A 108,731-nucleotide genomic window follows, 5' to 3' on the forward strand; every position below is an offset into this window, starting at 1 on the left:
TTTCATTTGCTGTAATCAGTTTTTAAAAGTCAGATGGAAAAAGCAACTGAAGTCCTAGAAAATAGAAATGTAATTTTAAACTATCCAATAAAGCTGGAGGAGGAAGGGGAGTTTGACTAAAGTTCTTTTTGTTTGTTTCAAATTTTCATTAATGTATATAGTGCAAAATGCCATATTAAAGAGGGGAATGTGGAGGACTAAAAGCTGACAGTTTGGACTTTTCTTTGTGTACTAAGTCACGTCTTAGTAATGAAAAATACCTGTTATAAGGAAGCATAGGCTTTAGCTATTTAGGTGTCCGTTTGCGAAGATGTAAAAGTTTTATTTCTCTTTGTAACCCATTATATTGCTGTCCTTGAGCTCTGGTGTTCACTCTCAATAGTTTTAATGCCATTGTTGTTATGTTTTTATTTTTTATTTTTATTTTTGAGAGTGAGCAAGTGGGGGAGGGGCAGAGAGACACAGAATCTGAAGCAGGCTTCAGGCTCTGAGCTGTCAGCACAGAGCCCCACTTGGGGCTTGAATCCACAAACCGTGAGATCGTGACCTGAGCCAAAGTCAGATGCTCAACCAATTGAACCACCCAGGTGCCCCCATTGTTCTGTTTTAGCATTTAACAGTTTTCCTGGGCTTCACAAGGATCTGAAATGTTAGATTGTTTTTTCTAGGATTTGATCTAGGGTTGAGGTGGACCTTAGAAATCATTTGGTTTAAGGAACTCACTTTGTACATGACTTACTGGAAACTTGGTTGAAAAATGTATGGCTATCTAGAGCCTAGAACCTAACTCCAGTATCCTTCCTGCCTTGTGTCCTCTTCTTTTTTTGTTCCCCACTCCCCATAAGCTAACTATAGTTAGTGGCTTATGCCTTCCTGACTTAGTTTATTGTTTTTCCCCTCCATGTGATTCTTTGCATTGGATGTATTGTGAATTTTCATCCTCGTGTGATATATATCATTGCACGATTAAGGTGTTGGTGCCTCAGCCATGCTATGCTAATTCCTACTTTGTCAAATTAACAGTCAAAAGCAGGCAAAAAAATGAAGTCCTGTCGTGTAGGTCCGTTCACTTATGAATACAAGCTTACAAGTTCCTTTTTCATTTGATATTTTTACTGAGCAAATGGTATATCTCAGATGTTAACTAAGCAGCATCTTGATAATTTTTCTTTCTACTGCAAATAAACAGTGTAAGGGAAGACCTGTTTTCAAGGGGATCACTGTTCAATGTAGTTAAATTCAGGTTTGGGGGTGGTGCACACGGGGCTATTTTCCTATGAGGTTTCTGGCCTCGAGTTAAAAAAACCCAGCAAGTGAGATACTTAGAACTGCTTTTGCTTTACACAACCGTTCTTTGTGTTGCATTTGTAGTACCTAGCAGCCTTTTGTTCCAAGCTCTTTGATAAACATAACTGAGGGCCTATTCACAGGCCACATAAGTGTTCTTTCATAAGATAGCATTTAGTTGCATTGACCTTGATGATTGAACAAGTACAACATGAAAATTCTAGGGAAATTCACTTAGCTATGCTGGAAGCCAATGAGCTGTTCCTGTAACAATTAATGGTTTGTTATAAGAGTGGGTTTTAAGCAACTTTTTTTAGGTGTATTTATTTTGAGAGAGCATGCACATGTGGGGGAGTGGGGAGAAGAGAGAGAATCCCAAGCAGGCTCCAGGCTGAAGCTCAGACCCTGATGCGGGACTTGATATCCTGAACTTGGGAGGTCATGATCTGAGCCGAAATCAAGAGTCGATGCTTAAACTGACTGAGTCCCCCCTGGCGCCCTGGTTTTAAGCAACTTTTTAAAAACTTTTCTTCGGACCGTAATTAACATTCCCTTGATTGGTGAATGGTTCTTTCAAAAGTGAGGTTTGCTTGGGGATTTAGCAGCTTTCACCTTTGGTTAAGAAAACTTGAATTCTTCCTCTGGGGGATCTGGACTAGGAAGAAACTAATCCTCCGTTTCTATAATACTGACTGAAATTCCTATCCTTGCAGGCTAGATAAAAAGGTCAAGGATTTCTCTTGTGACAAAGGGTTGAGGGGATGATGGAAAGATTAGTGAAGGTACTACAATGAGTTTTTCATTGTGTAACATAAAATTTCATCTTTGCATCCTAATGGAACTTTGCTACCTTTTTGCCTACTTCTGGAATGGCTGTTTCTCTTCAGCTTCTTGAAGCTGGTTCATCAGTGACTTAAATGAAGTGGATCAGATGGCAAGCTTTTGCCTACAAACTTATTTTGAAGAAGTTAAAAGAATAATCTGTACACTTAGGGGCGCCTGGCTGGCTCAGTCGGTAGAACCTGCAACTTTTGATCTTGAATTCAAGATCAAGCCCCACAGTGGGCTTAGAGCTTACATTAATAAAAAAAAAAATTCCTTGGACACTTTCTACTCCCCACCTAGATTTAACAGCAAACATTTGCTGAGCCATTTGAAAATAAGTTGGTACACCTGACACTTACTCTTATTGTGGCTTACATGTCCTAAGAACTAAGATGTTCTCTCTCAATCACAAGGATTGCAATCCATTATCATACTTAGAAAATTTGACCTTATTTCTCTAGTACCATCTGATCCTTAACAAAATAATTCAAACAGTGCCGGTTGTACCAAAATCAACATCGCCAGGTTTTCCAAACTGGATCTAGTCAGGGTATGTAAGTTGTGTTTGGTTGATAAGTTTATTTAGACTCTTCATCTAACAGTTCCCTACCTTTCCCCCTCATAACCATGGGTTTTTGGTTTGTTTTTGAAGAGACCAGAGCAGTTTTCTTGAATGTCCTGTATTTACTAATTATTTTTTCTTCCTGGTGTCACCTTATTTATGTCTTCTATTTTTCCTGCTGTAGAGTCCTGATTATTAGGTTCAGCTTGAACTTGTTTTGGCACGAATATTTTAAAAGTATGTAATGTTGCATTTCATTAGTTTTACTTTTGATACAGACCTTTATCGATCGTTTAAGACTACTATTTTTTCATTGCAGTGGTACGTGTTTCTCTTGAAAATTTAGTTATCGGTCTCCATCCCCAGTATCTTTTCACGTAATGCTTTTAGCACGTATTATGCCTTGTTCAGATGTTGCTTTGAGTTCATAAATTTGTTGTGCAATTGCTAGGGATGTAGAATGTAATCTCACTAGCTCAGCAAAGCCAGGTTATACCCAGAATGATGCCGGGTACCCCAAACCATAGGTTCTTCATAAATGTTAAGTATCTCTAAAAAAGTCACAAAAGGAAAAGTTGGTTTTCTTGATATAAATTACAGTCCCGTTTCTGTTGAAGTTGTGGAAACAAAACTTCTAAAACAAGCATGTGTGTGTGTGTGTATGTATATATATATATACATACACACACACACACATAATATACGTGTGTGTGTGTATGTATATATATATATAAATACGATTTTTCATGTTAAATGTTACACGAAACCTGTTTTTAATAGCAATTCTAGAGTCGGGGTCAGATGCTTGGGTTTTCTAATCATAGCAGAGTATGAGACATTTTTCTCTGGGAAGTGTAGTGGTCCACCTAGCTTGAGGTAGAAAGCTTATTTAATAACCTTGAAGTTGAACATCCCATCTAACTTAGATATGCATAGCAAAGAAAACTACACTTTTAGGTACTATTTTAAAATGTTAATTTGACTGGTCTTTGCATTCTTGGTGTGACACTTTATCTTATTTTTAAATTACTAAAAAAAAGTATTTTAGGGGTGGCTGGGTGGCCCTGTTGGTTAAGTGTCCCAACTTCAGCTCAGGCCATGATCTTACAGTTCGTGAGTTTGAGCCCCGTGTCAGGCTCTGTGTGTCAGGATCTGTGCCGACAGCTCGGACCCTGGAGTCAGCTTTGGCTCTCTCTGCCCCTCCCCCATTCGTGCTCTGCCTCTCTGCCTCGAAAATAAAATTTCAAGAAAATTAAAAAAAAAATTTTTTAACGTTTATTTTTGAGACAATGAGAGAGAGTGCAAGCAGCGGAGGGGCAGACAGGGAGACAGAATCTGAAGTGGGCTCCAGGCTCTGAGCTGTCAGCCCCAGAGCCCAATGGGGGGCTTGAACTCACAAACCGTGAGATCATGACCTGAGCTGAAGTCGGATGCTTAACCGACTGAGCCACTCAGACACCCCCAAAACGTTTTTAATACAGAGTATGCACCTGTGAACAGGAGGTGGGGGAGGAGAGGAAGAGAGAATCTCAAGCAGGCTCCACGCTGAGTGTGGAGCTGAAGCAGGGCTTGATCCCATGACCCTAGAGATCATGACCTGAGCCAAAATCAATAATTGGATGCTCAACTGACTGACCCCCCCCCCCCAAATTTCCCTTCTTTTTAAAGTTTTACTTGAGTAATCTCTACACCCAACATGGGGTCAAACCCACAACCCCAAGATTGAGTCATGTGCCCATCAGACCGAGCCAGCCAGGCACCCCTTGCTTTGATACTTCCTTCCTTTTCCTATTGTAGATAAGTCCAGAATTCTCTCTACACAACCGATATGCTGGATTGTGATGATGGAGGTGATTTCGTGATGCACTGGTTACATCTGAAGCACGTCTGCTTTATTCGGAGTCTCGTGCAGCACTGTACTCCAATGTACAAAAACTTGCACGTACTGCTTTGATGAGTATCAAAGGGCATTGGGTAGTCGACTTCAGGAAACGTTTAGGTTCTGCTGTCGGGTACAGGTGTACTTGTAACCTTGTGCACTTAAAGTCCCCCAAGGTAAAACCTTGATATTTGGGGGGAGTTCAATGTTTGGTGCATACTTTTACCATCTGTCTCTTATTTTCTGTTTTGGATGTGTTTGCTTTAATATGCATTAGTGTTTGTTGTGGCAGTCTAAGCTAATGACTTTTCAAAGTTCTCTAAAAGATTCGGAGCACGTGGTTTTCTTGTTGGATTCTGTTATGTCCTAGGAAGCATTAGACATCGTATTTCCTGTGTGTGACCTGAAGTGCTGGGGGTACTGTTGTGAGTCTGGTGTGCTTGCTGTGCGGAGCGAGCGACTGTGAAGCAGTGAAGCAGGAATCTTACCAGCCTCGTGGCTGGGTGCTGGTAACCGCTAGAATTAGGCTTGCAGGCATCTAGGTCTAATTTGGGTGGGTCCCTAAGCTATTGGTGTTTTGTAAGCTTCTAGATGATTCTACGGTACCAGTGGGTTGAAAACCACTGGGGTACGTAACTGAGGTCATAGCCCCAGTGGTGCAGTTGGAATTTGAAAACTCAGTCCTGTGCTTATGCTCTTGGTTACAGGGGTTTACACGTAATTACCCTTTCTTGCTTGCTTTAGAACTGAAAGAACATTCATTAAACATACCTGCTTCACATCTATTCCATTTTCAACCCCACAACAAACCTTTTACAAGGAACGTAGCTGCAATTCTGTTGAGTAGTGTGGATGCATTTTAGTCTTGATATTTCCTGATCTTTTTTCTCCCTACTATTGTGGTTCTTGGTTTTCAGCACTGCGTTTTTCTTGGTAGTTACTTTGCAGTGTGACCCACCAACCAAGGGCCTAGAACTGGACTACTCTTGTCTCCCCAGGGAACATTGTTAAGTGACCAAGCAGAGGCAAAAACAGAGTTAGTTAATTCAATGACTTCTCAGTATGAATTTTTCCACTTCAATTGAGATGGACTTCTTTCCTAAGTGTGGCTACTTCATGGCTTTGTCTTCCCAGAGTAACCATCCTTTTCCCTTAGGTTCATTTCAGATATTCTTAGTTGCAGTTCACTTGCCTTCTTGTGCCCCAAATAATGATAGTCATAGGAGCAACGGTATCACAATGGGACCTCCACTTAAAGTGGGTGCAAGTGGAATAGAACGAGGGACAGTTCCCTGGAAGGAGAATTGGGATCTCCAGTCATTCTGCCTGTATATTTATACTTCATGGATCAGGCCACCATGAGCAATGCAATAGGCAAATGTGCTTGTTGCTTAGCTGATGCACCTGCCATTTGTGAGGCAGCCTTATCTGATCACTGGAGCTCTTAAGAGCCTTCTCATCAAGAATTGATTGCACCTGGTTGAATGGCTCAACGTCAGAAGATTTTTGGCTAATCTAGGTATAAGGCCACTTGGATGGGCATTCATTCAGTGCTTCCACGTGGTATTTTTAATTGGGAAGGGTCAAACTATATTTGTACACGTTACATGGTGTTAACAGGTGAGGTGACACTTCTCTCCAAGCTGTGGTCACTTGTCCACTAATATTTTTGGGCGATAGTTTCTACACAGTGAACCTGAACAGATGTGGCAGAGGTCAGAGCTTACAGATTTTTCTTTTTTCTAAATCGGACAAAAATTCAAGGGCAAGATTTTTGTTTTTTGAAATTTTAAACTACAGCTGAGAGCAGAAGCAAAAACTGGTCATTGGCCTAAAACCTTTGCTGATTCTCTCTTGTGAATGGAAGAGAAAGTCTATTCACTTTAGTATTTTCATGCCAGTTTGTAGAATTAGCTCACAGTCATTCTAGCTGCCAAGTTAATACCAACTTCTTACAAACGTGTTTCATTAACTAGGTTTCTGAATCAGATCAACCAACAAAATGCCTTGGAATTGGAATATTTGTAAAGTGGTAAGTGGTAATGTATGGAGAAAACGTGAATTTCCCACTTGATTTCATTTTAATTTTTTCTAGTTGGTTTGTTGGATCAGGATCCAAATGTTCTATATACATCGCATTTGGTAATGTCTTATATTTGTAATAGTTGCCTGTCCTTATTGGAAAAACAAATTGAGGAATTCCTAATGACTTGCATTTGGCTGATTGTATTCCTGTCGTATTGTTTCATACGGTTTTATCTCCCCAAGTTTAGTAATAGATCTAGAAGCTTGATTATATTTTGATTATTTTTTTAGGCTAGATACATCATAGTGGGTGCTGCATACTTCCTTTTGCATCGTATCAGGAGGTACGTAATGTCAGATTGCCTTACTTTTGATACTAAGCTTGGTTAGTAGATTCTAGTGACTTCAGTGTTTTCTATCCATTATAAAGTCTTCCATCAACGTTGCACCAAATAGTTTTAGCAGCCATGGATGATAAACATCTACACTGATACTTTAGTCATAAACAACAAATTAGTGAAAGGACCTTAAATTTCTTAAGGCAAGTCCAGAATAGAAGACCCCAAGAATTAATATATGTGACTTCTAAAAGCTGTGCAAGTTATCTAGGGTGACTGGGTGGCTCAGCCAGTTAAGCGTCTGACTTCAGCTCAGGTTACGATCTCGCTGTCCGGTCCATGAGTTCAAGCCCTGCGTCGGGCTCTGTGCTGATAAGCGTGGATCCTGGAGCCTGCTTTGGATTCTGTGTCTCCCTCTCTCTCCACCCCTCCCCACTTGTGCTCACTCACTCTCTCCCCAAAATAAATAAACCTTAAAAAAATTTAAAAAAGCTGTGCAAATTATCTTGCACTTTTTCCCCCAAGGTCTGTTGGTACTGCAGTATCTATGCCTCCAAAAACCTGATTTTAGCTTCACGGCCTTGCTCATTTTTGAAACAGTGGCATCATGCAGCCAATATGGGCTGTGGTGTCAGACTTCACTGGAATCTCAGTTCTAAGTCTGTTGTTGGCTTACATTTGAAACAACAAGATTTCTAAGCTCCACTTTCCTCATCTGTAAAGTGAGAAAACCTTGTATTTATTTTGCAGGATCACTATGATGGATTACATGAGACATTGGCAAAGGGCTTAGCACTTACTGGAATAATAAATGGTACATACTATTTTTATGCAAACTTCCTACAGTGCCACCAGATTGCCGCATGCCAACTGAGAGGAATACCTCTCAGGATGTTTGGCAGGTCTGAAAGAATACCTGGCTGAACCAGTTCAGGGACACCTTTAATGTATGCCACTAACTCCTGAGCCTTTGGAAGGCAGCAGATGGTGCTATGAATGAAGCAGGTCAGCTGGGAGATGGGGGAGGTGGTGCTGTAGAAAACTCTGGAGAAGAGCCCACGTCCCTCCAGGGACAACAGCTACTTGGCTCCTCCTGATTGAGAGATTCTCTAATGATCTGGTGCAAGGAGGAGCAGTCTACTATTTTATTACTTTTTTAGTAGTCTATTTTAAACTTTGATGCATACTCTGTTAAACCGGAGCAACATTTTGAAAATCAGTTTTTCTCGGGCATTGAGGCCTTGGTTCCAAATATGTCCAAAATTTAAACTTTGAATAGAAATTTAATCTGGTTTTGGGATGCCTGGGTGGCTCAATCGGTTAAACGACTGACTCTTGATTTCGGCTCAGATCGTGATCCCAGTCACGGGATCGAGCCCCATGCACCGAGCGTGGAGCCTGCTTAAGATTCTCTCCCTCCTGCCTCTTTCCCCCTTGCGTGCTTGCTCACTCTCTCTCAAAATAAACTTAAAATTTTTTTTTAATCTGGTTTTGAAATTTTCAAGCAGAAACACTACAAATACCATGGTTTAAAGTTTTACTAAGAACTTTACATTTTTTCTGCCTTTGTGATGTTCCAGTCATACACCTTCCTAAGGATCTTAATAATTCTACCATATTCCATTTTTTCAAAAAAAAATGTTGATTTTGAGACAGGGAGAGAAAGTTGCAAGCAGGCTCCATACTATCAGCACAGCTGACAGCACAGAGCCCAATGTGGGGCTGATCTCACTAATGTGAGATTATGACTTGAGCCGAAATCAAGAGTTGGTGGCTTAACTGACTGAGCCACCCAGGTGTCCCTACCATATTCCTTTTTTAATGCTTTTTCTTGAGTATAAACAATCAGATGCAAGAGAAAGTGGATGTCCTCTCATCTCAGGTTGTCAGTGGGAGTTTCTGGTATCTGGGGCTGGTTAGCCCTAGGTTAGGACAGAATTCCAAAGGTGATTAAAATCAGATTCTGGAAGTGAGGTTGAATCCTCTTTTTTTTTTTTTAATTTTTTTTTTTAACATTTATTTATTTTTGAGAGCTAGAGACAGAGCACAAGTGGGGGAGGGGCAGAGAGAGAGGGAGACACAGAATCTGAAGCAGGTTCCAGGCTCAGGGCTGCCTGCACAGAGCCTGACGCGGGGCTTGAACTCACGGACCATGAGATCATGACTTGGACCAAAGTCGGATGCTTAACCAACCAAGCCACCCAGGTGCCCCAAATCCTCTTTCATAACAGTTTTTCTTAATGTGGTCATACACAACAGGTCTCCTAGCCCCTATCTTTCAAGCACATTAAAACAGTTTTTTAAATATTTATTTTTGAAAGAGAGCACGAGTTGGGGAGGGGCAGAGAGAGGGAGACACAGACTCTGAAGCAGGCTCCAGGCTCTGAGCTGCAGCACAGAGCCCAATGTGGGGTTCAAACTGAGACTGCACGATGAGGACCTGAGCCGAAGTTGGACGCTTAACTGACTGAGCCACCCAGGCGCCCCCTTTCAAGCACATTTAAAGTGTTTGGACCCTTTTTTCTAGAAACAAAGTGGTCTTGCAATATTTTTTTAATATTAGATCACAGGTGTTGATCAGACCTTTTTGTTCTTTGTGTAGTTTATACATTTTCTGGATTGTTTAGCTGATTTGGGACATTTTGATTCAGTTCACGGGCGAAAAGTACACATGTATATAATTATAAGTTCCTTTAAAAGAACTTCATGTTCATATCTTTGTAACTAGTTTTCATACACTCTTTTTAAATTTTTTTTAAACATTTATTTTTGAGAGACAGAGCACAAGTTGGGGGGGGAGGTGGGGGGGGGATGGGCAGAGAGAGGAGACAGAATCCGAAGCAGGCTCCATGCTCTGAGCTGTCAGCACAGAGGTCGACGCGGGCTTGAACTCACAAACCGTGAGATCGTGACCTGAGCCGAAGTTGGATGCTCAACCGACTGAGCCACCCAGGCGCCCCTCATACGCTTTTTTTCTTAAGCTCACTTATTTATTTTGAGAAAGAGCGTGCAGGGGAGGGGCAGAGAGAGGATTGCAAGCTGGCTCTGCCTTGTCAGCACAGAGCCCAACATGGGGCTCGAACTCCAGAAATGTGAAATCATGATGTGAGCTGAAATCAAGAGTCTGACGCTTAACCGACTGAGCCACCCAGGTGCCCCTGTATATTTTAACGTAGCAAAATTGTGAACCCGTGGACTTTTACAAATTACTTTTTATTATTTTATGCTCATATTGTCACATCCTTATTTTCTGCTAAGGACAGCATTCTACAAGATCCATTCTGGGTTTTTTTTTTTTCTGCCCCAAGTGAAGGAATCAATCACTGTATTAGTTTCCTGTTAATGATGTAACTTAATCACACCCCCAAAGTCCTTTGGCCATGTAAGGTAACTCCTAGGTTTTGGGGATTAGGACATGTGCATCTCTGACAGGGCATTACTCTTCCTACCTTAGTCTGGCTTCTGGCCCCTAAAGATTCACAGTCATCTCACATGCAAAATGCATTCATTTCTTCCCAGCACCCCCCAACGTGTCAACCCATTATACACCAAAGAAAAAAACCTCCCAACTCTCAGCTCCAAAGTCCAAGTCTCATTGTCTAAATCAGGTCTAGGTAAGAGCTGAGCATGATCTATCGTGGGGCAAAATCCCTCTCCATCTGTGGTTTTATAACAGGTTTTTAAGTTATCTGCTCCCCAAATGTCAATGGTAAGATAGGTATTGGACATCAGTAATAGACATGGTCCTTCGAAATGGGAAGAAATGAAAGGGAAAAAGGAGTCACTGGTCTCAACCAATTTAAAAATCTAGCTGGGCAAACAGTGTCCAGTTTAAGGCCTGAGGGTATTCTCCGGGCTCAAGCGGCCTTCCTGAGTCCTCCCTTCTTTTTCATGAAAGGTAGTGCTTGTTCATAGCTGAGTAGTTTTGTCAGCTTGTTTCCTGCTTACAGAATTTCGGGAATTTAACAGACTTCTTTAATTTGATCCTTTCTCCATCCCTCCGAGTCCAGGCTGGCAGTGTTTCGGCTGGTATAAAAATTCTCAACCTTGATCTTCTGTGGATGTCACGGAAATTCACTTCATTGGACAAGAGGTGCCTCCACAGAACTTTCTGGGTAATCCCATCTCTATTCCTGGGTTCTGCTGAGATGGTTGAGAGTATTCATGAGTTACACGCCTAATCTCCTAACCTATCTGTGTGGACAAATATGACCTTTTGGTCATTCTGAGGCAGTAGAAAAAGGGGGCTCAACCACACCTTGGCTTTTTCTCCAGAGCACACTTCCCTGTGAGTCTCCTAATTTTAGCATCTTTTGCAGTGTGGCTAGGCTGAGATTTCTGCATTAAGTTCAGGTTCTGTTTTAACCATTCTTCCCTAGATTTATCTCTTTGCTCTTGCATTTTACTATAAGCATCAAAAAGAAATGAAAAAAATCCCTTCAGCTAAATATCCAAGTTTGTTATGTGCAAGTTCTGCCTTCCACATAACTGTTGGGTACAACTCAGCTATGTTTCTACCATATAAGGATTCCCCTTTCTTCCAGTTTCCGATAACATTACCCAATTCCTTCTGAGCCCTCACCAGCTGTGCTTTTAGTGTCTGTATTTCTATTCACAGTCTGTTTATGTATTCTCTAAGACTACAGATTTTCTATTAGGCTCTTCACTTCCTTCTGAGTCCTCACTGACAGAATTGTTAACATTCATGTTTGTAGTAACAATCCGTGGAAAGCATTCTATCATACCCATAATTCTTCCAGCCTGTGTCCATTTTTCAGTTCCAAAACCACTTCTACATCTTAAGGTATTTGTTACAGTAGCACTCCACTTCCAGGTACCAAAATCTGTTTTAGTTTCTATATTGCTGTTTTAACAAATTACCACAAACTTAGTGACTTCAAACACTTTGAATTATTACACTTCTGGAAGGCAAAAGTTGGAAATGGGTTTTACAGGACTAAACGGAAAAAACAGGGCTGCTTTCCTTCTGGAAGCTCTAAGGGAGAATCCTTCCTTGCCTTTTCAAGCTTCTAGAGGATGTCTGCATTCCTTGACTAGTGGCCACTCACTCCAACCTCTGCTTCTGTAGTCATGCTTTCTTGGATTCTGATCCTTGGTCTCCTTATAAAGATCCTTGTGGATGATACTGGGGCCATCGAGTAATCCAGGATAACCTTCCCCTATCCCAAGATGCTTAACTTAGTTACAGCTGCAAAGTCCCATTTGCCATGTAAGGTGATATGTTCACAAGTTTTGGGGATTGGAATGTGGGCATCCTTGGCCAGGGGTGGGGGAGGGGGTGCTTGCCTGCCACACCTGCTCTCCAATGCAGTATTGAGGTCCTTAAATGGGTGCTAGGGGACACATGAATGAGTGTTGCTAGGTGAAACTACTGCCTCTGTTGCTTGTTGGGTCAGACAGAACTGGAAAATGTCTTTTTAATGTAAAGAGGGTTTTTTTTTTCCCCTACCCAATTAAATGTATTGCATTAAATGTATTACATGCTCACAACATGGACTGATTTAATATTAAGGTTTTTCACTTGTATTGACAATTACTGTGCAGGCATGTGGGTTCAGTGTTGCCTCATATCAGGATTTCTATGTGAGATTTTCTAGTTCTTATAACATGATACAGGGCAAAGCAACGCTGTAGGCCAAATTCAGCCTGCTGGCCAGTTTACAGCTGTGGTCTTATGGATTAGTGATGTGATCTAATGATAGATCGTTGATTGTGGATGCATAGGTAGATAAGATATATATGACTGATACTGGGATATGAGTACAGAAAGTCTTAGCACTACAAATATGCTGTTCAAATTTACAGGGTGGCTAAGAAACACAGCATTAAGTTGAGGCTGTTGGCACAAAAATAAGGCAGTTTAGTGTCACTGTCTTTGCTCCTTTATTTGTTTAGCCATGATATCTCACATGCCAGACCTATAGGGTGGAGATAAAAAAAAAAAAAAAACAAGATAGGATTCCAGTAGGGCAAGACCTGTAAATCTTAAGTCTGGTGATTCAAAGACTAACAAAGCTAGGGGCGCCCAGCTGGTTCAGTCAGAAGAGCGTACGACTCTTGATCTCAGGGTTGTATATTTATATAAGTAAGTAAATAAATAAATATATGTATATATAAATAAATAAAAGGCTAACAGAGCTCTTACAAAGCCCCTGAACCTCCCAGCTGTACATGGAGTTGGGTAAGGCCACGTAATAGATTTGACTGCCGACCATGGGGTTTTGAGTTTTGAAATAGTTACTGAGAAGTTTACATAGATCTGTTCTGAGCACCTTATATGCTGTTCCCTCTTTTTAATAACAGGTCTGTAAGGCAAGTGTCCCAATTTCATGAGTGATGAAAAATGAGAACAAGGGTAAATACTACTATGTCAATTTCACAATAGAAATGAAACAGGTTGTGTAAGTCACCTAAGGCCACAGAACTACTAAGTGGTGGAACTATGATAAATCCAGGATGTCTAAATTGTCTCAGATGATAAGTAGGCATAAACAGGGAATATTTGCAGAGTGGAGGCAGGGTGCTGCAGGCAAAAGGAACACTATGGGCAAAGACAGGATCATTGTGCACGCAGCAAGGACATTAGCAGACTGTGGCAAGATAAATGGTATCATCAGGATGCTCTTAGTTTTAAGTACTGGTAGGTCTGACTTTTACTTGTTTCAACACTAAAGAGAGTTTACTGGTCTATATAACTGAAGACTGAGCGGTGGGTGTGAGTTGCTGACAGCAGCTTCTGGTATTACATTTGCTCTGCGTCTAGCAGGATGTATTCTACCCAGCATTGCAAGCCAAGTCCTGAGACTCAACTTTGGGTCAGCTTGGGTTTGTTTTGTTTTGTTTATTTGTTTTGATAGAGCATGGGAGGGGCAGAGAGGGAGGGAGAGAGAATCCCAAGCAGGCTTCACCCTGTCCGTGCACAGCCTGATGCGGGCTCAATCTCACAGTTGGTGAGACCTAAGCTGAAATCAAGAGTCAGATGCTTAACCAACTGCTTGGGTTTTCAGTCCACCAATCAATATTCATAGGGAGATAGTATGGATTGTTTAGCTTAACCTAGCTCTTTCATTCTGCTCTTAAAGCTGGGCATGCAGTTCCCTTCCCCTGAACTGTAAGATCCCCAAATGTAATTCAGGTAAGCGGGTAGGGAGAATGGATGCTGGAAGGACAATCAATACAGGTAATGCCTCTTGAATCCTGTTATATATGATCTCTGTATCCTAGAGTCAGGGATTTAATGGACAAAGATACAGAAATGTGAGAAACTTCTGTCTCACAAATACTCAACTTGAGTGAGAAATGACCTTGCTTGTTTGGGAACAGGTGTTATTTATGGTAAAGGTTAACAAAGGTAATAAAAGACTCCCAAATGCAGCAGCTTACACAAGACTAGGTTTGTTTCTTGGGGCACCTGGGTGGCACATTCGGTTGACTGTCTGACTCTTGATTTCAGCTCAGGTCATGATCTCGTTTCAGCACAGGGCTCTGTGCTGACAGCGCGGCGCCTGCTTGGGATTCTCCCTCTCTCTCACTCTCAATCAACATAAACATTAAAAAAAATAAAGTTTGAGAAGCAAAACTATTCCTCTCAACGCTTATATTAAAAAAAAAAAAAAAAAAAGACCATGTTTATCTCTCTCATTTCACAGGGCTAGATGTTCCAGAGCTGGGAGTGTAGCATCCTCACAATTCAGTTCTTCCATTTCTGAACTTGAGGTGGCTGTTGGCCATAGTCACCTCTCAGCCGTGAAGGGAAAAGGGCAAGGGAAAGGCGTGTCCATACTTTTCATGGCATTGCCTATGTGGCATTTATTCCCTCCATTCAATTCCCATTGGCGGTTATATAATCACAAACCCACAATTAGCTGTCAGAAGTGGGAAGATGGGAATCTAGTTGGGTGGCCATATGCCCAGCTGAAATTGTAAGAACTTGTCCTTATCACCGCTCAGGCATGAGATCCTGGTGTCTATTCTGAGTACATGTCTGTCCTGTCTGATCCTGAACCACATGTCAGCTGCTTTCCCCAGATGGCTTGTGCCTCCTGGGTGAAGCTGAAGTGCCCATCATTGGTTACGTCCTCTGGTAGAGAAGACACCACGGCTGAAGCTGTAACTGGCTTAATTTGCTACTGTCCTTTACCTGAATTCCACACAGCTCTGGACACCATATGGGGATAGCCACCAGAGCCGTACGTATCAAGTGGCCTCTCCCGTGTCCCTGGGTCCTTGTCTGACGATCTCCTGATCCCAGCAACGTGCCCATCACACACTGATTGACCGCATCTCTCCGGGTAATGACCCAAACCACCTCTCTAACCAACCTCCTCCTCCAAGTAAGTAGGCTTTTCTTCCCTGGGCCTTAAATTTCTTATCTTAAAAGAGGGTGACTTAAAACACTGGTCCAGCTCTGATTGAGCCTGGCGATTCCAGAAGAGCTCAGAAAAAGTTAAGTCCCCACGTAAATGACAGGGAAACGCGGAGGAATTTACGAAGCCCCGCCAGCTCGAACTCCTGGAGAACACTCGCTCTGACCTGACCAAAACGGCGGTTCAGCGCCTACTACCTGGGGCCTGCGGCTTCCACTTCTTGAGCTGCCTAACCTCTTACGAAGGCTGGGTTCAGCGAGCCCAGTCCGCTGTGAGGACTCAGTTCGTTCAGAGGCATGAGGACGAGCAACTTCCGAAAGGGCATGTTTGCTCTCACCAAAAGAAATAAAAAGGGGGCCGGTGGGATGCGATCCAGAACGGCAACCATAACCCCAAGCAGCTTACATTGAACCTCACCCGGTGTCCTCCGCTTCCGCAGTAGCAATAGTTAACGCAAGAAAATTTGCACTCGTTATCGCGAGAGCGAAACCAGCCGTCGGGAGCGGAGTCTAAGACACGTCAGTCTCACTACGCAGGCGCAATTTGCCAACGCCCCCAGTCTTCGTACGCGGGTGTCAGTGCGACGCCCGAACGCCTAGGGAAGGCAGTCCTACAAGAGCGCTTTTGCGTTTCCTCTTCCTCCTCTTGTCGAGTCCCATTTTCACTTCCGGCCCCCAACTTCCGGTCCATCCCGTTTGTCCTTCCGACAGAAAAATCCGTGGTGCGGTCAGCTAGAGTGTTTCAGTTCCCGCCGGGGTCGGCCTCGCCCGAGTCAGTGAAGCTCCCGGGGCTGGGGCCGCGTGGCCCGAGGGCGGCGCCCTCACTGCCACCATGGTGAGTTGGGTGGGTGCGTGGTGGAGGGGGCGAGCGGGCGCGCAGTGAGGTCTCCCAGCCCCATTCGGTCGCTCGTGGTGGAGGGGTGCAGCCGGGCATCACTGCAGGCTTCAGGCTCCTTGTCTACCTGTAACTTGGGTTCTCTTCCTCCTCTCTTCAGCTGTCAGAATTTGGGGTGGGAAATGGGAACCTCGGAGAGCGGAGTTACCGTCTCCAGCACTGTTGTAATCTCGATGAAGCGCCTTATCTTACCGCCCGGGAAAACTAAGAGAGGCGCAAGGACCGGCAGCGAGTCACGGTGCCTGGCGTGGGCCCACTTGTTTGTCCCCAGGTCCCATACGGGGGATGAACAGCGGGGGTGACAGTATGTTTCTGGGTTATTTGATTTATGTCTCTTCTCCATCTCCCCCGCAAGATGTAAACTTCACGGGGGTCGGTCTTTTCAACATTGCTTTCTTAGTGTCTAATAGTGGCTTTCTTAGGGGTGTGACACGTTGTAGGTGTTCAGTAACGATTGAATGGATGGCGTAGTGTTACTGCCTGAGGGTATGATCTCTGTGGTCTGGAGTGGTTTGTTGGCTTCTCCATTGGTTCAGGAAGCACTCCCGACATGTCAGTGTGAGAATGCACCTAGCGCTGGTACAAAGAAGATGCTCATACATGTTAGTTACCATAATATTTTCATTAAGCGAAGCCCGCATAAGAAGCACAAGACACAGTAATGAGGTTATAGAAGATGTATTGCATGCTCTTGTAGATTAATGAGCCCAAGATCCCAAGAAGGGAAGAAACCTTCTAGGGTTGGAATCAGACCTTTCTGTGGGAGACTATATCCCAAATTACTGCTTCATACTGCCCTGCTCAGCCTTGAGGCTCGTCATTTCTGAACTCTAACAAACATAGGGAATCCTTCTGCCTATTCCCTAGCAGGGGAGAAGAATCCCTGGGCCTGGATATTTTTGGGTACAGGAGTTGTTGGGTATTTTATATCCCTGTCACCATCGCACATTCATATATGAGTGGGCTTACGTTACCCTGGGTACGTGCCCGTATCACACTGATTCATTGTTTGGTGGGGAAGTTCCAAGGAGCACCTACCGCGGTGTTTTAAGCATGCAGTAAACATTGAGAAACACTAAACTAAATATCTAGAATCTCTAGGATTTAGTAAAATAGGTAGGACACTGCCTCAGCCTTCAAGATGATGGCTTCCCCTGGGAGAGCTGCTTTGTTTTATCCTTAGTTGGTAATGTGTTCACGTATCCGCCAAGCTTTTGCCAAGTTTGTTGCTGTGTCCATTGTAGCGGAAGGCCAGGAAGGAGACTTACGTTGAACTTAACTTTTGCTGAGGCTCTAGAAGCTGCATACCTGATGTTTTTATGTGTTTATCTCTTAAGTCTTCATGACATCTCTAGGAGATAAGAGGTATGATCCCTGTTGTAAAGATGGGGAACCTGAGAGACTACTTCTCCGGGATGGTGAGTGGAAGAGTTGAGAGTAAAGTTCAAGTCCCTGACTTAGCGAGTACTCTTTCTACTTAAACTACAACCCAGAAAACATGTTCTGTGCTTGACAGTGTTTCAGGGACAGTGGACTTGACACTTGTGTGACAGTAGTTACATAAAACTCCTTTTGGAAAAGCCAGTCTTTTCTTCCTCAAGTTCTGCTGGCTGGAAACAGACAGTTGGGATGCTGAGTGGAAAGGATCATGGTAGTTACAAACCCACACAAAAGGTAGCAGCCCAGTTGGGAAGAAGGGGCCACAGATGAACTTTCTGGGATGGCGATGACACAGGTGATACATTTTGAAGGATGGATAAGAGTTAGTCAGATCCAAAGGGTGGGGAGGGACAGTGGAGGAGTGAAGATTTTAGGTGGAGGGAGCAGCGTGGGTAAAGTCACAGGATTTGGATGTCTTTTGATTTTTTTTTTTTCTTTTGGTTTTCTTTTCTTTCTTTTTTTTCTTTTGGGATGCTAGTTCAAACATTATGCTTGTGACTGTCCTTTTGATACTTTTCTCTAAAAGTATGTGAAAAAAGGGTATTTTAAACATGGGCATTTTTCTCCCCTTCTGTCTCCTTTTAGGCCCGAAATGCAGAAAAGGCCATGTAAGTATCAATTCAGTTTTGTCTGTAAATTTTAAGGGACTTAATTATCACCATGGAGCTCTTTTTGTGTTTGGTTCTTTTCGTATTTTTCTTTCTCTACGTGTGTTAAAATAAATAGTATGCCCGTGTTCGATGTTTGTTTTCCCTACTAGTGTTTTCTGACAACTCCCCAGAACTTATACTGGATACACATTAGTTTAGTTGGGGATGGTAAAGGGGCCATGAGAGTGACAGCTAGGCACCCCATGATGCTAGTCTTTTAGCATCCAGATGTGTTGCTCACCAAGTGGTCTGATCAGGAGAGTTTCCCATGGTCTTTACACACAGTGTAAGTAAAATAGATATTTGGGTGTTCAGGAACACCCATGGCTTTTTAAGTTCCACGGTCGGGACACGGAAACCCATAACTTCTCTTTGGTGTCTTAATCTCTTGTGCATGCTCATGTATTCTCTCTTTTTATGAAGAATAATTATTATAATCTATTTATGAATAATATTCATGAATGGCTGATGTTAAATATGGTCATGAGCAGATCTATGTCATCTAGGAACTTGAGCGATAAGAAGTCTGTGAGCGGTATCTAATGGATTCTTCTCTCTTTCTGATAGGACGGCCTTAGCAAGATTTCGCCAAGCTCAACTGGAAGAGGGAAAAGTGAAGGTTGGTGTAAATCTTCATGAATTGTAAATCGTTAAGAATAAATGTGGTAAAACTCTCTCCTGAGCAGACGAGGCTTCCAATTTCTTGTCGATAGCCGCTGGCACTCTTAGGAGTCTATACATTTGAATTCTAGGTGTCTCTCTCTGTAGCTGGGGCAGTGTGATTGATGATCTAGCTGCTTCCATTTCCTCTGTATTATGATAATTGGCTTTCCATATTATCCCAGCTCTGTCTAATAGTGAATAATAGAAAACGGAATGTGCTATGGGGAGGAGCTCTAAGCTGATACCAGTAAATGATCTCAACTCATGGAGACTCAACCAGGTCAGGGATAATAGGCAGCATTCTTTCAATATTTTTGTTTTATTTTATAGAAATTAAACACACAGGGGCGCCTGGGTGGCTCAGTCGGTTAAGTGTCCGACTTTGGCTCAGGTCATGATCTCACAGTCTGTGAGTTTGAGCCCCGCGTCGGGCTCTGCGCTGACCGCTCGGAGCCTGGAGTCTGCTTCTGATTCTGTGTCTCCCTCTTTCTCTGCCCCTCCCCCGCTCATGCTCTGTCTCTCTCCCTCTCTCAAAAATGAATAAACGTTAAAAAAAATTAAAAAAGAAGAAATTAAACACACATGCTCACACACACATGCATGTGTACACATACACGTTTATGTATGTTCTGAATATTGTAGATATTTCTTTTTTTTTAATTTTCTTTATTTTGAGAGAGAGAGAGCAAGTAGGGGAGGGACAGAGAGAGAAGGAGAGAGAGAGAGAGGAGAGAGAGAGAGAGGGAGGGAGAGAGAGACTGAATCCCAAGCAGCCTCCACACCATTAGTGCAGAGCCTGATAGAGGGCTCGAAATCATGAACCATGAGATCATGACCTTAGCTTAACTGACTGAACCACCCAGGTGTCCGATAGACATTTCTTAAGATAATATGAATATTCCATGAAGTGAATATAACCTAGCTTACTTAGTCATCTCTCTATTATTGAACTTTTAAGTTGTTTCCAGTGGTTCACTGTACCAGATACAGTGCAATGTATGTATGTTTTTGCATGTATAGTTGTTTCCTTTTTTTAAAAAAAGTTATTTATTTATTTTGAGAGAGAGACAGTGCATGCGCAAGTGGGGCAGGGGGAGAGGGAGAATCCCAAGCAGGCTCCACCCTCTTAGCACAGGGCCCATTGCAGGGCTCCATCCCATGAACCGTGAGATCATGACCTGACCTGAAATCAAGAGTCAGATGCTCAATTGACTGAGCCACGCGGGCACCCCTCGTATAGTTGTTTCCAAGTGGAGACTGTAGTGTGAGATATAAGGCTTGGAGATCATTTGGAACTGAAACTTCAAATGTGTTTAGACCACTAGACATTTAGTCTTAAGGGCTGAATCAGTTGTGAATGCTGCACAGAACTTGTAACTAGTGCAGTGGCAACATGTGTATTTTCTTCTTCATAGGAAAGAAGACCCTTCCTTGCCTCAGAATGTACTGAGCTGCCCAAAGCTGAGAAGTGGAGAAGACAAGTATGTTCTGGGTGAATCTGGTCTTAGTAGAAGTAACAAGTCTCTGATTGTTTCTTTTTTTTATTGAAGTACAGTTGACACAGAATGTTACATTAGTTTCAGGTATACAACATGGTGATCCCACAAGTGTAGCTACTATCTGTTACCATAAATGCTATTATAATACCATTGACTATATTTCCTATGCTGAACTCCACTGCACGCCCCCCCCCCCCCCCCCCGCGACTTATCAATCCATAACTGGAAGCCTGTATCTCCCACTCCCCTTCACCCATTATTATGCCCATCCCCCACCTCCTTCCCCTTTGGCAGTCATCAGTTTGTTCTCTGTCTTTATGGGTCTGTTTCTGCTTTTTTGTTTGTTAATTGATTTGATTTGCTTTTTAGAGTCCACATGTAAGTGAAATCTGTCTGGCTCATTTCACTTAGCATAATACCCTCTAGGTCCATCCATGTTGTTGAAAATGGCAAGATCTCATTCTTTTTTATGGCTGAGTAGTGTTCCGTTGTATATGTATAACACATCTTTCTTATCCATTCAACTGTCCAAGGACACTTGGGTTGCTTACATATCTTGGGTATTGTAAATAATACTGCAGTTAACATGTATCTTTCAAATTAGTGTTTTCATTTTCTTTGGGTAAATACCCAGGAGTGGAATTATTGGATCATATAGCATTTCTATTTTTCATTTTTTTTGGAACCTCCATGTTTTCCATGGTGGCTGTACCAATTTACATTCCTACCTACAGTGCACGAGGGTTCTCTTTTTTCTACATTCTCACCAACACTTATTTCTTGTCTTTTTAATTTTAGCCATTCTGACAGGTGTAAGGTGATACCTCATTGTGGTTTTGATTTGTATTCTGATTGTTTCTTATTCTCTCAGTGATTCTTTACCAGAATTCTAAGTATTTTTAATTACTAATCTTGAATTATATGTTTTCTGTGCTTTCAGACATAATCAAAAGTCATGAGAATATTACCTTTTCTTTTTTTCACAGATCATTGGAGAGATCTCTAAAAAAGTGGCTCAAATTCAGAATGGTAAGCTAATTTGTCTTTTACAGTGGTTTTTTTTTTGTTTTTGTTTTTTTTTAAGTTTTACTTATTTTGAGAGAGAGTGCATGCATGCACGAGAGGGGTAGGGGCAGAGAGAGAGGGAGAGAGAGAATCCCAAGCAGGCTCCATGCTGACAGCATGGAGCTTGACCCCACAGAACCATGAGATCATGACCTGGGCCAAAGCCAAGAGTTGGACACTCAACCACTTGAGCCACCCAGGTACCCCTGCAGTGTTGATTCTCAAATCCACCATTAGACTTGGGGATTTCAACACTTCTCTTTCAATAATCAGTAGAACAAGTAGATAGAAGATCATTAAGGACATAGAAGAACTGAATAATAGTATGAGTCAATTTGACACTTCTAGAACATTCCACCTAACAAAAAAAACATTTTTTAAAAGTTTTATTATTTTTTATTTTATTTTATTTTTTTGAGAGAGAGAGAGAGAGCCAGATGGGAGGAGCCGAGAGAGAGGGAGAGAGAATCCCAAGCAGGCTCCGCACTATCAGTCTGGAGACCAAAGTGGGGCTCAAACTTACCAACGGTGAGATCGTGGCCTGAGCCGAAATCAAGAGTCGGACGCTTAACCGACTAAGCCACCCAGGCATCCCAGAATGCTTTCTTTTTTTAAGAGCATCTAGAATATTCACGAAAATAGAACATATTCTGGGTTATAAAACAAATGTTAGCAAATTTAAAATAATTGAAATTTTACAAAGTATGTTCTCTCATTATAACAGAATTAATGTAGAAATCCGTAACAGAAAGATACCTAGAAAATTCCTAAATATTTGGAAATTAAGCAGCATGTATCTAAGCAACCCATGTGTCTAAGAGCAAACTGCAAGGATATTCGAAAATATTTTGAAGTAAATGAAAATGAAAACATAATGTCAGAATTTAAGGGACAAAAACAATTTTTGGGGGATGTTCTTTTTTTGTATTAAAATAATAGAAAATAAGAAAGGTCTGAAATCAATGATTTAAACTTCTACGCTAAGAAAGTAGAAAAGAAGAGTAAACCAAACCCTAAGTAAGCAGAAGGAAGAAAATAATAAAGGTAAGTGCAGATATCGATGAAACTGAAAATCGAAGATGAAGAGAGAAAAGAAGTCAAAAGCTGGTTCTTTTTTTTTTTTTTAAGCCTCACCAAGGCTTTACTCTTTTATTTTTTATTAAAAACATTTTTTTAATGTTTATTTATTCTTAAGAGAGAGAGAGCACGTGAGCAGAGGAGGTACAAAGAGAGAGGGAGACACAGAATCCGAAGCAGGCTCCAGGCTCTGAGCTGTTAGCACAGAGCCAGTGTGGGGCTCGAACTCACTAACTGTGAGATCATGACCTGAGCCAGAGTCGTTAAACCCAACGCCCCTAAAACCTGGTTCTTTAAAAATATCAGTAAGTGATGCCTGGGTGACTCAGTCGGTTAAGTGTCTGATTCTTGGTTTTGGCTCAGGTCATGAGGTCACAGTTCATGAATTTGAGCCCCACATTGAACTATCAGTGCAGCAGAGCCTGCTTGGGACTCTCTGTCTCTGTCTCTGTCTCTGTCTCTCTCTCTCTCTCTGTCCCACCCCTCCCCTGCTCACTCTTTCTGTCTCTCAAAATAAATAAACTTAAAAAAAAAAAAGAAAAATAAATAAAAAGGTCAATAAAATTAATAGACTTCTAGTCAGACTGACCAAGAAAAAAAGAAGATACAAATTAGGAACATCTAGGGGTGTCTGGTTTGCTCAGTCAGTAGAGCCCCTGACTCTTGAGCTCAGGGTCATGAGTTCGAGCCCCATGTTGGGTATAGAGATTACGTAAATAAACAAGCCAACAAACAAGCAAACTTAAAAAAATTACAAGCACGAGGAATGACACTGGGAATATTACTACAGACTCTCCAGACATTAGAAGGTTAATAAGGGAATGTTACAGACAATGTTATGCCTGTAATTCATCAACTCAGATGAAACCGACCAGTCCTTGAAAGACAGAAACTTAAAGAGAATTAGTTCTTACCCAGGGACAGTTTTGCCCCGCCAGGGGACATTTGTCAGTATCTGGAGAAACTTTGATTTTTATAACTTGGGGTGCTACTGGCATCTAGTGGTTAAAGCCAGGGAAGCCACTAAGCATCTTACAGTATATCCTACAAAGAATTATTTGACTCAAAATGTCAGTAGTGCCACTGTTTAGAAACATTGTTCAAGATGAAATTGAAACCTGAGCATTCCTATGTCTATTAAAGAAATCAAGAATTTTTTTTTTTTTAAGTAAACTCCATGCCCAGCATGGGGCTCAAACCCATGACCCCAAGATCAAGAGTTGCATGCTCTACTGACCGAGGCAGTCAGATGCCCCTGTATCTGTTAAAGAAATTGAATTCATAGTTTAAGCCTTCCAGCAAAGAAAACTCCAGACCCAGATGGCTTCACAGGTAAGTTCTACCTAACATTTAAGGAAGAAAAAATACCAATTCAACACAGTTTCTTCCAGAAAATTGAAGGGGAAGGAACACTTACTCCTTCATTTTAGAAGTTTGACTATGAGCATTACCATGATACTATAATCGGAAAAAGACATTACATGAATAGAAAAAAATTTCCAACGAATATTCCTCATGAGTGTAGAAATCTTCAATAGAATATTAGCAAACCAAATCCAGTAATTTATAAAAAGGATAACACATCACAACCAAGTGGGATTTATCCTTGGTGTACATGTCTGATTCAGTATTCAGAAATGAATATAATTCACTGTATCATCGTTCTAAAGTAGAGAAGCCTCTCTAGATGATCTTTAGTAGAGATCATCTCAGTAGATAACGGAAAAAATTTTTGGCAAAATTTAACATCCACTCATGGTAAAAACTCTTTGCTAACTGGGAATAAGAGGGAATTTTTTTCACCCAGATAAAACACTTCTCCCAAAAAACCTATAGCCAGCATCGTACTTAATGGCAAAAGGTTGAATGCTTTCCTCCTAAGAGCAAGGACGAGGCAGAAATTCTTACCGCTTGTATTCAAGGTCATACTGGAATTCCTAGTCTGTGCAGTAAAGCAAGGAAAGGAAATAAAAGGCACACAGATTGGAAAGGAAGAAATACAATTCTCTTCTCAAACTATGTCATTTTCCGTGTAGAAGATCCCAAGAAATCTTATGGGAAGCTTTCTAAAGTGAATAAGTGAGGTTAGCAAAGTTACAGAGTAGAAAGAAGGACAATACACAAAAATCAATTCTATTGTTATAAACCAGCACTGAAAAATTGGTAATAGAACATTTGCAAAAAGGGCCATTTACAAAAGCACCAAAACAGAAGAGATACTTAGGCATACATCTAACAAAATGTATGTGTGGTCTGTTTGCTTAAAACTAAAACATTGATGAAGGAAATCAGAGAAGACCCAAGTAAGTGGAGAGGTACACGGCATTCGTGGATGGCAAGACCCAAACCTAGTAATGATGTCAGTTCTTGGTCTTTTCAAATACTACCACAATCAAAATCCCAATGGGATTTTTTTTTTTAAATAAGTTGCCAGATTTTTTCTACATTTTAAATGGAAAGTCAAAGGAACTAGGATAGCCAAAATAATTTTGAAAAAGAACAAGATTGTAGCATTCATACCACCTAACTTTAAGATTTTATATAAAGCTACTGTATTCCAGATAATGGGGTGGGTAGTGGTGAAAGATAGACCAATGGAAGAGAGTAAGAAATAGAGCCACACATGTGGTCACTTGACTTTTGACAGTGGTACAAAAACCATTCAGTGGAGAAGGGGGAGGGAGGTTACTCCCTTGCAACAGCCACGTGATACTTTGTTTCAACATATCAAGGTTCATTAGCCATTTCCCTTCCTTTGTGGTGGGATGCCCCAGCTGCTCTTGGCCTGGGAGACAACACCTCTGCAAACTCTCTTGTGCATATTCCTTTAAATGAGTCCCTTAGGGTTCATTCTCAGAGTATAGTCTTTGCCAAAAGATGTTCCCATATAACAAAACATTGCTTTCCTGAAAGGGTGAAACCAACACAGAATTCTCCCAGTCCCGGTGCTTATGTCAGCCTCGCTGCATATTTGCTGGCGTTGGATGCCAGGTGCCCCCACCACCAAAGTATTTTAATAGTTGTATAAATGGAACAGTAGGATTGCTTCAGTTCATATTTCTTCAGTTGCTAATGATGATGAAGGTTTTCCTCAAGAATTTTTTTCCCCTGTGCTGGTGGGGACTCGGTTCATAATCCTTGCCATTTCCTTTATTTGGGTGTGATGGTTTTTCTTATAAATTTAAATGAGTGTTTTTGTCCCGCATACCTTCCTAGGTATTGACATTTATTTTTAGGGTATAACATTGAGTGCTATTTTGAAGAAACAATGTTAATGTTTTTGTTTTCCAGCTGGTTTAGGTGAGTTCCGAATTCGGGACCTGAATGATGAAATTAACAAACTGCTAAGAGAGAAAGGACACTGGGAAGTCCGGATAAAGGAGCTGGGTGGTCCTGATTATGGAGTAAGTAAGCCACTGTGCCAGTGGATCTTGGGGGTAAGCGTTTTGGCAGGCTGGGTAACTTTGCATCCGCTGCAGCTCCCAGCCCATGCTGGCCACCGAGTAGGTACTTGAGGAATGAAAGAAGCTTTGAAGAATGCCTGTTAAATGTGGACAGGAAACATGGGAAAGGTAGGGAGAATAATTTTTTTTTTTTACCTTTTTAATGTTTATTATTTTTTAATTTTTTTATTTTTATTAAAAAAAATTTTTTTTTACTGTTTATTTTTGAGACAGAGAGAGACACAGCATGAACAGGGAAGGGGCAGAGAGAGAGGGAGACACAGAATGTGAAGCAGGCTCCAGGCTCTGAGCTGTCAGCACAGAGTCCGACGCGGGGCTCAAACTCACGAACTGTGAGATCATGACCTGAGCCGAAGTCGGATGCTTAACCGACTGAGCCACCCAGGTGCCCCTTAATGTTTATTTTTGAGAGAGAGAGAGAGAGCGAGCAGGGGAGGGCAGAGAGAGAGGGAGACACAGAATCTGAAGCAGGCTCCAGGCTCCACACAGCCAGCACAGAGCCTGACGTGGGGCTTGAATTCACAAACTGTGAGATCATGACCTGGACCGAAGTCGGACGCTTAACCGACTGAGCCACCCAGGCGCCCCATGGTAGGATAATTCTTAAACACCCCATAGCACAGCGATCAGAGCAGATAGGGCCCCTCAGTTTACTGTCCAGATGTTCTTGAGTAAGCCACTTAATCTCTCTGGGCCTCTTGTTTGTTCGTTTATTTATTTTTAAATGTTTATTAATTTTTGAGAGAGAGTGTGAGTAGGGGAGGGGCAGAGAGAAAGGGAGACAGAGTTTCGGAAGCAGGCTCTGCTCTGACAGCAGAGAGCACAATGTGGGGCTCAAACTCACAAACCGTGAGATTGTGACCTGAGCCAAAGTCTTAGGCTCAACCAATGGAGCCAGCCAGGCGCCCCTGGCCTCTTGTTTAAAATGGCCATGGTCCTGGAGCACCTGGCTGGCTCAGTCAGAGGAACACGCCGCTCTTGATCTTGGGGTTGTGAGTTTGAGCCCCACGTTGGGTGTGGAGATTATTTAAAAGAATAAAAATATTTTAAAAATGTGTATTATTTATTTTGAGAGAGAGAGAGTCGGGGAGGGGCAGAGAGAGAAGGATGGAGAGAATCCTAAGCAGGCTCTGTGCTGTCAGTGCAAAGCCTGACATGGGGCTTGATCTCACATACTGTGAGATCATGAACTGAGCCAAAATCAAGAGTCAGATGATTAACCAACTGAGCCACCCACGTTCCCCAATCTCACTCTTTTTATGGCTGAGTGTCCATTATACACACACACACACACACACACACCCATATCTTTTTTTTTTTTTTTTAATTTTTCTTACTAACATTATTTTTTGAGAGTCAGAGAGAGACAGGGCACAAGCAGGGGAGGTGCAGAGAGAGGGAGACACAGAATCTGAAGCAGGCTCCAGGCACTGAGCTGTCAGCACAGAGCCCGACATGGGGCTCAAACCCACGAACTGTGAGATCATGACCCGAGCTGAGGTTGGTCGCTTAACCGACTGAGCCACCCAGGCGCCCCACACACCACATCTTCTTTATCCATTCATCAATCCATGAACAGTTGAGTTGCTTCCATATCTTGGTTATTGTGAATAATGCTACAGTATTAGGAGTGCATTTTATCTTTTAGAATCAGTGTTTTTCATTTTTCTTTAGGCAAATACCAGTAGTGGAATTATTGGATCATGTGGTAATTCTGTTTTTAATTTTGAGGAACCTCCATACTGTTTTCCACAGTGGCTGTACCAGTTTGCATTCCCACCAACAGTGCGTGAGGTTCCTTTTATTCCACATCCTTGCCATGCCAACACTTGTTGTTTCTTGTGTTTTTGATACTAAGCCATTCTGACAGGATATCTCGTAGTTTTGATTTGCATTTTCCTAATGATGAGTGATGTAGAGCATCTTTTCAATGTGTCTGTTGGCCATCTTTGCCTTTGGAAAAATGTTCATGTCATCTGCCCATTTTTTAATTGGATTATTTCTTGGTATTGAGTTGTAGAAGTTCTTTTATATTTTGGATATTAATCTCTTATTGGATATATCCTTTGTAAATATATTCTCCTAATTAATAGGTTGCCTTTTTGTTTTATTGATTATTTCCTTTGTTCTGTAGAAGCTATTTATTTTGATGTAGTCACAATAGTTTATTTTTGCTTTTGTTTCCCTTGCCTTAGGAGACATATCTAGAAAAGTGTTGGTATGGCCGATGTCAGAGAATTTAGTGCCTGTGCTCTCTTCTAGTATATTTATGGTTTCAAGTGTCACGTTTAGGTCTTTAATCCATTTGGAGTTTCTTTTTGGGTATGGTTTTTAGAAAGTAGTCCAGTTTCATTCTTCTGCATGTAGCTCTCCAGTTTTCCCAGCACTGTTTTTGAGGAGACTGTCTTCCCATTGCATATTCTTGCTTCCTTTGTTGTGCATTAATTGGCCATATAATCCTAGGTTTATTTCTGGGCTCTGTGTTGTGTTCCGTTGACCTGTGTGTCTGTGTTTGTGTCACTGCCATACTATTTGGAGTATTACAGTTTTGTAGTATATCTTGAAATCTGGAATTCAGCTTTGTTTTTCTTTCTCAAGATTGCTTTGGCTGTTTGGTGTCTTCGTTGTTCTATACAAGTTTTAGCATTATGTGTTCTAGTTTTTTGGAAAGTGCTGCTGGTATTTTGATAGGGATTGCATTAAATCTGCAGATTGCATTAGGTAATATGGACATCTTAACAATATTAAGTCTCCCAGTACATGAGCATGGAAGAGCTTTCCATTTCATTTGTCATCTTCGATTTTTTTCATCAGTGTTTTACAGTTTTCAGAGTACAGGTCTTTCACCTTCTTGGTCAAGTTTATTTTATAAATTTTTGGTGCAATTCACATTAATCTTTCAATATTTTTCTTTCTTGAATTTTTTTTTAATGCTTAACAGTTTTATTTCCATTTTCTATGTGTAAAAGTAATACATTTAAAATTTTAGTTTCACAAGATGAGACGAGTTCTGCAGATTAATGGTGGTGAGGGTTATAGAATATTATGAATGTATTTAGTATCACTGAACTGTCCACCAAAAATGGTTAAGATGGGTGGTGCCTGGGTGGCTCAGTTGGTTGAGTACCTGACTCTGGATTTTGGCTCGGGTCATGATCTCATGGTTTGTGGGTTCGAGCCCTGTGTCGGGCTCTTCGCTGGTACTGCAGAACTGCTTGGAATTCTGTCTCCCTCTCTCTGCTCCTCCCCCACTTGTGCACGCACGCTGCACACTCTCTCTCTCCCTCCCTCTCTCAAAATAAGCAAATAAACTTTTAAAAAAAGGTTAAGATGCTGGGGCGCCTGGGTGGCTCAGTCAGTTAAGCATCCGACTTAGGCTCAGATCATGATCTCGCAGTTTGTGAGTTCAAGCCCTGTGTCGGGCTCTGTGCTGAGAGCTCAGAGCCTGGAGCCTGCTTTAGATTCTGTGTCTCCCTCTGTCTCTGCCCCACCCCCACTCATGCTGTCTGTCTGTCTCTCTCTCTCTGTCTCATAAATAAATAAACTTAAAAAAAAAAGGTTAAGATGGTAAATTTTGTTATGTGTATTTTGCCACATTAAAAAAGAAAAGTAGTACATTTATCAAGTTCAGAAAAGTATAAGGAAGCAGGATAGCATTCAGTCAGGATGGCATTACCTGGATGAAACTACTTGAATAGTTCCTTCTGTTGTTTTTCTGTGAGTGCCATGATTGAGATCACACTTACTGTATATACAACTTTGGTTGTAGGATTTGTTTCTTTCCAAAATAGTAACATTGTCTGTGTAGATACTACAGAGTTTTATGCAAAAAAAAAAAAGAAAAAAAAAAGGAAGAAAATATAAAATAAAAAATCATAAAAATTGTAAAATATTAAAAAATTTGTTATATTCTATGAATGATACAGAATGTTATATAGTTTTTTACTACACAGAAATAACTACTACTGACATTTTCTATTTAAACTTTCTAGCATTTTTTTCTATGTATATATATGTTTATTTTTACGGAAATTGTTTCTTATTGTAACTATATGCTTTGTTCACTTAACAGTGTTTCAGGAGCATACTTTCATTTCAATAGTCATTTATATCATCATTTTATTTTTATTTCTTTATTTTTAAGTAGGCTCTATGCCCAATGTGGAGTTTGAACTCATGACCCTGAGATGAAGAGCCACATGCTCTGTTGACTGAACCAGCCAGATGCCCCTCATCATTTTAAAAAGCATTTTTGAGGGGTGCCTGGGTGGCTCATTCGGTTTAGTGTCCAACTCCTGTACTTGGCTCAGGTCATGATCTCGCGATTTGTTTCAAGCCCCGCGTTGGGATTCTCTGTCTTACCTTCTCTGCCCCTTTCCCACTCGCTCTCTCTCTCTCTCTCTCTCTCTCTCAAAAACAAATAAACATTAAAAAAAAAAAAGCAAATTTTTGAGAAAGTTGCAAAATTAGTACAGAGAATTCTTATATACCCTTCATACACATTTACCAGATTTTGGCTTTTTTCCTGTGTTTACTTTGTCATTTTCTGTCTGTACCTTAACACATTATGCTTCTTTTTCCCTTAATACTTAGTATCTCTTGTGTATATTTTCTCTCTTTCTTATTTTTGTTATTTTCTTATTAGAGAGAGAGAATGCGAACAGGGGAGAGGGGCAGAGGGTGAGAGAGAGAGAGAGAGAGAGAGAGAGAGAGAGAGAGAGAGAGAGAATCTCAAGCAGGATCCATGCTCCATGAAGAGCCCATCATGGGGCTTTATCCCATGACCCTGCAATCATGACTTGAGCTGAAATCAAGAGTTGAGCGCTCAACTGACTGAGCCACCGAGGCGCCCCTGTGTGTATTTTCCAAGAGGAAGAATGTTCTCTTACGTAACCGTGGTAGAATTATCAAGTGTAAGACACTTTGGTACAGTCATTTTATGCAAAGTACTTGACTGTTTCCTAGATTTTCTCAACAATATCCTTTTATAGTCCTATAGACCTGGCTCAGGGTCACCATACTACATGTAGTTGTTGACATCATCATTTTTAATGGGTAGCATTCCGTCTTCAGCATGTATTTCATTTGTCTTCTACTGCTCGTCATTTAGGTTGTTTGCAATTGTGTTTTGAGCTTTTGTCACTTACCTCATGTTATAAGTGTTTTCCCAAGGCGGTATAGGAGTTTCATAAGAGTCATTATCTTTAAGTTATAGAGTATATTCCATCCATGACAATGCTATAATTTACATAAATCATCCTCTTACTGTTAGGTATTTAGGTTGATTTTAATTTACAAAAAAAGTGCCCAAATGTTTTTCCGTGTACATCAGTATTTTCCCACAATTATTGTTATTATCTTAAAATATATTTGCAAACATGGAAATAGTGGGTTAAAGGATCAGATTCATTTTCTCTTTTTCCTTCCCAATAAGAAAGTTGGACCTAAAATGCTGGATCATGAAGGGAAAGAAGTCCCCGGAAATCGAGGTTACAAGTACTTTGGAGCAGCCAAAGATTTGCCTGGTGTTAGAGAGCTATTTGAAAAAGAACGTAAGTGACTGCTAATGTTTGTGAAGGTCTTAGCCTCTAATTTTTGGTAGTCATCCTAACAGATCTGTATGCTAGGTGCTCCTCCTGTATTGTTTCAGGAGTCAGTAATTCAGTGTCAGAATTACTGTTCCCCCATTTTAAATGAGAAACTTTAAATACCAGGAGTTGAAGTCACAGGCCCAAGGCACGCAGTCGGGGTTGGGAGGCGAATCCAGAATTGACTGGCGCCAAATTCTCACATGCCAGTCTCTCAGTCTGAATGACATGTTTCCGGTTTGAAGTTTCCTCGAACTATCAGGGCAGGCTCTGATGTTCATTGAAATGGGCTCATGTTTCAGTTACTTGTTAGCTGAAAAAACCCTAGCCGAAGAACAAGTAAAAGCTTGGACCGAACCCCAGTAGGTATAAACGGAGTAATAGGGAACTGCTCTGTGCAAATTCAGGGCTGGTCCCCTCACCTGTCCTGCCTTTTCCCTCCGTGGCCGTGGGGAGCTTCAGCCAAACCTTGGCCTTCCAAAATGCAATTGGAAACCACTAGCCTGGAGTGTTTGTGGATTTTAATTTTGCCTTTTAAGAAAGTAGTCTAAATATTATAGAAAAAAATGTGAATAGCAGAGAAGAATGACAGCAATATTCTCACCACTGTTGGTGTTCTTCTCTATTTCCTTCCAGTCAGTTTTTCTTTTAAAAATATAATTCTAGGGGCGCCTGGTGGCCCAGTCGGTTTGAACGTCCCACTTCGGCTCAGGTCATGATCTCACAGTTGGTGGGTTAGAGCCCTGTGTCAGGCTCTGTGCTGACAGCCTAGAACCAGCCTCAGATTCTGTGTCTCCCTCTTGCTCTGCTCCTCCCCCAACTCATGCTCTGTTTCTCTCTGTCTCAAAAATAAATAAACATAAAAAAAAGATTTAGAAAAAAAAAAATATAACTCTAGGGGCGCCTGGGTGGCTCAGTCGGTTAAGCATCCGACTTCTGCTCAGGTCATGATCTCATGGTTTGTGAGTTCGAGCCCCACGTTGGGCTCTATGCTGACAGCTCAGAGCCTGGAGCCTGCTTCAGATTCTGTGTCTCCCTAATCTCTCTGCCCCTCCCCCACTTGTGCTCTGTCTCTTTCTCTCAAAAATAAGTAAATGTTAAAAATATATTTATAATTCTATCTGTATTCAGCCCTGCTTTTTTTTTTTTTTTTTTAAGTTTGTTTATTTTGAGAGACAGAGAACCAGCAGGGCAAGGGCAGAGAGAGGAGGGTGCAGAGGTTCCAAAGCAGGCTCTGCGCTAACAGTAGAGAGCCCAATGCGGGGCTCGAACTCACAGACCGTGAGATTATGACTTGAGCCGAAATCAGACACTTAACCGACTGAGCCACCCAAGTGCCCCAAGCCCTGCTTAATTTTAAATTAATTATGCCCAAACTGGTTTTGTGTGCGTTATTAACACCACTTAAAATTAATTCAAGGGGTACCTGGCTGGCTCAGTTGGTGGAATATGTAACTCTTGATCTTGAGGTTGTAAGTTCGAACTCCATGTTGGGTGTAGAGATTACTTAAATATAAAATTGTAAAAAAAAAAAAAAAAATCTTAAAAAAATTTTAAAAAATAATTCAAAGTGTAAGTATCATGCTGTTCATTGTGAAAATAATATAGTTTTATTACAGAGAAGTGGTAAAATACAGAAAATCAGAAAAACAACTGCCCATATTTTCCCATCTGTAGATGACAATTGTTGACCTATTGGGACATAGTTCCATCTAGTTTTTAAAGGGAAATGACAACCCAACAGATTGGTCAAAGAATCAAAGCTGATAATTTAAGAAGAAAAAATTCATATGTTGGGGGAGGCACCTATATCGAGGTCAATATTTTTAGAAAAATAATTTTTCTAAATTTATTATTTATTCCAGTTGTAGATTTTTTTTTTTTAATGAGAAGGTATATAAGTCAGTCTTCATGAGTATATTCAAAAGCACTCTCCCCTGGGTACCCCCCCCTTCCCCATGCCCCTGGATAACTGGTAATCATTATTATCTGTTTGTTACGTTCCCTTCCAGGCCTTTTTTAATGCACTTACGTGCTTATTTCATAAGCTCAATTTCATCAGTGTGAGTGACACCTGGCTTAACCCCAATTCAGTTTAGGCAGGAGAGTGAATTTATTGGCTCGCATAACTGAGAAGCCCACAGTGGTTTGCTTTCAGGAATGGCTGATTCTAGGCCACATTTCCTCCATGTTGCAGTTTTGACTTCCACTGCGTGAACTTTTTCTCTGTTTAGTTCTCTGCTTGTGGCAGCAAGTGGTTTATCACCAACTTACATTTTGTCCTCTTCAGCAAGAGATTTTTTTTTCTCCCAAGCAGTTTAAGCAAAACCCCCAGAATTGAATCTGGTTGGCTTTGACCAGACCATAGTTCTACCCTTAAACCACTCCCTTTGACTGGGAGGAACACAGCGTTCTGAGCCCGAGGGCTTTTAGCCCTGAACCCTGTCCTGGGTGCAGCCAGCATGGTCACGGGTCAGGGACCAAGAGTAGTGGAGCAGTGAATAGTGAGATCGTGACCTGAGCCAAAATCAGAGGTCAGGACTGAACCACCCAGGCATCATGCTAAATGAAATTTTTATACATGTGAGCTTTTTCTGCTGAAATGATCAGCTTTTACTCTTTCACCTATCTGTTGGGTTGCCATTTCCCTTTTGATTTTTTTTTAAAGATTTTTTATTTTTAAGTAATCTCTACACCTAGTATGGGGTTCAAACTCACGACCCTGAGATCAAGAGTTGCATACTCTACTGACTGAGCCAGCCAGATGCCCTCCTTTTGATTTTTAAGAATTACTTAGGTATCCTGAATAGTAAACCTTAGTCTGAAAAAAAATTTTTTTTTAAATTTTTTAATGTTTGTTTATTTCTGAGACAGAGCAAGACAGAGCATGAACAGGGGAGGGGCAGAGAGAGGGAGACACGGAATCCGAAACAGGCTCCAGGCACTGAGCTGTCAGCACAGAGCCTGACGCAGGGCTCGAACTCACAGACCATGAGATCATGACCTGAGCTGAAGTCGGTCGCTCAACCAACTGAGCCACCCAGTGCCCCTGAAAATATTTTCTTTAGGACTTTCTCATTTATCTTTTTTGTTTTTTTATAGTTTCTTTTGTCTTATCTATATACTTACATTTTCCTATCTTGTTTTTTTCATTTAACATGACATTTCCTATATTATCAAAGCATCTTGTGCAAGAGCAGTACAGGGGCCATCAGATACCCCATTTTACACACATCCTACAGCTTACATAGAGCCTTAGGTTATTCCAGGCTTTCACGACCCTGTGAATAATGTATATCTCTGTCCATTTGGCTTTGCCAGCTTTTGTTTTTGTGTTTTTAATTAGTATAAATTTTTTCTAAATAGACTAATTGGGTTAAAGTTTTAAAAAGGGTTGTACCACTTAATGTAAATCTCTGGCTAGTACAGAGAGGTGCCTACATCATGGTATTTTCTTGAGCACGCACACTCCATGGCCACATAACATTGTCCAGGATGAAGGCTTGGGTGTGACTGTGGTGGGTTATTTAGCTGAGCTGGTGCTGTTTCTTTCAGCTCTTCCCCCTCCAAGAAAGACACGCGCTGAGCTCATGAAAGCAATCGATTTTGAATACTACGGTTACCTTGATGAAGATGATGGTGTCATCGTGCCTTTGGAACAGGAATATGAAAAGAAATGTAGGTCTCTGAGCATTTCGTTTCGTTATAGATGGCATCTGGTTTCTGTTCTGTCCTTTGAAAATGTCCTTTACACCAGAAGTGGGTTGGTTTCATTGCTGATGGTCTTCTGAGGGAATGGTCTTCTCGGTATCTATGATGCAGTCAGGGCTGTGTTGGGCCACAAGCAGCAGGTTGGGGAAGCCCAAGAGTGACATCTGACCTGCCCCCTATCCACCCAGAATGCATTGTCTGGATTCCTTCCCACATTGGTTTTCTTGAAATCGGGAAGTGGTGCCCATTTAAGTAGCTTTCAGATATGCTTTAAGCACAGCTAATAGGTTATCAGTATAGAGCAAGGTGGGTGTCTCTTTCTGAGTGCTTCTTCCATGCCAAGCCTTGTGCTAAGCATTTTATGGACATTGTCCTGAAGCCTCATGACAGCCCTATGAGGAAGAAGTTAGTGCTGAGACCCCTGGTGTGTCAGCTAAGGCTTTGGGTACAGGTGGTCAGGAGTCTGAGCCCTTTTCCGGCATGCTGTACCACTGTGTCTCCTCTTTCATGTAGGCATGTCAGGAAGTCACTTAGGTCGTTGAACTGGGGATGATCTGGGGTTGTCCCCTGCCAGGCTGCCTTGTTGTGACTGGGAGCTAGAGCTGTGGTGTGACCAGACTACCTCTCACACTCCACTCCTGCCTGCCAGGGCAGAATGGAGGGTTCCCCTCTTCCGAGGGGACATGTGGGCCTCACCCTGCATTGCACATAAAGCTGATTTCGAGGCCTGACTAAGCAGCACCTGCTCTCCTGTTTCTCCAGTCAGGGCCGGATTGGTGGAAAAGTGGAAAGCTGAGAGAGAGGCCCGGCTGGCAAGAGGAGAAAAGGAGGAGGAGGAGGAAGAGGAGGAAGAGATCAACATCTATGCTGTCACCGAGGAAGAGGTACTGTGGGCAGTGGGGGGCCCGGTGCTCACTGCCTCTGCTCTGAGCCACAAAGGCTGGGCCTTGGGAGAATGGGTGGGATGGTAGGAAGCCTCGGCCCATTGGCGAGGGTTCGGGACCAAAGCCCAGCCCTGATAATTCAGTTTCCTCAGCTGGAAGATGGATGTGAGGATCACCACTCAGCATCGCAGGGAGGGTTCTAGAAGGGAATGGCTGTTAGAGCACTTGGTAAACTGTACTTTATACCCAGCATTACTTACCTGCTTTGTAGAGATAGGCCCTTCTGAATACACTGCTGTCGGACTTATAAACACATTTGATGCCATGAGTTCTAGCCCGTGTCCCCATCGTTTCTTTTTATTTATTTATTCACTTCTTTATTATTACCATGTTTTCAGGTTTAATTATGTATCTATTGTATTAGTTGCTTATACATTACAAGGTACCACAGATTGGGCGGCTTAAACACCAGAAATGGATGTTTCTAGCCTCAGAGTTCTAGAGGCTAGAAGTCTAATATCAAGGTGTCAGCAGGGTAGGCCTCATCATTTATTTTTATTTTTTTATGTTTTTATTAAAAGTTTTTTTTGAAATGTTTGTTTGTTTTTGAGAGAGAGCACGTGGGCCGGGGAGGGGCAGAGAGAGAGAGGGACAAAGGATCTGAAGCAGGCTCTTTGCTGACAGCAGAGAACCCGATGCAGGGTCGAACTCATGAACCATGAAATCACGACCTGAGCTGAAGTTGGACATTGACTGAGCCACCCAGGGGCCCCTCATCATTTCCTTTTAAGTGGCAGTGCCAAAAGGTCTTGTTTAGTCTTAACAACCCCATTTTAGAGATAGAAACCAGCCCAGAGCAGAGAGGGCCTTATTCAGAGAGTGGTGGTTGAGGGTGGAGCTATGATCCTGCCTCTCAGGCAGAGCCTGCTAGCTCTGGACTCTTCTGAAGAGCCTGCCATGCAGCCCTTGCTCCCTGGACACATCGAGAAGGGATGAAATGGATTTGCTGGTCTGAGAAGGGGAGGGGAATTACCCGTGTGTGGGCGATAGGTCAGGTCCTGGGTGAGGAACTTGCCGCGACATCGGTGGCAAGGAAGCAGGCTCGGAGAAGTTTAGTGACTTGGTCATTATCACACAGGGTACGGTGGACCTGAGGTTAGGTTCATATGCAGGTCTGGCTGCTCAGCAGTGGGGACAGTGAAACATTTGAAGCCCTAGGAAGGTCTTCTTCAGCTGCAAATAATTCATGTGCTCTTTCAGCGGGTGTTTGTTTAATTAGTGGCTACTGTGAACCAGGCCTGTGCCAGGGGCACAGCAGGAGACAAGCTCTGCTTGTAGCTTAGAGTCAGTGGGGAGACAGTCCGGTGAGTAGAGACAGTGGGAACCAGTGGCTGTGACAGCGGTCTGCGATAGTGATGTGGTGCGGGGAGAGCCCATGAAGGCTCTTCCTGGGAGCTGACCCTTCAGCCGAGGTCTGGAAGATCAGGACAAGTTAATAACCAAGGGAGAGGCAGTGAGGGAAGAGTGTTCCAGCAGCAGGGGAAACACATGTACTGAAAGACACCATGGGAGTGTGAGGGACAGAGGACGGGCCGGTGTGGCTGGAGCACAGTAAGGGGCTGCTGGGGTGGCGGCAAGGCAGAACAGGCCGGCGCCCCTGCTCCACGGTGAGGAGGGTTTGCCTTCATCCGAAGAGCAATGGAGAGCCACCAAAGGTGGGTTTTTTTCCTTGTAGTTTTGAAATAATTTACAGGAAGTTGTAAAGGTGGTACAGAAGGTCCTGCGTATCCTTCACCCAGTTTGCCCCAACGGTTACATCTTCCAGAGTTACAGGACGGTGTCAACGCTAGGAAACAGAGATGGCGTAATGAATGTATAGCGTTGTGTGTCTTTTATCACACGTGTGGATTTGTACAACCACCATTTCGGTCAAGATACAGAGCCGTTCCTTCGCGTGTTGCACCCTGACAGTCAGGCCTCCTTCCTTCCCCCATCCCGTGGCCAACTCCAGTCGGTTCCCTGTCTCTATAATTCTGTCCTCTTGAGGATGTTTCACAAGTGGAATCGTACCGTATGCCACCTTTGAGGATGGTCTTTATACTCAACACAGTGCCCTTGAGCTCCATCCGAGGTGTTGAATCCAAGAGTTCATTCCTCTGTATTGCTAGGTAGTAGTCAGCGGGTGTGGGCAGAGGCTGGTGCAGGGCGTCTGGCACCGACACTGGCAAACAGCGGACCCCACCACCTCACAGGAGCCCTCTCTCCTCAGATTTCCAAGGCCACATTATTTCCTGAAGTTATTGGCAATCTCTTTTGACTCGTGGGCAGACCCTGAATTGATCTTTTTTCTATATTTGGTACATTTCCCATATTGGGTACATTTGGTAATTAAATTTTTTAAATTTTAATTAAAGAAATAGATAACATTCACAAGGTTCAAAAACCAAAGAATGTGTAAAGACCAACAAAGATTCCCTAGTTCTCTGGGTGCAGAGATGCACCCGGTTCTCACGGCTGTCACTAGATTCTCTTCTAATTCTCTTTCCTCGTTCAAAAGGTAGCATCATTTGCACAGTGTTTTGTGGCTTTTTTAAATAGTTAGTGGGTGTCTCCGTGTCTTTCTGTGTGAGCACTGAACTTCCCCATTCCTTTTGTTTTTTTCCTTTTATTTTTTTATTTTTATTTGTTTATTTTAATGTTTTATGTATTTTTGAGACAGAGAGAGACAGAGCATGAGCAGGGGAGGGGCAGAGAGAGAGCGAGACACAGACTCCGAAGCAGGCTCCAGGCTCTGAGCTGTCAGCACAGAGCCAGACACGGGGCTCAAACTCACAAGCTGAGATCATGACCTGAGCCCAGGTCGGACGCTCCACCAACAGAGCCACCCAGGCACACCTGGCATTTATTTTTTAAGTTTATTTTGTGAGTGAGATTTTATTTATTTAGTTAGTTAGTTACTTATTTATTATCTCGCATACACAAGAGAGACCAGGGGAGGAGCAGAGAGAGAGAATCCCAAGCAGGTTCCATTGCTGTCAGCAAGGAGCTCGAGTGAGGCTGGATGCTACAAACAGATCATTACCTGAGCCAAAATCAGGTTGGATGCTTAACTGACCAAGCCACCCAGGCACCCTATTTTTTCCTCTTAAATTGCTGCCGAATTGTGTGTTTTGTAGCAGTTCCAACATGTGTCTAACGGGCTCTGGCTCACTGCCTTTTGGTTGTTCTCTGTTTTGTAGTCTGACGAGGAAGGCAGCCAGGAGAAAGGAGGTGAAGACGGGCAGCAGAAGTTCATCGCCCATGTCCCAGTGCCATCACAGCAAGAGGTAGGACAGAGGCTGAGAGCTGCTCCCCTTGCAGGTGGGGCTTCCCCAGTGCCAGAGGACTCGGGGAAAAGGAGCCTGCACAGAGTGTGTTCGTGGGTTTTCTTCGCCCTTCCTATCCGTTAGGGCAGCTCTGACTCCAACCACTTGGCACTGGTCGCTATGCTTCCGGTAGGTAAGGTGCAGCATGCAGCGGGGGGCTGGGTCCCGTCCGCTTTAGGGGATCCTGACAAACAGGTTGTTCCTCCGCTTCCAGTGGGAGCTGGCTCTGGGGTTTGGCTCCTCGATGGCCTCTGTCTGGGGATCTCCCTCCTGGCTGAGCTCCAGCAGGGCACGGAGGGCCTTGTGGAGGAGTCCAGCATGAGCCCTTCACTCTCACTGTCCACAGATCGAGGAGGCCCTTGTGCGAAGGAAGAAGATGGAACTCCTCCAGAAGTACGCCAGTGAGACCCTGCAGGCCCAGAGTGAAGAGGCCAAAAGACTTCTGGGGTATTAGGTCTGAGCCGGGACCTGTGCAGGGTCTGGAAATCTGTCAGGGGACCATCATCCCCCGCTGGCCCTTGCCACAGGGCTCTGCTGTCCTGGGACTGCACACGGGCAGGCTGGCGCTGTGAGTCCTGGGGCTCCTTCTCCCACCTTCTCTTACCCCGGCCCCTGGCCCTCCCTGGCAGGCTGTGGGCTTCAGCTGTCACTTTTGTACACATGTCTTGCTATTGTAGGAACCCACTTATTTTTATCTTGAGTGTGTAAAACAGGCTGCTAGCTGGGTGCTTGCGTTTTATTTAGCTTTCTCCTGTCACTCGCGGTGGGGAGGTCAATTTATGACTACCGTTAAAAAGATATACTGCTACCTCCTCTTGAAAAATGAGACTGTGTCAACTCGGCCCACAGTCCCATGTGTCAGCCACCAGCTAGAGCTGTTCCTTTTGGGTCGGCTACTGCTCGCGGTTCTCTGTGGCCTGTCCAGCCTGCCTCATTCCCTCCTGCCCAGGTGGCAGGACTTTCAGTTTGGTACTTCCGTTTTATGACAGGTTCTGAAGAGAGCTATTTTTATTAAAGATTTTTATATGGAAGGGCAACCCCCACGTCTGCAGCTGGCTCCCTGGGAACCGTACTGAGGTGATGGCTGCAGCAGGACGCGAGGCTCAGAATCGCTGCAGGGGACAGAGTCCTGAAGCACACAGCCCACGTGGGGGAGGGCTGGGACGGTCCGGGCTCCGTCCAGGGCCGAGGTGGGCAGGCAGAGCCATTCTCGCCACACCCCTGGCCTGGCCCGAGTCAAGGCACACCACGGATGTCCAGGAGGCGCCAGTGGGAGCCCAGCCTGCCATCCGGGCTGGATCTTTTCTTTCCGGGGCGGGGAACCGACGGCAGCAACGGGGCACAGCCGTCTCTGAGACTGTGTGTGTGGGAGGGGGTTCCCCACGCTCCGGAGGGCTCCTAGGAGTAGCTGGGAGTGAGTGTCAGGACCAAGCAAGGGGGAGACCCGGTCGGTCAGTGCGTGGCCTGCTTTAGGAAGGTGTGTGGAGCTGGGTGTGGAGACGGGAGGCAGGAGCCAGGCCAGGCAGAGGCTGGGCAGAGACTGGCTGGGGTGGGGAGTGGCCGTGTGGTGAAAGGGACAGAGGTCGAGGAGAGGGGATGTGACTCGGGTGAGGGCACCCTGCGTCCTGGCTTCCCCAAAGGAAAGGTGCCGCGTTCCCTCCTCAGCTGAGCCCCTGGCTGAATGTGTGGTCGGGGTTGGGGCTTTGGGGCCTCCGGGGGGGGGGCGGCCGGGACCAGACTCCACTCTGGGACCTAGGACCCAGCCCTAGCCTGGTCCGGGACAGGGGCTCAAGAGCCAACTTACTGGGGACTTTGAGTGAGTCCCTCTAGGCCCCTGGCCTCACTCTCCCTGTTTTCAAGCCCAAGACGTTGTCCCAGGGTCTGGCAGTCCCATGGTGCGGGCAGAGTGAAGAGAGGGCCCTCAGCACAGCCTCTGGGGGCCACGTGGTGGCCCGGCTCAGACCACCCAGTTAGGGGTTTTTCTTCCAAGGGCCACATGCGGGCTTGGGGCCGCCCTGCATTCAAGGACACGAGGGAATTCAAACAACAGGTATCTCTCACTGGAAAAGGTCACAGAAGAGACTGCGGTGTGGCCCCTCTGGAACGCCCAGGGCTCCAGGCCCACCTCCGTCATTCAGTCCGTGGAATTCACAGGTTTCGAACCTCTGGGACAGAGTCAGAAACAGGCATCGCTGTTCCTGTCCTTCAGTTTCCAAAGTCCCTCCCAGCTGGGATGTCCTGGTGGCTTCCCAGGATGCAGGCAGGACAGGAATTCGTGTCCCACGTCTGAGGAAACTGAGGCTGGGTAGAGAAGCACGTAGCACAGGTGTTACTGGCTGAGACGGACCCAACTCCAGATTTCTTCCTATCCTGAAGGCCCTGGCTACTTGTCTGCCAGGGGGCCCAAGGGGGAAGATCTGTGCATGTCTCCCACTCTAGGCCTGTAACAGCAGAGGAACTGGCTTGGCATGTGTGACCAATGGTGGGGATGTGATTCCCTTGGCCCAGTTCATTGCTCAGAGGCAAAGGAACCAGTCTCAGGAACCTTGATTTTGTTGACAAAATCTGTTTCATGGTTTGGCTTTGGCTCTGCCCAACATTTCCAGAGAGGCGATTTTGCATGGGTACATTTCCATAGACCTCCTTCCCCTTTGCTTATTCCTGGTTTTCCTGAGCAAAATGTCAATATTCCTCTTGTTTTGCTTTAAGATTCGACACACCAGCCCCACCCAGGCCTCAGACCGCCCTCCTTTTCCTGCATCACCCCCCCACCTCCCTGCACTCTGCCCCCTGACCCTTGTGCTCCTGCTCTTGAGCAATTTATAAACAAGGAGGAGATTAAAATCTTTCTCCTCTGGCCCTGGATACCTTGGGCTGCTATGAGAGGGCCAGGCCTGTCACAGAGAAGCAAAGGTGCTGGTTTTGATGCTGCACAGACTGCCCCGTTCCCACCCCCACCCCATCCTCTACTACTGTCCTCCTCCCAAAGCCCCAAGAGAGGATGGAGTAGGGGTGTGTCATCCTCTGCTCACAGGAACTGCGAAGTGGTGACAGCAGGAACCCATCTGGGTACATCAGACCTTCCCTCACTTCCCTCACTGGGCAGGCACCACTTAACTAATGAGCAGAGACAGGCCCCCTGGGAGATTTGTGGCAGCAGCCTGCCCCTTCAGCCATTTTCACATCACGTCCGTCTCCTTCATTTCTCCCCACCTCCCCCTGAAAATAAAAATGTGGCGGGAAGGTCTCCTGCAGGACTGAGCAGGGCAGAGTTCCTGCACAGGGTATTTTTTGCAAGCTTCAGAGCCTGGGTTTCCGCCTAAGCATGGTGAGGAGTGGCGAGCTCAAGGCTGATCCCACCAGTCCTTCCAGCAGGACCCTGGAGGATTCTGTGAAAACTGGAAGGTTGGAGGGTCTGGGAAACAGGGGAGGGGCTTCCTGGCAGGGGAACAGATGATTATGGAGGGGTGGACCTTGAAGGTGTGGGTGTTCCAGAGGGTCTGGGCTCATCACTGACGTTTGAGCAGGGGGAGTGACCTCATAAGAGCCCTTCCAGCAAGCCCATTTGGTGGTGGGGGACTGTGGGGACTAGAAGCTGGCAGGGGAGAAAGCCAGGGCAGTGCTGGGTGGGGCACTGAGCCGGGTGTGGGGGTAGCAGAGGGGGTGGGAGGGCAGCATGGAGTTGGTAGAGGTTGGCATAGGGGTGCTGAGAGCCAATTGCTCCCTTATTTCTAGGCAAAGCCTCAAGCGTGAAATGGGTACCATCAACGGAAGCAAGGGAGGCCTGGGGGTCATTTGACCAGTGTTTATAACATTTTGGGGTTTGGGGAGGGGGGGGAAGAGTGGGATGGCTGCCATTTTTTTGGCCACCAGGTGGGTTGAGGGCTGCCCCTGCGAGGGAGCCTTCCCAGTCCTCAGCCAGCACCAGCCCAGTCCTTGCTGCTCCGTTATATTCTAATAATGTGCACCAAGCACTCTTTACTAACGCAGGGTATCACGGTTGGTGTCTGGTCTTCTTTGTGGTGTTTTCTCGCCTTCGTGTATGTTGGGGACACATTTTTAGCACTAGCCTGGGCACTGACAAGTAAAACTCAAGATGGTATTGTTAGAGGCTGTATATTTTACCAAAGGTGACAGTGGAAAGAAAGATAAAGATGAAAAAGGAACGGAGGGAGGAACTAAGGAAGAGGGAAGATGGCATTTGTCTCTCTAACCACTGGGAGGAGTTCTGATCCATGCTGTGTGGGGGTTACAGTGCATGCTTCAGCATGTCAGCCAGGCTGGTGCCCCCCATGTGGCAACGGCATAGTTAAAACTCAGCATTCCCCCTGCCCCCCCACCCCAGCTGTAAGAATGTTAAATTCTTGACCTATTTTTTAAAATTTGGGATGTGCATCATTTCACATTTGGGGCATTAAGTGAGACATCATAAAACATTTCTAAATTTGAATTGCTCTGCTTCAAATGTGCATAATTCAACTTCAGATAAAATGGCACCGGGCTACTTAGAAACTTCCCACCAAAAAAGAGGAAATGCGGATATTTTTTAAACAGCTTTATTGAGGTGTAACTTAACACACCATCTTCCCCACCCATGGTAAGTGTAGTTTAAGGACTTTAATACATTTCCTGAGTCATGCAGCCCTCATCGCAACAGTCTAGTTTTAGAACCTTTCCATCACTCCACCAAAGCAAGTGGTGGCTGGGCCTTCTGGCAAAATCCATAGCAAGACCAACATGCCCCCACCCCACCCCAAACCAATTCCAGGCAAGGCAAATGAAAAGGCCAGTTCAGTTCATCGGCCACTCGTCCACCCCACCCTGCAACTGTTGACATTCTTCCTTCCTCTCCCGGTGCTTCCAGCAGCTAAGCCTTGGCTCAATCCAGCTCCTGGGCTCACCTTTCCCTTTCCTGTCTCCACCAGTGGCTGTGAGTAGCCACTCTGGGCTGGAGCAGATGTTATTTTCTAGAGTTCTAAGCTTTGACATGCCCCAGTTTCCCAGAGCCAACCCCAGCATGTGGAAGCCCTCCATCCCATATCCTTCTGTCTCCTTCCACCTCAGGATGGAGGCTATTTCCTGCCACTCCAGTCTGATGTAATAAAGCTGGGCTCCCAGAATTGCTTTTCCATGGCACTTTGGGGGTTCCTGTCTGGCACTGTTGGGTATTTACCATGGGAGTAGAGTTCACACTGTTCCAGAACAAATTGCTCCACCATCTCCATGGGTCTGCCTTTGCCTCCTCATCCAGTCTCTTCCCCACTTGGACAGTAAAGCTGGTCAGGGATCCTCAAGGTACTGGCCCTGGTGGACTTGCCCTCTGTGGTCTCCTTAAGCCATGGAAAAGCCCTCTTTCCTTTTCTACTGGGGAGGGTATGGATTTTTGTCTGCTTTGTGCACTGATAGGAACAAAGGCCCTAGAACAGTACCTGAACCATGGTAGGCATTAACCAAATTTATTGAACTAAGTACAATTGGAGGGCAAGAGTGTTCTCAGTTCCCTCCCATCTTGGTGGTCGGGAAGCCCTTTGGGGGGATAGGTCCCATTTGATCTATTTTAAGCTTCTTATGGACATTTGGGTTCCATTTCTCCAAGGACCCCTGGTTTATGGACCATCTTGACAGGAGCTGATCTGCCCTTCCATAGAGCTCCCCACAAACCTCCCATGTTCCTCTGCTCAGGCCAAGTGTTTGGTTCTTTTTGGCTGGGTCAGGCCCAAAGATCCTACCGTTGCCTGGAGCCTGTTCCTGACTGCTTATGCGAGCGGGCTGACCAGCGGGACGGCAGGGGGCGTGGCGAGTGCTGGGGGCGGTGCTGCGGGCGGAGTTAGGTTGTGGGAAGGCTTAGGGGCGGTGCTGAGGGGGGTTCGTCCACCCGCCTAGGGCCGCGGCGAGCGCGCAGTCGGGTTGGGGGCGGGGCCGACAGCGATGCTGGGGACGGAGTCTGGCTGGGGGCGCGGCCAAGAACGGCGCTGCGGGCGGAGTCTGGCCGGGGCGGGGCTGAGAGCGGAGTCTAATCGGGGGTGTGGCTGAGGGCGGAGTCTGTCCTGCAAAGTGCTGAGGTTGGAGTGGGGAGGGGGGGGCCCGATGTGCTGAGGCTAGAGTCGGGCCGGGGCCGTGCGGGGGGCGGAGCCTGGCCGCGGCAGGGCTGAGGCCGGACCTGAGGGCCGGACTGGCCGGGAGCTAGCAGAGGGCCGGCCGCGAGCTTTGCGGAGGAGGGATCGGGCGAGTCCCGGGCGGAGCCTAGGCCGGTGGGCTCCGGCCCGGCCGGGGGCGGGGCGGAAGGGCGGAGGGGCGGGGCCAGGGCGGGCCCGGGTTGGGGCCGGCAGTCGGCGGCGCCCCTTCTTCAGGTGTTGCGGTGGTTCCACGTCGCCTGGCGGTCCGTAGCTTCCGTGAGCCCGGGCTGCCCCCAGCGTCCGGAGCGCCGGCCCTTCGGCTCCCGCGCGGCCATGGCGGGGCCGGGCCCGGGCCAGGGGGACCCGGACGAGCAGTACGATTTCCTGTTCAAGCTGGTGCTGGTGGGCGACGCGAGCGTGGGCAAGACGTGCGTGGTGCAGCGCTTCAAGACGGGCGCCTTCTCCGAGCGTCAGGGCAGCACCATCGGCGTCGACTTCACCATGAAGACGCTGGAGGTCCAGGGCAAGCGGGTCAAGGTGGGAGGCCCGGCCTGGGGTCGCCGCGCGGGGGGTGGTTTGGCCTTCTCTGACTGCGGCGCGGCCGGGGCAACGACGGGCACTGGGGGTCGACCAGGGACCCCGGAAGGCGCGCTCCCCCAGCGGGGGCAGGGACTGGTTCAACCCCAGAGCGCAGCGAGCGCCCCGGATTGTTCTGAGGTTCTGACAAACCCCTTTCATTTCCCCTTACCCTTCCTCCTGTAGTAGCAGGCCTGGGCCTTAGGGTCTAGGTCAGGTTCAATTCTCAGAGCGCCGGCTTTGGGGTGTGTGTGTGCGGGTGTGGGTGTGTGTGTTTGGGGATAGTGTGGGGGAGGAGTCCCTGCCCTCCCGAGCTCACACCCTGGGGGCACTTTGCTCCAAAATAACTTCGCCGGTGGAAGGCAGCAGAGCGCCTCGGAGTGCGGGGTATAGAAGGGCCCATGGTTGGCCTGACCCTTCCCCACCGCGATCGAAGGCCCTAGCTCGGCCCCGGGCCGGGAGAACCCGGCCAGAAAACTACCCCTTCCCCCCTCCCTCCACGACTAGAAAGGATCAGGAAGTAGTTGCTTCTAGGACCGGAGGGCCAAAACTTTTTGTCAGAATTTCCGGCCTGGCCACGCCTCCCTGCAGTCTCTTTGTGGACCTGGTGGTGGAACTTTACTCGACTAGGGCCAGCACTGGGTCCCCTCCCCCATCTGGAGTTTGATAGAAACTGAAAAGTTCACAGATACCGGAAGGTGGGGGAGAGGACCAAACTTTGGCAATGGCTCTGAATAGAAACAGCAGGATGTAGTTGCCACAATGTCCTGGCGGTGGTTTGATAAATAATATTTGTGATTAATGAATCAGAGTTTTCTTAACCTGGGTGCCAGCTCTCCCTAATAGAGTTAGGAGATCGTGGCCAGGACAGAGCATTGTTTTTGCCCAGTAACTTTACTTAACTGAGCTGTGCAGAAATCTTTTCCATTCTTTCATGGTTTTGAATTCACATGATCTCCAGGACGGCTCTTAAGAGCACCGGGCAGGGGCGGCACAGGGCAAGTGTTTTCTCCTGTTATCTCTGTGTTTTCTAGAAGATGAGCCAGAGTACTGAAGTCCCTTGAGGCCTGATGCTCCGGTGCTTTGCGTCCCTGGGCTGCTGGAGCCCTGCTCATGTTTGCCTTTTGCCAGGGTACTTCGCTCTTTGTTTCTGCAGAATTGGGATAATTTGTGGGTGTTGCCTACCTCCTGTCTCTCCGTGGAGAAAAAGTAAGCCAACAAACTTTACATGACCGCAGTGCCCCTAGAATGGATGTGCCAGAGGAAGCAGAAACTCCCTACCTGAAGCGTTTGTTGTTTGTTTGTGTGTGGTTGTTGTTTTTAAACAGTCTTTTCGGTTTCTGTGTGTTTTGGTTTCTTTCGGAGAGCAGAAAAAAGGAGCAGCGTGTGGCAGGCAGCTTTGAGTCATTATTTGGGACCACCCCTTTGGAGCAGATGGTGAGGGAAAGGGCTGTAGGATGGGTGGGGTGTGTCTCTGGATGAGTCTGTGCCCTGTGATGATGCCACCAGCCACAGGGAAAGCGGAGTGCCTAAAATATAGGCATAAATAGCCGTGGTGTTCCTGTGAGCTGTCGGCCTTCTCCTGCACCCAAGTGTTTGTGGTGACTGGGTGCTGACGGTGGTCAAGGAGGGGGCAGGGTGTTCCTGTTTACCTGGTGTGATAACAGCCTGTGCCCCGGTGGAGTCCAGGGTGTACTGTGTACCCGGGCACGGTTATGCAATGCAGCGCGGGCAGTTTGTGATTTCTTTTCCTTATGGTCACCTCCGCATTCAGAACAGTATGGGGATGGTAAAACCCCTCGGTAGTTACGACGGCTGCCCTTCTTGAGAGTCTGTTGTGTGCCAGCTGTTTTACAGCTGTGTGTGTGTGTGTGTGTGTGTGTGTGTGTGTGTTTAATGTTTATTTATTTTGAGAGGGGGAGGGGGCAGCGAGAGAGGGAGAGAGAATCTCAAGCAGGCTTTGCGCTGTTAACGCAGAGCCTGACGTGGGGTTCCATCTCACGACTGTGAGATCCTGACCTGAGCCAAAATCAAGAGTCAGATGCTTGACTGCCTGAGCCACCCAGGCACCCCTACAGATGTGTCCTTATTAACCCTGTCTGGCATAGGACAGGCTTGCTCCAGGGCACACAGCAGGTAATGGTAGCAGTGGGAATTTTCTTCCACTGTTTCGGTCTCCACAGCACTGAGGTCTCTCCCCTTACACCAGACTGCTTCTTAGAATCTGATTGTTGGGAGTGGGAAAGTCTTTGGCAATTATTTATCTCTTCATTTTGTAGTCAGAGAAACCTGAGGCCCAGGATGCTAAAGAGGCTTTGAATTAAAACCGAGCAAAAAAACCACAAAAAACACAAAAAACTGTGAGCAGCAGTGGGTGGGGGACTTTTGGGGTTCCACTGACTCAGAAGGAGCAAGTCACTTTTGCTTTCTGAGTCTGTTTCCTCATCCATAAAACACCTCAGAGGTGTCTTTCCCCCCCCCCCCCTCAAAAAACCCACCAGGTTTATTAAAGTTTAATTTATGCTCCTTAAACATTTCCCATTTTAGGGGTGCTGTTCTGTGAATTTTGACAAACAGATACAGTCCCATAATCACCCCCACAATCACAATATAGAATACTTCCAGCGACCCAGAAAGTTCCCTTGTGTCCCTTTGTGTCAGTGTCCTCCCTTCACCCCAGCCCCTGGCAATCACCGATCTGTTTTCTGCCCCTATAGTTTCAGCAATGTGATTTTAACTGGAACCTTTGGTGAGCCAGATTTTATTGTTATTGTTCCTGCAGAAAGTGTGTCCGTATCAGGGATTTAGTTTAAAACCTTTCCAGGGGCTGTTGGGGTTCCAACAAGCATCCAACATGATCTCCCAAACCTCCTCTCCATGTGCCACAGGCTTTTGTTTACCTGGTGTGAGCTCCAACAACCCAGAGATAGATCACCGGTGTTTTTCCAGCCCCTCTGAACACCAGTGCTAGGCAGGGCGGGTGGGGTGGGGTACTGCTGCAGGGGTGAAGGGGGAAGGCCGAGGGGCTACAGGTTCTGGCTTCTCACCCAGCCAGAGTAATACTCCTTTTATCCACTTCTGTATTGAGGGTCCACTTGTTTCTATTTGACTGAAAAGTTCTGCTAAAAACTGTTTGAAATGTCACAGATCTAATCAAACTTCCTTATTTCTATAGTCACTTCCTGTTGCAACCACAATAACATCCAGACTCCTTACCTGAGGAGGTGGGCCCCCGTCTACCTGGGCTGATTTCATGTCCCTCCCTCTGTCCCTCACTTGCTGCTGTCTAGCCTCGCTAGCCCTTTCTGCCTTGGGGTCTTTGTATCTGTCCCCCTGCCTATCACACCGTGTTCCTATATCCCCCTGCTGCTTCGTTATTTGGCTCCCACTGCAAATGCCTTCTCTTCAGAGAGAGGCCTTCCCTGACCTTCTAGACCCTCTCTCCCATTACAGTATAAGTTCATAGCACTTATTAGGACTTGAAATTACCTCGTTTGTTAGTCCCCTCCTGTACGATGTGTATCAGCTCCTTGAATTGCAGGGATCTAGTCTGCCTTATGGGCCTATGAGTCCCTAGCACATTGTTAAGACACATGATGTGCAGTACATGTTTGTGCATTGATTTTTATTAATAGAGGGGAAGCTGAGGCCAAAATAAATGAAGTGACCAGCGTGTCCAAGGCTACACACAAGTCGGTGGCAAAACCAGGACTTGAGCCCAGGGTCTGCCTGGGTCCCAAGCCTAGTGCTTGTTTTCATACTCAACACCTCCCTGCCTCCCCCGCCCGCCCCCCATCTGAGTCCCTCTGAGTTCATAATAATGACCCTCAGAGTCTGCAAGTTAATGAATCTAGTAAAAATGCAGTTGCAGCCACCGCACTTTGAGACAAGAATGTGGACTTGGGCATTTCATAGATTTTTCAGGAATAAGGGTTGAAGCCTCAGTGAGTTCCAGCATGTTTGTCCACTAACAGAACATCTAGCCAGGCTTGAACAGCCCACATAGCCTGCTGTGCTGGTTAGAAAGGCACCTTATGGGGTGACAGGTTCCTGTGTCCAACCTCATGGGGATTCCTGAGGCTCTGGGTATGCAGGTTGAACTTCAAGAGTGAACCTGGGGGGCGCCATCTTGCACACCGTGCAGTCTCTGAAAGAGAGCACTGGCTTAGGAGTCTGAAGGTCTGAATCTTCCATCCAGCTCTGGCACAACCGTGGCGAATTCCTTTTCCCTTCTTGGAGCCCATGGCTTGCTTCCTCATTTTTGAGTTGGGACTAATGATCTTTGCCTGCTTCTTAGGGCTGTTGGAAAACTATGGACATACTTAAAATAGTGTAAAAATTCCCCTTACATATTTTTGAATGGATGATCCATCCACGTGGTCCAGAATTTCAAAATTTCGAAGACATAAAAGGGCATACAGTTAAAAAAAAAAAAAATCTCCCTTTGACCCCCAACTCCGCGGTGCCCTCTAAGAAGAGACAACCAGTGTTACTCATTTCTGGTCTATCCTGAAAGTGGCGTTGCGGATAAAATCAAGGAATTGCAAATATAAGGACTTACATTATTATTGCTGTTGTTACCATTTTTCCTCCTCAGAGCAGACAGGTGATTTCTTAACTCGCCCCTCCTCCACCCCTCACTCCCCGCCCCGCCCACCTCACTGTCCCCCAGGAAATCTCAGCCGGTTCTAAATCCTTAAAACATTCTGACCGCTCCTCTACTCTCTCTTATCTGGGACAATACAAAGGCCTGTTATGTAAACTCGTCTTGCAGATCGCTGGGGACACAGGCCTCAAGTCCACACACAGAGGTTAGCCTTGTCGAATTGTACCCCCTTTATTCAGCTCTCTGTCGGGTTCACTCTCCCCTTGTTGGGGAGGTTGCCAGATCTCTCCTTCACAGAGGTAAAGTTTATGCCCTTGGGCCTGGGCCTCCAGATTTCAGGACCTTGGGCCTTGGCTCTCAAGCTTCCCCGGGCCCTACAAGTAATCTTTGTTTTTGTAGCCTGGCACTTTCAAAAGAGGGGGCAGGGGCAGGGAAATAGGCATTGCCTTCTTTTAAAGTTTGCATCCTCGGTCCTTCCAATCGGGATTTTGTGGTTCAGATCAGGTGCTTTTCCTACTTGGATCATATTGGTTGGACTTTTTCAGTTTTGATCAGAAATAGCAAAAGGACTGTTAGATAAGAAAGAAGTACTGGGTCATGCTGGTTGTCCGAGGAAATCTGTTCTTGATGCCAATGACAGCTATCCCTGTTGCAAAATAAACCTTGCCTCCTGAGGTTTCTGACCCTCCTGAGGCAGCACGTGTAGCGGAAAGACCGTGGAACGAGCTCCAGGAGCAGACCCACGCTGCTCCTTAAGATTTACCACCTTAAAATCTTGGCTTTGCCACGTAGCCCTTTAGGCGTGTGATGTCACCTCCTCTTACCAGCTTCACCCTCAAACCCTGCAAACCCCTTCGCTTTAGGGACCTGGCTTACTGCAGATCATCAGTAAATGGATGCTGATGTTGGTATGGAAATCACCTGGGAGAGAGAGAGAGAGCGAGTGATGTGGCGAGTCAGGAAGCTTGGGTGCGCAGCGGACCTTACACAAGTCATTTCACTGATCTGTTACCCTGTCAGTGAATGCAGGAAGGATCCTTGTCTTACCTACCCATATGGGGTTTCCCCGTGGCCACCCTGTGAGAGAGACCCTCATCTTACAGAGCAGGACATGGAGGCCTTTGGGTGACAGATCTGAACAGAACTGAGCCTTCTGGCTCCTGGTGCTTCTGCTCACTGTTGGCCATGCCCTCCCCTGCCCCCCGCCCGGTAGTATCCGCACCAACACCACACACACGCAGAAAGGTTGGGGAGGAATGAGTTCAATATCTGGGCTGTCATATATCACTTGCATTTCACACTCTTTGTGTGTTTTGATTAGCAGTACCAAAGCAGCATCCTGATGCCAGGTGCTTGTTACACAAATCCTTGTTAATTCAGATGAATTGGGTGAAGTGGTGCATTTGGCTGGTACGAACAAAAGAAAAAGCCCATCTTCTAGAATGGCTTACAAAATGCTGTCCTGTTGAACACATAGCGACAGAACCCAAGCAAGGACTGTGAGAGGATGCCTCCAGCCCGCTGGGAGGGATTAGTAAGTGAAGACCATTTCTCATTAGCAGCTCCTGTATGTACACCATGACACACATGGACTTCTCTGATCTGACTTGCTCTACTGTGCCTCGTAAGCCTCTGTTTCCCAGATTGGAAAGAGGCGAATTTAACCCGAGATGAGGTGTGTGAGCATTGGCGGTTCTTAGAAGTTTTCTCACCTATTCGTCAACGTTTGAGGTGACACCATCCCAAATTTGGAGCGTGACTAAGGAGCGATGTGCCTGATTTGTAAAAAATAGCAACCCCAGAACCTGATGTGTCCACGGGTGCTGCGCCTTTCAAAAGAGTCTCCTTGAAAAATTGTACACGTATTTCCCAGATGTTTAACCAGCTGCGATGATCCTTATTCAAATTCTTCAGAATGTACAGATCTTTTTTTTTTAAAGTTTATTTATTTATTTTGAGAGAGAGAGAGAACAAGTGAGAGAGGGAGAGAGAGAGAGAATCCCAGTCTCCTCACTGCCAGCACAGAGCCTGATGTGGGACTCAAACTCATGAACCATGAGATCATGGCCTGAGCCAAAATCAAAGAGTGGGACGCTTAACCGACTGAGCCATCCAGGCACCCTGCAGCTCTTACTTTTGGCAGGACTTTCAGGGATGTATTTGAACACCTGCCATAGTGTTAAGCAGTTCTTCGGTCCAAAATGAGGTCTGACTATAAAATCGCAAATCTGGTGTACTGCAGGCCAGGGGGCTTGCCCAAGTGCCCTGATGGCAACTGCAGTGTGTGTTGGGCAGTGACAGGTCATTGGAGTGTGTCCCGTCTTGAGGCAACTGCTTTTTAAAGGGATGCCATTCATCCTTTTTTTTTTTTAAGTTTATTTATTTTGAGAGAGAGCACGTGCACATGAGCAGGGGAGAGGCAGAGAGAGAGAATCCCGAGCCCGATGTAGGGCTCTATCCCACAAATTGTGGGATCTTGAGCGGAGTCGAAATCAAGAATCAGACGCTTAGCCAACTGAGCCACCCAGGTGCCCCGGGGATGCTGTGCATCTTGATGTGAGAGGCACACAGCTGATGGTTAGTGGGTTACGGTAGCTGATGGTGAGGATGTTGGACCATTTCACTGAAAAAAAATTTTCTTATAATTTCAAGCCAGGTAATCCCCACTCCTGCCATTTTCATGTCTGAGAAGGGTAAAAATCCAATCGTTTTTAAAATTAAAAATATTCCGTTTACATTTTCTAATGAAAAACTTTGATTTTTTAAAATTTATTTAACTTGTTTTTTTATTCTTGGGTTTTAACTCTCTAATGGATACACAAACAGTAGGTGATTTCGTGATGAAAAAGTGGATCAAAGCCGTCAGAATAAACTTCAGTTCGCTAGCTCTGAATTGTGCATATCTGCCATGTTTACGGGATAGATGAATTACATAGAAAAAGATCAATTTTATAAAATACATGAACATTCTTTGAAATACATAGGAAAGAGTCTATTTTATTATTGAAACCACAAGGTAAATTAAATACCTCTGTGTGCACTCTGACTCTAGGGTTTTCTTTGGGTTATTTTCCCCAGAATAAGCCCTTGATATGTGCTGACTGAATGAACGAGCAAGTAGTGAGAGGGAGGGAAGGGTAGAGAAGGAGGGAGAAGGGAGAGCCTTCTAAGCGGGAAAGGGTGACGGTGGGGCTCTGCTTGAAGAGTGGGGTTCACGCATCAGCTGAAGGGCTCCTGGCCAGGGAGGTGAGTTAAATGGCTGATGGAAGCAGGAGACCTTACGGGGAACTCCATGTTTTGTTTTGTTTGATTTTATGACTTTTGAGAAATAGTACCACCACAGCACAAGTTGATGGGGAAAGTTTTATAGACTAGTTTGCTAAAAGGCCTGATCTCTTGGGACACCTTGGTGGCTCAGTCGGTTAAGTGTCTGACTTCGGCTCAGGTCATGATCTCGCGGTTCGTGAGTTCGAGTCCTGCGTCGGGCTCTGTGCTGACAGTACGGAGCCTGGAGCCTGCTTCAGATTCTGTGTCTCCCTCCCTCCCTCCCTCTCTCTCTCTCTCTCTCTCCCCCCCCACCCCCCACTTGTACTCTGTCTCTCTCTCAAAAATAAATAAACACTAAAAAAAGTTAAAAAAACAAAAAACAAAGCCTGATCTCTTAAAATTTAATTGGCAAAGTTGGGCTAATTTGATGCAAAATGGTCACACAGTTGGTACTTTCAAGCCTAACATGAAAAACTCATTAAGTATTAAAAGGACTCCAAGCTGTAGAATTCCCACTAGATTCTTCTTTTTACCAGTCAGGGTTTCCCCTGCCTCTGAGCAGGAGCGTGGTAATGGATGAAAGGCCGTGGCTATTAAGATGCTTTGGGGGCAGTTTGCTCTGCGTGTGTGCACATGTGTGTAAACGTCAACAGATTGTTATTTTGCTTTACATGAGTTGGCCTTACTGGACTAGCTTGTCTAAAGTAGCGTTCTACCAAGTTCCTTTAAAAAAAGAATCTTTATTGGGGTGCCTGGGTGGCTCTGTCAGTTCAGCCTCTGACTCTTGATTTCAGCTCAGGTCTTGATCTCAGGGTCATGAGTTCAAGCCCTGCGTTGGCCTCCACCCTGGGTGTAGAGTCTACTTAAAAAAAAAAAATTCTTGGGGGGAACCTGGGTGGCTCAGTCGGTTAAGCATCTGACTTCGGCTCAGGTCATGATCTCACGGTTCCTGAGTTTGAGCCCCACAGCTGTGCTGACAGCTTGGAGCCTGGAGCCTGATTCTGTGTCTCCTTCTCTCTCCACCCCTCCCCTGCTTACACTCTGTCTCTCTTTCTCTCAAAAATAAATAAACATTAAAAAAAAACCTTGGGGTGCCTGGGTGGCTCAGTTGGTTAAGCGTCTGACTCTCTGGTTCAGCTCAGGTCACGATCTCACGGTTTCATGAGTTCGAGCCCTGCATCGGGCTCTTTGCTGACAGTGCAGAGCCTGCTTGAGATTCTCTTTCTCCCTTTCTCTCTCTGCCCCTCCTCTGCTCACATTGTCTCTGTCTCTCTCAAAATAAATAAATAAACTTAAAAAAAAAATTGAAAAAAGTCTTTACTGAGATACAATCCATATCCCGTAGAACTCCCGCATTGAAAGTGTTCAGTTCAGGGTGGTGATGGCGTGTACTCACAGAGTTGTATAACTGTCAGCACACTTAATTGCCAGGTATTTTCATCGCCCCAAGAGACACCTTCTACCTGTTAGCAGTCGCTCTTGTTGCTGCCTCCCCGTGCCCCTAGCAACCACCTGTCTACTTTCTGCCTCTATAGATTGCCTGTTCTGGACATTCTGTGTAAGTGGAACTCACAATGTGGCGGGTATTCCCGCATCTAGCTTCTTTCGCTGAGCATAATGTTTTCGCGGTCTGCGTTCCTTTATATCCTTTACTTGCCTTACTTTTTTTTTTTCTTCCTACCACTTACCACCATCCCACATCACACGCTTTCTTGTTCGTTCCCGGGCCCGGGAGGGAATGTGAGCTCTGCTGTGTCTCTATTCCACTGCCCCCTCTCTGTTGTTGAACGAACTGGATGAAGCCTTCTGCCCTCACTGTTCAGTGACTGCCTTTTTCCACGTCACGGAGTACGTCTTTGCCTTTGGCGGATCCAGTATTTGTCTGTCTCCCATGCTACCCTCTAGTAATTGGGAAATCCATATATCCTATTTCTACTTATCTTGTTAAATGTTAAATGCGTATTCAAACTTATATTTTTCTACCTGCGGTCTAGAATCAGCATTTATTTCTTTGACCCTAAGAGTACAAGAACCTGGCACATTCTCCCTATGTGTTTATTGCCTCCTCATCCCCAATTTCCACGTTGAAATCATCTAAAACTTGCGTGTCAGATCATTGTTGATTTTTTTTTTTTGGCATTATGCATTAGATAGAAACAGTATGAAAATTCCTATATTTCTGAAGGCCTAGGAATTTTTTAAAATGTGTCTCATAAGCTCCTTCTTGTCATTTTCCCTGTACTCTCCTCCAGAGCTTGCATGGGACAGGAGCTGGAACTTAGGGTCTCTTCTCCACATCGCTTGCCTTCTCCTCCACCTTAACTGCGTTGTGTTCTGTTGTGCTGTATTCTGGACAAAACCTGGGCTCCACCTTCTGGCACAACGATTTCCTTTTGAACTGTATCTGTTCTGATCATTCATCTCTCGGTTTCTTTATTTTGACAAATACGATTTTCGTTCCCAAGATCTCTAGCTGGTTTTTTTCATATCCGTACTACCTTCATTCTGAGGTTGTTATTAATACTCTCATTTTCCCTGACTTTTTACTGTGACAACTTTCAAGCATAACAGAAAGGGTGAAAGAACACAGTAAACCGCGAAACTGTCCTCCACCTGGATTCAGCCACTGTTCGTATTTTGCTGTGTGCCTTATCTTTCTGTATACGTAATATAATTTTTTTTTTAGTTTATTTATCTATTTGGAGAGAGGGCGAGCGCACCAGCAGGGGGAGGGGCAGAGACAAAGAGAGGGAGAGAGAATCCCAAGCAGGCTCCACACTGTCACCACAGAGCCCAGTGTGAGGCTTGAACTCACGAACTGTGAGATCATGACCTGAGTCGAAATCAAGAGTTGGGTGCTTAACCTACTGAGCCACCTAGGCATCCCTCTTCCTAATGACTTTCTTTTTATTTATTTATTTATGTTTGTTTGTTTGTTTAAATTTACATCCAAATTAGTTAGCATTTAGTGCAACAATGATTTCAGGAATAGATTCCTTAGTGACCCTTACCCACTTAGCCCATCCCCCCACCCCCTCCCACAACGCCTCCAGTAACCCTCAGTTTGTTCTCCATATTCATGAGTCTCTTCTGTTTTGTCCCTCTCCCTGGTTTTATATTATTTTTGTTTCCCTTCTCTTATGTTGATCTGTTTTGTCTCTAAAGTCCTCATAGGAGTGAAGTCATAGGATATTTGTCTTTCTCTGACTAATTTCACTTAGCATAATACCCTCTAGTTCCATCCACGTAGTTGCAAATGGCAAGATTTCATTCTTTTTGATTGCCGAGTGATACTCCATTGTAGATATATACCACATCTTCTTTATCCATTCATCCGTCAATGGACATTTGGGCTCTTTCCATACTTTGGCTATTGTTGATGGTGCTGTTATAAACATGGGGGTGCATGTGTCCCTTCGAAACAGCACACCTGTATCCCTTGGATAAATACCTAGTAGTGCAATCGTAGGGATTATGGCTTTCTTAATAACATTGCTTTCTCTAGCTTATTTTATTGTAAGAATATAATATATAGTACATATAACATATAAAACGCATGCTAATTGACTGTTTATGTTATCTACAAGTCTTCCAGTCAACAGTTAAGCTATTAGTAGATACATTTTTGAGAGTCCAAAGTTGCCCCCAGATTTTCAACTGCCCAGGGGGTTGGCGCATCTAACCCCCACATTGTTCAAGGGTCAATTGTGTTTCTATAATAGCTTCTACTGTCTAGCCGATTTTTAAGCTTTTCCAACTTTTCTCCCAAATGTCTTTTATAGTGTGTTTCCTCTTTGAACCAGAGTCTAGTACAGGCTTGGTCCAGAACAACACCTTGCTACCTTTTTTTTTTTTAATGACTTTTTTTTTTTTTCAATGATAACTGATTTTTTTTTTTCTTTTTTAAGATTTACTCCCTGGATTTGTCTTGTGGTTTCCTTGGGGTTTGGACTTGTCCCTTTGTCTCCTGTATTTCCTGTAAACTGGAGATTGGGTTAGAGGCTCACTTTGGCTCGGGTGGGATGGTTTGGGCAAGAATGAATCATAGGTAATGTTGTGTGCTGCCCATTTGCACCACGGCAGGCAGTACCGGGTGCCAGGTTATCCCCTGGTACTGATGCCTTCTTTGATCACTTGGTGAGGGGAGTGTCTGCCAGATTTCTCTGTTCATGTTTATTGTTAAAAGATTCCTTTTTGCTCTTAGCTTGTTTCTTGGGGGATCACTTCAGAGCCATGGCCTTGACCTGGCCTTTTCTGCCAGGAGCAGCAGACAGGATGAAATGGGATTGAAAGGGAGAAATGCCTAACCTTTAGAAGGTACTCTGCCCGGCTTAATTACAGTTGTTGGTAGAATTTACCGTCTGACACCCTGAGACACCAACTGCATATTGGGGAGATCATTAAATGGAGACTCATTCATGGGTTATCCATCCATTCTGTAACTACCCCCTCTTTCCCCAGGCACCGTTCTAAGCTCTGAAGAGAAAAAAAGGGGAATAAGAGACAGTTCCTGTTCTTTAGGAGCTCACATCTGGTTGGGGCAACAGATATGTAAACATAGCTAGCGTGCAGTACTGTGAATGTTGCTGCCCAGTTTCTGAACCCAGAATTGGAGCATATGGCCTGACAAGTAAGTATGTGTGTATTTATTGTGGCCACAAGATCGAATATGGAAAATTAGGACCGGGACGCCTGGGTGGTCCAGTCGGTTGAGGCTCTGACTTCAGCTCAGGTCATGGTCCCCCGGTTCGTGAGTTCGAGCCCCACATTGGGCTCGCTGCTGTCAGCGCAGAGCCCTCTTCAGATCCTTTGTCCCCCTCTCTCTGACCCTCCCCTGCTAGCGCTCCCCCCAAAATAAATACATATTTAAAAAAAGAAGAAGAAGAAAAGAAAATTAGGACTGTTCCCACAAAGCAGGGCCCTGTGGTTGCCATGGCTGTCCTAGGGGTGTTGGCTGAGTGCCATAGGGCCACAGAGGAGGCAGCAGTCTGCTCTCCCCAGGGTTGCAGAGGCAGGGAGTTTCGAGCTTAGGTAGGCCCTGGAAGATAAGTCAGTGTCCCATTGAGGAAAGAGAGAAGGGGCTTTGCTACCAGAGCCACATATGCACAAAGCCATGGAGGTGTGGGAGAGGAAGTGTGGGTGTTCATCCAAGTCCAAAGTGGCTGGAGTGTGTTGGGGTGGGGGCAGGGATGAGCGTAAGGAGGGGGCTCAAGACCAGACTTCTGAACATAGAAGGCACGTCAACGGTGTCCTGAGGGCTATGGGAAGCGTTCTCTGGAAGACCCACTGTTTGTCCCTCAGGGTTGATGCGGGCGGGAGGCACGATCAGTTGTGGCTGAGTGGAGGGGCGCCCAAGGGGTCAAGGCCGAGCAGGTATCCCTGCTTGGTGCACTCTCCATTAACCCTAGTGGCAGGGCACTGGAGGGACACCTTGAGGGAAGGCAGAGCTCAGTTTGGGACGTATGGCATACGACCCTTCTGTGGGCTGGGTCCTTACTGCTGAGGAAGTTTGGAAAAAGAGAAGCCAGTGGGCTTAAGGGAATTACTGTCGAGGCAGTGAGGGCTCTACCAGACCGTTTACCCAGAGAGTCTGAGCTTGTGGCTGTGGCTTTAGGAATGCTGCCGTTGCTTGTTCTCGGCCTTTCCTGGGAGGCATGGGTTGTTGCCACAAGGAGCCAGCAGCCCACCCTGTTTGTTATGGGCTCTTCCTGGCCTAGCAGGGGACTGCCTGATCACTGAATCAGGTGGGGGGGGGGGGCCTCCTGGCGCCCTGCTTGGGCCAGGTCCTTCTCTGTTTCCCCGCAGCACCTCAAAGGGCCTGTGAGTGCAGTTTGGTGGCAGCAGGGAAGGGGGACGGCTGGGGGGAAGGGCTTGGGTTGTGCTGGATGGTCTCCGCTTCCCTGTGAGAAGGAGGAGGGGCGTCCCTGGGGAGCCAGTGGCCCTTTGCTAGCGACCGAGGCAGGACTCATTGGTCAGAGGCTCTGGTCTTTTTCCCACGTCGTGCCTTTTCCCCATGCAGACTGTTCAGGAAGGGGTTTGACTGATTCCTGCAGGAGGTATGAATCATCAGTGAGGTTTCTTGGAAGAAAGAAAACAAAACAAAACCAAACAAAGCATTTAAGGTTTGTGGAGGAGCCATACACAGTAAAGGTCATGGGGTTTTAGAATCAGACCAGGCTCTTCTGCCAACGGCTTCCCTGTGACCCTTCGACCCCTGGTGTAGAAAGTCATAAACCTTCTAGAGCTGTCGTGAGGATGAGATGGACTGGCAGATGTGAGCAGTAACACTGGTGGTGCCTGATGTTCTCGAAGCACGTTAGAACCCCTCCTGCGCCCCGTGCCCCCCGCAGCCCTGCAGAGCAGGGCTGGTCGCTGCTCCTCCCAAGATCCTGGTGAGGAAATACCGACTCCAGGAAGCTACTGAACCATCCTTGGCCCCTCGGCGGATGGAGAACGGGAACCCGAGAGTCCTGATGGCTCTTTGACCTCAGACTGTGGGTAACCTGCCGAGGAGGGCTGCGTTGTAACAGGGGATGAGAAATCTGTGACGCTGGGACCTGGAGCAGCTGTGTTTAGGGGGCAGGAGGAATCTAGACTCAGGAGTCCGTCCCCAGCGCTCACTGCCCGCCACAGAGGAGCCGTCTGTGTTCAGGGCCACGTTGCTTGCCCTTCCCTGTCTCGCCCTTGTCTCCCTCACTCGGTGTCTGCCCTCCTGCTGCCTGTCTTCAGCTAGCATACTGGACGTTTGGCAGCACGTCACTGTCGCTCCTGACGGCACACCCGTGTCTCGATCGTGGCTGGTTGGCAAGCCCCAGGCCACCCTCCTCCCTGGAGGACTGGGGCAGAAGTGACAGCAGCTGGCTGGAGGAGTGGCCTGCAGACTCCACCTCCCGGTTCGACTCCCCACATCCCAAGACATGACGAAAAATAACTCAGGAACTCGTATTTGGGTCAGTCTGACCAGTTTTCAGAGTTTTGTCCTGAGAACTCATTTTCCCAGGGTCCTTTTCTACTATGAAGTAGCAAGGAACTTTCCGTTGTCTGTTCCGTCATGCAGGAGAAAGACTGTTCAAATAAAATCTTCTCTTTCCACTGGAGGAGACAGTGCTAGACATAGGTTTTGGGAACTCAATCACTAGCAGTGCTTTTAACCTAATGAGCAGAACTGATTTTCCACTGGGGCACATGTGAACTCACTCCTTGGGGACAGCCGGCACAGATCCCTGGAAAGCAGCTTTAGCCCCACTGGGCCTGTTGTCCGCCTCTTGTCCCCTCTCACTGGCCCAACTACCAGGACTTGTCTTCAGAAAGCTTCCTTTATTGTTGAGTACCTGGGTCTGTGCCAGGTTGCTGGTAACACAAAGAATAGATGGGGTCTCTCCCCTCAAGAGCCCATTCTTTTTTTTTTCCTAAGTTTATTTATTTTGAGAGAGCAAGAGCAAGCAGGGGAGGGGCAGAGAGAGAGAGAGAGAGAGAGAGAGAGAAAGAATCTCAGGTAGGCCCTGAACTTTCAGCATGGAGCCCAATGCAGGGCTTGAACCCACAACCCATTGAGATCATGACCTGAGCTGAAATCAAGAGTTGGACACTGAAATGACTGAGCCACCTACGCTCCCCTAGAGCCTATTCTTGATGGCAACAGACAGACTTACAAACCTAGAGCCCCAGACAGACAGCCCTAGGCCAGTTCCCACTAAGAAACCTGTTTGTGTGTGTGTGTGTGTGTGCCTACAGAATGGTCATTTGTTAGTTTTTTTTTTTTTTTTTTTTTTGGATTTGCTTTAGGCAGGATTTCCTTTTCTGTTGTCTTGCTACTTTTTTTTTTTTTTTTTTTAGTTCTTTATTTTGAGAGACGGAGATGGTGAATGGTGGAGGCATAGAGAGAGAGGGAGACAGAGGATCCCAAGCAGGCTCTGCGCTGTGAGCGCGGAGCCCAACACAGGGCTCCACCTCTTGAAACCCTGAGATCATGACCTGAGCCAAAACCAAGAGTCAGACGCTTCACTGACTGACTCATCCAGGCGCCTCAGTCTTGCTGCATTTTATGTTCCTTGCCTGGCCCCCAGGGCACCTTCGTTTGGGACATTTGAATGAAATGTTGAACACAGTCTGCTGTGGGTGCTGTTACAGAAGCAAGAACCAGGATGCTAGGGAGCCAGGAAGGAAAGAAGAATGAATTCCCCTCTGGGCTGGGGCCTAGGCCTGTGTGTCAGGGAGAGCTCTACTAATCAGATGACTTCTGATCTGGGGTCTTGCAGGTTAGGTAGGAGTTCACCAAAAGGTCAAGATGAATGCCATCTATCCTAGAAAAGGAAGATAAAGGTGTCGTCCCTAGTGACTCAGAGGGACAGTGTAAACTAGGACTCATTACACTTGGAGCTTAGGAGAGAAAATAAGCGTCATCCCTCATCCTGAGACTGCTTTCCTCCACTGAGGCCGTGATCAGTGTGCCTGAGCCCTCCTGTCACCAGGGTGGAAGAAGGACCTGATGAAACCCAGGACTCTTGCAGCCTTGGAATCCCTACCCCTTGCCCATTTGAAACTTACCTGACTGACCCCTGCTGAGTGGGAGTGGGGGCAGCCTCCCTCTTCTGAATGTACATGCTTTGGGAGCCCTTCTCCATCCTAACTGGGCCGCCCTCCTGCCCTCTGTGCCTAGCAGATGCTTCTGAATGTCACTCCAGATGTTTCCCCTGAAGTTGAGTGTAAGATGTGGAGGCCTGGCTGGGGAAGGAAGGAGAGGCTGGCAGTGTGCCAGGTGGGCGGTGGGAGAGTGAGGGAGGGCAGGCTGAGACCTAACCCACAGGACAAAGTCCCTATCTGTCAAGTGAGCGTGCGTGCAGAGGACTCCGATGAGTGGGGTAGTAGTTTCAACTTGGCAGATGTTCTCTTGGCTTCAGGCTGATTATGGACTTGGGGTAGGGTTCCAAGCTAACTCCATGGTTAGCTTTCCTAAGCCAGGCCCTGGAGCCCAATCTGCTAGATGGAGACCTGGCAGGGCAGGGTGACAAGGCTTTAAGGGCAGACAGGGTGCTCATCCGCCCAGCATGTATTAATCGAGGACCTTCTTCATCCCAGAAGGCTCAGCCGGTTAAGAGTCTGACTCTTGGTTTCGGGTCAGGACATGATCTCACAGTTCATGAGTTTGAGCCTTGCATTGAGCTCTGCACTGACAGCTTGGGATTCTTTCTCTCTCTCTCTCTCTCTCTCTCTCTCTCTCTGCCCCTCTCCTGGCTTTCTCTCTCTCCTTTTCAAAATAAATAAACTTAAAAATAGATAAAAAGATCTGCGGAGGAAAAGTAAATTGGGGTGAGGGGACAGGACGGACTGCTCTTTTAAGAAAGGGTGGTTGTGAAAGAGCTGTGAGTGGAGTTGATACTTGAAAGCAGGCTGGAAATGAAGGGTGGTGCCAATCGTGCACCAGTCTGGGAGAAGAACACTTCAGGAAGGGGAACATCAAGGGCCAGGGGCTTGGTATAGAGACCTCGGAGTGCTCAGGGATCAGCCAGGAGCAAATACGGCCCCAAGGGAAGTTCTGTGGAGGCGAGTAAGGTCCATGCTGCAGGACCTTTAGGCCTTTCCGGGGAGGAGAACGGGGGAGCGACGAGATTCTTAATACTGTTTTAGTGGCTCCACGTTGGCTGTGGGGTAGAGAATGGACCGCAGTGCAGGAGGAAGCCTGGGGCGGGTTTGAGGCCATCCGCAGTGGCCCCGTGTAAGGCTTGGTGACAACAGGTGTGGAGGGCACGGAGCAACGAAGGACTCCGTGTCCATGATTCCTGCTCACCCAGGCCCCTGCTGAGGGTGGAGAGCAAGGAGGTAAGCGGACAGACAGCCAGACAGACAGACTGGCGTGGGCCCAGCACGATGCTCACATGCCTCAGCCAATCACGGGGCTGTCAGAGCCTGCCTTTCTGCTCTGTGCCTTGGGCTGGTAGTCTCTGCCTGCAGGCTCTGTTGGGGACCCGGTGAGGTGGCCTGCACGCCTGCCCCAGGACCCCACAGCATCCATGCAGTGGATTCTGCTGTCACTTCTGAGTAGAGCCTGCATCATCCTCTCCGATGGAAGGTTCAGGATGGTGCTGGTGTGCTTGCCTGCCTCTTCACCTTCCTGTCTCTTGAGGAGCTGAGGTGGCTAATCACGCTCATTAAACTTTTCACCCAGACCCCCTCGGGGCGCTGCCTAATGGCAAACCTGGGGCTCCGGCAGAGTAGCTTCACTTGGCTGCTGGGAAAGCAGGGCCTCCCCTGGTTTGGCTTCTCGCACCTCTTCTGGAACACAGAGGGCATTTGGGCCAAGAGATTGAGTCTCCTTAACTAAAACCTCCTCTGCGATCCCACGGCAGGACCGCACCGCGCTCAGCAGCCCAGATGTACTTCACAGACATCAGTCAAGAGTGCTTCTCGTCTTAGCCTGGGCTCCCTCTGGAAAACGGCCTGAGACAAGGGCTTGTTCGCAGCTCGTTTGTTTTGGCAACTGGAGAGGGGGAAACAGAGGAGGAAGGACATGTTACAAGGCCGCATCCTCAAGTTGGTCGCTGCCATGGGCAGATAGGGCTTGATCTGGCCGGACATCCCTTGTTCCCCATTGGCCAAGGGTTGATCCATAGGGTTGGTGAGGCCTTCTCACATGTGTGTCACGAAGGCATGAAGGCTTGGTGGTTTGTGCAGCACCGCCCCACCCCCGCCCCTGGCTAGAATCGGAGAGACTCCCAGGTGGGATGGAAGAGATGTCTAATGGATATTTCCCTGCTGCAGACCATCTCCAGTGGCTTCCCATCGTGATAAAAATAAAACCTGCACTTGATGGTGGCCCGTAAGATCCCACACGTTCTGGCTTCAGTCTGCCTCTGACCGCGTCTCCTTCCATGTCCCTTTTCACTGCCGTCTGGCCACACTGCCCTTTCTGTATCTCCCAACACGGAGAGCTTTGTCCTTCTGGACACTGTTGCGCTGTTCCCTCTGCCCGAACACTGTCCCCATGATTGGCTTCTCATCATCAGGCCTCAGCTCGAGTGCCCCCTTCTGTGACCACCCGAGGAGGCCCCTGTCCCAGGGAGTCTCTCCTATTACCTGTATCCTTTTCAGAGTGCTCGTTACCCTTCTCTGCAAGGATCCTGTCTGCATTCCTGTCTCTCCTTTTGCTGCGATGTGAACCCTGTGTTTGTTTTGTTCCCTGCAGTATCTCCAGTTCCTAAAGCAAGGGCTGGCACACGGCAGAAACTCAGCACACGTTAGATGAACAAGTGGTTGGCCCATGCCCACAGCCCAGTAGGTTTTCCTTTGGGCATTTCATGTATCCTACCTTTTGCATTAAATCTCCTTTGTGTATATTAAAAACACTAGCCAAAAATTGTAAATAGCTACGCAAATGTTGTTAAATGGCTGCATTTATCCAGCACCTTCTCTGTGTTAGGCATTGTGCACATTGAATCTGTCATGTGGTCCTTACTGGACCTTTTTTTTTTCTTCTTTCTTTCTTTCTTTCCTCCCTCCCTCCCTCCCTCCCTCCCTTCCTTCCTTCCTTCCTTTCTTTCTTTCTTTCTACAGATGAGAAACTGAATTCAGTTGTAGCCCAGAGATAACCGTGCTGGAAAGTGACGGAGTCGGGTCGGTCGGACCCCAAGAGCGCTGATGCTGCTCTTTTCCTTCCCTTCCTCTAATGTGGGAGAGGATGAGAATATTGCCAGTCATGGGAAGGACCTACTTTCCAGAAATACCTCCTCCATTGCCACCCAAATTTCACCAATTGGTTGACCCAGATACCTTGACCTGTAGCTATTTTGTTGGTTTTTAATTTAGTTTTTATTTTTATCAGAGTTGTACTTGTGTATGGTTGAAAGAGTCATCTGGTTCAACAAGGCACGGTACAAAAAGGTCTCCTGATACGGCCACCCGCAGCCTCTGGGGGTAACCCCTTCGAGCTCTTTTCAGTTGATGGGGTTTTTTTATTTATTTTGCTTACATTGCTACCTGCCTCCGCCTCCACCGGTTACACACGTAGTCAGTCTGTTGACTTCTGACTTCAGAAGGTGAGAGTTAACTAACTCTCAGTGCCTCCCCAGCCCCCATCACACACGTACACACTCCGCATCCTCCCAGTAGAGTGGTGTGGCGATATTGATTAGATCAGCAGTATGTTCCTTTCAGCACTGTTCTCAGAACGTATTCTGAATTTGTTCCTTTCTCCCCACCTTCGCTGTGGTAACCACAGGGTGCTCACCACCCTGGTCCAACCACTGTCTTTCACCTGGATGATGGCCCTTGCCTCCTAACTAGTCTCCCCATTTCTGTCCTGGATCTCATTTGATCTCTTCTCCGGGCAGCAGTCAGAGTGATCCTGTTAGAAAGTAAATCTGATTGGCTCTAAACTCCCACGGCTTCCCACCTTCACTCAGAGTGAAGGCCAAAGGTTCTTGCTGTGGTCTGGAAGCCACTGTGTGATCTGGTCCCCCCTCCCCACCCCGGTCTTCCCTGACAACTCTCCCTTTGTGTTCTGTGCCAAACACACCCATCATCTTGCTTGCTTTGTCTCTGCTTCAGGGCCTTTGCACTTGTTCTCTCTCCCCGAAATACTTCTCTCCCAGACATCTGCACTGGTAGCTAACTTTCTCCAGATCTTTACGAACAATTAGGTCTTGTGTGGTTGTCCTATCTAAATCTCCATTCCTCGCCTTGCCTCATAATTTCTTTTCCTGCTCATTTTTTCCCATCTGATCACTAGCTACCATACTTACTATTTTTATTATTTACTTTATAATTGATAGTATTTATATTATAGATATTTATGTATAAATAAATATATTTTATAATAATTATAAACCCTTATTACTTATGATCTTACTTAGCATTTGTCTCCTGCACCAAACTGTAAGCTTGAGGACAGCAAATCACATCTGTTTGGTTGGCCCCTGTATCTCTAGTATTTTCTTGTTGAAATGGTTGAAGGGGGGCGCCTGGGTGGCTCAGTCGGTTGAGCGTCCGACTTCAGCTCAGGTCATGATCTCACGGTTTGTGAGTTCGAGCTCCGTGTCAGGCTCTGGGCCAACAGCTTGGAGCCTGGAGCCTGCTTCAAGTTCTGTGTCTCCCCCCTCTCTCTGCCCCTCCCTGCTCCTGCTCACACTCTGCTTTCTCTCTCTCTCAAAAATAAATAAACATTAAAAAAAAATTTTTTTAAAGAAATTGTTGAAGGAATTGTTCAACTAAGGGTGATGATTATATTACTAAGAGTTGTTCACTGATCTTTCATTGGCCACGTCCCACCAGTTCTTCCTGGAAGGACTATCATCTTGGTTTTGCTTACGTGTCTGTGTTTTTACCATTAATTCATCTCTGCAAGTAGGGGAGATCCTAACTGGGATAGCTGTCCTCCCCATCTGTCCAACATACCGTAAACCCTGCCTCTCAGTATATGACCTTCCCTCAGTTCTGTCTTCTTGAAGAAATCTCTCTCAGAGCTTTCTTGATTTCTATTTTAGGTTTTTGTTTGTTTGTTTGTTTTTGTGGTGAGAGTACTACTCTATAAGAATTCCATTTTTGAAATTTCCTGAGACTTACTTGAGGCCCAGTGTATGTATATGGTTTATCTTGGTGAATATGCTGGGTCCACTTGAAAAAAAAAGGGGCAGTTCTGCCGTGTTGGGTGTGGTGTTCTGGAAATACCAATTTGATCAATAGTGTGGTTTAGATGTTCTTTACCCAACACTGATTTTTTTTTTCTCTGTTTATTCTATCAGTTCCTGAGAGAGAGGTATTAAATCTCCAACGATAGTTGTGGATTTGTTTCTCCCTTTAGTTTTATCAGTTTTAACTTCATGGGATTTAAAACTCTGTAATTATGTAGATACATATGTAGTATCATTATTTTGAGAGGGGGTTGGGGAGTAAGTCTGAGTAGGAGAGGCACAGAGGGGTGGGGGGGAGAGAGAATCCCAAGCAGGCTTTACACTCTGTGCGGAGCCCAACATGGGGCTCGATCCCACATTGTGAGATCATGACCTGAGCCGATACCAAGAGATGCTTAACTGATTGAGCCACCCACGTGCCCCAAAGTGTCTCTTTATCTCTTGCAATTCTTGGTCTGGAAGCCTTTGATATTACTATAACTGTCATTCATATACTTTCTTACCCTCACTTCTTAAATGTACTTTATTATATGTTTCGGTTTTTTATAGGCTACCTATTTGTGTCTTTATATTTAAGGTGCCTCTCGTTGGGCTCTATGCTGACAGCACAGAGCCTGCTTGGGATTCTCTCTCTCCCTCTCTCTCTGCCCCTCCCCTGCTTGCACACCTCCCTCTCTCTCTCAAAATAAATTAAAAAAAAAAATTTTTTTTTTTTAAATACCAGGTTATTTCTCTACTGACTTGCTGTTTCTCTTACTAGTTGCTATAGGGCCAATGATAAGTTAGGGCATCCTTAACTTATAAAGTCTCTTTACAGTTTTGTATCACTTCATATGTTACAACTGGCACTGAACCCTTCTCATTTTTCACTTCACATCTGACACCACACAAGTGTAGTCACCTTACAACAGGATGATTTCATGTATCTGCTTTCCTTTTTTGTGTCTGCTATTATTGTCCTACTTTTTTATTTCTTACACATTAGAAATCCCACTTTACAGTCCTTATTTATCGTTTTCTGGTCAGTTGTCCTATAAGGAAATTACAAGAAACAATAATTTTTTTACTGTTTATTTATTTTTGAGAGAGACAGAGATAGAGCGTGAACAGGGAGGGGCAGAGAGAGAGGGAGACGCAGAATCCGAGGCAGGCTCCAGGCTCCGAGCCATCAGCACAGAGCCTGACGTGGGGCTTGAACCCGTGAACCATGAGATCATGACCTGAGCTGAAGTCAGACGCTTAACGGACTAAGCCACCCTGGCGCCCCTAGGCATTTTTCATTGGATATCTAATGCCATGTGGACTTTTATGAAACTTTAACCTTAATACCTGTTTTCTTTTCTTTTTTTTTTCTTTCTGGAAGCTTTTAGCACTTTCCCCTACCCCATTGTGGAATTCTCACACAGTGTGTTGGGGGGGAGGGGTCTGTTTTCTTCCATTGTGTGTTATGTTCAGTGGGCCCTTTGAACTCTCAGAGGGAGTTTTCTTGAAGAAGTCTTTCTTTGATTTCCTCCCCTTGGTTTTACTGTTCTTTTTCTTTTTTTTTTCAGTCTTTTTTTTTTTTTTTTTTAAATTTTTTAACGTTTATTTTTGAGAGAGAGACCGAGCATGAGCAGGGGAGGAGCAGAGAGAGAAGGAGACACAGAATCCGAAGCAGGCTCCAGGCTCTGAGCGCTTAGCACAGAGCCCGACACGGGGCTCAAACTCACAAACCATGAGATCATGACCTGAGCCAAAGTCCAATGCTCAACGGACTGAGCCACCAGGCGCCCCACTGTTCTTTTCCTTCTGAAATGCTTACTATCCCGGTATTAGACCTCTTAGGCTGGCTCTACAGTTTTTTCCCTCTTACTCTTCTTATTTCTTCTTATTTCTTTGTATTTCTTTATTTTGGAGGGATTTCTTCAACTTTATCTTCCAGCCCTTAGGGTGTATTTTTCATTGATATATTTTTAATAGTCAAAAGCTCTTTTTTTTCCCTGAATACTCCCACAACTTAAAAAAAATAGTATTCTATTATTGTTTTGTGGATCTTTTCCTATCTCTGAAAATACCGATGTTTGTTTTTGATAAACAAAAATTTGCTTCTGCCTAGCTTTTGTTTCGTCCAGGTACTTTTTTTTTCTGCGTTTGTCCTTTGTCTTTTGTGTCATGCGCTCTCTCTGGGGTATGGGGATGAGTTTCTTGGTCAACTGGATTCCAGATTTGTGTATTGCCAGACTTCATGCCTTTCGCTTCGCCCCCCCCTCCCCCCCACCATCATGCGTAAGCAAGCAGATACCTGATTTCCTTGGAACCTTTCATAGTTGAGTAAATAGGAGGTCTTGGGACAGGAGGGTCTCATTTGGCATGTTGTGGCTGAGTTTGTTAACTCTTAAACTTCTCTCTATGGGGCCGAGGGAAGAGGTGCTCACCTCCATGGTACAAGGGCCTGAAGCCCTGCCCTCAGGAACAGTCTGAGGCCTCTGGGGTTTTTCCCTACCCCGGATGGACTAGGGGGCCTCCCAATACCTTGAGAACTAGATAAAGAGGCCCCCAGAATGCTTGTGCCAGCAAAGCATCCATCTGGATGGACCCAGAGCTTGGTGGAGACCCAAGGCTCGTGTTCATCTTCAGAGAGCCCCAAGAACCTGTGATCTGTGGAGCAGAGAAGGCAAGTCCTGAGCCCCCAAGAGCCCTGCCATCTGCCTCCTCAGATGCCTGCCTGCAGTCCATCTCTCCCAGTTGCAGAGCTGGTGACCTCCACCCAGAGTGCGCAGCCTCCCAGCCCCGGCACAGTGAAGGTCCAAGGTCTACCCCGGGTTCAGGCCCTCCCCCTGCCCTATCTGGGAATGCCAGACTATTGCTTCTCCAGAAACTAGGGAAGCTCCCGCTACACAGGCACCTCTCGTCCATGGCCAGGGTGCAGGAAGGCTTGGCAGTGGGCACTGATGGGTGTTAGTTAAGTGAAAACATGGGCAAGGAAAGACCCCAAGTTCCTTGCCTTTGGCCAAGCTGGGCCAGCAGGTGATAAAGGCCCCGCCAGAGGACTCCATCCACTGGTTCCCCCAGGCCAGCACTGCCACCAGGCATCACCGAGGCAGAAGTAGAGAACCCTAATGCTGGAGGAGTTTTCCACGTGGCTGGGTGTAGTAGTGTGTTTACGGGCCCAGAGAGGGGAAGGCACAGGACATGCACACACACCCAGCATCATAGCATACCAGAACCAGCTCGCCGGACCGTGAGCTGCTGGAGCTCTTCTGGTTCAGTGTCCCAACAGCAGAGAGTCCAGCCTTAGGGGAGCCCTGGGCACTCTAGAGAGCAGAGATGAGGGCTCCCCACCTTCCTTTGCATCCTCCTGCCCCCCTCAAAGCTGGGCCACTGAGTTGTCTTGTAAGGGATCAGGGGTCTTCTCTGTCCACCTTCTAGCCCCTCTTGCATGATTCCCGCCAAGGCATGGGCTGGTGGCCTGCCCAGTGTAACCAGCGCTTTGGGCATGGGTCTGTGGGATTGCCCTCCCTATCCCCCGTGCTTGGCCACACCACCAGGTTCACGGGAGGCCCCCTATTTCTTTAGCTGCAGATCTGGGACACAGCTGGCCAGGAGCGATTCCGCACCATCACCCAGAGCTATTACCGCAGTGCCAACGGGGCCATCCTGGCTTATGACATCACCAAGAGGAGCACCTTTCTGTCCGTGCCTCACTGGATCGAGGACGTGAGGAAGTACGCGGGCTCCAACATTGTGCAGCTGCTGATCGGTGAGCTTAGGGGAACAGGGCCAGGGCCAGTAGGGTTTCTTGGGGCCACGGTTCTGTCTCTCCGTCTTAGTGTCTTTCTCCTTTAAAAAAAAATTGTTTTTAATGTTTATTTTTGAGAGAGAGAGAAACAGAGCACGAACGGGGGAGGGGCAGAAAGAGAGGGAGACACAGAATCCGAAGCAGGCTCCAGGCTCCGAGCTGTCAGCACAGAGCCCGACACCGGGCTCGAACCCACGGACTGTGAGATCATGACCTGAGCTGAAGTTGGACGCTTAACCAACTGAGCCACCCAGGGACCCCTCATCTTTCTCCTTTTTAAACAAAGGGCAGGTGGAGCGTAGAGAGAGGCTGAGCTTGAACGGTGATCTTGCAAATTCTGATCTGCCAATCACTTACAAAGTCATATTCAAAACTGGAATTGGAGGGAGGGAGAAAGGAGCGAACATTTGCTTTTTACTTCCCGCATATCCCCACCATGGTCAGCCCTGGTTAAACCTTCACGTGTGTCTCTGGATTCAGTTCCCATAACCTTGGCTACTGGCTCCTCCTGGTTTGGCAGGGCTAGAGCCGAAGCTCAGGAAAGTGGAGTAACTTGTCCCAGTTTGCGCACCCTGTGAGCCTATAAATCCGAACCTGGGGTCCTGCTGGTGGTGCCTTGGTGACATGCTGTCCCCCCCACACCGCAGAGCAGCGCTTCTCAAACCTTTGCACTCCGAAGGGTTGTTAAAGCACAGATGCCGGGCGTCGTGTCTGACTCAGGAAGGCTGGGTGGGGCCCATGAATGTGCATTTCCCACAAGTTCCCAGGTGACGCAGGTGACGTCCATGTTGGCGGCCCAGAGAGCCCACACTGAGAACCACTGTTGCAGAGAGAGGCTCTTACTTCCATTTTCCCTTTTCCTCCTACATAAACTCCCCAGACCTGGGCTCAAGCGCTTTGGACCATTTCTGTGGTCCCCAGGGTCCTCATTCCAACAGTCAGGCAGATTCTTCTTCCTTTTTTTTTCTTTTTTTTTTTTTTGAGAGAGAGAGAGAGAGAGTGAGAGAGCACACGCACATGCACACAACCGGGGAGGGGCAGAGGGAGAGAGAGAATCTTAATTTTTTTAAGTTTATCTACTTATTTATTTAGAGAGAGAGAGTCTTAAATGTTATTTTGAGAGAGAGAGAGCGCACACCTGCACGCACAAGTGGAGGAGGGGCAGAGAGAAAGGGAGAGAGTGAGAATTGCCAGCAGGCTCCGCACTGTCGGCAAAGAGCCCGATGCGGGGTTTGAACCCACAAACCATGAGATCATGACCTGAGCCGAAGTCAAGAGCTGGACGCTTAACCGACTGAGCCACCCAGGCGCCCCAATTTTGTTCTCGTTTTTTAGAGGCAGATTCTTCTAAGATGAGATTGTACAGATGGGGCTCCTGGGGAAAGGGCGGTGCTTGGTTCGCTGTCTGGCCTGGGATATGGGAGCGCTCAGTGGAGCTGGGCTCCCCCGCCAGGAATGGGGTTCTCCTTACCCGGCCTGACACTTCCCTTTTATCCAGAACATTCAAAATAAAACATTCTGGGGCTCCTGGGGGGCTCAGTCGGTTAAGCATCCAACTTTGGCTCAGGTCATGATCTCACAGTTCGAGGGTTCAAGCCCCGCCTAGGGCTCTGTGCTGATGGCTCAGAGCCTGGAGCCTGCTTGGGAGTCTGTGTCTCCTTCTCTCTCTGCCCTTCCCCCACTCACATTCTGTGTCTCTGTCTCTCCAAAATGAATAAACGTTAAAAAAAAATAAAAAATAAAATAAAACATTCTATCATAGAGCATTTTATACAAGTATAAAAATAGAATAGTGCACTGAACCCCACATACCCAGTACCCAGCTTCAGCAATGAGCCATTCACGGCCAGTTTCCTCTCTACCCTCATCCCTTCCCCTCCCCTGTCTTACTTTGGAACAAATCCCAACACCAAACTATTTCATTTATCAATATTCCAGCATAAATCTATAAAAGGTACAAACACTTTAATAAAAAGTACATAACAATACCATTTTCACATCCACAAAATATTGATATTTTCTTCTTCTTATTATTATTATTTAGTTTATTTATTTTTTGAGAGAGAGAGCAGGGGAGGGGCAGAGAGAGAGGGAGAGAGAGAGAAGCCCAAAAAGGCTCTGCACTGTCAGCCCAGAGCCCAATGCAGGATTCGAACTCACGAACCACAAGATCATGACCTGAGCCAAAATCAAGAGTCAGATGCTTAATCGACTGAGCCACCTAGGCACCCCCCCATATTGATATTTTCTTAATATAATCAAATGGCTGATGAGTGCTCAGATTTATAATTGCTAATAAATATCACACGTACTTGTTTTTCTTCTTTTTGTTGAAATCAGGATCCAAACGAGTTCCACACATTGAAATTAGTTGCTGTAGCATTTAAGGTTACCGAAGACAGTCTTGATTTTTATAGGTGGTTATCTATTTTTTTTTAATGTTCATTCATTTTTGAGAGAGAGAGCATGAGTGGGGGAGGAGCAGAGAGAGAGGGAGACACAGAACTCGAAGCAGGCTCCAGGCTCTGAGCTGTCAGCACAGAGCCCGACGCAGGGCTCAAACCCACAGACTGTGAGATCATGACCTGAGCCGAAGTTGGACATTCAACCAACTGAGCCACCCAGGGGCCCCGCGGTTATCTTTTTTTTGTGTCCTCCCTATAACCACACTACAAAAGTCAACCGCTTAGAGACTTAAAAAAAAATTCTAGCAATTGGGTCAAGGCGCCGTTGACCAGATTATTTAGAACATAATGACACAGCTGACACCTTGTAGGAGCAACCAGAGGTGCGCTCTCAGGTCAGGCGGTAGGCTGTGCTCTTACTATCAGCAAAGCAAAATAATCAAAGTCCCTGTCTTCCAGGCAATGAAAGAATTCCAGATGAGAATAGGAGAGCCTAAATAATAAGCATAACGAAATTGTAGCCAAGGAAACAATTGGCAGTGCGAGACTTCCTTGTTGGCGTCCCGTCGTAGGGAGCGTCTGCCAAGTGCCCGTTGCTTTCAGGTTCACTGTATCATCTGATCCCTCCTGTGCTGAAGGTGGCATCACAGATGGGGAAACTGAGACCCAGGGATGAAGTGACTTCCCCAAGGGTCACGCAGCAGGCGAAAGGGAGCTGAAGTTTCCTGCAGCTCTAAGGTTCTTTTCACCAAAGTTGAGTGCTCCGATGTGTCAGGAAGAAGCAAAGCCATAAAAGACACCAGCCTCTGGCAAAGATAAAAAAGAGAAACAAAAGGAGGGACTAAAGGCTGGACTAAGAGCCTTAAAATAAAAGGTCTTTTTTCTTCCCCCAAAAAGATGGAGGGCCACACCAGAAGGTATTCATTGGTGGCTGGCCGAGCGCGGTGGGCGGCTTGACGTGTCTCAGCTTGGCCCCGCCGGGTGGGACAGGGCGGGCTGGCACCCGTGGGCCTCACCAAGCTGCACCTGGCCTTTCCCTACAGGGAACAAGTCGGATCTCGGCGAGCTCCGGGAGGTCCCGCTGGCCGAGGCACAGAGCCTGGCAGAGCACTATGACATCCTGTGTGCCATCGAGACGTCGGCCAAGGACTCGAGCAACGTGGAGGAGGCCTTCGTGAGGGTGGCCACGGAGCTGGTCATGCGGCACGGCGGCCCTCTGCTCAGTGAGAAGGGCACCGACCACATCCAGCTGGATAGCAAGGACGTCGGAGAGAGCTGGGGCTGCGGCTGCTGACCGGGGTGCAGGGCAGGCAGGCAGGGGCCTCCCCACCTCCTCTCTCTGGCCTGCCAGGCCCACCCCTCCAGAGCTGGCCCTCCATGGTGCCAGCGATCCTAGAGCAGCTGGATAAAGCCCTGGAATTCTCCATTCCGTGGCCTGGGTGCTTGATGGGAAAGCTACCCTCGATGAAGGAAGCAGCGGGGTACCTTCTGAGGGAGACCTGTTGGCCTGTGGGGCGTGGGGCCCCACCTGCCAGCCAGTGGCCGTCCCCTCTGTGTTCTTCACAGTCCAGGACTGGCCCAGGCCTGCCGGTGTGGATCCCAGCAGGAGAGGGGCCGGGATGTGCCTCCCTTGCTGCACATGTACTGGGTCTGACCATTTCACACCTTCAGTCTTGCTGCAGCTGAGGCGGCCGGGGTGTGGCTGGTGCCTTGGGTTCTTTCAAGTCACTCCAGGGCCTCTGTACCGAGTGAGAGCAACCCGCCCAGCAGACTCTAGGGAAGCCCCAGCTCCTTCCAGGCCGGGAACTTCCTTCCTTTCTTCACTGCCAGCTCGAAGCTCACAGACAGCTTGGGGCTTGGCCTGCTGCCTTAGCAAGACCTCTCAAGTTTTCTGGTTTTCCGTGTAGCTTCTTGTTTTCGTCGGCACAAGTATGGGGTCATGGCCCACAGCCCAGCGGGGACCGTCTGCTGGCCTGGGGCCCAAAGTGTGGCCACTCAGGTTGCAAAACCAGCTGATTCCTTCAGCACCGACTCTCAGAACTTGGGGGTTGGGGGAATGAGGTGGGAATGTGGACACTTAAGGGAAAAGTAAACGCTTGCATCCCTGAGGCTACGGTCTGAGAGGGACCCTCAGGGCACTTAGTCTTAGCTGGGCAGAAGCCCTTCCTGCCACGTTCAGAGCGACAGCTCCCTAACTGCTTCCAGTCTAGCTTCTGGTTTCTCAAACCAAAAAGGCGATGCCCCGGCAGTCCTGGGTCCGGCTGTTTTATCCTGGGCCTTACCAGCCTCAACGTGTGCAGGGTGCTGAGGTTAGAAGGCGGGTGGGGGCTGGGATCACTGGGGCTGCACTCGGCAGGTAGCTCAGAGGGTCACAGGGATTGAGCTGGGGGAGGTGGGTGATCTCCCCATACTACCCGGACCCCCCATGTCAGCCCAGTCTAGCCCCTTAGGCCCCCTCAGTGGAGGGCCCCGGGAAATAAACTGCTGTCAGAGCCGTGGCCAAGGTCACATCGTGGAGGTGCAGCCCAGAGCCTTGCGGGGCCCAGGCGGTGCTCCAGCCCATTTCCCTTGCCTTCCACTTCCTGCACTTTGGTCTGCACCGTCCCACCCCTTCTCGTAGGCAGGCCTGACCGCAGAGTGAGAAGCCAGACCCACGGCATTCTGTGGGCTTGGGCATGGAAGGCTTCCCTGGCTGAGACCGAGACCAGCAGGGCTGATGACTCCGTTTCAGGCAGGCATGTCTGAGCCCGGTTCTGGAAGGGAAGGATGTTGGCCTGGTTGGGCCAAGAGCTGCTGAGCAGGGTCCTGTGCTGAGGGCAGCCGGCCCACTGGTGGCCGTGGTGGGGTGGGAGCTGGGAGCAAGAAGGCCACTTGGCTTCCTTCCTCAGTGGCCTTGTCCGTGAGATGGGGTGAGTGGGGCCTGGGGCCCAGCTGCTGGCAGGGAGAGCTGGTGTCTGCCAGGCCCCTCCATTGCAGTGCCTGGGCTCTTCCTCCAGAGTAGAAAGTGCCTGTCACTGAGACACATTCAGACCATGGCCTCTAAGGGCTGATCTTGGGGCAGAGCTAAGCTGTCTACCAGGGCCCAAGCTGGAAGAGCGATCTCATGAAGCCTGACCTTCCAGAGGCCTGCTGCTTTCGGGGGTGGTGGCAGGAACGCGGGGGGTCTTGGAGCACGGGTCTGGGCCTGCACCCCCATCGTTGACTTGCAGCCACAGTTCCAGCTGAGCATAGGTGCGGGCCCTTGCCGTTGTTACCTGCTGCCCCTCCTCTGCCTCAGGTCTGGGATGGCTTTGGCAAGGTGGGGGAGACCTTTCATTTCCTCTCTATGAGCCATCTCCCTCCTCCTCCAGACCCCTGGGATGGAGACCTGAAACTTTGCAAGGGCCTGGCTGAGAGGGGGCAGGGAGCAGCTGGCCCAGCCTGGACCGGGGAGGTTTCCTCACTGGCAGCCTCTTGGCTCACCCAGCAACACCCCCCAACACGATTCTCTTCTCCCTTCAGAGTCCCAAGGTGTCTGAAACGTGGGCTGATTGGTCTCTGGCCATCCCTCCTTCAGGCACCACAGCCAATAGGGTCTAGCCGGGACCCTCCCTCTCCCCTCCCCACCACAGTGCTGGGATCCCGCCTCCATACTGCCCTCCCCCCCCCCCCCCCCCCCGGCCCCTGCTCTGGATGGGTCCCAGGATCCCCTGGACATCTCATGGACCTCTTTGGCCCCTGGGCCTCTAGCCTGTGCAGCCCAAGCCGCCCTCGTGCCGCAGTCAGAGTGGCATTTGTAGAAGGTCACAACTGATGCTGCTGCCCCTCCCCATTCCAGGGTGCCTGGGGCCCTTGGGATATGGCCCATACTCAATCTAGGTGTCCAAGGCCTCCACAGCTGTGCCCTGGCTTCTCCCAGCACCTTGTCCCCCAGGAGCACCCTTTATGCAGGCCACGCCCTTCCTGCCCTCCCCCACCCCCACTTACCCAGCCTTTTTATCCGTGTCATTCAGAGTCCCACAAATGACCCAGCTGGACATCTCTGAGCACTGGCCCCACCCCAAGCTAGTCCTTTGCCCATAGTACCCTCTGGCGAGATTGAGTTCCTTCTCCCCCTCTTCCTGGGCAGAAGCCATTTCCTGCAGCCTCGAACAGAGACCATTTCCGGGTTTCAGTCACAGGCACGAATGCTAGTGCTCAGGGCCCCACGCTGGTGGGCTGCCTGTAGTGAGGCATCAGGCAGGAGCCTCACTACCTCCTGGGCCTCAGTCTTCTGTCACGTGGGGACCCGGATTTGACTAAGAGAAAATGGGGAAGTTGTGTGAGACAGAACACAACCCACCTTTGTTTCCTCCTGCAACAGCCCAGGCCTTCTGGGGCTGAAGGGAAACAGCTTTATCTCTCCCTCTGTTTATAAATTATCCAGTAGCAGGAGCCGGTGAGGTCAGAGGCCAGGGTTTAGGAGAGGAGGCAGGGATCAGAGGGCCAGGAAGTGTTCTGGCCGCTACCAGGTCCCCGGGGACAGGGCGGTCTGTGGCGTGGGTGGGGCTAATGGGACGTGGGCTGAAGAAGGTGAAGGCTGGTGTTTTCTATTCCCGGGAGGAGGAGTGGGGCCGCCCAGAGGGTCCCTGTCCTTCCAGAAAAGGGCTTTAAGGACACAGACCCCAGCAGGCAGCCATGGAGCTAGAGGAAGCTCCTAATTCATATTGAATTCAGTTACTCTTCCCCAGGAGGGCTGCCACGGGTGGGGGCCTCAAGGACCTTCTGAGCCCTGCTGGACTGGACTGTTGGGGCTGCAGGGAGGGCCTCAGCATTGCAATAAGGCAATGCCATTTTGCATTTGGGAATTTTTCATGTTACCTATTTATGATACATAAATCTTTATAGCAAATCTATTTTTTAAAACATGGGAAAGTTGCCTTTATGGAAACTTAGCAGAGCCAGAGTCTACACATTCCTAAACCATTAAACAGATTTCTGCAAAGAGTCCATGGCGCCCAAGACTGCTTCTCTCACCTTTGAGCCCAGAGCTGGCCCAGGTGGCCACATCTCTACAGATGGTCCCACCTGCCCAGCTGGTTTCCCCGACTAGTCTCCAGGCCCAGAGTGGACGGGTGGATCTGCACTTCTTACTGTCCATCTGTTGCCTGGAGCCCTGTTAAGAGTTCTCTGCCCCAGGCCAATGTGGGATCCTTTGGCAGAGGAGCAGTCAGTGCCCAAGGGGCAGGAAAGAGCTTGGGTTGGGTCCTCACTCAGCCCGGGAGACCATGGGCAAGTCACTGAACGACTTCAGCTGGATTTGAGTGGGGGGGGGGGGGGGCAGGTTGAGGAGTACGGTTGGGCGATGCCCGGGGAAACCAGGCCTCTCCCACACCTACAACCCTGTGGGGGAGGTGTTACCATCCCCGTGCTGTGCAGATAAGCCAGTGGACTCAGTGGTTGGAAATGTCTTGCCCGAGCCTTGCAGCCGTAACAAGTTAGACCTTGTATTCCAAGTCAGGAGAGGCCCTACAAGGACCAGGACTGGTCTTGCTCACTGCTGCTATGTTCCCAGGGCAGAGAATGGTTCTGGGCACATAGTAGGTGCTCAGAAAACTGCCGAGTGCCTGAATGGGGCCCCTGCCACCAGGAACCATAGCCCATTGAGACCATCTGGGATCTGTCCCCGGTCATTCTCAGAAGGGGGCCTATGCTGACACAGGGGCCAGATGACGATAGCGTGACTGTGCATGGTGGCCAGGTAGTAACTGTACCCGGTCTGGCAACCCGGCTCTGAGACATGCTGACAACATGGGGGTCAGACCAACCTCCATTCCAATCCCAGGTCCGCTATGACTAGTGTGACCTTAGGCAAGTCATTTCTCCACCCAGCCTCAGCTTCCTCAGACGTGGGACGCGAATTCCTGCCCTGCCTGCATCCTGGGAAGCCACCAGGACATCCCAGCTGGGAGGGACTTTGGAAACTGAAGGACAGGAAAACAGCGACGCCTGTTTCTGACTCTGTCCCAGAGGTTCGAAACCTGTGAATTCCACGGACTGAATGATGGAGGCGGGCCTGGAGCCCTGGGCGTTCCAGAGGGGCCACACCGCAGTCTCTTCTGTGACCTTTTCCAGTGAGAGATACCTGTTGTTTGAATTCCCTCGTGTCCTTGAATGCAGGGCGGCCCCAAGCCTGCATGTGGCCCTTGGAAGAAAAACCCCTAACTGGGTGGTCTGAGCCGGGCCACCACGTGGCCCCCAGAGGCTGTGCTGAGGGCCCTCTCTTCACTCTGCCTGCACCATGGGACTGCCAGACCCTGGGACAACGTCCTGGGCTTGGAAACGGAGAGTGAGGCCAGGGGCCTAGAGGGACTCACTCAAAGTCCCCAGTAAGTTGGCTCCTGAGCCCCTGTCCCGGACCAGGCTGGGGCTGGGTCCTAGGTCCCAGAGCGGAGTCTGGTCCCGGCCGCCCCCCCCTGCCGGGGGCCCCCAAAGCCCCAACCCCGACCACACATTCAGCCAGGGGCTCAGCTGAGGAGGGACCGGGCCACCCTTCCTTTGGGGAAGCCAGGACGCAGGGTGCCCTCACCCGAGTCACATCCCCTCTCCTCGTCCTCTGTCCCTTTCACCACACGGCCCCTCCCCACCCCAGCCAGTCTCTGCCCAGCCTCTGCCTGGCCTGGCTCCTGCCTCCCGTCTCCACACCCAGCTCCACACACCTTCCTAAAGCAGGCCACGCACTGACCGACCGGGTCTCCCCCTTGCTTGGTCCTGACACTCACTCCCAGCTACTCCTAGGAGCCCTCCGGAGCGTGGGGAACCCCCTCCCACACACACAGCCTCGGAGACGGCTGTGCCCGTCGCTGCCGTCGGTTCCCCCCCTCCCCAGAAAGAAAAGACCCAGCCCGGATGGCAGGCTGGGCTCCCACTCCAGCCTCCTGGACATCCGTGGTGTGCCTTCACGTGGGCCAGCCGGGGGTGTGGCGAGGACGGCTTTGCCCGCCCACCTGGCTCGGGGACGGAGCCCGGACTGTCCCAGCCCTCCCCGACATGGGCTGTGTGCTTCGGGACTCTGTCCCCTGCAGCGATTCTGAACCTCACGTCCTGCTGCAGCCATCGCCTCAGTACGGTTCCCGGGGAGCCAGCCGCAGACGTGGGTGTTGCCGGTTCAAAGCTGCTTCCTCACCAGCACAGTGATGACGGTGTCCACCAGGGAGCTGGAGGCCCCTTGTGCAGGGTTGAGGGATCATCAGGAGGCGCGGACCCGGTGAAGGAGGCCAGGAGACAGAGAGGGTGGTCAGGGGGCTGGTGAGTTAGCTCCCGGCCAACATGCTCCAACCTTCTGTCCAACGTGTGGTCCACGGGCCGCCAGCCCGGCGTCATCTGGGAGCCAGTTAGAAACACGGGATCTCAGCGTCCACAGCAGAGCTCCTGAGTCAGAACCTAGATTGCAGTAAGTTCCCCAAGGGATCTGCATGCAAATTACAGTTTGAGGAACCCTGGTCTGCACAGCCTGCCCACCCCACTCATGTGGCCCCTGGGCAGGTCTTCGTGCCTCAGAAGTTTTTAGTTTCTTCCTAAAAAAGAAGAGCCGAAGCTTCTTTCCCGTTTACCCCTGAAGAGTGTTTTCCGTCCTCTGCACGGAGGCAAAGGACATCAGAGGCAAAGGGCTGGTGGCAGGCTCTGATTCTGATGGCCAGATCACCTAACACCCGACACTCTTCCATCATACTCCAACCCCCTCTGGCAACATTTGAGCTCGTGCCTGATGCGGGTTCTGGGTCTTGTCTGGATCTGTGACCCCTTTAAGCTGTAGACCTTCCAGTTGGAAAACATACGGATTCACAAGAGAATTCACATAGAATTTGAGGCCTTGCCTCAAATGCACATCCAGTGAACAGCAGAGATGAGATGTGAGGCCTGGATGGGGTGCCTTGACCCCCCTGAAATCCTGGGGGGACCCCTTGGGTTTCGTCGGGTGGGACTGTGGCTGCAGTGACAGTGCCGTGTACTCAGGTTTAGATTCGACGAAAGGGACTCAATTCTAAGTGGACAGGTCTGAAAAGAACAGAAAACTTACAGGGATCTATCTCAAGGAACACATCTTTTTCTTTTTTAAGTTTACTTATTTATTTTGAGAGCGAGAGAGAGAGAGTTTGTGCGCATGTAAGCAGGGGAGGGGCAGAGAGAGAATCCCAAGAAGGCTCCGTGCTGTCGGCACAGAACCCGATGTGGGACTCGATCTCATGAACCATGAGATCATGACCTGAGCCAAAATCAAGAGTCAGATGCTTAACTGCGCCACCTGGGTGCCCCTCGAGGAATGATTCTTAAAAACAATAAAACCTCTACGCACAGGAATATCCATGATAGCCTTATTCCCATACGAACGGGATCCAGGAGGTAGCCATCCCTCGCTGCAGAGTATTTTAGACAGTATGTTGGAACGCTGGAAATGTAGGACCATCTCTCAGTGAAGGGCTGGGGAGCTTGGGTCTTCCTTCTGCCTTTCTACACTCTCCAGTCTTCCATAATCAATTTCTACTATCTTTGTAATAGAAAGGCATAATATATATACTTCAGAAGAGTCAGGAAAACGATGTAACGTTCAAAAATATGATGCAATAGTCAGCAAACGATTCAGAGTACCCAAGTAAAGAAGTGTTCCGACTGATGTAAACAAGAAAGTCTGGACATGAAAATGTTAACAGCGATTGTGTTAGAATAGAGCTATGAAGAACTTCCTCCTTCTTTTCTTTCTTTTATAAATCTTTAAAAATGGAACTATCATATATATATATATATATATATATATAACGTATTTTATATGTATCCTATTGATACATATTACATAAGTGTGTGTAACTATATACCTATATCTAGCTATAGACACAGGTACATATGGGTACATGCTCATATGGGAAATAAGTAATAAATCTGATGAGAGGGGTGCCTGGGTGGCTCAGTCGGCTGAGCATCCGACTTCAGCTCAGGTCATGATCTCCCGGTTCGTGGGTTCAAGCCCCACATTGGGCTCTGTGCTGACAGCTCAGAGCCTGGAGCTTGCTTGGGATTCTGTGTCTCCCTCTCTCTCTGCCCCTCCCCCGCTCACACTCCATCTCTCTCTCTCCCTCTCAAAAGTAAAGAAACATTAAATTTTTTAAAAAATTCTTTTGTTTCATTTCTGAATAAGAGTCACATCACAATTGCAACAGGGGAGCATGGAGCCTCCTGAGGGTTCAGTGGGGCGACGCCACGGCCCCTTCTCGGTGGTCCCAGTGCAGGCCATGGGGGGAGCCTCCTGTCACCTGCTGAGGCAGTGGCAACTCCTCTGTCCACTGTCCATCTTGCAGAAGCTTGTGGGCATCACTTTCCTACTGTTGTCTCCTCTATTAACCCATCCTTGGAAACTTACCCTTTTTTTTTTTTTACATTTTTTTCAATATATGAAATTTATTGTCAAATTGGTTTCCATACAACACCCAGTGCTCATCCCAAAAGGTGCCCTCCTCAATACCCATCACCCACCCTCCCCTCCCTCCCACCCCCCATCAACCCTCAGTTTGTTCTCAGTTTTTAAGAGTCTCTTATGCTTTGGCTCTCTCCCACTCTAAACTCTTTTTTTTTTTCCCCTTCCCCTCCCCCATGGGTTTCTGTTAAGTTTCTCAGGATCCACATAAAAGTGAACACATATGGTATCTGTCTTTCTCTGTATGGCTTATTTCACTTATCATCACACTCTCCAGTTCCGTCCACTTAGCTACAAAGGGCCATATTTCATTGTTTCTCATTGCCACGTAGTACTCCATTGTGTCTATAAACCACAATTTCTTTATCCATTCATCAGTTGATGGACATTTAGGCTCTTTCCATAATTTGGCTATTGTTGAGAGTGCTGTTGTAAACATTGGGGTACAAGTGCCCCTATGCATCAGTACTCCTGTATCCCTTGAACTTACCCTTTTTTTTACAATCATCTAGTAACTTCCGTGGGGCTTCAGGCAGGGAGAGCTGTCTGTCCCATGTGGTCAGCGTGCTCAGCGTAAGCAGTCTAGGGAAGGTTCTGTCCGCCTCACCCACGCCCCTCCAAGCTGCCGCTCTGGCTTTATCTGACTTTCTGCTTAAACCTCTCACGAGGATTGATAAGGAGGTTCCGGTGACGCTGGTCTCATCCCTTATTTGTCAAGTTCTATAGCAAAAATTTTGATTGGGATGACATTGAATTTAGAGACTAATCTGGGAGGACTGAGTGTTGTGGTTCTTGAACGGGTACCTCTTTCCATTTCCAGACCATGTGTCCTCAGAGACAGTTCGCTGTACTTGTTTTGTTTTTAATTTTTTAAAATGTTCATTTACTTTTTGAGAGAGAGAGAGAGACAGAGTGTGAGCGGGGGAGGGCCAGAGAGGGAGGGAGACGCAGCATGTGAAGCAGGCTCCAGGCCCTGAGCCATCAGCGCAGAGCCAGACGTGGGGCCCGAACCCACAGCTGTGAGATCATGACCTGAGCCGAAGTCAGCCGCTTAACTGACTGAGCCACCCGGGCGCCCCTGTACTTGTTTTTTTTTTAAACCAAGTTTTAATACCCCACTAAAACTCTAGACCTGTGTTTCACAAATGGGCTTTTGGAAGAGTCTTGAAGCCTGTCAGTAGCCCACAAAAGGCAGGGATGGGGAAGGAGGGAAGGACGCCAGTTAGGCCCCCGTCCAACCAGATGGAGACACTTTATTTCATATACCAGGTACTGCCTAGGGGTTCGTTGGTAGAAAGGTCTTACTGCTAAAAGGTTTGAAAACCATCACTCTAGATTTCTTTTTAAAAAAAAAATTTTTTTTAATGTTTTTATTTATTTTTGAGACGGAGAGAGACAGAGCATGAGCAGGGGAGGGGCAGAGAGAGAGGGAGACACAGAATCTGAAGCAGGCTCCAGGCTCTGAGCTATCAGCACAGAGCCTGATGCGGGGCTTGAACTCACGGACCGCGAGATCATGACCTGAGCCGAAGTCGTCTGCTCAACCGTCTGAGCCACCCAGGCACCCCTCTAGACTTCTTTTAAAAAGTTGTGATAGCACATGCATAGCATAAAATTTACCATCTTAAGCTTTTTTAAGTGTCTAGTTCCGGAGTGTTAAGTATATTCACGTGGGTGTGCGACCATTGCCACCATCCACCTCCAGAGTTTCTTCGTCTTAGTTCTTGCAAAACAAAACTCTACACGCCTTCAACAGCTCCCCAAACTCCCCACCCCTGAGTCTCCGCTGTCGACTTTTTAAAGGCTTCAGTTACAGAATACAATTATCCGTGTTTGTTGAAAGATACTGCATAAATATACAAAGATTTTCTGTATGGTAATTCAAACTTTCTGAACTCAGAGGAAGGAACAGTCATTCAGCTTGCGATGCAGGTGTGCGGAGTTCTTTTAGACTCTGAAACATCAAATGCATGTATTCATGCTTTTGTTTTCACTAACAAGTCAGCACCCTGAAGCATCAGATAAAGAACCCAGCAGGTTGGATGAACCTCAGAGCCCGACCTCTCTTTTCATGATATCGTTGTAAACCTCATATTTGTTTTCTACTTAATAGGGGTACACAGATCTAAAAGAAAGGAATAGGACTAAATCTATGTCCCTCTAACAGTCTGAACACAAACAGGACAGGATTAATAGGGCTGATCCGGGGCTCCATCTGGCTCCTTCTGTATTGTTGCCCTGACAACCCCGAGGTTTTTTTGTTTTGTGTGTGTGTGTGTGTGTGTGTGTGTGTGTGTGTGTGTGTTTATTAAGAAAGTAATATAGTTTTGGGGCACCTGGGTGGCTCAGTTGGTTAAGCGTCTGACTTCAGCTCAGGTCATGATCTCACGGTTCGTGGGTTCAAGCCCCGCATCGGGCTCTGTGCTGACACCTTGGAGCCTGGGGCCTGCTTCAGATTCTGTCTCCCTCTCTCTCTGCCCCTCCCCCACTCATGCTCTCTCTCTCTCTCTCTCTCTGTCTCCCAAGAATAAATAAACATTAAAAAAGAAAATAGAGGTGCCTGGGTGGCTCAGCCAGTTAAGCGTCCGACTTCAGCTCAGGTCATGATCTCACAGTTCGTGGGTTCAAGCCCCTCGTTGGGCTCTGTGTTGACAGCTCAGAGCCTGGAACCTGCTTTGGATTCTGTGTCTCCCCCTGTCTCCTCCTCCTCCCCTGCTCACACTCTGTCTCTCTCTCTCAAAAATAAATAAACACACACACACAAAAAGAAAGAAAATATTACAGTTTTGCTTTCCTCTCTGAATTTAACCCACTTGGTTAGAGATCTATCTACAGAAACAAAACTTTCCCAAGATTTTAAGACATATTGCCTGTAGTGATTTAAAATGAGGATTCTGGCCCCAGAGCCATTTAGAAAGCTGACATTCCGAGGCCAGGGGTGTCTGTCAAGTCAGATGCTGTTCTTAGAAGATTCCTCAGGCCCCGGACTCAGCGTCCCCCTTTGGAGTGGAGCTTGGGGAGGGCAGAGCCTTCCACCTTCTCTCTGCCATCTCAGCTACACGCACAGGGGCTGGCTCAGGCCGCTTTCAAGAAATGGAGTGCATCCTTTGCCCGACAAGGAATTCACTCTCATCAGGTTTGACGTGTCAACCCCAGGGGCTGGAGACGGTGAGGGTCCTGGCTGGGCCATGGAGTCTTAGGAGACTCTGTGCACACATGCACTTACAGGAGGTGTGGTTAAGTGTGTATGCAAAACACATGAGATGGGCACTGTGTTAGGGGCTGGCTCTGGCTGTGGCTCAGGGCCAAGACTCGGCGTGTGCCCCCGAGACCGCCCAGGCTTCACAGATTCCCTCTCTACAGTGTGCCTGCCTTCTGATCAAGTGCCATTACCTTTGCGTAGACCGGGTGGGGCCGGCAGTGGCCAGATGCCCGCCTGCTGCTGCGGTTGGGCACACAGGGGGAGCAGTTCCAGGCCTCCCTTGTGGTTAGGGCGGGGCCGGTGGCCGGTTCCAGACAACAGCTGCTTGCAAAGGCCCTCCCTACCTCTTCCAGGCCCGGCCACGAACATCCGCGCTTTCCTCTTTGGTCTCTCCGCTCACCCACTGGCCAGAGGATTGCAGAGGACCAGCAGAGGGCTCTGAGCAGGCCCTAGAAGCCGGGCAGAGCAGGAGCCTGGAGCAGGGGCAGAAGGCAGAGGTGGCAAGGGGGTCAGCAGCTGGTGAAAGTCACCTTAGCAAATTCTCCACGTGCCGCTTGATTTTGAAAACGCTCATGAGGGAGATGGTCATGAGGATGATGTCAGGGTGACCGTGATGGGGCCAAGGTCCCTGGTTGTTTGGTGCTAGAGGTGACAGAAGCTGTAGGGGGCCGGCAGGGCAGGGGGTGGGCGGTGTTGCCTGATGTCTGTGGCTGTGGCCGACCCGTAGGAGACAGTGGTGGCCGGCGGATGGTCGGCCGTGGTGATGGGATCTGTGGATGCTGGGTTGGTGGCTGTGGAGTGGGTGGGGACTATGCGCGTGGCGCTGTGGTGGCCACCTTGCTGGCCTGGGACAAAGACCATGGGGACAACGGAGGTGGCCAATTGAGTTTCCCAGCGCACCTGTTTCCCTGGGGATTCTCGTGTGAATCCGCCATCCACCTCGGGAGATCCCTGCCCTCCCCACCTCCCACGGGGACGTCACCCTCTGCATTGACGATGCTGTGCTGTCTGGGCTCCTGGCAGGGTCTCATGGGACCAGCTGCTTGGCCAGTAGGATCAAGGCTTATGATCACTACTGTGCCAGAGCCGTGGCTGCATGTGTGGGCCTCAGGAAGGGGCAGTAGCAGGATTTAGGGGCACCCTACATGGGGGGGCCTGGGGTTGCTGAAGGGCCTTAGTTTGAGGAAGCTGTCAAGGGGGCACTTTTCAGGTACGAAAGGGGACCTGTCTGAGATCACGCCTGTGAAGAGTGTCGTGGGCCCTGGGGCTGTGTCCTCCATCCAGTGTGGGGGAGCAGTGCCTTCCTCACAGGGCATACAAGAAGGCCCCATGGCGGGTGGTTCACGCAGGGCTGCACACCTACTAAGTGCCCTGTGGGGAGATGCCAGCTTTTCCTGCTCCCCAAGGCCGCCCCGGTCCAGCTGATCCCGACTGTACAATTCACAGACTCTCAGCCTATGGACTCCATCCAGTCAATCAATGTATTTTATGTGTCCTGTTGATGTATACGTATTTTTTCCGGATTTACTTGCCAACACTGAGGTTGGGATTTCACATACAGATGTACATTTCCGATCTCTCCGGTCGAATGGGAAGACAGGGTTCACATCTGCACAGGGCAGCACAGATGGAACACGGGCTGTCGGATTTGCCATAGTCTCCACCTCTCCCTATAGCTCACCCCCACCCCCGAGTTCGGGCCTCCTGCTCCAGCCTCAGCTCTGTGGCTCAGTGCCCTCCCATGGTGCTCTGTGCCTACCTGACCTTCCTTATGGTACCCTCTGAGCCCCAGGCCCACCACATGCAGGATCTCCTCGAGGGAAGGACCTTGGGGTGATTATATTTGGATTCAGATTGGCCGTAACAGACCTGGAAACACTCTCATACAGTGGAGAAATGTTTTATTAGTTTAACTGCTGGCACCAGAATCCTCTGAGGGAGAGAAGAGTCTTGTTTGAAGAATTTGGTGACCATTGCTTGGGGTACAAGTGGGACTCCAGAGTTTGAGGTGTCTGATGTCGGCACCTGGAGTTGTTTCCATGAGAAAGGGAAGAATTTCTTTTGTTTCTTTTTAAAAAATGTCTTAGATATTTATTTATATGGGGGGGGGAGGGGCAGAGAGAGGGAGACACAGAATCTGAAGCAGGCTCCAGGCTCCGTGCTGTCAGCACAGAACCTGACGTGGGGCTCGAACTCACAAGCTGTGAGGTCATGACCTGAGCCAGAGTTGGGCGCTGAGCCGACTGAGCCACCCAGGAGCCCCACTTTTGTTTCTGAAGAAAGAGGGATAGAGAGAGGAGGAAAGGAGAGAAGCCCTGCAGGAGAAGATGAGAAAGGATGGGGCTGGAAAAGCAGGTGTCTTTGTGGCCAGGACACAAAAGGCTGTTTTGTAAACGGTGGTGTGCCTTTCAAGGTATGTCTGTCACAGAGATGGAAACTCCTCCCACCTGCCCGGGGTCTTCTCCGCCTCCCGCTTGCTCACTGCTGTGTCGTGAGAGCCAGCTTTCTGCAGAATTTGGACGGGAGCCACGTGTTGATGTGAAATTCGCCTGGGCCCTCCAGAGTGTTCCATGTGGGCGCTGGGACAGAGGAGAGCGTGCGGACCGGAGTCCTGGGACCTGTCAGGCACCGAAGAAGGGCTCGGGATGTCCACAGATGGTGGAATTGGGGGTGGCTGGCGTGGGGGAGGTGGAACAGCCCATTTTACTAGGAACTAGGTTATAACAAAACAGACCCAGGTTTCCAGAAGGAGCCAGACTTGGGTACCGAGAGGAAACACAATTTTTCTGAGCTTGGATACAATGGTTGAGCAGTTTATTTTGGGTTACTGGGGGCTCAGGCTGGGGGGAGTGACCCTAGGGTCCTGGGCTCAGTCCAGGGTCTCTGTGGCGGTGCACAGCAGGCCAGCTAGGAGAGCCAGGCCCAGCGTGGCCACGACCACCAGCGCCACGTCCCACCAGAAGCCCGGGTAGGCCCAGGATGCCTGCAGGTGCCAGCCGCAGCTGCCCAGCTCATAGCCCGTGAGCTGGCCCAAGGGGTGGGCCATGGCGAGCTTGGGGCTGGCACAGTGGACGTGCAGCAGGGCCTCGGGTGTGTGGTCCTCCAGCCAGAGACGCAGGTAGGTGAGACTGCAGTCGCAGTGCCAGGGGTTCTGCGTCACGTCGAGGACCTGTAGCTGGGGCAGGTGGTCGAAGGCACCCGGAGGCACGGAGCTAAGGCTGTTATTGGCCAGCAGGAGGTGGCGGGTCTGGGTGGGCAGGGTGGGCAGGGCCGTGAGCCCCCGCCCCCTGCAGTCCACCGACAGCCCCATGGTTTCCAGGGCCTGGCAGGTGCACTCCGCCGGGCAGTCCTTGGTGGCCTCTGCGGCAGCCCAGAGCAGCAACAGGGCTCCCCAGGCAGGCATTGGCAGGCTGGCTGTGGGGAGAGTGGCCGTGAGGTGAGGGAGGGTGAGGGAGGGCCCGGCAGCCTCCACCCCATGCCAAGGGCTAGGGGGATCGAACCTGAGACAAGGGACCACTCACCTCCGTTCTCAGGCCTCAACTTTCTCCTGTGTTGAAATGGGGTGGTGAAGACAGAAGCAAGTGTAATGAGTCCCACCCAGGCCTCGCTGAGCCTCACTGGACACTCAGAAGGCAGGATGGTGAGTGTGGCTGTGATGGGGGACGGGAGGGAGGGTAAGAAGGTTCTTGGGAAGGGACCTCCTGGCCCCTAACAGAGACCCCAGCCCCAGTTCATGGGTGAGGGGCGCTCATGACTGCTACATGATTCCCAGTTCCGACCCCTGGCCCCCAGGCTCCTCCCAGCCCCCCTACCTCTAAGCCTGGGGTCAGGCAGCCAGTGTGGATTTCACAGACCACACCTCCTCCCAACCATGCCAAACAGCTCGCCCCGAGGCCGAGTGAACTCTTAGGTGAAAGCCAATGCCGAAAACTGGATGCTGAGGCGCAGACAGGGAAGGAGAACAGAAGAGGTTCCCTGTGGGAAGCCATGCATCTAGGCTAATGCTCAGAGTTGGGGAAATTGAGGCCCAGGGACGGAGCGTGACTTGTGCAGGGTCACCCAGCGGTCTGTGTCAGAGAACAGACTCAAACTCAGGCCTCATGAGCTCCAGGTGACTTCCCTATGAGCGTTTCCCCTTCCTAAGACAGGCCCTCCCCACCAGGGCCTGGCCCGCACAGGCTTCCTGTGAATTTGGGTTGAATAAACCAAGGAGCCCGTGTCTCAGAGCGAGTGCCCCCCGCCCAGCCCCATCTGGAGCGGAGAGCTGAAGGTGGGACACAGGCAGGCCTCGGTGGCTGGCCTCCCCTGCCAGGCCCTGTCCAGTTGTCCCACCTGGGAGCGGGGGTGTGTGTGGGAGGGGGCGATGGGTAATAAGGAGGGCCACTTACTTGTGAGGCCTGCAGTCGGCACCCTCTTCTGTGGCTTGAACTGTCCTGGTGGAGGCTGAGTTGGCAGCTGGATGTGAGGCAGCAGATGGTGGGCGCTGCTTGAGTGGGAGGAAGGAAGTGATGAAAATAGCCTGGCTTATCCCCCGAATGCAGCCGCCGGGGGGCCTTATCTGCGGGGGCAGCAGGCACTCAGGGATCCAGCGGGCTCGGGCCCAGAACGGTAAGTCGACCCCAGTTTACGGAAGGGGGTCCCGCAAGGTACGCTATGTGCCACCAGTGCCTCCCTGGGCCTCAGTTCAGGTCTGTGGGAGGACCAAGGAGGCCCCTCCCCAGGTCCCCGGCGGTGGGGAAGGTTTCCAGGAGGAAGAGGCCTTGGAGCTGAGCGACTTTGCTGGCTGTTCCTCCAAATCTCAGATTTCCTCATCTGTAAAATGGGAGCGATGATGTCTGTCCTGCTTGTATACACGGGGTGTGGCTGGGCAGCTCCCATGGGCTGAGAACCCCACAGGGGGAGAATGACGTGGGTTTTCATTTTCTTCGGTTCTTCGGAATAGGTCAGGGAGAAAGTCGCTTTTTGGTTCCCCCGTGTCTTTAGCGCCTTCTAACGCTTTGCTGAACCCTGTTTTTCACAGGACACTGCAGTCTGGGGCTCAGTTTCCATCAAACACTGGTCTCTAGCTGGAGACCATTTTTAATTTGCATTATATTTAGACCCTGTCTCAGTCTGACTTCCGCTCAGGCCATGATCTCGCTGTTCATGAGTTCGAGGCCCGTGTCGGGCTCTGTGCTGTCGGCTCAGATCCTGGAGCCTGCTTCGGATTCTGTGTTTCCCTCTCTTTCTGCCCTCCCCCATTCACACTCTGTCTCTCTCTCTCTCAAAAATAAATAAACATTAAAAAAAAAAACAACATTAAACACCCTGTTTACACACTACCCTAGACCCACAGGAGCATTCCTGTGTTCACACAGAATGTGGGTGTTTTATTTTTTTAGCATCTGGCAACTCCCAGCCCGCTTCGAGGCATGGCATTGCTCCCATTCTTGTGTGTATCTGTCATCTGCCTTTTCCTCAACTGCACAGGGGTCCCTGAGGGCGGGAACTGTCTCCGCGGTCCAGTGACAGTGCCCAGGTCAGTGCCTGCACGTTGCGGGTCCTCACTTAGTTTGTGCCGGGTGATTGCAGGAGGGAGCCAGTGCTTTGACTCTGACCGATCCCATCTGCAGGGGGGACCCTGGTCCTCTTCTAACCTGACCCCTCATTGTGTGGATGCCGGATGCTGGCAGGCAGCTCAGAGGGGAGCCCTGGCTCACCGAGAGCCTCACCTGTCACGGTGGCCCCGGGCTTCTGAGCAGACTTCTGGTCCTAGGACACCTGGGATTGGGTTTGTTTTTGTTTTTAAATACCCAAAGCAGTGTTGTTAATGGTAGCAAACAGCCGGAAGCAACAGGGATAGGTACTGGTGCATTCACACCCCGGGATATGATACCGACATTACATTAAGTGACATAAAACTGCATGAATTGTGTTGAAGGAATTTCCATTGTATTGAGTGTAAAGTAATACCTCATTTCAGTAAAACAAACTGCGACAAACTATCCAAACTATCCTTGCCCAGGGCGGGGCGGGGGATGGGGAGAGGGGGGCTTGAGAATGGGGGCCTTCTTGTTTAGTTTACTTATTTACTTTTATATTTGTTGTTTTTTAAGGTTTATTTATTTTGAGAGAGAAAGTGGGCATGTGAGGGGGGAGGGGCAGAGAGAGGAGGAGAGAGAATCTCAAGCAGGTTCCGCGAGGTCAGCGAAGAGCCCCACTCAGGGCTCGATCCCATGAACTGTGAGATCACGACCTGAGCCAAAATCAACTGTCGGGCACTCAACGGACTGAACCACCCAGACGCCCCAAGGCCTTCTTATTTCTTATCATGCACCTCCCAAAGGGCCAGCCTCCCCAACCTTCTGATGCCTGGCCCAGAGCAGGGTGGGAAAGGTGTCATTCGGGCCCTTGGAGTCATGCTTGCTGTGGAGATTGCTTGTTCCAGGTGGGGTCCCCTGGCAGGTACTTGGTGAACATTCTCAGTAGAGCCTGGACCACAGACGGGAACCTCGGCCTCCATGGACCCTCCCTTGGAGGTCCACTTGTGAACGCCTGGCCTTGTCCCATCTCTGTCTGCCTGCATGAGTTTACAGCAGTTGGGGAAGGAGTCCCGGTGAGTGGGGGTCCCACAGCCCCCAGGCTGTGTTCCCTGACCTGACCTGACCTAGTTGGACCCCACGCTCTTTCTTCCTCTTGGCCCTCTGAGATCGCCTTCTTATTTTTAGCATGTACAACTAAAAAAAACAAAAAAGGGGACAAATGAGAACTCATTTTTGTTGTGGAAAAATTGAGCGTTCAGATGAGCAGGAAAGAGACAATAAAATGTTCTCTCAATTCTAATACCAAGCAGGCTTGCCTTTTAGTTTTTCCCTGTGTGTATTTTTTTTCTTACCCAAATCAGGTCACTTGGGGCCCACGCTCTTCTGGAACCTTCTCTTCCCACCCGTGAAACACCCACATATGTCACCAGCATTCACCATGACTCCATTGTATGGATGTGGCACCTTTTATTTAAGGACTCTTTGGGCATAAGGAACATGTCTTGCTCTCCTTATCTCGGTCAGACAGGCCTTTGTGGGGGCTGAGGGTGGGAGGGGGGACAGCTCTTGGGGCTTCCTGAAGTGGGGAGACTCCTCCTTCCAGGCCGACCCAAGTTGGCTGGCCGGTTTATTACACCATTTCCCTGTGGGGAAACTGAGGCATTCTCCATTTCTGCCCCTTCAGGCTCCTTACCAGGTCACCCCCCACTCTCTATATGTGGAGGCCTCTTCTGTCTGGCCCCTTCCTTCTTCTCAATTCCTATACATGCTTATGACCTCTTATATTCTGGAAAGATCTTGTGCGTGTGTGTATGTGTGTGTGCATGTTTTGAACACCACAGCATGCTCCCTGCCCATTCCCCTCATCCCCTTGGGATGACGACTATCCCAGATACAGTTGCTACGTCCCACAGGCACCAAGTCCTACCTCAGTCCTGTGTGTTCTCTCTTAGCTTGCAGTCCAGCTGCACTGCTTGCCTACCCATCTCCAATGCCAGCCCAGACCTGGGTATCCTGTAACTCCTGGACAAACCCTCTACAGGGTGATCACACCCACCATGGCCTAAACCTGGTCGTTTTTCCCCAACGCCAGCCCCTCTCAGTGTTCTCCACCTTAGGGAGGGCCAGCTTCGTCCACCCCGTCACCCAACCAGAAGCCTGGGATACCATTAGGGATGTCCTCTCTTCCCCACTCTCATATCCCATTGGCCTCCAAGCTGGCCAAATGCCTCCCACATATCTGTAGACTTCGTCTCCTTTTGGGTGGCTCTCTGCTCACTCTATGTCCCCCTCCTCTGGCCTTGCTTTCCACCTCTCTCAAGCAACCCTCACCACTCCCCTTTCTCCTCTCACATCCTTCTCCACTTCTAGAATGGAAACCCAGCTCTTCCCTAGGACCCTGTCCTCTTGCTCCTTCTTGATGCTTGTTGTCTACCAGGCCACCTGCTCCTGCCAGCAGCTCCCCATCCCGGTCACTCCTCTTCTGGGTGACCCCACTTCGGGTACATGGCTTCCTGTCCACCATGAACACTGCCCTCCCTCTCTGTAATTCTAGCATCCACGTGGATGACCCTTGGTCCCCCTGGCCTCACAGTCCGTTGGCCTCTCCCTGCACTGTACTCCTGCCCTCTGCCCCACCCTAGCCACTCAACCTCACAATCCTACCCCAGACTGGCCATCACCAGCAACCGCTCCTCCTCCAACCCTTGATTCAAGTGCCCTACCCCTTGACTACACCTCTCCATTCCAGCACAAATTTTTGAGCATACCTGCTCTGATCCTTCTCTGACCTCATCAAGATCTCCAGGCCAGTGGCCTTATCATGGGTCCTTTTATACTCTCAATGTCATGGCCTCACAGGCTGACTCCGGGATGACCACTGTCCTTCAGTGTCCACTCTTCCTTTCTCTCACACAAATAGAATTTTAGCTGGACATGTGGCCGTCAAGCTAAAGACTATATTTCCCAGCCTCCTTTGCCTTTCAGTGTAGTCATGTGACCAAGTGTAGGCCAATGGGGAAAGAGGAAGAAGTGATCAGTTCTGCTTCCCATTGGCTGCAGAGGGCAGGGAAAGCCATCTTGGTCCATGAGGAATAGCCCTGACTTGATGATAGCAGAGCAAAAAGAAGGAGCCCGGGTTCTTGATGGTTCTGGAACTGCCATCAGGCTCAGGCACGTGCCTCAGCAGCCTATGTGCCTCTGAGGGCAAACCCCACCAGTCTGCCCGTAGGTGTGCCCTCACACATTCTGCCATGCCACCTGCTACAGTGCAAGGAGGCCCTGCGGTTCTGGGGCACCTGGGTGGCCCAGTTGGTGAAGCATCTGACTTTAGCTCAGTCCATATTGGGCTTTCTGCTGTCAGCACAGAGCCCACTTCGGATCCTCTGTCTCCCTCTCTCTCTGCCCCTCCCTGCTCTCTCTCGCTCTCTCAAAAAGAAAAAAAAAAAAAAAAAAGAAGGTCCTGCTGTTATAAGGCTGGGTGGGCAATTCCTAGGAATGCCTCCCTAACTCCAAGATCCCACACCCGAATCCCCAGAATTGGTGAATCTGATGAGACATCACTGCCATGGTGGTGCTGTGTTTTATGGTACAGTTGACCGTACAAAGGGAGGCATTCCAGGAGGGCCTGATCCATACATGTGGGCTCTTAAATGCAGAGAAGTTTCTGTGGCTGCTGGCAGAAGAGGAAGTGAGAGAGATGCGGCAGAAAGGGAAGCTGGAGAGATCCGGAATGTAAGAATGGAATCGCTCTAGAAATGTCAAGGTGGATAGAAATTAAGGTGGACATACTAATTCTTCAGGAAGGGGGACTTGAAACTGAACAAATGTTTCTCTTCCTCACTTTTTTTTTTTTTTGAGAGAGTGTGTGCACAAGTGGGGGAGGGGTGGGGGGGGAGAGAGAGAGAGAGAGAGAGAGAGAGAGAGAGAGAGAGAGGGAGAGAGAATCCCAAGCAGTCTCCATGCTCAGCGTGGAGCTGGATGCGGGGCTCAATCTCACGACCGTGAGATCAGGACCTGAGCCTAAATCAAGAGTTGGACGCTTAACCTACTGAGCCACCCAGGTGACCCCTTCTTCCTCATTCTTGAGGCCTCCCCCCTCCCCTTCACTTGTTTTTCTGTAGAATCCTTTGTTCTGGAACTTGGTATCGATACTTAATAATGAGGCTTGGATGGCCCGTGCCAGTGCCAGTTATAAGACCATCTCGAAGACATGACACACGTGACTGAAGCGTACCAGATTCTTATCAAAACTGCCCAGATCCTGTATTTCCCTATAAAACCCCTCAGCCTTTTACCCTGGGCAGGTCTAAAGCATTAGAAGGCATTTGAAGGCATTCAAAATTTGAAGGCATTAAGCCTGCTGCAGCCTCCTTTTGCCTGGCAAACTTATACAATTGTTCCTCTTTATCCCCAAACTCTGTCCTCCTGTTATATTTCAGCTCCAGAGCACAGAGGTCGGTTTTTGACCACGAGGACTTGATGTGAGACTTCCGATTTGAAGACAAAGCAAGAGCTGAATGTTGCCAATGGCGGGAATGAGCCAGCAAGTGGATTCTAACCCAGAGCATCTGGGAAGGGACACAGGCAGCCCTGCCCACACTTGATTTCAGCCTTGTGAGACCTTAAGCACAGAACCAAGAGCCACACTGGGCCTACACCTCTGCCCCTTGAAAAATGTGAGATAAGAAACGAGTGTTGCTGTAAGCCTTACTACAAGTCTGTAGTAATTTCTCACAGCAGCAAGAGAAAACCAACACCAAGGGCAGGCTCCGCTCAGGTGCTCTGCATTCTATCCCCTTTGGGAAAAGTCATGAAAGGAAATCTTGTTCAGAATGGAGCGGGGAGGCGGGCAGGGGGAGCGCTCACGCCCTACCACCCATGGTCAATTATAGACCCAATAGGAAGAGAGGGACCTGGCACTTGAATGCTACTTTACTATCTAGCAGGTGGAAGGAAGGTTTCTCTTGCCCCGCCTTCGCAACAGCCCAGCCAATGAGAGGCTGTCGCAACACAGCCAATGAGAAGTCACTACACTTTGAGCTCCTAGTTTACACCAATGGGCTTTTTGTTTAATTAAGACAGCCCCTCCCAGCTCCTCCCTTTCCTCTATAAAAGAGCCTTCTCTTTTATTCTGCGGATTTGCCTATGGTTTTGCAGTAGTTTCTTTGTCTCCAGTTGCAATTCTCTGCTGTTCCCGAATAAGCCCATTTTTTCGCTGGCAAGGTAACTGATAGTTTTATTTTTAAGGTCATCATCTTTCACCTTCTCAGGCACATTGCTCCCACAGCTAGCCACTCTCCCGCATCATCAAATTTATCCTCTACAGTACCATTCCCATTAGGTTGCAAATGGTCTATAATATCGTCCTTTTATAAAACCCTCCCTAATGCCACACTTTAGTCCAGTCTCCTCCACTTCTCCTGCCTCTTTCCATCACGAAATTCCTCCAAAGATTTGGTTTCACCTGCTATCCAACCCATCAGTAATTCCTGTTGTCTCAGCCCCCAAATATACAGAATTTACCCACTGGACTGCCACTGCCCTGGTCTTCTGTAAACTTTCTCAGCTTCCTATTGCAACTAGAATAAACTCCCATTTTCCGTGTTTTATGAGGTCCTTTGTGGCTTGACCCCCACCCAGTTCTTGACCTTTGCTCCCTAATCTAAGCCACGCTGACCTTTTTTTTCTGTTCCTCAAACACTCCACTATCTTCCTGCCTCAGGGCCTTTGCACTCCCAGATCTCTCTGCTTGGAGCACCCTTCCCCCAGACCCTGCCATGGCTTCCTCCTGACCGTCATTCCTGTCTCAATTGAAGTGACCTCCTTCTCAAAGGCCCTCCCCCCACCTGCTAAGGCTGCTCTCCATTATTCTGCCCCATAGTATTCCATTCAATTCCTTTAGAGTGGTGGGGTCCAGAGCTGATGGCCAAGAAAGAATTCTTGAGACACCGTTGGTGCAAAAAGGGGGGGGTTATTAAAGCACCGTGACAGTGCCCGTGGGCAGAAAGAGCTGCCCTGGGGTTGTGATGAGTGACTGGTCCTATACTATGGAGTTGGCGGAGGTCAAGTCAAAAGGGAGGCCTCCAGGAGGACTTTCACATGCTAAAGAGGACTCAGAAGATGCCAGGGGCCTTGCTATTGTCAAGCTAAGAGTGTTTTCCCTCTAGTAAGGCATTAACATGAAGACAGAAGGGAGTTCCTGGAGAAATGTTCTACTCTGTATTTGCCTCAAGTATTTGTCAATGAGCTGCAGGCTATAAGGAAATTTAATTTTACCTGCCTTTTCCTTCTTGTCTTTGTTTCCCACATCACTACGGCGGGGAGGGTGATGTTGCCAGGAAACTGAGTCTCTAGGTTTCTGGAGATCCGGCTATTGATAAGATGGCCTTTTTCTTGTAATTAACTAAGATTTGTTAACTCAAGTCCTGTAGGACTGTGCTATCGGTTAACCATTTGTTTTCTTTCCTTTCCTTTGTTCTGGGGCAGCCAGGAGTGCCTGGGGAATGTCACACACATCCCACCTGGGGCGGGGGTGGGGGGGCGGTGCTTGAAGGGTGTCAGCTTGCCTTATGCTTCTTCATCAATAGCACTTGATGGGACCTAAGATTATCTTATTTTATTTTTTATTTTTTTAATGTTTATTTTTGAGAGAGAGAGCATGCATGAGCAGGGGAGGGCCAGAGGGAGAGGGAGACAGGATCTGAGGCAAGCTCTGTGCCGACAGCATAGAAGCCCAATGCAGGGCTTGAACTCACGAACGTTGAGATCATGACCTGAGCCGAAGTTGGAGGCTCAACTGACTGAGCCATATAGGCGCCCCTTCTGTGTACATTTTTGTGCATTTCTTAAATGTCTGTGCCCCTGACGTTGAACTTCAGGAGGACAGGGACTCTGTTAACTACTGTTTATAACCACACCTATGCCTGGCACATAGTATGTGCCTAATACATATTTGTCAGTTTTGCTGACCAGCTCTCCTCCGGTGCTGGCTAGTCCATATCTTTCCAGGACTTTTGTCTCCTGGATGCCAGTCTCTGCCTCTGGCTACAGAGGTTTGACCTTGACACTCAGCTGCTCAACATCTTTTCATGGCTCATTGGTTATCTTCAGGATGAAGTCCAACTCCTCCACAGAGTTCTCCTCGGCCATCCACTCCAGGCTCCCCTGTCATCTCTTCCTGACCAGAAGCCTCAGGGTAGGTCATCTCTGATGCTACTCCCCACCCACATGTTGGTTTCCCTCTCTGTGCCTCTCTCTTTCTGGAGTCTGCTCCCCTCCCCAGCTGGCTTTCCTGTCACACTCCTCCCTTTAAGATTTGCCTAGGATTAGGGGTGCCTGGGTGGCTCAGTCGGTTAAGCACCTGACTTTGGCTCAGGTCACAATCTCATGGATCGTGGGTTCGAACCCTGCATTGGGCTCTGTGCTGACAGCTCAGAACCTGGAGCCTACTTCAGATTCTGTGTCTCCCCCCCTCCCCTGCTCACGCTCTGTGTCTGTCTCTCAATAATAAATAAATGTAAAAAATATATACATATATTCACCTAGGACGTGACCTCTCCTCCCAGACCTGAGTTAGTGGCCCTGCTGTTTGCCTGTCTGTCTGCCCATAAGCCCAGCTCCTTGGGGACTCCAGGCACCCACAGAGGTATAATGGATGAGCTTCACAGAGTGAGGAATGACTCAAAGCTGTTTGAATTTCTCAGGTGATCTCAGCAGATACACATGCCTTTGACATACATACTGAGACACAGGAGGGACAGTCACTCCTCTCCCATCCCCTGACCCAAAGGTGATGTTGGAGCATAAGGCAAGCTGAGGTCAAAGCCCAAGCTAGCAAGCCCCTCCCCCCCAACCCCAGGTGGGACATGTGTGACATTCCTCAGTCACTCCTGGCTGCCCTAAAGCTAAAGCAGAGGGGAAAACAAATGGTGAACTGATAGAGATCACAGTCATGAGCTTCCATCGGTTTCCAAATATCTTAGTAAATTACAAGAAAAAGGCAATCTTATCAATAGCCTGATCTCCAGAAACCTATGACCCAGTTTCCTGGAGCCCACCCTCGCCCTCCCCTCCATAGTGATGTGGGGAACAAAGAAGGAAATGGCAGGTAAAATTAAATTTCCTTATAACCTGCCTAGGCAGAGTAGAACATTTCTCCAGGAACTCCCTACTGTTGTAATGTTAATGCCTTACTAGAGGGAAAACACCGTTAGCTTGACAATAGCAAGGCCTCAGGTATCTTAGGGATAGTCTAGTCTTTAGCATATGAAAGCCCTTTTGGAAACCACCCGTTTGGCTTTACCTCCCCCAACTCCCCAGTGTATCATCAGTCACTCTTCAGCTCTTTCTGCCCACCGGTCCTGTCCCGAGCTTTAATACACTCACCTTTTTGCACCAAAGATGTCTCAAGAATTCTTTCTTGGCCATCAGCTCCAGACCCCACCACCACTCCAAAACCGCAGAGAGCCTTGGTCTCTTATTGTATAAGGGAAGCTGCTTAGAAACCCTTTATCTGGGGGCCCCAGGATCCTTCACTATCCTCCTGAAATAATTTTTTCTTCTCATGGGAAGCAGAGGAGAATAAGACGTGATTACTGTTACCTAGCATTTCATTTTTAATTGTGGGTTTTTAAAAAAAACTTTATTTACTTTGAGAGAGAGAGAGAGAGTGAGCTGGGAGGGGCGGAGAGAGAGAGGGAGAGAGAGAATCCTAACCAGGCTCCACACTGCCAACGCGGAGCCCCAGATGGGGCTTGAACTCACAAACCGTGAGATCATGACCTTGATAAGGGAGCGCAAGGCAAACAGGGCAATGCACAGCTAGCACGCCCCAGGTGGGATGTGTGTGACATTCCCCAGGCACTCCTGGGAAAGGAAAGGAAACAAATGGTTAACCGATAGAGATCACAGTCCTTCAGGACACCGGGTCTCGATCAGTTTACAAATCTTAGTTAATTGCAAGAAAAAGGCCATCTTATCAATAGCCGGATCTCCAGAAACCCAGAGACTCAGTTTCCTGGAGCCCCAACATCACCCTCCCCGCCGTAGTGATGTGGGGGACAGGAAGGAAATGGCAGGTAAAATTAAATTTCCTTGTAACCTGCAGCTCATTGACAAATACTTGAGGCAAATACAGAGTAGAACATTTCTCCAGGAACTCCCTTCTGTCTTCATGTTAATGCCTTACTAGAGGGAAAACACTCTTAGCTTGACAATAGCAAGGCCCCTGGCATCTTCTGAGTCCTCTTTAGCATGTGAAAGTCCTCCTGGAGGCCTCCCTTTTGACTTGACCTCCGCCAACTCCATAGTATAGGACCAGTCACTCATCACAACCCCAGGGCAGCTCTTTCTGCCCACGGGCACTGTCACGGTGCTTTAATAACCCCCCCCTTTTTGCACCAACGGTGTCTCAAGAATTCTTTCTTGGCCATCAGCTCTGGACCCCACCACTCCGAAACCCCATCAACCTGAACGGAAATCTAGAGTCAGACGCTTAACTGACTGAACCACCCAGGTGCCCCACTACTCCTTAGCATTTTTAGCTGGTGTGCAACCAGGCAGTGAAAGGATCACCCTTACCCCAGCTGCTCGGGCCCCTTTGACCAGAAATTCTGCTGGCTGGTTCTTTGCGGATACACATCTCTGTCAATAAAGCTGTTTGGGACCAGGCTGTAGGTAGAGCAGCGTGCGTGGCTCCAAACCCACCTGTTGCTAACTTTCCTAGCTCCGTGATCTGGGGCAACAGTCTCAGCTTCTCCCTGCCTCAGTTTCCTCATCTGTAAAATGGAGGAATAAAAGAAGCTGCCTCTCTGGGGACCCATGAGGGCCGCGTGAGTCAGGCACTTGAAGCGCGTTGCTTGGAGCCTGGTACAGTCCGAGCTGGGCCAGCCAGCCACAGGCAAGGCACTGTCTGCTATCAGGGCATAAAAGGTGGGCCTGACACCCTTTGATCTGTCTATGGTGTCAGAGGATTCTTGTCTCTTTGGTTGTGATGTGGTTTTGAGTGAGGGTGGGGGTCTGGAGCTGACGGCTGAGAAAGAATTCTTGAGGCGTCTTTGGTGCAAAAAGGTGATTTTATTAAAAGCATGGGGACAGGACCCATGGGCACAACTGGGGTTGTGTTGGGTGACTGATTATATACCTTCAGGTTGGGAGGGGGTTAGGGATAGTGTAAATCTCTAAGGAATTTGGAAGCAAGGTTTCCAGGACCTTGGGGGCTAGCTTCTGTTAGGAAAAGTCATTTAGTACTGTTCAGTAAAACCTCGGTCATGAGACCTTCAGATGTGTATCAGGGGGCCATTAAACTTGGAGTATGATTGCCAACATATATTTTGGCGGGGGAGTGGGTGGTAATAGATAAAAGACGTTTCCAAAGGCATTTTTACATGTTAAAGTAGACTCATAGGATCCTGGAGGGTTGGGCTAAGATTGCCTTTTGCCTTAAGCAAAGTGTCATCATCTGGCAGCTGAGCTCCTAGAGGAAGGTCACTCTGCCTTGTCTCAAGGACTTGTCAGTGGGGTGTAAATTGTAAGAATATTTAATTTTTCATTTGTCTTTGCATCCCACATCAGTTGTGTGAAAGGATCAGACAGTCTAGCTTGGCACCCCTGAGCACTGGGGCTTTGCCCCTTGCTTGTCTCTTCAGGCTCGGCAAATGCATCTGGTCAGAAGCTACAAGTCGTATTTTCTGTGAACTTCCTGTTACATTACCCTCTCGGTTCGGCAGGCGGGACTTCTTTCTCAATTAAGTTAGAGCACAACAACTTTTCGTCCTAAAGCCATTTGCATAAGTTTAAAAAGGGGGCTGATTCTAAGAAAACTATCGAGTTGGTAATAGCACAAGTAGTGCAAAGATACGGCAAATATCTAAGTAGGGGCATCCGAATGCGTTCAATCCCAGACTCCCAGACCTCATGCTTAAGGCGATTTTGAACCCTGTTCGTTCCTCTATTCAGTGAGTGCGCTCGCCACCTAGTGGCAAGAGTGTGAAATTACAGGATGTTTGGAGAAATGGGAGCAATTTCAGGTCGACACAATTTTGTCACCAGAAGCTGAGAAAGTGTGTTAGAAATTCCCTGGTAAAACATTTTCCCCCCAGAAAAACATTTTTAACTAGTTGCAGGCCATTTGAACAATCCCAAAGAATTCTCTCTAGAAAAAAGGCAAGAGAAGAGTGATAGATGTGGAGGCTATTCACAAATACTCAATTCTCCTCTTCTCCCGGAAACACGGTAGGATTACTAGCCCACTCCCCACCTCCTCCTTGCTTTTCGCCCTACCCAGCGCCAGCTTCAGGACATGTATCCAGTGTAGTTGCAAGGGCTCCCCACTCAGAAAGGCCCTACGATTGGGGTTTAATGCTCTGTGGCTTCTGTCTTGAAATTCATAATTGTCCTAACTTTGAATTTGTTTTGTAAGCGAAGTCTAACAGGACAATGGTGCAGGCACTGGGGACTTGGAGCCTGGCTAACACATACTGTTGCATCCACATGACTCCTGAAACAGAAGGCTGCGGGCACCAGTGACACTCACAACCAAGTTTATTGCAATGAGAGGCAAGGCAAACCGATCATCAGGACCGACACTCCTGACCCGAGTGCGGTCTCGAACAGCAGGGGTACAGAGTTTTTACAGCCGACCACATCGTCTTATTACCTGGGAACAGAACAAAGGAATAGTTCCCGGATGGGCATTGAAACAGTTCAGACGTGCCCTTGCCCCAATCGAATCAAACACTAATCCGGTTGATTTTCCTTAAACTTTTGTTCCCTTGATGGACAGGATAAGGCTGTTAGCTCTTAACCTACAGTGTTAAAACAAAGCTGTTATTTCTTAAGGCTACAAGTTAGCCCTACGCTACAATTTAACCCTGTCACCTCCCTGATTCTTGGTTGCCTACTCCCTCCCGTGCCGCACTGGTCCCCTGGACTCCCATGCTGCCCTCCTGCCAGGGTGTATTATGTTAGTCAGCCGGCTCTGTGCCTGGGGGGGACCCTTGTCCTCCTTCCAACGTGCTAGTGATTATTGTTAGGCCTCCAATGGTTACTAATATACTAATATACCTAAACACCCACCATAGACACATCCAAATTATCCTGTGTTCTGTTTAAAAGTTTTTAAAAATTTTTTTTTTAATTTTTTTTTAACATTTTTATTTATTTTTGAGACAGAGAGACAGAGCATGAATGGGGGAGGGGCAGAGAGAGAAGGAGACACAGAATCGGAAGCAGGCTCCAGGCTCTGAGCCATCAGCCCAGAGCCGGACGCGGGGCTCGAACTCATGGACCGTGAGATCGTGACCTGAGCTGAAGTTGGACGCTCAACCGACTGAGCCACCCAGGCGCCCCCAATTTTTTTTTAATTTTTAAAAATCTTTATTTATTTTGAAGGAGCTAGAGAGCATACAAGCAGGGGAGGGACAGAGAGAGAGAGAGAGAGAATCCCAGGCTCCCCAAGCCTTTTTTTTTTTTTTTTTTTTAATTAGGAAATGTATCTGTTATCTCCAGCTGCATAACAAATCATCCCTCATACTGGCAGCTGGTAGCAATACCATGTGTTCGTTTATGATCTCGCCATTTCGTGGCTTGAGAGCTTGGGAGTGGCTTGGATATTCCGTTTGGAATCTCAGCCAGGGCTACATTCTCTGGAAGACTTGATTAGGGCTAGAGGATCTGCTTCTTGAGTGTGAGCCATGGCTGTTGGTCTGAGATCTTGGTTCCTCGCAGGCTACTGACAGGAGGCCCAGATCCCGGTCACACGACCTCTTTCATGGGGTGCTTGGGTGCCCTCATGACACAGGGAGCAAGGAGGGAGCACAGGGCCTCTCATGACCACGTAGGAGAAGTCACACCACCCATTCTGCCACACTGGCTTTGTTAAGACTGAGTTGCTGGGGCGCCTGGGTGGCTCAGTCGCTGAAGCGTCAGACTCTTGGTTTTCGGCTCAGGTCATGATCTCACGGTTCGTGGGATCGAGCCCCGCACTGGGCTCTGCACTGCCAGCGTGGAGCCTGCTTGGGATTGTCTCTCTTCCTCTCTTTCTCTGCCCCTCGCGCCTGTGAGTGTGCTCTCCTTCTCTGTCTCAAAATAAATAGACATTAAAAAAAGAAGACTGAATTGCTAAGTCTAGCTCATGCTCACGGGGAAGGGAGTTCGGCCTTACAGGTTGAAGAAAGAGTATTGAAGACTGTGGACACTTTAACACAGTTGTAAGGTTGCTCTCAAGGAAACGCTAAAGCTTTATTGAGAGGCATCTACCCAGGGATTAATTAGTTAATGGTAGCTCCCAGGAGGCTCAGCTGTCAGGAAACTTCTGGGTCAGAGTTGGGATTGATCCTCAGGCCCAAATATCAGGGGAGGCCCCTTTTCCAGGGAGGGCTTCTCAGGAGCTGAACACTTTGCTTCTGACTGGAGGAAACCCCAAGTTTCCCGTGATGGCAGCTCCCTGGGCTCCACGATTTCTCCCCCGGGAGACATCACCCCGGCCTTCGGCTCAGCAAAGGTGTGCCCCATCTTTTGGTGAAATTGTGCCCTCTGACCTTCTTTTCTGTCAGCCACCTCAGGCTTTGGTGCTCGGTACAAGCGCTGCCTGCTTATCACAGCGACAGGCTGGGGCCTGAATCCTGGCTCTGCTATTGAGCCATGTGGCAGTGGACGAGGGCCGCCATTAGTCAGAGGTGGAGGTGAGAGGAAACCCTGCCCACCCCCACCCTGCCTGGCTTCTGTTGGTCCCTGATTTGGGCCTTTTTCCAGGGAAGTCCCTAAGTCCCTCGGTCTTCTCAGGATGTCACGCCTGGAGGCAGCATGGGGCCAGATTCCCTGGGCCAAGTTCCATGGGGCGGGGGCAGCAGGCCGACCTTGACCCAGAACAGAGCATCAGGCAGATGCTTAGGTCACACCCATGTTCAGGGTCTTGAAGTTGAGGAGGTCCCAGGCTCTCCCCACTGGGCAAGAGGAAGGCCGCCCAGGGGCAAGTCAGCAATGCTGAGGGGCCAGGAAGCACTTGACCCCGGGGCTGACTGCCAAGGTGGCCGAGAGACCTTCTGTACCCATTCTTCTTTATTTCGTTAAAAAAAAATTTTTTTTAACATTTATTTATTTTTGAGACAGAGAGAGCATGAACAGGGAGGGTCAGAGAAAGAGGGAGACACAGAATCTGAAACAGGCTCCAGGCTCTGAGCTGTCAGCACAGAGCCTGACGCGGGGCTTGAACCCACAGACCACGAGATCATGACCTGAGCCGAAGTCAGATGCTTAACTGACTGAGCCACCCAGGCGCCCCTCCTTTATTTAGTTTTAAGTGGACTTTATTTTTCTAGAGCAGTTTTAGGTTCACAGCAAAACTGGCCAGAAAGTATAGAGTTCCCCTATACTCCCTGCCCCCTGTCACATGCACAGCCTCCCCCACCACCTCCCCAAGTTCACGGCTTACATTAGGGTCCACTGTTGGGGTTGTTCGTTCTACGCATTTTGACAGACATACCTGTTACCATGGGCTCATACAGAATAGTTTCTCTGCCCTGAACTACTCTGCACTCCACCCTGTCGTCCCTCCCCGCTGCACCCCTGGCAACCACCGCTCTTTTTACCGTCTCCGAAGTTTTACCGTTTCCAGAACGACCTATAGTTGCACTTGAACAGTATATAGTCTTTTCAGACCAGCTTCTTTCACTTTGTAATATCCACTTAAGGTTCCTCCATGTCTTTCCATGGCTTTACAGCTCATTCCTTTCTAGTGCTGAATGATATCCCATTGTCTGGATGTGCCACAGTTTATGTATCCGATCCCCCACTGAGGGACATCTCGACTGCTGCCAAGTTTTGGCACCTATGATTAAAGCTGCCATAAACATCCCTGTGTGAGTTTTTGTATGGATGTACATTTCAACTTTTTTGGGTAAATACCAAGGAGTGTGACCGCTGGATCGTATGGTGAGAACATATTAAATTTTTAAGAAAGTGCCACAGCGTCTTCCAAAGTGGCCGTAGCTCTTGTGTCATTCCCAACCAGCAGAGTGGCATCTCCGTCAGCAAGGAATGAGAATGCCTGTTTCTCCACATCCTCACCAGCATTTGGTGCTGTCAGTGTTTCTGATTTTGGCCATGCTGATAGGTGAGGAGTGGAATTCATTGTTGTAATTTGCAATTCCCAGATGACACATGTTGTCGAACATCTTTCCATACGTGTATTTGCCTCCTCTGTATCTTCTTTGGGGAGTTGTCTATTCAAGGTCTTTGCTCATTAAAAAAATCAGGTGGTTAATTTTCTTATTATTGAGTTTTAAGAGTTCTTTTGTATATTTCAGATAATAATTTCATCTGATGTGTCTTGTGCGGGTATTTTCTCCCAGGCTGTGGCTTTTCTTCTCATTCTCTTGACAGTGTCTTTCTCAGATCGGGAGATTTTCGTGTTAACAAATTCCAGAGTATCAGTGGTTTCTTGGATGGATCACACCTGTGGTATTATATTTAAAAAGCTCATAACCATACTCAAGTTCGTCTAGATTTTCTCCTGTTTTGCATTCTAGGAGTTTTTGTAGGTTTGCATTAAAAAAATTTTTTTTTAATGTTTTTATTTATTTTTGAAGGAGAGAGAGACAGAGCATGAGCGAGGGAAGAGCAGAGAGAGAGGGAGACACAGAATTCAAAGCAGGTTCCAGGGTCTGAGCTGTCCACACAGAACCCGACACAGGGCTTGAACTCACGAGCTGTGGGATCATGACCTGAGCCGAGCTCGGACGCTTAACCGACTGAGCCACCCAGGTGCCCCCATAGGTTTGCATTTTATATTTAGGTTTATGATTCACTTGAATTTTTATGAAGGGTGTAAGGTCTGTGTCTAAATTTTTTTTTTTTTTTGCATGTGGATGTCCACTTGTCCTAGCACCATTTATTGAAAAATCTATCTTTGTTCCACTGTACTGCTTCTGTTCCTTTCTCAGAGATCGGCTGACTATATTTGTGTGGGTCTATTCTGGGCTCTCCACTCTGTTCCAGTGATTTATTTTCCAGCACCGTATGTCTTGATTACCGTAGCTTTATAGTAAGTCTTGAAGTTGGGTAGTGTCAGTCCTCCAACTTTGTCCTTGTCTTTAATATTGTGTTGGTTATTCTGGACCTTTTGCCTCCCCATATAAACTTTGGAATCGGTTTGTCAATATCCACAAAATATCTTGCTGGAATTTTGATTGGGGCTGCACTGAATGGAGAGATCAGTTGAGAAGAACTGACGTCTTGATACTTCTGAGCCTTCCTGTCTGTGAACGTGGAATACACCTCCATTTGTTTAGTTCTTTCATTTCTTTTATTGGAGTTTTGTATTTTTCTTCATGTAGATCTTGCACATATCTTGCTCGGTTCATATCAAAGTATTTCATTTTAGGGGGTGCTAATGTAAGTGGTGTGGTGTTTTTTATTTCAAGGTCTACTTGTTAATTGATGGTATATAGGAAAGCAAATGACTTTTGTATATTAACCTTGTATTTTGCAATCTCGCTATAATCACTTATTAGTTCCAATTTGTGGCTGTTGTTGATTCTTTAGGATTTCTACTTAGATGATCATGTCACCTGCACACAAAGAAAGTTGTATTTCTTCCTTTCCAA

At 48.0% G+C, this 108,731-nt stretch overlaps 4 protein-coding genes across 10 annotated transcripts in view; 3 read left to right on the top strand and 1 right to left on the bottom strand.

Annotated features, from left to right (window-relative positions):
* Nucleotides 1-110, top strand: part of CNBP (CCHC-type zinc finger nucleic acid binding protein) — a 10,451-nt gene extending 10,341 nt beyond the window's left edge. For all 4 annotated transcript variants that reach the window (XM_053218857.1, XM_053218856.1, XM_027049769.2 and 1 more), the window contains exon 5: nt 1-110. This exon is cut by the window's left edge and continues 888 nt beyond it. The gene's annotated coding sequence lies outside the window, so the exon portion shown is untranslated.
* A 15,788-nt stretch (nt 111-15,898) lies between these two features.
* On the top strand, nt 15,899-40,640 carry ISY1 (ISY1 splicing factor homolog). Its single transcript, XM_015075254.3, has 11 exons — nt 15,899-16,137; nt 18,223-18,245; nt 18,855-18,906; nt 20,366-20,431; nt 21,436-21,478; nt 25,883-25,995; nt 31,490-31,607; nt 35,199-35,321; nt 36,117-36,238; nt 39,478-39,564; nt 39,950-40,640. Exons 1-11 carry the CDS (start codon nt 16,135-16,137, stop codon nt 40,055-40,057), a joined length of 858 nt encoding a protein of 285 aa, XP_014930740.1. The 5' UTR covers nt 15,899-16,134; the 3' UTR covers nt 40,058-40,640.
* A 5,261-nt stretch (nt 40,641-45,901) lies between these two features.
* Nucleotides 45,902-76,085, top strand: RAB43 (RAB43, member RAS oncogene family). The gene is made up of 3 exons (XM_027049821.2): nt 45,902-46,256; nt 71,349-71,532; nt 75,020-76,085. Exons 1-3 carry the CDS (start codon nt 46,053-46,055, stop codon nt 75,268-75,270), a joined length of 639 nt encoding a protein of 212 aa, XP_026905622.1. The 5' UTR covers nt 45,902-46,052; the 3' UTR covers nt 75,271-76,085.
* A 13,312-nt stretch (nt 76,086-89,397) lies between these two features.
* GP9 (glycoprotein IX platelet) lies at nt 89,398-91,213 on the bottom strand. 4 transcript variants are annotated; one of them, XM_027049813.2, is made up of 4 exons: nt 90,994-91,117; nt 90,418-90,542; nt 90,127-90,255; nt 89,398-90,019 (listed from the first exon to the last, which is right to left on the bottom strand). In XM_027049813.2, the coding sequence occupies exon 4, from the start codon at nt 90,006-90,008 to the stop codon at nt 89,475-89,477; it is 534 nt and encodes a 177-aa protein (XP_026905614.1). In that variant the 5' UTR covers nt 90,009-90,019; nt 90,127-90,255; nt 90,418-90,542; nt 90,994-91,117; the 3' UTR covers nt 89,398-89,474. The 4 variants fall into 4 exon arrangements, with proteins under 4 accessions (XP_026905614.1, XP_026905613.1, XP_053074834.1 ...); XM_027049812.2 differs by having other exon boundaries at nt 90,418-90,580; nt 90,994-91,115; XM_053218859.1 differs by lacking the exon at nt 90,418-90,542 and having other exon boundaries at nt 89,398-90,015; nt 90,994-91,213.
* Between the last annotated feature and the right edge of the window lie 17,518 nt (nt 91,214-108,731).

The sequence above is a fragment of the Acinonyx jubatus genome, chromosome A2 (assembly GCF_027475565.1).
Source record: "Acinonyx jubatus isolate Ajub_Pintada_27869175 chromosome A2, VMU_Ajub_asm_v1.0, whole genome shotgun sequence".
Lineage (NCBI taxonomy): Eukaryota > Metazoa > Chordata > Mammalia > Carnivora > Felidae > Acinonyx > Acinonyx jubatus.

Coding starts and splice junctions, on each gene's coding strand:
- ISY1 (XM_015075254.3), top strand. Junction 18,907..20,365: donor TGGAAGAGGGAAAAGTGAAG/GTTGGTGTAAAT, acceptor TCTTCTTCATAG/GAAAGAAGACCCTTCCTTGC. Junction 36,239..39,477: donor ATGCTGTCACCGAGGAAGAG/GTACTGTGGGCA, acceptor TCTGTTTTGTAG/TCTGACGAGGAAGGCAGCCA.
- RAB43 (XM_027049821.2), top strand. CDS start 46,053: ATGGCGGGGCCGGGCCCGGGCCAGGGGGACCCGGACGAGCAGTACGAT. Junction 46,257..71,348: donor TCCAGGGCAAGCGGGTCAAG/GTGGGAGGCCCG, acceptor CTATTTCTTTAG/CTGCAGATCTGGGACACAGC. Junction 71,533..75,019: donor CATTGTGCAGCTGCTGATCG/GTGAGCTTAGGG, acceptor CTTTCCCTACAG/GGAACAAGTCGGATCTCGGC.
- GP9 (XM_053218859.1), bottom strand. CDS start 90,008: ATGCCTGCCTGGGGAGCCCTGTTGCTGCTCTGGGCTGCCGCAGAGGCC.